This window comes from Nomascus leucogenys, chromosome X (assembly GCF_006542625.1).
Source record: "Nomascus leucogenys isolate Asia chromosome X, Asia_NLE_v1, whole genome shotgun sequence".
NCBI classification, from domain to species: Eukaryota; Metazoa; Chordata; class Mammalia; order Primates; family Hylobatidae; genus Nomascus; species Nomascus leucogenys.
This window is the reverse complement of record NC_044406.1, coordinates 140,160,581-140,268,776: the sequence shown is the minus strand read 5'-3', so window position 1 is coordinate 140,268,776 and position 108,196 is coordinate 140,160,581. Positions and strand designations below refer to the sequence as shown.

Here is a 108,196-nt window from a genome sequence, read left to right as displayed (position 1 = left end):
TGCATGGGCCCTGTAGCCCTTTTGTTTTGGTCAATTTCTCCAATTTGGAACAGGTGTATCTACACAATGACTGTATCCCCATTGTATCTAGGAAGTAACTAACTTGCTTTTGATTTTACAGGCTCATAGGCAAAAGGTACTTGCCTTGTCTCAGGTGAGACTTTGGACCGTGGACTTTTTAGTTAATGCTGGAATGAATTAAGGCTTTGAGGGACTGTTGGGGAGGCAGGATTGGTTTTGAAATGTGAAGACATGAGATTTGTGAGGGGCCAGGGGTGGAATGACATGGTTTGGCTGTGTTCCTACCTAAATCTCATCATGAATTGTAGCTCCCATAATCCCCAAGTTTCATCGGAGGGACCCAGTGGGAGGTAATTGAATCACAAGGGTGGGTTTTTCCCATGCTGTTCTCATAATAGTGAATAAGTCTCATGAAATCCAATGGTTTTATAAAGGGCAGTTTCCCTGCAATGCTCTCTTGCCTGCTGCCATAAAAGATGTACCTTTGCTCCTCCCCAGCCATGTGAAACTCTGAGTCCATTGAACCTCTTTTTCTTTATACCCAGTCTCAGGTATTTCTTCATATCAGTATGAAAATGGACAAATACATATGTCTTCACTTATCAATAATTATTTTAAATATATATCAATTGAACTTTCCAGTTCAAAAGACATAAAATGGCTGAATGAAACCAAGTGTTGAGCCATAAAATAAATCATAAATCTCAATACATTTCCAAGGACTGAAAACTTATATATTCCCTGACCACATGAAGTTAAATTGAAAATTAAATAATACACTTTTAAGAACTAAGGGGATCTAAGAAATCACATTATACATCATACAATATTGTGAAATGAATTATTATAAAAAAGCAACACATCAAAATTTATAGACTGCAACTAAAACAGTTCCTAAACGGAAATTTACAGCTTTAAATGCTTACATTAGTAAAGGAGAAAGGTTGAAACTCAAACACATTTGTAACTTCCTTAAGCAACTAGAAAAATGAGAGAAAAATAAACCTAAAGGAAGTAGAAGGAAAGAAAGAATAACCAGAGCAGAAATCAATGAAATACACAACAGATTAAAAATACAAAAAATTTTAAAAGTCAATAGCGTCATTGAAATGAATACTCTGACAAGTCAGCAACAAAATGAATCAAAAAAAAACAAAAAGGAGTGAGGAAACACAAATTCTCAACATGCCCAGGAATGAATGAAAGGATGTATCAGCAGATTCTAGAGATGCTGGAAGTATAACAAGGAAATATTAAGATCAACTTCAGTCAAAAAATGCAAAAAAAAAAAAAAAATAGACAAATACAAGTTACTAAAAGCGACTGAAGAAGAAATTTAAAATGGGAATTGTCCTATAGCTATTAAAGAAATTAAAATCAGAACAAAAAACCTTTTTTTGTGAAGAAAATTTCAGACCCATATAGTATTACTGGTGAATTATATCAAACACATAAAAAGCAATAGGCGTTGGCGTGGATGTGGTGAAAAGGGACGGTGCATACACTGCTAGGTGGGAATGTATAACCTCTATGGGAAACAGTATGGAGATTCCTTAAAGAACTAAAAGTAGATCTACCACGCGATCCAGCAATCCCACTACTGGGTGTCTGCCCAAAGGAGAAGTCATTATATGAAAAACACAAACGCACACATATGTTTATTTCAGCACAATTCACAAATGCAAAGATATAGAACGAACCTAAGCACCAATCAACCAATGAGTAGATACAGAAAATGTGGTAAGTACACACCGTGGAGAACTACTCGGCCATAAAGAGGAACAGAATAATGTCATTTGCAGCAACTTGGATGGAGCTGGAGGCCATTATTCTAAGTGAAGTAACTCAGGAATGGAAGACCAAATTACCCTATGTTCTCACCTGTAAGTGGGAGCTAAGCTATGAGAATGCAAAGACATACAGAGTGATATAACGGACTTTGGAGACACAGAAGGGGGAGAGTGTGAGGGTGCGGGATAAAAAAACTACACATTGGGTACAATGTACACTACTCGGGTGATGGGTGCACTAAAATCTCAGAATTTACCACTATATAATTCATCCATTTAACCAAAAACCACTTGTAAGCCAAAAGTTATTGAAATAAAAAAAAAACTAAACAGTTATTGAGCAACTACTATGTTCTGGGTTCTAATTCAGGGGTGGGCAAACTATAGCCCCAGAATTCGGCCCATAGCCTGCTTTTGTACGGACTGTGAGTTAAGAATAGTTTTTACACGTTTAAAGGATTGCAAAGACAAACATACAAAGAAACAAAGAAGACTGTGCAACAGATCCCATCTGTGGTCTGTAAAGACTAACACATTTCTATCCGGCCCTTGACAGAAAGAGTCTGTGGGATGCTGGTCTCCTCTAACGGTGGTAGAGATGCCTACACGGTTAACATTAATCCTTGGCACCAGAATCCTCAGCACCTAGGAACCAGATCTTGCCTAATACACTAATTTCAGTCTTGACCACCTTCCTCCGGCGTAGCGGTTCTCAAACGTCTTTGTCTTTGTACTATTCACGTATAAAATATTCTTTCATAAGCAACATTTCTCCTTTTGGGAGTACCTCACAATGGGGAGAAGGGGAACCCCAACAGCCTTTAAGGGTTCACTGCTTCGCTGCCACCATTTCCGACGGTTTACGCTGTTGTAAGTGTGAATTTGGAATTGTTTTCAAGTTAAAAAGCAAACTAATCATGTCCTCTGAAAGTATTTGCTTTTGGCATGCTAGAAATCAGTGTTGACTTTTGATATTGATGTGATACATTACGAGGGAATTCTCAAAAATGCTGAAATCTGGCCTCGGCCCAGTTATCACTGCTCTTAAGTTTCTGAGGGAGATACATGAACGAGCCCACGGCAAATGGAAAACGAGGAGTTTTCGTGTTTCCTAGAATTATGCTCAGATACCCACTACTGGACTGTCTGGTTATCCTTCCCCTCACCTCCCTGATGCAAGGAGTTTGGACCAGGGGCCTAAGGAGGCTTCTCCTGAAGCCCAAATCCCAAACTGGTCACCAGTCATGCTCCGTAACTCCTAAACCTGACAAGAAGCCAGCCGGCCGGGTCTGCAGCCCGGGTTAAGAGGAGCATACCAGGAAAGAGCCAAAGAGCAAAGGAGCATGAGCCCTTCAACCGCTTTTACAATAATTTGGGCCAGGCGTTCAGGGCTCTGTAGGACCCTTCCTGGCAGCCAAGCGAGAGACAGAGGAATGATGGTGGAATGGGCCTCTCCTGTGCTTCCCATTACTTCCACACTGTCGAAATAGAAATAGAAGCAGAAAAGAAACAGCCTACAAGTCCCGCCCATTTTGAGGCACTCAACTCACAGTGACAACCCTCCACACCTCTCCCCTGCAAAAAGACGCAAAACAAAAACACCTACTCCAAACTGTGTCCTTACGTCTCAGCCCCGAAGATCAGTATTGTGTGCAACTTCGGCCCAAAGGATGCATTTCCCCAGGGTTGAAAGTTTGAGAAAGAGGCTATATTCTGAAGAGTTCTTGTTGTCACCATCAAAAGGATTAAAAAGACGCAATAAATAAGAAAACAGCCTAGTTGGGGTGCATGCTCCATTTGAGCCAGAAAGCCTTGGTAACTTTAGTGTTTTCAAACGGAACGCCATCCCGCTTTGGGGGAACACGGAGGCTGCCTTGCAGTCACGTGATCGCACACCACCAAAGGGCCACCACTCTGATTTCACCTACTTAACTAAAAGTTGCAGCAAAATCCCTATTACAGGCCAGGCGTGGTGGCTCATGCCTGTAATCCCAGCACTTTGGGAGGCCGAGGAGGGTGGATCATTTGAGGTCAGGAGTTGGAGACCAGCTTGGCCAACATGGTGAGACCCCATCTCCATCAAAAATACAAAAATTAGCCCAGCGTGGTGGTGCACGCCTGTAATCCCAGGTACTCTGGAGGCTGAGGTAGGAGAATCGCTTGAACCCAGGAGGCGGAGGTTGCAGTGAGCCGAGATGACGCCACTGCGCTCCTGCCTGGGCGACAGAGTGAGACTCCATCTCGGCCAAAAAAAAAAAAAAAAAAAAAAAAAAAATTCCCTATTACAAATAAAAGCTGTTGTGATCCAGACTGCATATACCTCTGGGAATAGAACCAGAACCGTGAATTCCAATGCAAATCGATGCATCGGCACCAGACCCCCTGCACTGGATGTATCTGCATTGCAGTCACCTGAGTACGGAGCACATCATAGATGATCTCTGCAGGTTCCTTGCCCACATAGGAGGCGTAGTGAAATTTCAAAGGAACGAATACCTCCTGGAGCCCAAAGAGCTATCTGGTTCTGCTTTTGGCCTCCTGACAAGCAGGTAAGAGAGTCACATTTTACAGACGACGGACACCAAAACCACACATGAGGAGTACAAGAGTAACTTTATCATGGATTTAGGGCTGTGGTTACAAGGAAGCTGTAAGGAATAAAATGACTCCCATGAAGACGTACCGTGCGGACGAGTGGAAGGAGAAATTTGGCCATTACAAAGGCACAGGAATATGTTAAGAAATGAGGGGCAGGATGAAGTCATCCAGGGTAGGTATTTAGAGGGAGGGCGCCGTGCAAAATAAAATCCTCACTATGAAACAAAGGCGGAGGCAGGAGGCCGCGTTGGGTGGAAGCAGTGGAGGAAGGAGACGAAAGGGATTGTCATTTTCATGTCGTGGCTTTTTAGAAGACAGCCACGTCCTCTACCCTGATTCTATCAAAATGTGTTCTTGGGATGCTGGTAACGTTCAGCGAACGAAATAATTCCTATGGCGGCAGTAGGAATAACAAAACGCAGAAGCGGGAACGATGTCTTTTTATTCCTCCCCAGACGCAAACGTGGGTGCATGAGGTTTGGTAACAGGCAAAGTCATCTGGTGAACGTGACTGATGCAAAAAGTCCCGGCCTGGGCAAAAAGTCATTGGGTGAATGGGATGGATCAGACTCCCTGTCCTGAGGGGGAGATGGTTTCTTGCAGAACGAGGTGAAGGAGGTGGTTCTGCTCAGCAGTCAACAGTGGCCACATCTCCACCTGCAGCGACTTGATGGCGTCCGTGTCCTTTTCGTGGGAAGCCATGACCAAAGACTGGAGCAGCAGAAAGAGCTCCTCGGGAAGCTGGCCGCTGCTCTCCTGCCCGTGGCTGTCAAAAGCCTCCCAGGAGTACTTCTCCAGGGTCTGGGCGTGCTCCGGCAGCAGCTTGGCGGGCGGTGGTTGCAGGAGGAGCAGCAGCAGCACGCGGGACACCTCGCAGCGGACCAGCACGTCCGAGAAGGCGCCCAGGGCGGCGGGAGAGGGCGCCGCCGAGCCGGAGTTCGGAGGAAGCAGCGCGGCCGGTAGGGCGGGCGTCGCCCCGGGCCCGGGCAGGGGCCCCGGCGGCGGGGGCGGCGGCAGTGACTGCACCGGGTGGCTGCCGTGCTCCCGCGCCAGGCGCTGCATGCGCGTGAAGACCGCCAGGGCGCCGGTGTAGTCGCGCGCCAGCAGCTGGCAGGAGGCGGCCTCGCCAAGCGCCTGCAGCGCGGCCAGGGGCAGCTGGGGCAGCTGGAGCTGGGCGGCGCGCTGGAAGTGACCGGCGGCGGCGGCCGGCTGGCCCAGGTCGCGCAGGGCGGCGGCCAGCTCCAGGCAGAGGGCGGCGGCGGCGGCCGGCTGGCCCAGCTCGAGGTGCAGACGCACCGCGGCGCCCAGAGCGCTGGCGGCGGCCTGCAGCGGCTCCCCGTAGGCGGCGGGGCAGACCAGGCGCTGGCGCGCATCGCGCTCCTGCCGCAGGAAGAGGCGGGCGGCCTCGGTGAGGGCCAGCGCCTCCCCGGGCCCGTGGAAGAGCGCCTGCTGGCAGCGCGCCACCGCCAGCTGGCACCAGGCCGCGTACGGCAGACACTCCTGGGCGCGCAGCTCCCGGCCCAGCTGTCCGAACTGCTCGCCGGCCTCCGCCACGTTCGGCTTCCGCAGGAACCGCTTCTTCAGCTTGTTCGATACCAGCCGGTAGCGGGCCAGGAAGTCCCCGGCCTCGGGTCCCGGGCCGGCGCCGCCGCCCAGGCCTGCCGCCGCTGCAGCCATGCTCGCCGCCCCAAGCACTTCCGGACGCGCTGCCGCAGCGGGCGGGCGGGCGGGCGGGCGAGGCGGGGCGGGGCGACGTGCCCTGCGTCCCCCTTGGCGGGCTGCCGGCGTGCCCGTGCCCGCGCCCGCGCCCGCGCCCGCTCCCCAGCCCTGGTGACATGCAAAGAGCGGGATCGGAGGCGGGGCCTGGCCGGGCTGTGAGCGGCGTATGCAAATCGAGGGTCTCGGGGATGCGGATCCAAGACCCTGGGAAGGTACGCGGGGCCTGGCGGGGCACCAGCTGCTGCTAGCTCGGCTGCAATGCAAATGGTCTAGGTTGCTAAAGGCATCCCACAGCCTCTCCATCTGAACATGACCCAAACTAAACTCGTGACCCTAGTTCCGTGTCTGTGCAGCTCTGGACTGTTTCCCCCCCACCACTCACTCCTCCATCTTCCCGTCCGGGGCCCCTTGCCAAGCGCCGGGTCCACCTCTCCGTCCCCACCCCGGTTGCCTTAGAAGTCCGGCCTGTCGCTACACTGCAGTCATGGTCTTGAGGCCCACCCGCCCCCACGAACACCATCATGCTGAGGACTTTCCTGGGCAGGCCCTGACTTGCTCGGAACCAGCGGGGGTGTCCCCTTCCCACCCAGGGCCACTCCCCTGCACTGTCACCGGGAGAGACTGCTCCTCTGTGCCATCCCTGACTCCCACCCAACCCCAGACCCCCACCACCTCTTCATCCCTCCAGCTGTGGAGGTCTCACAACCCCCCCCAACCCATCTCACCGCCCCCCCACCCCCACCCCAAGGCAAAGTGACTGAAGCAGGCAGGTGGGTTCCTTTAAACACTTTATTGACAGAATTAATGAAGGCCCAAGACTGTGGGGCCCGGGTTGTTGGCAGGGAGGGTGTTTAAGGCCGGGGGATTTGGGGCCGGGGAGTTTGGGGCCGGGTGGGTGGACGAGTGGACCTGCCAGGTCCCAGGGGCCGGGTGTCAGAAGCTAGTCCCCGCCGGGGGCCACTCGAGAGATGGTGGTTGTGTGGAAAAGGGTGCTCAGCAGCCTGTTGTTGTGAACCACCATGTCCAGCAGCAGGGGAGTGATGTTCCTCTCTCCGTTGTTCTGGGCCTCGTTGCCCGCCAGCTCCAGGACCTTGGCCGTCAGGTACTCAATAACCGCAGCGAGGTAGACCGGCGCCGTGCGACTCAGGCGCTGAGCGTAGTGGCCCTCCCGTAGACCGCGCTCCACCTGGCTCACCGAAAACGAAAGCTCCGCTCGGACGGTGCGAGAGCAGGTCCGCCCCCGGCCGCCAGCACCGGAGGACCCTCGGTGGCTCCTCCTCCTCGGCATGCTGGGCGTCGAGTGTGCTATCTCGGCTTGGCCTAGCTAGGCAAGATGGCTCTCAAGATGACAGTTACCGCGTCCAGTACTCTGTATCCTAGCGACCAGGGCCCAGCCCCTCATTGGCTAGGGAGCCGAGACCAATGGGCACGCACATCCGGTGACGGGCACGCACGTGGTGACGGCCCCTCACAAGGAACACACGTCCATCAGGTGACCTCATCGCTTTCCCATTGGCCTGGAGGGAGCAGGCCTGGGCCTAGAAGTGGCTGGAGGGCCGTGGGGGGTGGGGTGGGGCGGGGCGGGGCAGGGGGAATCGCGCTCGTGACCCTCTCTTTGCCAGTGGGAACTCTCCCTTTCTACCGGATGGGAACATTGTGGGAAAGACAAAGGGGTGGGCGAGGGGAGGATAGGGACCACGCCTTCACGGTGTTGCACATCCATCACAACCACCTAGTTCCAAAACGCTTTCAACACCCCGAAAAGAAACCGAAACCCCTGTACCTATAAGCAGTCACTTGCCACACGCCTCCTTCCACACCACCACTACCGACCCCCACACCCTCCCACACACACCCCCTCCCCCCGCCCGTGCACACGTTCCAGATAGTCCCTGGCAACCACTAGTCAATCAGCTTTCTGTCCATAGAGGTTAGCCTGTTCTGGAGATTTCCTATAGATGGAATTATACGACCAAATGTGAGGCCTTGTGTGTCTGGCTGCTTTCACTTAGCGTAATGGTTTCATCAGGGTTCATCCGTGTAGAGGCATGAATCAGTACTTCCTTCCTTTGAATGACTGAGTACGATTCTGTTGTATAAACAGGAGGCCACATTTTTTTACCCACTCGTCAGTTGATGGACAGGTTATTTCCCCCGTCTGGCTACTGTGAATAGCACTGCCGTGACCATCTCTGTACAAGTTTTTCTTTGAATATCTGTTTTCAGTTCTTTTGGGTCTATTTCTAGGAGTCAAACTGCTGGCTCATGTGGTAATTCTGTTTAACTTATTGAGGAACCACCAAACTGATTTCCACAGCAGCTGTAATCTTTCGCATTCCCAACAGTAGTGCATGAGAGTCCCAATTTCTTCACAGCCTCATCAAAACTTGTTTTCTGTTTGCCTCGTTTTGTTTTGTTTACAATAGCCATCCTAGTGGGTGTGAAGTGCTGTCTCATGGTGGTTTTCATTTGTATTTCCCAAATGGCTGATGATGTTGCTGTGGTTTGAGTGTGTCCGCCAAACTGTGTGCCTTGGAAACTTAATCCCCAAATTCACATGTTGATTGGAGGCGCAGCCTTTGAGACGGTAATTAGGATTAGATAAGGTCATCGGGGTGAGACCCCCATGATGCGACTGGTGGCTTTATAAGAATAGGAAGAGAGGCCTGAAACGACGTACACGCTCTTGCCCTCTCGCCATGTGATACCCTCTGCCATCACCAGATGCCGGGGCACTTCCCAGTCCCCAGAACGGTAAGAAATAAATTTCTTTTCTTTGCAAATTGTTCAGTGTCGGGTATTCAATTATGGCAACAGGAAACAGACTAAGACATCTTTTCATGTGCTTCTTGGCCCTTTGTACCTCTGCTTTGGAGGAATGTCTATTCAAGCCCTTTGCCCATTTTTTAATTCGGTTGATTGTATTTTGGCTGTGGGCTTCTAAAACTTGTTCATATATTCTGGAAAATAGACTCTTATCAGATATGTGATTTGCAAATGTTTCTCCCATTCACTTTCTGGATAGAGCCCTTTGTTGCCCACAAGATTTAAATTTGGATGTAGTCCAACTTGCCAAATGAAAAGATGTCTGTGGCTGTGCCTTTGGTGTCATACTGAAGGAGCTGTTGCCTAATCCAAGGTCGTGCAAAGTTACATCTCTGTTTTCTTCTTAGAGTTTTATAGTTTCAGCCCTTACATTTAGATCTGTGATCCATTTTGAATTAATTCTTTACATGATGTGAGGTAGGGGTCCAGGGGCATTCTTTTGCATGTGGCTATCCAGTTGTCCCAGCGCGGTTTGTTGAGGGGATTATTCTTCCCCTCCACCCATTGAGGGGCGCTGGAACTCTTACTGAAAATAAACTTTACATAAATATATGGGTTTATTCCTGACTCGGAGTTCTGTAACATCGACCTAATATGTCTATCACGATGGCAGTACCACCCTTTTCGGATTACTGCAGCTTTGTAGTACGTTTTGAAATTGGGAAGCGTGAGTCCTTCAACTTTTTTCTTTTCTGAGGTTGTTTTGGCTATCTGAGCCCCTTACACTTTCATATGAATTTTAGGATCAGCTTGTCAGTTTTCACAAAGAAGGCAGGTTGGATTCTGACAGGCATCACAATGAATCTGTATATTGCCTTGGAGATTATGGGCATCTTAACAATATTAAGTGTTCCAATCCATTAACACAAAATGCCTTTCGATTTATTTAGGTCTTCTTTAATTTATTTTAGCAACGTCTTGTAATTTTCAGAGTATACGTCTTATACACCTTTTGTTAAATTTATTCCTCGACATTTTATTGTTTCGACGCTACTGTAAAATGAATCATTTCCTTAATCTTATTTTCATGTTATTCATTGCTAGGGTATGGAAATACAACTGATTGTTGCAGATTGATCTTGGATACTGCAACTTTGCTGAGCCTAATATGCTTTGCTGAGCATACTCAGACAGGGTTGGCGTATTGGTCCGTTCCTACACTGCTATAAAGAACTGCCTGAGAATGGGTAATTCATAAAGAAAAGAGGTTTAATTGCCTCATGGTTCTGCAGGCTGTGCAGGCTTCTGCTTCTGGGCAGGCCTCAGGAAACGTGCAATCATGGCGGAAGGTGAAGGGGAAGCAAGCACCTTCTTCACATGTTTGAGCAGGAGGAAGAGAGAGAGAACGCGCGCAAAGGGGGAAGCGCTGCACATTTTCAGACAATCATCAGATCTTGTGAGCACTCTATCACAAGAATAGCAAGGGGGAAGTCCGCCCCCGTGATTCAATCACCTCCCACTAGGCCCTTCCTTCAACAGGTGGGGGGATTACAATTCGACATGAGATTTGGGTGGGGACACAGAGCCTAACCGTCTCATTTTTTTTTTCTTTTGTTGGACTCTTTAGTGTCCTCTATATAAGAACATGCCATCTATGCATCTGTGAATAGAGATGGTTTTACTTGTTCCTTTCCAATCTGGATGCCTTTTATTTCTTTTTCTTGACTAACTGCCCTGACTTGAACTTTGAGTATGATGTTGAATTAGGAGTGGCATTCCTGATCTTAGGGGGAAATCAACCAGTCTCTCACCATTAAGTATGATATTATCTCTGGGTTTTTCTTGGACGCCCTCTGTCAGGTTGAAGAAGTTTCTTTCTGTTCCTGGTCTGTTGAGTTTATTTTCATGAAAGGCTACTGTGTTTTGTCAAATGATCCTTTTTGTACATGATTAAGATGACCATGAGCCCCCTCCCTGCCACTCCGCCATGCATTCTGTTAATATGGTGTATTATATAAATTGATTTTCACATGTTGAACCAACCTTACATTTGTGGGATAAATCCTATTTGGTCATAGTGTATAAAGAGTGGTCAATAAACATTTCGTTGAAAGAATAGGAGTGGATCTGGCAAGCTTCTTGGAGGACAATGTGTGTGTTCAAGAATCTGTAGCACGATGAGAAGCCAAGGCACTGGTGGGAGGAGGGGAGTTGCAACCAATTCATTCAGGCTGGAGAGTAGGATGCCAGTGGAGCAGTAGTGGTTGATGTGGCTGGGAAACAGGTAGGCGGGAGCCAAGACATGGAGGTTCTATTATGCCATGCTCAGGTTTTAGAATACCCTGTAGGCTACACTGAACCCACTGTGGTCTTTCAGCTTGGGAGTGACATGGTCTGATTTGCCTCTAGAAAGATCACCCTGGAAGCTGTGTGGAGAATAGAACAGAGAGGATTGTGTGTGGAGAATAGAACAGAGAGGACTGAGATTGGAATTAGAAAGCTGCTGTATTATACCAGTCAAGAAATGACAGGTATCTCAACTAAGACAATGGCATTGGTGGATAAGACTAGGGGACAGACTTCCTAAAAAGTTTAGGTAGTAAAATGGCACACAGTAGGCACTCACTACATATTACTCATACTGGCAAACCTAGCTGGAGACATGATAATTCATGTGCTCATTCTTCAAAAAATATTGGAGGGTAGTGCCAGGTATACTGTGTTAAGCATTGAGACAACACCAGCGAGAAATATAGATCAGATCCCTGCATGCAGTCTGGTGGAACATACAGACAAGGAACCAGACAACTACAACACTATACTGTGATAAGTGCTATGAGAGGGGAAGTTCAAGGTGCTGGTTATAGTTTGGTTTGTTTGACCCCTCCAAATCCCATGTAGAAATTTGATACCCAGTGTTGGAAGGTGGGGTCTAATGGAAGGTGTTTGGGTCATGGGGTGGATCCTTCATGAATGGCTTGGTGCCAGCCTCGCAGTAATGAGTGAGTTCTCACTTGATTCATTCCCACAAGAGCTGGTTGTTAAAAAAGAGTGTAGCACCTCCCCCTTCCCCCCCGCCACCTTGATTCCTCTCTCACCATGTGATCTCTGCACTTGTCGGCTCCCCTTCACCTTATGCCACGAGTGGAAGCAGCCTGAGACCCTCACCAGAAACCAAGCAGATGCCAGCACCATGTTTCCTGTACAGCCTGCAGAATCATGAGCCAAAAACACCTCTTTTCTTTATAAATTACCCAGCCTCAGGTATTCCTTTATGGAATGGACATAGATGGACTAAGAAAGTGCTGTAGGAACACATAAGAGGAGTACTTCACACAGACTTTGGGGGTTGGGGAAATGTTCCTGGAGAAATGGTCGAAGAATGAGTACAAGTTAGCCAATTGGAAAAGCGGGGCATTGGTTGGCAGGGGAAGGGAGTGGCGATGGGGAAGTGAAAAAGCTCTAGCATGACTCCACAGGGATAGAGTGAGGTGACTACAGACTTTGGAGTCATTCCTGGACAAATGGGATGAAGGAGGAGGTCTGCGTATGGGTCGGAAGATGAGTTCAGTCTTGAGCATGTGAAATTTGAAATGCCTGTGGGATATCCAGAGGGAGATGAAGGAGATTTGGCTTAGGAGTTCAGGAGTGAAGTCAATACTGAAAATATAGATTTGTGACTCATCAGGGTAGTTCTTGAAGCCATGAATGTAGCTGAGACCATTCAGGGACAGCACATGGAGAGAATATATAAGGGGACCAAGGACAACTTCTTTTAAGGGGCAAGCAAAAGAGGAACATCATTGGAAGAAGACTAGAGGAGTGTCTCCACAGATAAAGTTGGTGCGGGGTGGGGGGGCACACGCTGAAAGATAATCAAGCCAGAAAGAGATGAGAGCAGAAGGTTCAGAAGGAAGGCAGAGGAACTGAACAAGAAGTGACAAACTCAGAAACACTTGCTGAGTTCCAAAACGATAAGCATTAAAACCCGTTCACTGAATTAAGCAATGCAAGTGTTGCTGGGGGCCTTGGCAAGAGCAATTTCAGTGGAGGGGTTGGAGGCAGAAACTAGACCAGACTTGTACTAGGAGCTCGTGAGAAATTCTAAGACATATCTTCCCAGTACTGGGCAGCATGATAAATGTCCACATTAGAGAGAATTGGTGAGCAGGTCATGCTCAGCCAAGGCATTTTACATGCCTAGTGGAATCTCATGTAGGAAGCTTCTGTAAGCGTAGAGGTAAGGGTAGGTCTGATGGCAACAATCTCTCTTACTTTTCCTTTTTCTGCGAATGTCTTGATTTCCCCTGCATTCCTGAAGGTAATTTCACTTTGTAGACAGGGTTCTGGTTCTTTTGTTTTGCCACTTGAGAAGTGTTATGCCACTTCCTCTGGCCTCCGTGGTTTCTAATGAGAAATATGTTGCCATTCTAATTCCTTTTCCCGTATAGGTAAGGTTTCCTTTCTCTCTCTCTCTGCTTTTGAGACTTTTTTTCTAGGTCTTTAGTTTTCAGAAGTTTGACTGTGATGCTTCTTGGTGTAAGTTTCTGTAAGATTATTCTGTTTGGGGTTCACTCAGCTTCTTAAATGTACAGGCATGTGTCTTTTGCCATATTTAGAATCTTCCAGCCATTATTTATTTGAATACTTTTTCAGTCCCACCCTCTTCCTCCTTTCCTTCTGTCACTATGATGACAGAAAAGGTAGCTCTTTTGTCATATTCCCACAGATCCCCAAGTCTCCACTCATTTTTCCCCCAGTCACTTAGGCTCAGGCCACATGTTCTGACCAGGGGTTTTAATGTTAGTTCCATTTCAAAGCCTTTGCAATAGTATTTGGTTCTGTTAAGCATGATCAGCAGTCTTGGAGCCGGCGAGGTCTATATCCCTTACTCAGTGCAGTTCTCAAAGTCCTTTGTATGTCGTACAGGATCACATCTGCACATACACAGCTTGGGGGTAAGCCAGGAAGCTCATACACAGCTTCATGGGTTTACTTTCCCAAGCACTTCCTCCCTCCCTGCAATCTCCCCAGCACTGTCTGGTTCCCTCAGCTTCCCTTTTTCAACCTTCTAGCCAGGCAGCTGTTGCTGTCGCTTTAGTTACTCTTCTCTGCCACACGCTTCCTGTGCCTTTGCCTTCCTCTGGTGTCATTCGGCAGGAAGACCAAAGAGGGGAAAAAGAAGTCATGGGCACCCTCTTGGGACCTACAATCAGAGAGGAAGGTTACTTTCCTTCAGAGTTTTAATCACCTGAAGGCCCTGGTGGCTGCCACTGTCACTGCCTCTGTCACCACCACTGCTGCCACAGGATTGCCTGTGGGCTAGAACATGAAAGTACAAAGAAAAGAAGAAAGAAAAACTGAGGATTCCCTTAACTATCGCTGAGGGTTAGTATTCCGTTTTCCCTCTTCTCACGTCAGAACCAGAGCTCTCTCTGTTCACACCACTGTCTACTTCTAACTTGCAGGCTACATTGAGCCAAGGATACTAAAGGGGGGAAAATGTCAAATTCACTGCTGTTTCAGTGGTGCTTCAGATTGTAGTCTTTCCCCGGTCTCCCTCCTTCCGTTTACTTTTCAGAGTCCTCAAATAGCTGGCCCATGCACTGTGTCCACATTTTATAGCTGCATTCAGTAGAGTGTGCATGCTTCATCTCACCCAGGAGCAGAAACATTCTGGAGATGTTACGTTTTACTTTTATATTTAAGTGAACAAATTTGTTCCCTTGTAAGTAGTTGATGTGTGTATGTGTGTGTGTGTGTGTGTGCGCGCGCACGCGTGCGTGCACGTGCGTGTGCGTGCATGCTTAGGTGTCTTTAAAGAATTTAAGAAATTCTTTAATGTTTTTTGAAGTACCATAACACAACTAGAACATACCTCAATAGTGATTGTTCTGCATCAATTTTTCCTGGTAGAGACTTTGTCCTTCTGAGGAGCAGGTTCAATTCTTCCTTTATTTCTGGAAACTTTTCACATATGGCATCTGTGGATATTTTTCTATCCCATTTATTAGGCTCTTTACTTAAGGCATGTAAATTATCTTAATGTTGGATCAGCATTAGCGTGACCGTCTAAAGTCCTTCCTCCATGCCCTTGTTTCGATTTGTGTGCATGTCTCTTCTGCATCTTGCTCTTCCTAATTTACTTCTTTGATCCACCATGTGGTTCTCTGAGTTCTCGGTTTCTTTTCTGAGCTCAGTAATCTCCTTTTAAAAAAAAAAAAATCATATTCAGCTGCCAATCATCTGGTCTTTGAAACTTTGTTAAGTTGAAATCATATTTTAAATTTTACTATGGCTTAGAGAACTCTAGGGTTAGTTGCATCTGTTCCTTGTTTTATGCATTCTTCCAGTCTGTGATGGTTATCTGTCTTTTGTATACTATGATGGTTTCTTTCTTTCTCTTTCTTTCTTCTTTCTTTTGTATTTCTTTCTTTTTTCTTGCTTTCTCTCTTCTTCTTTCTCTTTCTCTCTATTTCCTTCTTTATTTCTTTTCTTCTTTTTCTTCCTTCCCTCCTCCCCTCTTCTCGTTTTCCCTCCTTTCTTCTTTCTTCCTTCCTTCCTCCTTCCCTCTCTGTCTCCTCTCTTCTCTCCTTTTCCCTCTCCCTCTCTATCCCTGTAGATTGTTAGCATCATTGCTAAACCATTTGTTTTTATTTCAGTTATGGAAAACATTGTCAGACTTTCTATTTGCTCTAACATTCTGAGGGTGATAATTTGAGGGCAGGCGGGATGTTGATTTCAATCTACCTTTTCTTCTAAGATCTTGCTAAATATCATGTATCATGCTCCAGTCCATCCATGCAAGGGTGTGTCTTACTCTGAGGATTTTTTTTTTGTTCGCCCAACTCAGCACAGTGTCTTGGAAAATGGAAAGAATTGGGAGCCTTCCTACCGCTGGTGAAATCTAGGAGTGGCAATTGAGGGCTTCTATTCACAAAGGTATTTACCTAATTTTTTTCTGCTTATTCTCTCAGTGCATTTCTCCTCAAGTTAGAGAGCCTTACATCCCATTCTCAGGATCTAACTGGCTCACATTGTTTTTCCTCAGTATTGCTTCCAGGGGGTGGGGACAAAATCAGAAGTGTGCTAAACCAGCCATCCTCCCCACTAGAATTTATACAGATTATATATATATATATAGTTTCATTCCTGGGAAGCCACTTTCCTCCCTCTCTCCCTCCTTCTCCTGCTTCTCCTCCTTATTCTTCTCTTTTCCTCGTTCTGCTTTTTACGATTATTTTTTATTTATTTAGTACGAGAGGGGAAGGGAGATTTTTCTATCTTTCTTCCCTCTACCATCTTTTACAAATAAATTGTAATGTTACTGACTCCAAGTTAGATAAAAGCTTGCTCGCTTGAATATGATTATTGCTTTGCTTGAGTTTGTAGATTATTCACTAAAAATAGCCTCAGGAAAACAGGACCTTCAACAGAGATAAAAGAAAACACGCCAACCAGCAACTCTGGGAAGGGGCTGACCAGCCTGGTAAGAATAGGCTGACGGTGCCTGTAGAAGGTCACAAAACATTGACCAAGAAAGCAGCGATTAACTGCCCACCTGAGACTGAACACGTTTTAGAAGAATGTTTTGATCATTATTTCCTCTGCTTTCCCTTAAAAACCCCTAATCCAGAGGCACAACTCAGAGAGGTGATCACTGAAGTCTAGTTCACTGACTCCTCCGGGTTGCTGGCTTCTCAAATAAAGCTAACTTTCCTTTCACCAAAGCTCCTCTCTTTGAGTTTTTGGCCTTCAGGTGATGAACGGCCTGGACCGGAGTTCAGTTACAAAATCTCTGGTTTGGAAGGGTTATTTTTTTATTCCTGGGATATATTCTGGCTGACTCGGAGTTAGTTTTAGATAAATGTAAGCTTTCTAATGGATCTGAATCCACGCCAATGGATATGAAATTATCAAGGTCTTTTTATTTTTAATCGCAAACACTTCATTTTATCAAATCTTAATCGTCTCCAATTTCACCGCAAACAATACAAGGACCTTGTCTTACAAGTCAATGCTGTCCAGTATTTAGTTATAATTTGGTCAGTTATATTGTTTTTATGCAGTCTTTTTTTTTTTTTGGACTCATGGCCATGGTTACTAGTTTCTTTGTTCACCATTCCTCTGTTGCATCTTGCTTTGTTCTCTTCGTTCAATTTCCTTTTAATGAAAGAACATCTTTAAGCCTTTCTTTCAGTGAGGGTTTGTGAGTGGTCAGCCCTCTCAACCTTTGCTGAAGAATATCTTTACTGGCTGGGTGCAGTGGCTCACACCTGTAATCCCAGCATTTTGGGAGGCCGAGGTGGGAGGATCATTTGAGCTCAGGAGTTCGAGACCAGCCTGGGCAACATAATGAGACTTTGTCTCTACGAAATAATAAATAAATAAATAGCCAGGAGTGGTGGTGCTCACCTGTAGTCCCAGCTACTCGGGGAAAAAAAAAAAATAGCCAGGCATGGAGGTGCACACCTGTAGTCCTAGCTACTAGGGAGGCTGAGGCAGGAGGATCCCTTGAGCCCAGGAGATCGAGGCTGCAGTGAGCCATGATCGCACCACTGTACCCCAACCTGGGCGACAGAGTGAGACCTTGTCTCAATAAATAAATACATAAATATTTTAAAATATATCAAAAAGAATATCTTTACTTCACTCATTCTTGAATTGTAGTTTAGTTGGGTATGACATTTCCCCTCATTCCCTGAATGCATTAGTGATATGATTCCATTTTTATTGCAGTTGGTGAGAAGTCTGCTGTCAGTTTATTATCCCTTTGATAGCACTGTGTCTTTTCTTTCGAGTTGATTTTAAGATCTTTCCCCTTTTCTTTGTTGACCTGCGCCAGTTTCCCTGTGATTCAGTTTTATTGATTCTTGCTGTGGCTCATGCTTTTAGAATACGAGGAACTACGTCTGTTTTCAAATCTGAAAATTTCCAGCCAGTATCCTTTTGATTATTGGTTTACCCCTGTTCTCTTTATTCTCTGATTCTGTCATTCCTATTAGAGGTTTTTTGGACCTTTGCATCATTTTTCTGTATCTCTTAACCGTTTATACATTTGCTATCTCTCCTTGCTGCCTTCTGAATAATTTCCTTACTTCTATCTTCCAGTTCACTAAAGCAGATGAATCTGCTTTTAAACCCATCCTCTGATCTTTTGCTGTCACTGGAAATAATGTCTTTCATTTTCGGAAGTTCTATTTGGTTCCTTAAAGAAAGAAACCGGCCTCTTCTTTTTCCATAGAACCTTGATCTTTCTTTTTTTGTTTCGTTTTGTTTTTTAAAAAATAAATTTTATTGTGTATACTTGAGGTTTACAACATGATGAGACGTGTAGATAGTAAAATGGTTAGAATAGTGAAGCGGATTAATGTCTGTCCTCTCACGTGTTACTTTTTTGGTGATAAGAGCAGCTAAAATCTACTCGTTTAACAAAATCGCTAATACAATACAATTTTATTAATTTCAGTCCTCATGTTGTACACCAGATCTCTAGACTTGTCCATCGTACATGTCTGCCATATTGTATCCTTTGAGCTACATCGCCCCATTTCCTCTCCCCACTCCCACCTGTGATAACTACTGTTTCATTTTCTGTGTGTTTGAGCTTTTAAAAGCATAGATTCCACAATATGTAAAACCATGCAATATTTCTTTTTCTATGTCTGGCTAATTTCACTTAGCAAGCATAATGTCCTCCAAGTCCATCCATGTTGTGGCAAATGGCAGGGTCTCTTTTTTCAAGGCTGAATAATATTTCATTGTGTACATATACCACATTTTCTTTTTATTATTATTATACTTTAAGTTTTAGGGTACATGTGCACAATGTGCAGGTTTGTTACATATGTATCCATGTGCCATGTTGGTGTGCTGCACCCATTAACTCGTCATTTAGCATTAGGTATATCTCCTAATGCTGTCCCTCCCCCTCCCCCCACCCCACAACAGTCCCCGGAGTGTGATGTTCCCCTTCCTGTGTCCAAGTGTTCTCATTGTTCAGTTCCCACCTATGAGTGAGAACATGCGGTGTTTGGTTTTTTGTCGTTGCCATAGTTTACTGAGAATGATGGTTTCCAGTTTCATCCATGTCCCTACAAAGGACACGAACTCATCATTTTTTATGGCTGCATAGTATTCCATGGTGTATATGTGCCACATTTTCTTAATCCTGTCTATCATTGATGGACATTTGGGTTGGTTCCAAGTATTTGCTATTGTGAATAGTGCCGCAATAAACATACGTGTGCATGTGTCTTTAGAGCAGCATGATTTATAGTCCTTTGGGTACATACCCAGTAATGGGATGGCTGGGTCAGATGGTATTTCTAGTTCTAGATCCCTGAGGAATCGCCACACTGACTTCCACAATGGTTGAACTAGTTTACAGTCCCACCAACAGTGTAAAAGTGTTCCTATTTCTCCACATCCTCTCCAGCACCTGTTGTTTCCTGACTTTTTAATGATGGCCATTCTAACTGGTGTGAATATGTTTGGATTCCTTATTATTTCTAAGTGTCTTACACAAACTTATTTTATACTCTCGGTTGGCTCTATTATCTGAAGTTTTTGGTAGTCTAATCCTGCTCATCATTGTGTTTGCTGATACTCAATCACAGGCGGTTTTTTTTTTCCTCAGGTGTTTTATAATTTTGTTTGTGAGTTTAGGGATTTGTTCAAACGGCTTCGTCTGTGTGACTTCAGTGAGGTTTGACTGGGGGTGTATCTCTGGCTGTTATCTTTTTGATGTTAATGTGTAAGCTTGGGGTTTTCAAGACCTAAATAAGAGGTATTAATTCCAACCCTAGACCTACATGACAATAGCCTTAGAGTTACAAATGACCAGGGGAAGCATTTTATTTTCTCCCACCAGAACCCATGAAGAAACAAACCCTCTTGTCATCTCACCGTGGTGGTGGGAAGACTTTTTTTTCCTAGTCCATCCTTTCATTGACTGTGTAGCCCTTGTGAGGCACCAAGGCTTTTCTCCTCTCCCTGGTGGTTATTGAATCCATTCCCCTACCAGCCTAACATAAATTCAAATGCCCATCGATCTGCTCTTTAGGTTCCTCTTTGTTTTTTGACACCTGAGGGTCAATTTCCACCATACGTTCATCATATGTGCATTAAAAGGAATATTTATTAAATTTTATCCTGCCTTTTAAAAGGTGCTTTGTAACAGGAGGAGGCTTTTCAGGTTATCTAGTGTGCACTGTTTCCAGAAATGGAAATTGCTTTCCCCTTTAAAACTCCCAGAGCACTAAGAAGCTCCCACAAATTTTCTGGAAGAGGAATGTGATGGGGGGGAAGACTTTTCATGAATATGTAGCCTCAAAGAAAGATTGGTGCTTTGGGGTGCCAGACACTCAATGACAGCTTAAGATAAGTGAGGAAGGGCCTAGGGGTTGAAAGAGCCCTAATTGCTCAAAGCCACATGTCACAAGAAATTTTGGGAAGAAGAGCCACTTTATGAACTGGTTACCTTCATGGATTTTTCTTCCCTAGGCTCAGAAGCAGAAAAATACGAAGATCCATTGCTGATGGGAATCCTGCCCTAAGCAAACGGTGGTGAGGCATGGCTGCTTTTAGTGCATTTATTATATGTGACCATTTAAAAGCAGGTACTGAAGGCTGCAGAAAAGTCACGAGGTGGTACTCAAAATATGGTTATATAGATAACTGGGTGTGGCTCTTCCCTGAGGCACAAAGAACTGATTTTTGTGTACTCTTTGAAAGGAAATGTATAAAGTTGGTATTATGCTTTACTCAGAAAGTTTTTAAGAGGGTTGGGAGTGATGCAATCACTTTAAAATGATACACAAGATTGAACACCCTGCTAAACTTCAGATAAGAGTATCCAATTGCCTCTTGGACTTCCCTGCCTGGATGTTCTGTTCCACGTGCACCCCAAACTCAAACATATCCAAGACTGAAAACATCTTCTCTCCAAGCTCTCTCCTCTTCTAATATTCCCTGTGTGAATAAGGTGTGCCCAGTTGACCAAACCAGTAACCTGGGAGTCATCTTGACACCTTCCTCTCCCTCAACCCCTCTCTCGCAATTAATTGGACACCAAGTTCAGTGGACTCTACCTTCAAAATGCCTCTCAAATCAATCCACGTCTCTCCTTGGCATTGCTGTCGGGCAGCAGGGCCCAGGTTCCCACTCCTCTTGGAAATGACAGAGGTCTCGCCTCTTCTGCACCTTCCCCTGAGCTTGTGGAACTATCCTGTCCAGAAGAAATCCTTTCCCTTTCATATTTCTATAGAATGCTGTCTAACACTTTGAATTCCCTTCAGGCTCTGGGTTTCAGAAATCAACACAGAAAGAATGCCAGGCTATTCATTTCCCTCCAGAATGAAGTTAGAATCTTGAGGGCAGTGAGGAAGGCAGGCATATGCATTGCTGCAGACCTTCTCAAGTGATTCTGATGTGCAGCTCCGGTCAAGAGCCACTGCACAACGTGGTGAGCTATTTGAATACAGGGACCATGCCTTTCAACTTTGTATTCATCAAAACACAACGCAGCCAATACCTGATATAGAATCAGTGCTCAGTAAATGTTCCAGTGAATGAGTGAATACAAGAACTAAAGAATGATATGGTGCAAAGAAATGGATGAAAGGGATCTTACGACTTAGTGCAATCCCTTCTTTTTTTTTTCAGTTGCCGTAGTGTTGGGATTGCTTGAGGCTCCCGGATGTTCACAGGATGCCATTTTTGGCAACCACAGACCACTAGTTACCCAGCTTTTTTAGGTGTTGTGTAGCAAGGAGGGATTTCGGGTTATGTAATCTGCACTATTTCCAGAAATGGAAATTATTTCTTTTTCCTTTTATGACTCACACAACGTCAGGAAATTTCCACAAAATTCCCAGAAGAACATGATGGAGAAAACCACTTTCCCTATATATATTTTAGTGGAGTATATTTTATTTTAATGGAACTGCCAGTGAAGCAGCAGATGTGGCCAGTAAGACACCACTTTCCTGGTGTCTCCTGAGAACTCTTTTCTCTCATTGGTTATTTTCACCTGTCTTCTTCTGCAAGTTCCTTTTTGTTTGGGCTCATTTTCCATTTTCTCTGTATCTAGGTTTGTTGAAAATGCAGGAGCCAGTGCTTCCCAACCTTCCTTACTCCAAACGCCTACGCACACGCACCCACTTGCATGCGTGCACGTACACGTGCATACATATGCACCCACACATACACGCGTGTGTGCACACACACTCCTGGACTCTTGAGAAACTTTCAAAAGGAACTTATAGATAGGGTGAGGACTTTTATTATTATTTATTAATTATTATTATTATTACTTATATCTGAAATATAACATTTTGGGCACATGGAAGTGCTCTAACCCCCAAATTCCTGTTTGTCTCTGGAAAGGAGCAGACAGTCTAGGATGGGCAGGGACACACAAGACAACTTATCTTTTGCCATATGCATTAGACCTAAAGTATTTACAAAGCAAAAGAGGCAGCTGTGGCGAGACAGAAAAAGCCCTGGATTCAGAATTAAAACAGCTGGGTTAGAGTACTGGCTCTGTCACTTGCTCTCTAACTCTCAGTTTCCTCATCTGTAAAATCGGGGCAATGGTACTACTTCATATTAATACAACCTCAGCTGCAAAAGACTGGTTTAGGTACCCTTGTTCTGAGCTCCCACAGACTCCTTGTGCTTACCTGGTGTTAACATTGCTGTTAATACATCTGTCTCCCATGGTACAAGGAGATCTTGAGGGCAGAAATTCTATTTGTCTGGCCTCCACTGTGCCCGCCCTCAGTGCACAGCAGAGTGGTCAATGAATGTTGGTTGAGTGAATGAAGAACAATTGGACATTTGCATGTTTTTGTGTGTATAATTCCTGTTTTACTATCATCGGTAGGCTACCGGGATAGTACAAATCTATTTTTATTGTATGTAAATTTGATATCTAGACATTCCAAATTAACAGGAGTTGATTCGCTCCCCATGTTACCTAACAACTAGTTTCAGAATGTTGTTGGATCCCTTTAGGAGAATATTTCAGTACATTTGCTCCCCTGGTTAGGGTTAGGGTTGTGTTCCCAGCACAAGCGCCTCCTCAATAATAAGCCTTTACGTGTGTGCACCGGCAGTTTAAAGAGTTTTTTTTTTTTTTTTTTTTTTAATGGTGTTTTCTTGTACACTGACTCATATGCTCCTCATGAGAACCCCATGAGATAGGCAGGAAAGGTGTTCCTGCTACCACTTGATGGATGAAGAAACCAATGTTCAGAGACGTTAACTGAGTCACTACATACCACATCAAGAGCAAGTTTGTTTCAGAGCTGGGCCTAAAACAGAATCGGGTTTCTCATTTCACAGTCTGGTGTTTTTTACACAATCCATTTGTTCAACCCGGTTGCATTTTGTGATGTTGCTTCAGTGATATTTTTTGCATCTCATCCTATTCCTGCTTCGCAACTGCACCTCCTACTACTTGCCTCAGCATACTCTCAACCGGGGCTTCTCAGGTGCTCAACCAGGGCCTCTCCCTCTACCCTGAACATGTCCTCTTGCAATTTCCTGCCTCTGGATCTTTGCATCTGTTTTCACCTTTTGGTGGGCACCCCTTCCCCACCCCCACGTCACTGCAGGTTGAAAGAAACCCTAGGCATCCTCTCGGTTTCAACTCAAAGACCACCTAACTTCATGAAACCTCTGCAGATGGGCCCTGCTGGATGAGATCTCTCTGCCCTTGAACGCACAGAACAGTCCATGCCTTGTTCTATATCCATTTCCATACCTGCTTCATTCCCTTCTCTACAGTGTCCCTTGCTCCGTTTCCTCACAGCCCCCTGTGCTCAGTTTCACAGCACATATTGCCCTATGTTGTGAGCCTGCTTTCGCCCTGTGACTGTGAGCTCCTTGAGGACTGGAACCTTGTCTGATTCATCTCGGTATCTCCAGCACCCAGCACAGTGCCTGGAACACAGTAGTTGCTCCAAAAAATGTTGGATGAATGAGTGGATGGATGAATGAACACTACCCCACACAACGCCTTGGATATAGTAGCTGCAAAATAATAATGGATCGAATTGAGTCTATAACCAGATCTCATTTCTTTTCATCCTGTCTCGGTGAAAGATGAAGGTTCTTTCTTCTGACTCAGGCTGTCACTTCCACTCCTGCTCTGGGTTCCATCCCATCCTGCCTCCCCAGGTGCCTCACTCCATCAATTACCTCTTCTCTCAAGAATCTCTAATCTCTCCGTCTTCTCTGCCTGGCTCCTTTCCTTGCAGACACTAAAATGCTCAGGTCTCTCCTCCTATTCCAAAAATAAGTACCCTCAATTGAATGGGTGTCTTCTTCCTCACAGTATCAAACTATGTACCTCATTGGGGAGTAACCCAGCTGAGTGAGCCCTTTACTGGGGAGCCTTCAGTGTCAGCCTCCTTAGATCTTTTTCTCTTAGGTTGGTCAGATGGCTCACAGAAGACTCTTCCAGCTGCCAGAATTTTAGGGGCAGGGGCAGGGGCAGGGGCAGGGAAGAAGACTGGGAGTTCACAGCTTTCAGGACACATGCTTCCACTCAGCACCCCTGTTTTCAGTACAGGACCCCAGCCCTCAACTAAGTCTGGGAACTCCCCATCCAGAGACCCTCTGCTTTACCCTCTCCAGGGAATAACACTCCAGGCTTCTGTCAGAGCAGGGAAGGGCCAGCCCCTCACTGGCATTGACAGCAGGAGGGGATCTGGCAATGAATCTACTTCTTAAAAGAGTTTTCAAACAGCCTTCATTATTTTGATACCCAACCCTCTTCACTTCCAGAGGTAACTCCACTTCCAGAGTTACCCTGGTCCAGCCTTTGAAGATTCCTGGGGGTGGGGAGTAAATCAAGTTAGCTGTTTGCTTTTCCCACTAAGGTCTCAGAATTCCTAGTTTGTGGCCTTCTTGGATCTGCTAAGTCAGTTGCCACTCATCCATCTGTTCTTCAGCATCCAAAATTTAGTTGTTTTCTCCTTTCCTGTTCTTCAACCCTTTTTATTTCATCTTCACTCCTATCCTTCTAATCCTTTCAAAAATCATATTTGTAGCAGTTCCAGTGGGGTTTTGGGAGATGGTGAAGGTAGATGTGGAAGTATGTGCTCCACCTTAACTACGCATCATCACGAGCATGGGTGTCTGCCTGCCTGTCTCATTGATTCTACACACCTTCGTTACCACACCACTCTCCCTAAAACTCTCCAGACTCAGCTTTTCTCATCTGGCTCTCTGACCTGTTCCTGACCATTCTGTTCTTTCAGCTCTCAGCCTTCGGACTGCCAAAACCCCAAACCAACTTCCTATCCAGGAACCCTCAGGCCTAGAAGTTCAGATGCCTTGCCGATGTATCTGTGCTTCACAACTTGCCTACTCTCTCTGACCCCTAACATTTTCACATACTTTTCCAATTCTGCCTGTCATAAATTTGCTGCTTCCCCCTAAGTAGAATGTTGATTCCTGTCAAACACACAGCCTAGCCCTGATTCCTCCTCTTCTCTCAAATAGTGATATTGTCAACAATGATAAACAACTACTATGTACTGAGTGTTTTTTATGTGCTGCTCACACTTTATACACATGTATAGATTCATTCTTCATCATAGATTTTTCAGGTAGCTGGCCTTTATTAGCCCCACTTTGCATATGTAGGAACACAGGCTCAAGGAAGGAAAGCAACTTCCCAAAATTTCCCAGGCTAGTAAAAGTCAGAGACGGAATTCAAGCCCAGATCATTCCAAGTTTGTGCTCTTCCTGTGATATGACACTGCCTCAGTCAAGGCATCAGAGAGGAAGTTAGAAAGCAGATGGTGAGAGGGAGTACCTGAATTGGAGGGAGTACATGAATTGGAGGGAGTGGCCACCATCAGTGGGTAGACCATGGAGAAAGATGGGGCTAACAGAGAAAAACCTTCACCGAGTTCACAGGTTTACACAGCATTAGCCCTTGTGATCTTTAGTTGTCCAGGGGATAAATTACCGTGCCTGTCTGCCCACACAGAAAGTAAGCTAGAACACCACCACTAATCTATATGATATACACCAACATGGCTTAAGATGATTTATTGCAACTGTAAAAAATGCCCCCCTCCCCCTTTTTTTTTTCCAGAAAGGAAGCGTGGATTGCATTAATCAAGCTAAAGACTTTTACACTTCTTTACAGTCTGACACAAAAACAGACAGTCATAAAGATAAGCCCGAATCATCAAGAAAGGGCACAGTAGTATTTTGCAAACCCAATTTAGGGAATCAGGGAAGAGTAAAATCCACGTGGAAAAGGTTTCCCCTGACTTCCCATTCATGATGGTACAGTGAGTTCATGTTATGGAACGCTCACTGCTCCAAACACGTGGCAATGATGGACAAAATATAAAAAGGTAAACTCAAAAAGGCATGGCCAAGACAAAACAAACAAAACAAAACAAAAACAAAAGATAATTGTCTCCATGTTGAAGTACTACGCTTATTGCTCTGGAAGCAAACCATGGTAGCCAGAAGCTAAGCTCCTGCAATGTATAGCGGTTCCAAAGTACCCTGAGCACGATGGAAGACAAAAGCCATACTCACAGATTAAAGCCAAGGACTAGAATGGAGCTACCCACAAACCCACCAACCCCTGACTGTAAGTCTGACAAAAAAGAACTACCGCCAAACTCTGCCAGGGTCTTTGGTTCTGATGAGCTGCAGGCTTAGGGAGGTGAGGATGCAGACATGTTCTGGCCTCGTAACTAAGAGTTGAGCTAATCCACAGCTGAGCTAAGTGAGTGGATTTCCAATATGCCCAAGAGCACCCTGGGGCCAGTGATATGGATATGTTCTATCAAAGGGTTTTGAGCCTAACAACTGACTGGTATTTTGCAAGAGAAAAAAAGTACTGAATAGGTTAATTTCCTTCCATTCTTGGAAGAGGCAAAATTAGAAATGATGATTTTTTTTTTTTTTTTTTTGAGACATGGTCTTGCTCTGTTACCCAGGCTGGAGTGCAGTGGCGTGATCATAGTTCACAGTAGCCTTGAACTGATGGGCTCAAGAGATCCTCCCACCTCAGCTTCCCGAGTAGCTGGGACTGCAGGCACTCATGACTCCACCCAACTAATTTTTCTTTTAATTCTATTTTTTGTAGAAACGGGGTCTTGCTTTGCTGCCCAGGCTGGTTTCGAACTCCTGACCTCAAGCGATCCTCCTGCCTTGGCCTCCAAAAGTGCTGGGATTACAGGCGTGAGCCACGGCACCTGGCCAGATTTTGTTTTTAAGTTTGAAATGCTTTATTTAGAGCTTATTAGCCACTAAATCCTTTTTTTTTTTTAACTTTTAAGTTCAGGGGTACAAGTGCAGGTTTGTTACATAGGTAAACTTGTGTCATAGGGGATTTGTTGCATAGATTATTTCATCACCCAGGTATTAAGCTTAGTACCCATTAGTTGTTTTTCTTGGTCCTCTCCCTCCTCACACCCTCTATCCTCCAAAAGGCCCCAGTGTGTGTTGTTCCCCTCTATGTGTCCATATGGTCTCATCATTTAACTCTCACTTATAAGTGAGAACATGCAGTATTTGGTTTTCTGTTCCTGTGTTGGTCTGCTAAGGATAAGGGCCTCCAGCTCCATCCATGTCCCTGCGAAGGACATGATCTCATTCTTTTTTATGGCTGCATAGTATTCCATGGTGTATATGTACCACATTATCTTTCTCCAGTCTGTCACTGTTGGGGATTTAGGCTGATTCCATGTCTTTGCTATTGTGAATAGTGCTGCAGTGAACATACACATGCATGTGTCTTTGTAACAGAATGATTTTTAGTCCTTTGGGTGTGGACCCAGTAATGGGATTGCTGGGTTGAATGGTATTTCTGTCTTTAGGTCTTTGAGGGATCACCACACTGTCTTCCACAGTGGCTGAACTTGTTTACAATCCCACAAAAGGTATAAGCATTCCTTTTTCTCCACAGCCTCGCCAGCATCTGTTATTTTTTTTTACTTTTTAATAATGGCCATTTTGGCTAATATTAGTTGGTATCTCATTGTGGTTTTGATTTGCATTTCTCTAATGATCAGTGATGTTGACCTCTTTTTTTTTCACATGATTGTTGGCCGCATGTATGTCTCCTTTTGAAAAGTGTCTGTTCATGTCCTTTTCCCACTTTTTTATGGGGTTGTTTGTTTTCCTGTAAATTTGTTTAAGTTCCTTATAGATGCTGGATATTAGATCTTTGCCAGATGCATAGTTTGCAAATATTTTCTCCCATTCTGTAGGTTGTCTGTTTACTCTGTTGATAGTTTCTTTCACTGTGCACAGCTCTTTAGTTTTATTAGACCCCATTTGTCAATTTTTTGCTTTTGTTGCAATTGCTTTTGGCGTCTTCATCATGAAATCTTTGCCCATGCCTATGCCCTGAATGGTATTGCCTAAATTGTCTTTCAGAGTTTTGATAGTTGGGGGTTTTACATTTCAGTCTTTAATCCATCTTGAGTTAATCTTTGTATATAGTGTAAGCAGGGGAGCCGGTTTTAGTCTTCTGCATATGGCTGGCTGGTTATCCCAGCACCATTTATTGAACCAGGAATCCTTTCCCCATTGCTTGTTTTTGTCAGGTTTGTCAAAGATCAGATAGTTGTAGGTGTGTGGTCTCATTTTTGGGTTCTCTATTCTGTTCCATTTGTCTATGTCTCTGTTCTTGTACCAGTACCATGCTATTTGGGTTACTGTAGCCTTGTAGTATAGTTTGAAGTCAGGTAGCATGATGCCTCCAGCTTTGTCCTTTTTGCTTAGGATTGCCTTCGCTAGTCAGGCTTTTTTTTTTTTTTTTTTTTTTGGTTCCATATGAATTTTAAAATAGTCTTTTTTTTCTCATTCTGTGAAGACTGTCAATGGTAGTTTAATGGGAATAGCATTGAATCTATAAATTGCTTTGGGCAGTATGCCCATTTTAATACTGATTCTTCCTATCCATGAGCATGGAATGTTTTTCCATTTTTTTGTGTGTCATCTCCAATTTCTTTGAGCAGTGGTTTGTAGTTCTCCTTGTAGAGATCTTTCACCTCCCTAGTTAGCTGTATTCCTAGGTATTTTATTCTCTTTGTAGCAATTGTGAATGGGAGTTCATTGCTGATTTGGCTCTCGGCTTTACTGTTGCTGGTGTCTAGGAATGCCAGTGATTTTTGCGCATTGATTCTGTACCCTGAGACTTTGCTGAAGTTGTTTATCAGCTTAAGAAGCCTTTGGGCTGAGACAGTGGGGTTTTCTAGATACAGGATCATGTCATCTACAAGCAGGGATAGGTTGACTTCCTCTCTTCCAATTTGGATGCCCTTTATTTCTTTCTCTTGCCTGATTGCCCTGGCCAGAACTTCTAATACTATGTTGAATAGGAGTGGTGAGAGAGGGCATCCTTGTCTTGTGCCGGTTTTCAAGGGGAATGCTTCCAGCTGTTGTCCATTCAGTATGATGTTGGCTGTGCGTTTGTCACAGATGGCTCTTATTATTTTGAGGCATGGTCCTTCAATACCTAGTTTATTGAGAGTTTTTAACATGAAGGGATGTTGAATTTTATCAAAAGCCTTTTCTGCGTCTATTGAGATAACCATGTGGTTTTTGTCTTTAGTTCTGTTTATGTGATAAGTCAAATTTATTGATCTGCATATGTTGAACCAACCTTGCATCCCGGGGATGAAGCCAACTTGATCATGGTGGATAAGCTTTTTGATGTGCTGCTGGATTCAGTTTGCCAGCATTTTGTTGAGGATTTTTGCATTGATGTTCATGAAGGATCCTGGCCTGAAGTTTTCTTTTGTTGTTGTATCTCTGCCAGGTTTTGGTTTCAGGATGATGCTTGCCTCATAGAATGAGTTAAGGAGGAGTCCCTCCTTCTCAATTTTTTGAAATAGTTTCAGTAGGCATGCTACCAGTTCCTCTTTGTACATCTGGTAGAATTCAGCTGTGAATCCATCTGGTCCTGGGATTTTTTTGGTTGGTAGGCTATTTATTACTGCCTCAATTTCCGAACTCATTACTGGTCTGTTCAGGGATTCAGTTTCTTCCTGGTTCAGCCTGGGGAGGCGTGTGTGTCCAGGAATTTGTCCATTTCTTCTAGACTTCCTAGTTTATGTGCACAGAGGTGTTCACAATATTCTCTGATGGTTGTTTGTATTTCTGTGGGGTCAGTGGTAAATATTCCCCTTATCATTTCTGATTGTGTTTATTCAAATCTTCTCTCTTTCCTTCTTTATTCGTCTAGCTAGTGGTCTGTCTATTTTATTACTTTTTTTCAAAGGAAAAAAACAGCTTCTGGATTCTTTCATTTTTTGAAGAGTTTTTCATGTCTCTGTCTCCTTCAGTTCAGCTCTGATTTTTGTTATTTCTTGTCTTCTGCTAGTTTTGGGATTTGTTTGCTCTTGCTTCTCTAGTTCTTTTAGTAGTGATGTTAGGTTATTAACTTGAAATCTTTCTAACTTTTTGATGTGGGCGTTTAGTGCTGTACCTCTCCTTCTTAACACTGCCTTTGCTGTATCCCAGAGATTCTGGTACTTTGTATCTTTGTTCTCATTAGTTTCATAGAACTTCTTGATTTCTGCCTAAATTTCATTGTTTACCCAAAAGTCATTCAGGAGCAGGTTATTCAATTTCCATGTAATTGTATGGTTTTGAGTGAATTTCTTAGTCTTGATTTCAAATTTGATTCTTCTGTGGCCCAAGAGACTGTTTGTCATGATTTCAGTTCTTTTGCATTTGTTGAGGAGTGTTTTACTTCTGATTACGTGGTCGATTTTAGAGTAAGTGCCATGTGGTGATCAGAAGAATGTATATTCTGTTGTTTTGGGGTGGAGAGTTCTGTAGATATCCACCAGGTCCATTTGATCCAGTGCTGAGTTCAGGTCCTAAATATCTTTGTTAATTGTCTGTCTCAATGATCTGTCTAATATTGTCAGTGGGGTGTTAAAAAGTCTCCCACTACCATCGCGTGGCAGTCTAAGTCTCTGTGAAGGCCTCTAAGAAGTTGCTTTATAAATCTGGGTGCTCCTGTGTTGGGTCCATATGTATTTAGGATAGTTAGATTTTCTTGTTGAATTGAACCGTTTACCATTATTTAATGCCCTTCTTTGTGTTTTTTGATCCTTGTTGATTTAAAGTCTGTTTTGTCAGAAACTAGGATTGCAACTGCTGCTTTTTTGTGTTTTCCGTTTGCTTGGTAGATTTTCATCCATCTTTTTATTTTGAGCCTATGTGTGTCATTGCATGTGAGATGGTTCTCTTGAAGACAGCATACCATTGGATCTTAGTTCCTTATCCAGCTTGCTACTCTGTGTCTTTTAATTGGGGCATTTAGCCCACTTACATTTAAGGTTAGTATTGGTATGTTTGGATTTGATCCTTTCATCATGATGCTAGCTGGTTATTTTGCAGACTTGCTTACATGTTTGCTCTGTAGTGTCACTGGTCTGAGTACTTCAGTGTGTTTTTGGAGTGGCTGGTAACCATCTTTCCTTTCCACATTTAGTGCCTCCTTCAGGAGCTCTTGTAGGGCAGGTCTGGAGGTAACAAATTCCCTCAACATTTGCTTGTCTGAAAATGATCTTATTTCTTCTTCGCTTATGAAGCTTACTTTGGCCAGATATGAAATTCTGGGTTGGAGTTTCTTTAAGAATGTTGAGTATTGACCCCCAATCTCTTCTGGCTTGTAGGTTTTCCACTGAGACATCCGCTGTTAGTCTGAAGGGCTTCCCTTTGTAGGTGACCTGGCCTTTCTCTCTAGCTGCCTTTAACATTTTTCTTTCGTTTCAACCTTGGAGAATCTGATGATTATGTGTGTTGGGGATGTTCCTTTGGTGGAGTATCTTCCTGGAGTTCTCTGGATTTCCTGAATTTGAATGTTGGCCTCTCTAGCTAGGTTAGGGATTTTCTCATAGATGATATCCTGAAATATGTTTTCCAAATTGGTTCCGTTTTCCCCATCTCTTTCAGGGACACCAATCAGTCTTAGATTCGCCCTCTTTACATGATCCCATATTTCTCGGAGGTTTTGTTCATTGCTTTTCATTCTTTTTTCTCTATTCTTGTCTGCCAGTCTTATTTCAGAAAGCCAGTCTTCAAGCTCTGAAATTCTTTCCTCTGCTTTGTCTATTCTGCTGTTAGTACTTGTGATTGCATTATGAAATTCTTGTAGTGTGTTTTTTCAGTTCCATCAGGTTGGTTACATTCTTCTCTATATGGGCTATTTTGTCTGTCAGCTCCTGCAATGTTTTATCATGATTTTTAGCTTGCTTGCATTGGGTTACAATGTACTCTTTTAACTCAGTGAAGTTCATTCCTATCCATATTCTGAATTCTACTTATGTCATTTCAGCCATCTCAGCCTCAGCCCAATTCCGAACCCTTGCTAGAGAGGTGATGCAGTCATTTGGAGGAAAGAGGGCACTCTGGCTTCTTGAGTTTTCAGCGTTCTTGCACTGATTCTTTCTCATCTTTGTGGGCTTATCTGCCTTCAATCTTTGAGGTTGCTGACCTTTGGATTTTTTTTTTTTCTTTTAACAGTCTGGCCATGTTTCTGTAGGGCTGCTGTACTTTGCTGGGCTTCTTCTCCAGTTCCTAGTCGCCTTGGATTTTCCAGTACCTGGAGCTATCACCAGTGAAGGCTGTGAAACAGCAAAGATGTCAGCCTGCCTCTTCCTCTGGTAGCTCCGGCCCAGCGAGGTAGAGACCTGTTGCCAGCCCAAACGCACCTGTAGGACAAGGCTGGACACCCTGGTTGGGAGGTCTCACCCAATCAGGAGGAACGGGATCAGGGAACTGCTTAAAGAAGCAGTGTGGCCGTGCTTTCACAGATCAGCTGTGCTGTGCTGGGGCACTGCTTTCACCCCTGGTTGGTGTGGGCTCTCCAAAGCCTGGAGGCTGGAACAGCTAATTCGCCCAAACAGCAAAGCTGGTGGCCCTTCCCTCCCTCCGGGAGCTCTGTCCCAGGGAGAATTCAAATCTCTGTCAGCCAGAGAACACCAGTAGGGGTTGCTGGAGGCCTTGGTTGAAAAGTCCCACCCAGTGAGGAGGAACAGATTGGGCACCTGCTTAAAGAAGCAGTCTGGCCATGCTTCTGAAGAGCAGCTGTGCTGTGCTGTGCTGTTCTGGGGTACCACTTCTGGGAGCTCTGTCCCAGAAAGCAGCCTGCCCCTCCCCCTGGGACCTCCGTCCCAGGTAGGTGCAACACTGCTGCTGGTGGCTGGCTGGAATTCCAAACCAGTGGGTCTTATCCTGTGAGGTGCGGTGGAAGTGGGGCCCGCAGATCGTTGCTGCTTGGCCCCCTGGATTCAGCCTCTTTCCTAGGGGTAGGTACAGGGGTCTAATCTCCCGCTTTGCAGGAGTTGCAGTTACTTTTGCTGGGAAACCCAGGGCCGGAGTACGTAAAGCTCCTGGATCTCTGCACGTGCTCAAGCGGCTGCTCTGCTGAGACTCCGTGTATCTCTGTGTGTCAGACTGAAGTCCCTGGTGGAGTGGGTTCACGAGGGAATCTCCTGACCCAAGGGTTGCAAGGATCCATGGGAGGATCACACATTCACTTACTACTTCCCTGGGTGGGGGAAGTTCCTCTGTCTCCATGTTGCTCCTGGGTGGGCTGTCATCCTGCCTTGCTTTTCTTCATTCTCTGCGGATCGAGTTGTTTCCTTGATTAGACCCAGTGCGGGTACCTGGATGTTTCAGTTGAAGGTGCTGTATTTACTCGCCCCTTTCTTCCCTCTCCATGAGGACCACTCACCCTAGCTGCTTCTAGTCAGCCATCTTGGCCACTCCCTCCCCGCCCCCTACCTTTTTTTTTAAATGCTTGAAAACTATTTGCAAAAGAAACCTAGAGATTCTCATGGTTCTTTTAAGATCTTGTTGGATGGACTGTGAAAGTGGGATTATTGTCTATGAATGGTCAGCTAGACTGCGTGTGTGTGGAAAGGGTGAGGGAATTAACATTTATTGAGCAAAAGGGCATGCTAGTTAAAATCATTGTCTCTGGGGACAGATTTTTCTGGGTTTTAATCCAAACTCTGACACGTATTAGCCGTGTGACCTCTATTTTTCATTTGTAAAATGGAGATGGGATTGTTGCGGGGATTAAAAGCACTTAGAACAGTCCAGGATATAGAAAGCACTGTGTAAGAGTTGGCTGTCATTAGTAGTCATCAGTCATCATACTTAATAATCACAAAATTGTTAGAAAATCCTGTGAGGTAGGTATTTTCCTTACCATACCCATATGAGAAAACTTAAGCAAGGAGAAGTCAAACAAAGTTACCAAAGTCACACAATTACAGAGTGACAGAGCCTTTAGACGCTGCCTAGTCCAAGGCTTTCATTTCACAGAAGAGAAAGTTGAAGTTCAAAATAGGAGAGGGACCTGCGTCAAGTCATTTAGTGAGCCAGTGACAGAACTGGGCCTAGAGCTCAGCAGCAGGACTCTTCCTGTCAGTAGTTCTCAAACTTTGTCATGTGTTTGTTAGAATCCTGCGGAGGACTTGCTAAAACAAACTGCTGGTACCCATGCCCAGAGTTTCTTACTTAGTAGGCGTGGGGTGGGCCTTGAAAATTTGCATTTCTAAGGAGTTCTCAAATGATGCCACTGCTGGTGGTCTGGGGACCCTACTTTGGGAACCACCACAACACACCATAATTCATACATCTTTTGTTCTTTTCATCATGGACTACACAGTCTGTGACCTACAAACACTTTCAAAGAAATGAGAACCAGTGATGAAAACCAAAGAAAATTACATATCTAGCAGCAAGAAGGTACGGTGACTGACCTACAGTCCTGGTTTGTGTGGGACTCTCCTAGTTTTAAAATGGAAAGTCCTGTAGTTCTGGGCACAAGAGGATGGTTGGTCACTCTAGATGAAAGCAAACAAAAGTCAGTGTCAGCTAAATGCCAAACGAAAAAGGACATACATACAGAGAATGTGGTAACTTCTGGTGAATTTGTTTGAAAAGGACTCGTTCATTTATTCTTCCAACACATCTGTATTATAAAAAACTACTATCCATAAGACACTGTGTTAGGTGCTGTGTTCCTGACCCTACAGATCCCATTCCACCATAGCAAAAGGTAAAAGTAACTCTACAGTGAGCTTGGTAGACACAGACCCATGCTTATATACTCAGGGACACCTGGAAGAGATGTAAAAACAGAAACATCTCACATAGGAAGTTTTCAATGCATCGTGATCAGGACTCAAATAATTCCCTTCTCTTTTTCTTCAATGTACTAAAGGGAGTACATTGTTGAGAAGGACTGGTTGCAAATTTCCAAAAAGGAGAGTAAAATAATTAATGGGTCAAGGTCTCAGCAGAGACAGAAGGTAAGGGGAGTCCTTCAGTAAGTGGGGAAATTGATTTGTTTTGTGTCCTCATCTCTCCAGGGCCATGAGCATGTCCTTTGCTGGCCATAAGTCAATGCTGATGACCTCAGTTATAGTGTAATCTTCAAGGCTAATTTACGCAAAACTTCAAAAATGGTAAACATCCTCATGAAGACTAATGATGACATATTTTAGAGAAAAAACTGCAGGGTAAAATGTTATTGCTGTTCTTATTGCTAAAGGGCATACTCCTTAAGAACCAAAGTTATTTATCAGTCCTTTGACCTAAGAGGAAAACAAATTTCATGGACTCCCCCAAAGATTCCTATATAGTACAAATAAAATGCCAAAATATTTTGGAACACATTTTGGAGCACTGGATAGGTCAATAAAATAATGTGTAGATTGCCAAATGTGATCTAGGAACTCCCTGCAAACATCAGATTAGGCTCTGTTCTCTATCTGAATACTGACTTTGCTTTGCTTTGTAACTCCTATCTTCACTAATAATGCCTTTTCCCCCCTCTTGTGTGCATCCTAGCCTATATTCTCTTTCATCATCCTACAGTGGTCAATGTGGTTATTGTACAGCTTCACTTTCAATGAAAGCTGAGAAGCCTCATACCCTGCCCCCCCCAATACATAAAAGAAGCCATTTAAAAAATAAAAGCAGCAAGCTACTAAATTTGACTCATTCAAATCTTGGCAATTAACATGTATAGTATGTTATGAGAGAGAGAGAGAGAGAGGGAGAGAGAGAGAGAAAATTAGCAGAAATGGAGGAAAACATATTACATCCTAAATACCACCAAATTGCCAAAATACACATTTGGGTAGTAATCTCCAGAGAACTCTTTGGAGGCACAGCATCTATCATGCTGATTTCCCTGAACAATACTACAGAATAGCCCTGTGTACTTTCTCTTGTGGGGGTGTGTGTGTGTGTAAAGAATTATCATATGGAACCTCACAAGTCTCTAAAACCTTTCTACAATTATCCCTCATAGGATTACCACACCGATGAGTTTGTTCAACAGGCGCTGTTGTGACTTCCTAATTTAACTCCTATAGAGATGATTTGTATGGAAGATAAAACACTATATTTGAACTAAATTCCCACCTTATCCCTGAGCTTATGCTACCAAGCAATTCTTACAATGTTTGCAGTTCTATTAGACTACAGAGAAAAATCTAGGGTTTCAGCTAAACCCTTTAATCCATAGGCCTAGGTAAAGGACTGTCTCAAGGTAGTCGCTAGCCTATGGGTTCTCAAAGTATGGTCTGAAGACCCCTGGAGGAGTCCCTGAGACCCTTTTAGTGGGTCTGCAGATTAAAAATTATTTTGTATAGTAACACCAAGATGAGTTACATTCAATTAGGCATTTTTCTTTTGAAATTAAGCAGACTTTTAGAAACTAAGATGTGCATAGCCCTGTAGTAGGCTAAGTGGAAGTTACAAAGGCAATAGTAGCTTTTTTTCCCCCTCTCATTATCTCATGAGGATACGGAGGACTTTTCCAGAGGCTACATGACATATGGTTATGTCATCTCTCTGATAGCTGAGGGATGTGTGCTTCTGTGTTCTTCCTGAGTTTTAAATATTTCTCAGTCTTAATACCTAAAATAATTAGTATCAATAGATGATAGAACTCACACCCAAGAACTCCTTGGGGCCTTCAATAGCTTTTAAGAGTGTTAAGGTGTCCTAAGACCAAAAATTTTGCAAATTGTTGCTTTATCAGGATTTTTGTTATTTCTAGAATGCATTTCTTTCTAACTGATCTACTTGGGAAAAAAAATCATTACCTCATGGCAATTATTGCTTTCCTATCCATATGGAGATTATATTTCTGAAGGAGACTGACCAAAATTATATTAAAAGGTTTAAATAAAACAAGTGGATCGATGTTATAACATGAGGAAGAGAGCTGCCCCACTAGATGTCTGACATTAGGTAACTCAGAGTCCCCCCTCTCTAACAAGTCTCCCTTACTAGAGAAATGAACAGATTCTATTTTGTGGGATGGGATAAGGAGACAATCTGAAGTAGAGTTTGACACAATATTATTCTGCCCATATGAAATTCTGGTAGCCAGGGTGCCAGGTGTATTCATAATCCCGATGCTGTCAATTTTAAGCCTGAAGCCCCAAGAGGCGAGCAGTGCTTAATACATCATCTCTTGTTAAATAGCAGCCACAGAGTTGGCGGTAGCCAGTGAAGCATTCCCTGCCATGTAGGACACGCCAGTTGTCTATAAATAGGACCTGTGAATGGGCCAAAAAAAAAAAAAGAGAGAGAGAAAACACTGTCAGAAGAAGGACAGACCAAAGGAACCCTAAGTCAGAAGAGATCATTTAAAAGATGACCTTTAGGTTGTTCTCTGGTTACATTAAATGAGGTATTTTTCTTTTGAAGTTAAACAAACTTTTGGAAACTAAGATGTGTATAGCCCTGTAGTAGGCTAAATGGAAGTTACAGAGGCAACAGTAGGTAATGGGCCCAGCACTGGAGGAGCTTCTGTTTCTCAAGTAATTGTTCTCTTATCAAAGCAAATCAGATAATTGGTTTCTTTCTTTTTCTTTTTCTTTAATTCTTATTCTACCCTTTCTCAAAGGGTTAAATTATCTCATGACATTTTATGCTAAGCTGAAGATATTTTTCATCCAGAGGAAATACCAAAAATAAAAACTATGAAATCATGAAGCTGGAAGGACCCTTGGGGGTCATCTAGTTAAACCCCTTCATCATACAAATAGAGTCACTGATGCCTTAGAGATGGGATGAGGCTTGCTTCCAGGGCATTCAGTGAGTGGGCAGCAGGACCACAACCAAAACCAAGGACTCTTTTCTCTTTTTCCTTTGCAACATCGTGACTCACATATTAAGTAAGTACCCGTTCTTCACTGCTGCAGTATTACAAGCTTGCTTGACATCTTTAGAGATTAGGACCCACCCTGCCAGGCTTTAGTTTGACCCAAAACTCATTCTCAGGTCTCCTCAACTCTGTCGTTAGAGTCCGGTGTGCTGTATACCAGCGATGGACGACATCATAAGGAACGGTATTGATGACAGCCCGGTCATAGTTGTTGTACCTAACATGGAATCATGAGAAAAAAGATCTCAAACACATTTTAAAGACATCTTTTGTTTATTGAACAATTTTATATAAGGCTTCCCCTATGTTCAATACTTGTCCCAGAGATGAAGTGACGATAAGTCAATATTCTCTCAGGAATATCACATTGGAGTGAGGAGTTCCACTGCCTGTTGACCATGTTTTATTTTTCTTTGAATAATCTAGGGATACGGGATAGAAGTTAAGTTCCAACTGGTTTCTCTCATCTTATGATATGATATTTTAAGTCTTTACTGGCCAAAGTTCATGGAAGCACTGGGGAAAGCGCTGAGCTTTCTCCTCACCAAGCTGAGGTGGGGTGGGCAAGAGAGGTTGTACTAACAAAGCTTTCCTTTTAACAGGATGACTTACAACTTCTCAAGTGTCTCCCTTTGTGGGAGGAATCCAAGCTATAGCCTAGTGGACCATTCACCCAGGGATCTTCAATCATTCATTCAACCCCAACATTTATATGTGCACCAGCTACATGCTAGGCAGTGCGTCAGGCATTAAAGATACAAGGACGAATACAGCAGACGCGACCTCAGTCTTTGGAGAGTTTACCTTCTATTGAGGAAGATAGATGATAAACGAGTAATAAACACATAAACAAAGTAATTTCAGCTAGTTATAAATGCTATGAAAAAATAATAGTGTTATATAATAAAGAGTGACTGGGAAATCTATTTCACATGGAGTGTTAAGTGAAGGACTTTTTGAAGAAGCGACATTTGAGCTGTTACCTGTATGATACAAGACCAACAATGTAACAAGCTGAGGGGAGAGCATTCCAGGCAAAGGGAAAAGCAAAAACACAGCCTTGGGGTGGAATGGAGTTTTATTCTGTTTGCAGACCAGTAAGAAGGCCATGTGGCTGGAGCTGAGTAAGCAAGGGGAATAATGGTGGGAGAAATTACGCGGAGGAGGTAGCCAGGGGCTAGATCATGTATATATTGCCATGCATGCCATGGTAAGGACTTTGGATTTTATTCTGAGTACCATGGGAAGCCACTGAAAAACCTGGCCTAAGATCATGGATGTCTGTTTTGCCCAAGGCAAATTAACTTTTTAGTGAAGTATAGTATACATTACGGAAAAGTACACAAATCGTAAGCTTGATGAATTTTCATGATGTAATTGCATCCATATCACTAGCCTCCAGGTCAATAAACAGATCATTACCAGAACCCCAGAACCCTCCCTTATGCCCCTTTCCAGTAACGCCCATCCCCCAACCCAAGGGTCACTACCATCCTGACTTCTATCACCAAAGATTAGTTTTGCCTGTTTATATAAAACTTTATATAATTGCAGTCACAATATGTATTCATTTGTGTCTGGCTTCTTTCATTTAATATTATGTTTACGAGTTTCATCATTGCTTAGCAATAGTTTATTGGTGCTATATGGAAGTTGATTGCATGATCACACCACAGTTTATCCATTCTACTGTTGATGGACATATGAGTAATTTCCGGTTTGGAACTACTACAAACAGTGCTGTTATGAACATTCTACTACATGTCTTTTGGTGAACAAATATATTCACTCCTGTTTGAAGTAAACTTAAGAATGGAACTTATGGATCATAAGGTATGTGTATGCTCAGATTTACTAGATACTGCCAAAGATGTTCTTTCCAAAGATAAATTAACATCCAATGGTGCCATTTTTGGACATCTCAGGCAATATTCCTTAGTGTTAGATAGTACATGGCACAATCAGAGCCAACATTATTAGTTTTGTTGCATATAAAATGAGCAATAATAACATCTGCTTAGCTGATCTCACAGGGCTACCGCAAGAATCAAATGAAAAAATAGGCCGGGCGCGATGCTCACGCCTGTAATCCCAGCACTTTGGGAGGCTGAGGCGGGCAGATCACCTGAGGTCAGGAGTTCGAGACCAGCCTGGCCAACATGGCGAAACCCCATCTCTACTAAAAATACAAACAAAACAAAACAACAAAAAAGTTAGCCAGGCGTGGTGGCACGCACCTGTAGTCCCAGCTACTTGGGAGACTGAGGCAGGAGAATCACTTGAACCTGGGTGGCGGAGGCTGCAGTGAGCCAAGATCACACCACTGCACTCCAGCCTGGGCGACAGAGCGAGACTCTGTCTCAAAGAAAAAAAAAAAAAAAAAAGAAAGAAAGAAAAAGAATATAATAGTCCATCTCCCAGGCTTCAAGGAGCCATGCCTGGAGGGAGAATGGAGTGAGGAAGCACAGTCTTCACCAGGCTATTGACACCCATTGTCATTTCCAGAAACTTCTAGTGCTGGGTTAGGCATTTGCAAAAATATTATTTAATTTACTTATTTCATCATCCCAGAAGGAAAGGTGTTATTAACCTCCTTTTACATTTAAGGCAACTGAAACTTAGAGACCTGCCACAGAGTTCATATGTAGCAGAGAGGTTTTTAAATCAGGTGTCCTTAATTCTTTAACTCATTGTTTATACCAGAGAACAGAAAAATGATTCTAATTCTTGTGTACGCTTGTTCATGAGAGCAACATTTTTACAGATCACACTTGTAATCTTTGACTTCAAACTGAGATTTGCAGCTTAGAAACGTTTCCATATACATATCTCATTGACCCTCTGTATGATAGCCACGTGAGGTAAGTAGTACAGCTGTTATTATCTTACTTTATACATAAGGAAAATAATGATAAGACCTTGTGATTTGTCCAAGTTTACATGGAATTTGATATTCACTATTTATATTAGATGGTGGTGTTTTCTAAAGCCAACAGAGAAAGTAGCAGGAAAAGTCTATTACACATAAGCAAAATGGTTGTGCAATACTTTGGATTAGAATAAGACTATTTCTGGACTTTGGCACAACGTGATGCCATCATATTATTGTACAGTTTTTCCTTTTTTTCCTGCTTTGATATGAAGCAAGAGAGACCTGGGAGTAGGGGAAAGCAAATAAAGAAGGCATTCATCTGACAAGAAAAGCTAGGAAGATTTAACAAAGTTATCCTTCTTCTTAGCTGACAGACAGGTATTTCCCAAGAGAGCTCCATAATTGAGCGGACGATGCATTTGATGGATTTGTGTATTGTGGTGTAAGTGAAAGCTGATGGGCTTTCAGATAGGTAGATAAATAGGCTTTCAGATAGATCACCATTACAATCTCAGTTCAGGTGTGTGACCTTGGAGGAGCTATAGAAATTATAAAAATGCTAGAAGAAAACTTCGGGATGACTCTCCAGGATAATGCTCTGGGAAAAGATTTTATTGCTTTGGGAAAAGATTTTATTCACCAAAAGCACAGGAAACAAAACCCAGAAATAGACAAATGAGACTGGATTAAACTAAAGAGTTTCTGTGAGGCAAGGGAAACAATCAACAGAGTGAAGAAACAACCCACAGCATGGGAATATGGCCATTGTAGAATGGCTGTTATTACAAAGACCAAAAATAACAGATGTTGGCAAGTATGTGGAGAGAAAAGAACTCTTATACATTCAATAAACGGTGCTGGGAAAACTGGATGTCCACATGCAGAAGAATGAAATTAGACCCTTTTCTTACAACATATACAAAAATCAACTAAAAATGGATTAAACACTTACATGTAAGACCTGACACCATAAATCTACTAGAAGAAAACATATGGTATAACTCTATGATATTGGTCTGTACCATTACTTTTTGGATATGATCCAAAAGTATAAGCAACGGAAGAAAAACTAGGTAAATGAAATTACATCAAACTGAAAAGCTTCTGCACAGCAAAGGAAACAAAAGAATGAAGAGACAACCTGCAGAATGGGAGAAAGTATTTGCAAACTATACATCTGATAAGGGGTTAATATCTAAAATATTTGAGGAACTCAAACAACTCAATAGTAAGAAAACAAATAACCTGATTTAAAAAATGGGCAAAGGATCTGGATAGACATTTCTCAAAAGAAGACATACAAATGGCCAAGAGGTATATGAAAAAGTGCCCAACATCACTAATAATCGGATAAATTCAAATTAAAACCACCACGGCATATCATCTCATACTCCTTAGGAGGGCTATTATTAAAAAGACAAAAGATAACAATGTTGATGAGGATGTGGAGATAAGTGAACCCTTGCACACTGTTGGTGGGAATGTGAATTAGTACAGCCATTGTGGAAAACAATATGGAGGTTTCTAAAAAAAGCTAAAAGTAGAACTACTACATCATCCAGCAATCTCACCACTGGGTATATACCCAAAGGAAATGAAATCAGTATGTCCAAGAGATATCTTCCATGTTCTTTGCAGAAATACTCACAATAGCCAAGATATAAAATCAATCTAGGCAGAATACATGGGAGTGTATCTAGAGAAAATGTGGTATGTATAAAAAGTGGAATACTATTCGTCCTTGAAAAAGAAGAAAGTCCTGTCATTTGTGACAACATGGATGAACCTGGAGAACATGAAGTGAAAATAAGCCAGGCACAGAAATATCAATACTGCATGATCTCACTCATATGTGTAATGTAAAAAAAAAAAAAAAGTTGATATCATAGAAATAGCAGAATGGTGGGTACTAGAGGCTGGTGGGTTGTGGAGTAGTGGTTGGGTGGTTGGGGATATGTTGCTCAAAGGATGCATAATTTTAGATCAGAGGAATAAGTTCAAGTGATCTATTTTTCCACATGGTGACTATAGTTAATAACAATGTATTGTAATTTGAAAATTTCTAAGAGACAATCAATCAACGGAGTGAAGAGATAACTCACAGAATGTGAGAAAATGTTTGCAAACTATGCATCTACAAGAGATTAATACCCAGAGTATATAAGGAACTCAAACTCAATAACCAAAAAAGACATATTCCCTTAAAAATGGACAAAAGTTCTGAATAGACATGTCTCCAAAGAAGGCAGACAAATGGCAAATGGGTATATTTTTAAATGCTCCACATCACTAACCATTAGGGAAATGCAAATCAAAACCACAATATCACCTCACCCCAGTTACAATGGCTATCATTAAAAAGACAAAAAATAGGCTGAAAGTAAGGATGGTTAGTATGTACAGACACAGAGAGAATGAATAAGATCTAGTATTTGGCAGCACAATAGGGCAACTATAGTTAGCAATAGCTTACTGCATATTTAAAAATAACTAAGAGAGTAGAATTGGAGTGTTCCTAACACAAAGAAATAATAAAGGGTTGAAATGATAGATACCTCAATTATCCTGATTTGATCATTACATATTGTATGCCTGTATCAAAACATCACATGCACTCCATAAATATATACAACTATTATTTACCCATAATAATTTAAAAAATTAAAATTTAATTTAATAACATAAAATATAATAAAGTGATCCTTAAAAGAAATTTGCCCGTGGTTAGATATTACTTATTTGTTACATTTTAATTGATGATTTCTATTATAATTTCATAGTACTTTGAATATATATATATATTAGAAAATATCATCTATAGGATTTTTGCTTTCATGAAGGTAATGATACTTTAAGCCTAAAATATTAGAATTTTCAATAATTTTCTCTAGTGTTTGGAAATTATTTTAATCCTCTGTTTAGTGCTCAAAAATGCTGTTCATTTGTGACTGATTAGTTAAACTTTCTAATACAGTGATTTTACACTCTTTATGTTAAAGAAGCAACATATGCTGGTGAAGATGTGTAGAAAGGGGAAATCTTATACATTGTTGACGGGAATGTAAACTAGTACAGGCAATATGGACAACAGTACTGAGGTTCCTCAAAAAATTAAAAATAGAACTAGCATATGATCCAAAGAACTCACTACTGGGTATATTAAAAGGAAATGAAATCAGTATGTTGGAGAGATACCTGCACTCTCATTGTGATGGTTCAATTTACGGGTCAGCTTGACTGGATTGAGGGATGCCAAGATGGCTGTTGAGGCATTGTTCCCTGGGTGTGTCTGTGAGGGTGTTTCCAGGGGAGCGTGGTGTGTGAGATAGTGGACTGCAACAGGTAAGATCCACTTTCAATGTGGGCATGCACTGTCCTATTAGCTGGGAGCCTGGCTGGGACAAATAGGCAGAAGAGGAGGAATTCTCTCTCTCTGCTCATTCTGTCTCCCTTCTGGAGCCAGATGCCTTTCCTCCTCCTGTCCTTGGACATCAGACTCCAGTTTCTTCCACTTTTGGACTCTGGGACTTGCATCCACAGCTTCCTGTGGGCTCTTAGGCCTTTGGCCTCAGACTGGGGTCTGTACTCTCAGCTTCCCTAGTTCGGAGGCTTCCAGACTTGGAGTGAATCATGCTACCAGCTTCTTCGGTTCTCCAGCTTGCAGATGGCCTATCGTGGGACTTCTCCATCTCTATAATCATCTGAACCAACTACACCTCATAAATCCTCTCTCATATATCCTATTGGTTCTGTCTCTCTGGAGAACCTTGACTAACACACCCATGTTTATTGCAGCACTATTCACAATAGCCAAGATATGGAATCAGCCTAAGTGTCCATCAACAGATGAATGGATAAAGAAAATGTGGTGCATATGCACAATGGAGTACTATTCAGCCATAAACAATAATGAGATCCTGTCATGTGTGACAACATGGATAAGCCTGTAGGACATTACATTAGGTGAAAGAAGCCAGGCACAGAAAGACAAACTTTGCATGTTCTCACTTATTTGTGTGAGCTAAAACTTAAATAATTGAAATGAAGATAGAGAGTAGAAGGGAGGCTGGGAAGGTTAGTGGGAGGGTGAGGAGGAAGTGGGGAAGGTTAATGGGTACAAAAAATAGTTAGAAAGAATGAATAAGGCCTAGTATTTGCTAGCACAACAGGGAGACTATAGTAAAAAAAATAATTTAATCATACTTTTAAAATAACCAAAAGAGTATAATTTGGTTGTTTGTAATACAAAGATAAATGCTTGAGGAGATGGATACCCCATTTTTACCCTGATGTGATTATTACGTACGGCATACCTATATTAGAACATCTCATCTAACCCATAAATATATACACCTACTATGTAACCACAAAAATAAAAAGTAAAAATAAAACAAATATAAATTTAAAAGTTGATGTTGTAGAGGTAGAGAGTAGAACAGTGGTTACCAGAGGCAGGGGAGGCGAGGAGGGAAGGAGAGATGGGAAGAGGTTGGTCACTGGGTACAAAGTTACAGTTATAGTTAGATAGGAGGATTAAGTTCTGGTGTTCTCTTGCACAATAAGGTGACAATAGTCAACAATAATATGTTGTATAGTTCAAAATAGCTAGAAGAGATGATTTTGAATGTTCTCACTAAAAGAATAAGAGGGGGAATACTACAATCAATCTATGCCTATATATTTGATAACTTACATGAACCAGTTTCTTAAACCCACATGGTAAAAAAACAAAACAAAACAAAAAAAACTAATTCAAAGAAAAGTAGATAATCTGAATAGCCTGACATCTATTAAAGAAACTGAATCTGTAATTTAAAATTTTTCAAGAAAGAGAACTCCAGACCAGACAATTTCACTCATGAATTCTATCAAACATTTAAGTAAGATGTAATACAAATTTTACAGTCTCTTTCAGAAAATTAAGGAGAGAAAATGACCCCACTCATATTATGAGGATAGCATCATCCTAATACCAAACTCAGACAAAGATATTACAAGGAAAAAACAAAATAGCAATATCTCACATAAACATAGGTACAAATATTCTTACTAAGATATTAGCCAATCAACTCTAGCAATGTATAAAAAAGATAATGCATCAAGATCAAGTGGAGTTTATCCCAGGTATTCAAAGTTGGTTCAACATTCAAAAATCAATCAATGTATTTTATCATGTTGTCACACTAAATAAGCAACATCAAATGATCATATAAATAAATGCAGAAAAGGCATTCAACAAAATTCAATATTAATTAATGATAAAATTCCCAACAAGTTAGGAATAGAAGGAAATTTCCTTACTCTAATAAAGGCTATCCATGGAAAACCTACAGTGAACCACTGAGTAATTTTCCCCTAAAATCAGAAATAAGTCTAGGATGTCCTTTCTCACCACTACTATTCACTGTTAGTCCTGGAAGTCCCAGCTAGTGCAATAACACATGCACACACACATACATGCGCGCGCGCACACACACACACACACACAGAGAGAGAGAGAGAGAGAGAGAGAGAGAGAGAGAGAGAGAAATGAAAGGCATACATATTATAAAGGAGAAAAAAATACCCCATTATGTTGAAAACCCCAAATAGTGTACAATAAAACTCCAAAAGACTCTTCCAGAAGACTCCTAGCCTTGATAAAGAACTTCAGTAAAGTTTCAGGATACAAAATCAATGTACAAAACACAGTAGCATTTCTCTACACCAATATCATTCAAGCTAAGAACCAAATGAACAACCCATTTGCAATAGCCACAAAAAATAAAACACCTAGGAATACATTTAATCAAGGAGGTGAAAGATCTCTACAAGAGGAACTACAAAACACTGATGAAAAAATTGTGTATGACACAAATAAATGAAAAAACATCCCATGCTCATGGATCAAAAGAATCAATATTATTAAAATGACCACACTGCTCAAAGCAATTTACAGATTCAACGCAGTCTCTATCAAATTACCAACACCATTTTTCACATAATTAAAAAAACTTAAAATTCATATGAAACCAAAAGAAGAGTCTGAATAGCCAAACCAATCCTAAGCCAAAAGAACAAAGTTTGAAGTATTACATTCGACTTTGAATTATACTACAAGGCTATAGTAACCAAAACGTCATGATATCGGTATAAAAATAGACATATAGACCGATGGAACAGAATAGTGAACCCAGAAATAAAGTACCTATTAACAACTGATCTGCAATATTGACAAAATTAAACAATAGGGAAAGAACACCCTCTTCAATACATGGTGCTAGGAAAACTGGCTAGCCATATGCAGAAGAATGAAACTGGACCCCTATCTCTCACCATATACATGAATTAACTCGAGATGGATTAAAGATTTATATTTTAGACATGAAACTGTAAAAATCCTGTAAGAAAATGTAGGAAAAATTCTTCTGGACATTGGCCTGGCTTAGGCAAAGAATTTATGACCAGGTCCTCAAAAGCAAATGCAACACAAACAAAAATAAACAGACGGGACTCAGTTAAGCTACAAACCTTCCACACAGCAAAAGAAACAATCAACAGAGTAAACCTACCTAATGAGAAAAAATATTTGCAAATTATGTATCTAACAAAGGCTAATATCCAGAATCTACAAGAAACTCCAACAACTCAACAAGAAAAAAAAAAAAAAAAAAAAAACGCCATTAAAAAGTAGGCAAAGGGCATGAATGGGTGTTTTTTGAAAGACATACAAGTGGCCAACAAACATATGAAAGATGCTCAATATCACTAATTATCAGAGAAATGCAAATTAAAACCACACAATACTATCTTACACCAGTCAGAATAGCTATTATTTAAAAATCAAAAAACAACAGATGTTGGTGAGGATGTGGAGAAAAAAGTAATGCTTATGCACTGTTAGTGGGAATGTAAATTATCACCTTTATGGATAACAGTATGGAGATTTCTCAAAGAACTAAACATAGAACTACCATTTGATCCAGCAATCTCACTACTGGGCATCTACCCATCTACATTTTACATTTACATGGAATACTATGCAACCATAAAAAATAATGAAGTCGTGTGTTTTGCAGTAACATGGGTGGAACTGGAGTACATAGTTATCTTAAGTAAAATAATTCAGAAACAGAAAGTCAGATATCACATATTCTCACTTGTAAGTGAGAGCTTAACAATGGGTACACATGGACATATAGAGTAGAATAATAGATACTGGAGACTACAAAAGGATGGGAAGTTGACAATGCTTGAAAAAGTACCTCTTGGGTACAATGTTCACTATTCAGATGATGGGTACACTAAAAGCCCAGACTCCACCACGATGTGATATATGCGTGTAAGAAATCTGCACTTGTGCCCTCTAAATCCATTTTTAAAATTGAAAAAAATCACCGTAAGATACCGCTTCACAGCCACTGGAATGACTATTATAAGCAAACAAAGCAAAGAGCAAACAAGTTTTGGTAGGGCCTGGTGGGAGGTGTTTTCATCATGGGGGCAGGTCCTTCATGGGTGGTTTGGTACCCCTCTCACAGTAATGAGTGAGTTCTCCCTCTGAATTCATGCAAGAGTTGGTTATTTAAAAGAGTGTGGCATGTCCCCCCACCACTTTCTCTCCTCCTTCCACTTTCATCATGTGAGATGCATGCTCCCACTCTACCTTCTGCCATGATCGGAAGCTTCCTGAGGCTCTCACCAGAAGCAGATGCTGGCACCATGCTTTCTATACAGCCTGCAGAATCATGAACCAATTAAACCTCTTTTCTTTATAAATTACTCAGCCTCAAGTATTTCTTTATAGCAAAGCAAAAAGGGACTAACACAACATTTATATGAAATATCTAGAATAGGCAAATCCATAGGCACAGAAAGTAGATTAATGGTTGCCTGATACTGGGAGTGGTAATGAAGATTGATTACAAATGGGTAAGAAAGATGTCACTCATGTGATGCAGGTGTTCTAAAATTAGATTATAATGGTGGTTGCACCACCCAATAAATTTATAAAGTCACTTTAAATATGTGAAATTTATGGCATGTAAATTATCCTAAATACAATATTTAAACACTCTGAGCATCAAGAAAAAAAGAGAACTTTCATCTCCTTACTTTGACAGTTTATTAGGGATCATACAGAGGTCATTAGACTGTTGTTGCTGTGGTGGTGGTGGTGATAGTAAGGCTTGTGGTTTTCCCATGAGAGTCGAGGGTCATGCAACCATTTGTTTTAAAATAAAAATTTTTAAATCAGTTAAAAAAGAATATTGCTGGCTTGAAATTTGGAGTAGTCATAGGGGCAAAGAGAAGTGGATGGATTTTTTAAAATATTCAGGATGTAGAAGTGACAAGATTTTGTAGCAGTTAGATATAGGGAGTGGGGAAAGGTGAGGAGGCCTCAGACTGAGTATGCTTAAAGTTGAATTCCTGTTCTCCTCCCGAACTGGCTGTCCTCCTGTGCTGCCAATCTCAGTGAATGGATCAGCATCCTGGCACAGAGTTGACATTCATTGATTGCCTTTGGAGTGAACGAACAGAGTATGATGAATAGAGTAAAAATATGGCTAAGCAAGGCAGACACCAGGTCCTGCCAAATAAGCCAGTGCAAAACTCACCCTTCAGGTTGGCTCAGCAGATGTCCGGCATAATTTTTTTCTCACTTTTCAAACCATTTGGGAAATCATAAGGTCTTTCCCCCATGCAGAAGAACACTCACCTACATATCAGCCACTCCTTCCCTAGAACCTACAGGTATGGAGCAGGCTGGGTTTTTTCAAGAGCCTCTTATCCTATAAATCTTTACACAGGGCAATGGCAGGTCCATGTACAGCCCATATGAGCATGGGGAATGCTTGGTGTTATAGAAAGGGGATCACAGTGGTGCCCAACTGATGGATCTATGTTCAGTTTGGCTCCAAGCAGGAAGAGACTCTTCCCACCAAAGAGATTTGTTAATCCCGGGGTCCCCCTTCCAGCCCCTGGAGGCATCAGATACAGCTGTCAGAAACATTGCAGACACAGAGTGATCCGTTTGACTGGTTTTGCTGCTGTTCCCAGGGTTGACAAGCAGAAATACAGAACTAATCATGGTTCCTGACACAGATGCCAAAACAAGGAAGTGATCTGTTCCAGTCCGAGCATCCAAGAAATAAAGAACTAGGTGGGGCACACTAAACAAGCCCCCAGACTCAACCACCCCAGTGAACATTCCCTGGTTGTAGAGAGAAGTGAAATTTGCAACCCAGAACAGAAATCTGGCTGTGTGAGCAGTAGAATTGGGGGTGGAAACATTTAATAAAGTACAATTTTTTAACCCTGTTTTAGACAGTACCATTGGATAAACATCCTTTTCAATAATAAAAATCCAAGTCATTTCTGGCCCTTTTCCTGGAAGTGCTTTCAAGTTACAGGAACACCAATAAGAGGCCCTTTTCTGGGCATGGAGCCCAGGTCTCAAAGGGAGGCTCTAGAAAACATCTGGTCTGCTTGATATATAGAAGCTAGCACTGCATGTGTGTGTTTGTGTGCATGTGTTTCTCCTGTGCTGACTCATGGCATTGAAGCCTCTCTGGAAACACCCCCACCCTTCTAGCCAGCCAGTTTATACACACCCCTTTGGCTCCTCCTTGATTTAAATGTTAGGTCATGAGGAAGAAGGAAAACGATTTCAAGAGCTGCACTTAAGCATCTAGAATTTTCTGCGTCACACCTCTTGAGAGAAGAGACTGGCTCCAGGTCTGACTCAGGCCACTACAAGCTAGACTCTCTTCTTAAAGCACCAACATTACTTTAGTCTTTGGATAAAATTGAGAAAAGAGTCTACAAGTATTGTGGACTCTACAGGAGGCAGGAGGCTGACAACTGGCAGTAAAGACAAAGATGTCAGGCCTGAGGCCCAGCACTCAAGTGGACCCTGAGATTGAGCTTTTTGTAAAGGTAAGTTTTCCAGCTATAATAACTGCATGTAGAATGTATTAGTTTTTGACACTGAAGTCCAATGTCTTTAAAAATTCTCCACATTTGGGCTAGAGATAGGAAAGACTGTTGTGATTATTTTCCTACTCTGAGTTCTAGAAGAATGCCCGGGTGTGTGACTGTTCTTAGATGACAACTGGAAAACAGATCTCTTCTGAAAAAGGCAAGGTGATATGGTGGAAAAGCACTAGACTGGTTTGTAGTGAGCGAATAAATTATATTCTCAATGGCTTCCTATATAACCTTAGAAAAATCCCTCCCTCTCTCCAGACTTTTGTTTCTCCATCTATACAATGAAGGAGCATGACAAGATGATCCTTAAGGGCTTTCCAAGTCTCAAAATCTGTGTTTTATGAGACAGGTTTTGGAAGGCCTGACTGGGTAGAGGAGAGGGCCGAGAATGACCTGAGAACTCCATTCCCACACATAGCCCAGACAGAACTTTCTAAACTTCTACAATGGACAAACATCACAGCAGGGTCACATGGACACTGTGGGAGAAAAAAACCAGGAGTCTGTGTGCTTGTTATGTGAGGAGGGGGACATTTTAGAATGCTCTGCTTCTTCTTTTTGGTCTGCCATGGAGTTTTTTTTTTTTTTTTTTTAACATGTCTTAACTTTTCAGAAAAGCACTTTGGAAAACCCCTAAATCAAGAGAAAGGAACATGTGTTTCCAAATTAGCTCATCAAGAAAGAAAAATTTATATGGGTTATTCCCAGTAGAAATTAAATAGCTTACTAAATCCTCGCTTACATTAACTGTGTAGCTTTTCCCTTTATTTTCACTGACTATTGGAAGTATTCAGGATAATAAGAACAATAACAAACTCATACTGTGCCTGGCTCTTTTCTAAACACTTTACATATGTTACCTAATTTAGTCCTAACAACTTAGGAGATAGGTTGTTATTAATGGTGCTTGTATAGTACTAGCATCATCAGTAGTAGTAGTGATAGTAGTAGTTATTACTACTTCATTACAAGTTTTAGTTATTACAATATTATAATGTTGTTCTCATCATTTCTAGATAGATAAACTAAGGCATTAAAGTTTAAGTAACTTGCCTCTAAAACTATACAGCTTCCTGATGGCTTACAAAGACATAAAATAAGATATACTTACCAAATGTTAAGTTAAATACCTATTGGCAAAAGTAATGCTTTTACAGCCAGTTAGATTATCTAACAGCTTGTCACATATATACACCAAGGACATCATCAACCTGTCTTTTCAAAATTGTAAGAGAAAGACCCTTGAATTCCTGCAGTGCTAGGTAATGCAATTAAGTGTTTGCTAAACTATCGGGCATAAGAGCAACTTCTCCTATCTCTGGGTTGTAGCAAAACATATAACTGCTCAGATAGGATATAAATGAGCTGTAATTTCCTAACTGGCTTTTTACATTTACCAATTCCAAATCAGAAGTAATGTCTCTTTACTGGGTAACTAAAGTGTTCCCTTTGTCTGAACTGTTCATTCAACTCAATTAGACTCCTTAAATCAATTGTTGGCTTTGACCTATGTGTTTATCTTCATAGACTTTTCATATTTGGGTGGTAATCTGGACAGCAAACTTTAGCAAGTCACACATGGATGAGAAAATGTTGAATTAAATAATAACTTTCAAAGTAACCAATAATTTATTGAGTACTTACTATATGGTAGGCACTGTGCTAAGTGGTTTATTATTAACCCTCTTTTATGAATACAGAAATTAAAGCAAAGAGCAGCTAAGTAACTTTGTCCAAGGTCACATAGCTAGTTAGTGGCAGAGTTAGAATTCTAATCCTTTAAAATAGCTATGTCTAATATTATTCAATTGTTTTCAGTTGTGTGAACTTTTTAGTAAACTAGTCCAGAATTTTTTCAGGTGGAGTGCTTTAGATGTAAGCTTATCTAATGACATTGATACAAATTACAGATTTTCTGGAAGAACCTCAAATATCATCTGGTCCAGGTTTTTGTTTTATTTTAAGCTGTGTTCCACAGGTCTCTAGAAGTTTCGTGGAAGATACTGGGAGGGGAAATAGGGGTTGAGAAGGACTAAAAGTGCTAATGAGTAATTTTTAAAAGGCATTACTACAAGAGATTAAGCATTCTCCTGTCACAATTAAGAATTTATACAACAATATCTATGTGTTCTGTGTAGTCAATAAAAACATTGTCTTTTAGCTCTGAATGATTTCAGCAAGGTTTCTATCCAATAACTAAGAACAAAGGATTTCATAACACACATTTTATTTTCTCTAAGTGCAGGGATGAAATAATCTTAATGATTTGTTTTTTGTTGTTAAATGGAATGTTTGCATTATGTACCAAAGACTCTAAAATTAAGTTTTAGTATATTTGTACATAAAATTATGGAATCTAACATTTGGGCCAAAATTCTGAATGTAATACTTTTGTCAAAAACATTTTTTAATGTGTGGGGGAAAGAGGGAAGAGATGATACTCTTTTCTGAGTGTTCAGACCATTTCAAAGTATCTTATAGCTATTATAAATACTCATAAAGACTGATTAATATAAAAATTTGACAAAACTATTAAATGAGAGAAGGCAGTGTTTAAGAGTATGGTGTCTGGAGGATATAGTCCTGGTCCTGAATGCTAAGTGAGCAGAGGATGTATGTCATCAATTCTTGATTAGCCGACTGTACTTGAGCAAGTCAGCCTGTCTGAGCCTCAGTTTCCTCACCTGTAAAACAAGTGTAATAACAGAGCCTACCTCATAGCATCATCCTATTTGTAAGGATTAAATAAAACAAGTATATAAAGCACAGTAGTTGGCAATGTAGTAAACACTATATAAATGTTAACTATTGTTGCCATTATTATTTTTCGTGTTTGAAAACTTAGATCACAAAGAGAAAAAATTGTTTTGGTGAATGGCCGCAGCCTGTCTTTGCCAGCTGAAGATAATTAAGAGATCAGTAATTCATCAATCAGGCTAGCGAATTTATATCCTAAAATTGTATGTGATGGCACTTTAAAGCAGCATAACAGAAAAAAAAAACCCTTCAGTTTTCCTGTAAAACTTTACTGCATTTCCCCCACACCTCAGTGTTTTGATTTTCCTTTTGCCAAAGGCGATCCACCCTTCCTGCTGTATCTATTATCAGACTCCATTCTTCTTCCTGCCTCCCACCCTTAATCATGTTTCCACTCACTAAACCTAGTTTTGATTGGATCCTTAGTCTGACTTCTATTACAAAACAAATGCAGCTGGTAAGGTTGGTTGCCTCTTCCCATTCCTCTTCACACCCTGCCATCACAAAGATCAACAATATCATTTTCTTTGTCACATCCACTATCAGGGAAAGAAAATTTTGTCAAAAAATTGAAATTTTGTCCAGTGTTTCTGGACCTTAATAATTCTACGCATAATAGATCAGAGCAGCCGTAAGATGAAGTACCTTTTATTTCCTTCTATAGGCTACTCTCTCTAGTCTTTCCTATCGTAATTCTTGGTGATTTTAATCTCTACACAGATGATTCTTCCAACACTCTAGCCCCTCAGATCCCTGACTTTCCCTCCTCCAGGGATCTTAGTCCTCATCATCTCTCAGGTGTTTCTTCCCATAGTCATACCCTTACTTTGTCATTGCAATGTCTGCAACCTCTGCATAATATCATTTATTTGGGGGTGTTTTTTGTTCTTCTTTTTGAACTTCTCTATTTTCATATATTTTATCAAAGTAAAATTTACATAAAATAAAATGAGTGCATTTAAGTATACAGTTCAATAACTTGACAAATGTATATACACATATAACCACCATTCCAATCAAAATATAGAATACGTCCATCACCTCAGAAAGTTCCCTTGTGTCTCTTTGCAGTCAGTCTTCTCTACCCTACCCTTTACCTCTCTCTGCCACAGCCAACCATTGATCTGCTTTCTGTTAGCATTACATTTTCTAGAATTTTCTGTAGATGAAATTATACAGTATATACGCTTTTGTGCCTGCCGTCTTTCACTCAGCACAATTATTTTGAGATGCACCCATGTTGTGTGTTTCAATATCTCATTCCTTTTTATTACTGAAGCATCCCATTGTATGGATATATCATAATGTGTTTATTCATTCATCCATTGAAAGACATTTGGGTTTTTTCCATTTTGGGGCTATTTTGAACATTGCTATAAGTATTCGTGTACACATTTCTATGGCAATATGCTTTCATTTCTCTTGCGTAAATACCTAAGATTGGAATTGCTGGATCATGTAATAGGTACATGTTTAACTTTGACAAAATATTTTAAAAAGCAGTTGTACCATTTTACACTTCACTTCATTATGTGAGAGTTCCACTTGCTCCACTTTCCTCTCAACACTTGGTATGGTCATTCTTTTTCATTTCAGTTATTCTAATGTGTTTATCATGGTATCTCACTGTGGTTTTAATTTGCCTTTCCCACATGTCTAATGATATTGGGCATCTTTTCATGTCCTTATTTATCATCTGTATATCTTCCTTTGTAAAGTGTTCAAATGTCTTCCCCATTTTAATTGTTTTTTAACTTCAATTTTTAATTTTTGTGAGTACATAGTAGGTATATATATTTATGGGTTGCATGGAATATTTTGATACAGGCATGCAACATGTAATAATCACATCAGGTAAATGGGGTATCCATCCCCTCAAGCATTTATCTTTTGGGTTACAAACAATTCAATTATACTGTTTTGGTTATTTTTAAATGTACAATTAAATTATTTTTCACTGCAGTCACCTTATTGTGCTAGCAAATACTAGGTGTTATTCATCCTTCCTAGCTATTTTTTGTACCCATTAACACTCTTCACTTCCCCACACAGACAGCCTCACTACCCTTCCCAGCCTCTAGTAGCCATCCTTCTACTCTCTCTCTCCATGAGTTCAAATGTTTTTGTTCTTAGCTCTCACAAATAAGTGAGAACACGTGAAGTTTGTCTTTCTGTGCCTGGCTTATTTTATGTGATATATGATGTCCAGTTCCATCCATGTTGTTGCCAATGACTGAATCTCATTCTTTTTTATGGTTGAGTAGTACTCTGTTGTGTATATGCCCACATTTTCTTTATCCATTCATCTGTTGATGGGATATGTAGGTTGCTTCCAAATCTTGGCTATTGTGAATAGTACTGCAATGAACATGGGAGTGCAGAGATCTCCGTGATATGCTGATTTCCTTTCTTTGGGGTAGATACCTAGCAGTGGGATTGCTGGATCATAAGGTAGCTCTATTTTTATTTTTTTGAGGAACCTCCAAACTGTTCCCCATAGTGGTTGTACTAATTTACATTCCCATCAACAGTGTATGAGGATTCCCTTTTCTGCATATCCTCGCCAGCGTTTGTTATTTCCTGTCTTTTGGATAAAAGCCATTTTATTAGGTTGGTGCAAAAGTAATTGCGGTTTTTGCAATTGAAAGTAATGGCAAAACTGCAATTACTTTTGCACCAACCTAATAACTGAGCTAAGATGATATCTCATTGTAGTTTTGATTTGAATTTCTCTGATGATCAATGACATTGAGCATGTTTTCATATGGCTCTTCACCATTTGTATATCTTCTTTTGAGGAATGTCTATTCACATCTTTTGTCCATTTGTCAAACACAGTATTAAATTTTTTCCTATGGAGTTATTTGAGCTCCTTATATATTCTGGTTATTAATCCTTTGTCAGATAGGTGGTTTGCAAATACTATCTCCCATTCTGTGGGTCGTCTTTGCACATTGTTGATTCCTTTGCTGTGCAGAAGCTTGTTAACTTGATGTGATCCCATTCATCCATTTTTGCTTTGCTTGCCTGTATTTATGGCATATTATTCAAGAAATCTCTGCCCACTCCAATGTCTTGGAGAGTTTCCCTAATGCTTTCTTTTAGTAGTTTCATAGTTTCAGGTCTTAGATTTAAGTCTTTAATCCATTTGTATTTGATTTTTTGTATATGGTGAGAGATAAGGGTCTAGTTTCATTCTTTTGCATATGGATATCCAGTTTTCCCAGCACCTTTCCCCAGTGTATGATCTTGGCACCTTTCCTGAAAATGAGTTCACTGTAAATGTATGGACTTATCTCCAGGTTCTCCATTCTTTTCCACTGACCTATGTGTCTTTTTTTATGCCAGGACCATGCCATGTTGGTTACTATAGCTCTGTAGTATAATTTGAAGTAAGGTATTGCTTAGGAGATAGCTTTGGCTATTCTGGGTCTTTCCTAGTTCCATATAAATATTAGGGGTTTTTTTTTAGTGAATAGGTTTTTTTACTTTATTTTATTTTATTATACTTTAAGTTTTAGGGTACATGTGCACAATGTGCAGGTTTGTTACATATGTATACATGTGCCACGTTGGTGTGCTGCACCCATTAACTCGTCATTTAGCATTAGGTGTATCTCCTAATGCTATCCCTATTTAATAAATGGTGCTGGGAAAACTGGCTAGCCATATGTAGAAAGCTGAAACTGGATCCCTTCCTTACACCTTATACAAAAATTAATTCAAGATGGATTAAAGACTTAAATGTTAGACCTAAAACCATAAAAACCCTAGAAGAAAACCTAGGCAATACCATTCAGGACATAGGCGTGGGCAAGGACTTCATGTCTAAAACACCAAAAGCAATGGCAACAAAAGCCAAAATTGACAAATGGGATCTCGTTAAACTAAAGAGCTTCTGCACAGCAAAAGAAACTACCGTCAGAGTGAACAGGCAACCTACAAAATGGGAGAAAATTTTCGCAACCTACTCATCTGACAAAGGGCTAATATCCAGAATCTACAATGAACTCAAACAAATTTACAAGAAAAAAACGAACAACCACATCAAAAAGTGGGCAAAGGACATGAACAGATGCTTCTCAAAAGAAGACATTTATGCAGCCAAAAAACACATGAAAAAATGTTAGGATTTTTTAAAATTCTGTGAATAATGTCTTTGTCGTTTTGATAGGGATTGCATTAAATCTATAGATTGCTGTGGGTACTATGGACATCTTAACTACATTTATTCTTACAATTCATAAATATAGAATATCTTTCCATTTTTGTGTGTCTTTTTCAATTTCTTGTATCAATGTTTTATAGTTTTCATGTAGAAATCTTTTAGTATTTTTGTTAATTACTATGTACTTTATTTCATTTGTAGCTATTGCAAATGGAATTACTTTCTTGATTTTTTTTCAGATTGTTCACTGTTGGCATATATGTCACTGATTTTTGTACATTGATTTTGTAACCTGCAACTTTACTGAATTTATCAACTTTAAGAGTTTTCATTGGAGTGTTTAGGTTTTTCCAAATATGAGATCATATCATCTGCAAACAAGGTAATTTGACTTCCTCCTTTCCAGTTTGGAAGTCTTTTTATTTCTTTATCTTGTCTGATTGCTCTGGCTAGGACTTCCAGTACTATGTTGAATAACAGTGATGAAAGTGGGCGTCCTTGTTATGTTCCCAATCTTAGAGGACAGGCTTTCAGCTTTTCTCCATTCAGTATGATACTAGCTATGGATTTGTCATATATGGCTTTTATTCTGTTGAGGTATGTTCCTTCTATACCCATGTTTTTGAGGGTTTTTTGTCATAAAGGGATGTTTAATATTATCAAATGCTTTTTCAGCAACAATTAAAATGATCATAAGGTTTTTGTTCTTCATTCTGTTGATATGATGTATCTCATTAATTGATGTGTGTATGTTGAACCATTCTTGCATCACTGTAATAAATTGCACTTGGTCATGATAAACGATCTTTTGTTTTGTTTTTGTTTTCACTTTTAAGTACAGGGGTACATGTGCAGATTTGTTATATAGGTAAACTTATGTCATGGGTGTTTGTTGTACAAATTATTTCATCACCCAGGTATTAAGCCTAGTAACCATTAGCTATTGTTTTTTTTCTGATCTGTTCCTTCCTCCCACCCTCCGCCCTCCGATAGGCCCTAGTGTCTGTTGTTTCCTTTTATGAGTCCATGTATTCTCATCTTTTAGCTGCCACTTGTAAGTGAGAATGTGTGGTATTTGGTCTTCTGTTGCTGCATTAATTTGCTAGGGATAATGGCTTCTAGCTCCATTCATGTTCCTATAAAGGACATGATCTCATTCTTTTTTTTTAAAGTGACTTTATTTTATTTTAGTTAAATAAATTACAAAATATCACTAAGTGAAAATAAAATCAATAAAAATCATCCATGATACCACTCACTTTAACATTTACGTGTATAGCCTTTTATGCTTTATTTCTTCACATATATAGATAAATACATTCATCAAAAAGAGGTTATTTCATATATTAAGTTGGTGCAAAATTAATTGCGCTTTTTGCCATTTTAATACATTGTTTTGCAAAATATATTTAACAATGTATTATGAATTTATTTCTATAACATTAAATATATTCTCTGTGTGTATGTGTGTCTTGGTTTCTTATGACTAAAATTTTTTAAAATTAAGGTGTTATGTTGAGATAGTTGAAGATTCACATGCAGTTTTAAGAAATAATACAGAGAGATGCTGTGTGCCCTTTACCAAGTTTCCCTTAATGATAACATCTTGTAAAACTATAGTACGACAAGAAAACCAGGACATTATTGATATTGATGCAGTCAGATACAGAAAATTTTCATCACTACACAGATCCGTGTTGCCCTTTTAAAGCCACATCCACTTGTGTCTCATCCAATCCCTCAACCATTAATCTCTTTTCTGCTTTGATAATTTTATCATGTCAAGAATGTTATGTAAATGGAATAATACGGTATATCACCTTTTGGGATTGTCTTTTTTTCCCCCACTCAGCATAATTCCCTGGAACTTCATCCAAGTTGTTGTGTGTATCAACAGTTCGATCCTTTTTATTGCTGAGTACTACTCCATGATACTGATATGCCACGGTTTGTTTAATTATTCAGCGTTGAAGGACATTTTGGTTGTCACTAGTTTTGGGTTATTACAAACAAGGCTGTATAAATCCTCTTTTACAGGTTTCTTTATGGACATAAGTTTTCATTTCTCTGAGATAAATGCCAAAGGGTCTAGTTGTTTGGTCGCATAGCAGCTGCATGTTTAGATTTGTAAGAAATTGCCAAAGTGCTTTCCAGTGTGGTCATACTATTTTACATCAAAACCAGCAATATTTCTGTCCATTCTTACCAGCATTTTGTGTTGTCACTATTATTATCTTAACTATTTTGAAAGGTGTGTAGTGACATTTTATTGTTTAAATTTGCATTTCCCAAAAGGCTAATAAAATTGAACATTTTGTGTGCTTATTTGTCATCTGTATGTCCTCTTCAGTGCAATGTCTATCCATGTCCTTTGCTCGTTTTCTTTTTTCCTTTTTTATTTTAGAGTATTTAATTGGCAAATAAAGATTGTATATATTCAATGTATACAACACAACGATTTTGTTTCTTTTTAAAAAAATTATTTATTTTTTGATGGTTTTTTGGGGAACAGGTGAAGTTTGGTTACATGAATAAGATATATAGTAGTGATTTCAGAGATATTGGTGCACCCATCACCCAAGCAGTGTACACTGTACCCAATGCGTAGTTTTTTATCCTCACTCCCCCACCCCTTTCTCTGAGTCTTCAAAGTCCATTGTATCATTCTTATGTCTTTGCGTCCTCATAGCTTAGCTCCCAATTATAAGTGAGAACATACCATGTTTGGTTTTCCATTCCTGAGTTACTTCACTTAGAATAATAGTCTCCAATTCCTTCCAGGTTGCTGCAAATGCCATTATTTAATGCCTTTTTATGGCTGAGTAGTATTCCATGGTGTGTGTGTGTGTATATATATATATCACATTTTCTTTTTTTATTATACTGTCAGTTCTTGGATGCATGTGCAGAACGTGCAGGTTTGTTACATAGGTATACATGTGCCATGGTGGTTTCCTGCACCCATCAACCCATCATCTAGGTTTTGGGCTCCACATGCATTAGGTAATGCTCTCCCTCTCATTTCCTCCCACTCCGCAACAGGCTCCAGTGTTCCATGTATTCTCATTGTTCAACTCCCACTTATGAGTGAGAACATGTGGTGTTTGCTTTTCTGTTCCTGTGTTAGTTTGCTGAGAATGATGGTTTCCATCTTCATCCATGTCTTCGCAAAGGACATGAACTCATTCTCTTTTATGGCTGCATAATATTCCATGGTGTATCTGTGCCACATTTTCTTTGTCCACTCTATCATTGATGGCCCTTTGGGTTGGTTCCAAGTCTTTGCTCTTGTAAACAGTGCTGCAGTAAACATATGTGTGCATGTGCCTTTATGGTAGAATGATTTATAATCCTTTGGGTATATACCCAGTAATGGGATTGCTGGGTCAAATGGTATTTCTGATTCTAGATCCTTGAGGAGTTGTCACACTGTCTTCCACAATGATTGAACTAATTTACATTCCCACTAACAGTGTAAAAGTGTTCCTACTTCTCCACATCCTCTCCAGCATCTGTTGTTTCCTGACTTTTTAATGATTGCTGTTTTAACTGGTGTGAGATTGTATCTCATTGTGGTTTTGATTTGCATTTCTCTAATGGCCAGTGATGATTAGCTTTTATTCATATGATTGTTGGCCACATAAATGTCTTCTTTTGAGATGTTCATATCCTTTGCCCACTTTTTGATGGGGTTGTTTGGTTTTTTCTTGTAAATTTGTTTAAGTTCCTTGTAGATTCTGGATATTAGCCCTTTGTCAGATGGATAGATTGCAAAAATTTTCTCTATTCTGTAGGTTGCCTGATCACTCTGATGACAGTTTCTTTTGCTGTGCAGAAGCTCTTTAGTTTAATTAGAACCCATTTGTCAATTTTGGCTTTTGTTGCCATTGCTTTTGTTGTTTTAGTCATGAAGTCTTTGCCCATGCCTATGTCCTGAATGGTATTGCCTAGGTTTTCTTCTAGGGTTTTTATGGTTTTAGGTCTTCTGTTTAAGTTTTTAATCCATCTTGAGTTAATTTTTGTATAAGGTGTAAGGAAGGGGTCCAGATTCCGTTTTCTGCATATGGCTAGCCAGTTTTCCCAGCACCATTTATTAAATAGGGAATCTTTCCCCATTTCTTGTTTTCATCAGGTTTGTCAAAGATCAGATGGTTGTAGATATGCGGCATTATTTCTGAGGCCTCTGTTCTGTTCCATTGGTCTATGTATCTGTTTTGGTACCAGTACCATGCTGTTTTGGTTACTGTAGCCTTGTAGTATAGTTTGAAGTCAAGTAGCGTGATGTCTCCAGCTTTGGTTTTTTGTTTGTTTGTTTGTTTTTGTTTTTTTGCTTTTGCTTCAGATTGTCTTGGCTATACAGGCTCTTAATTGGTTCCATATGAAATTTAAAGTAGTTTTTTTTTATTATTATACTTTACGTTTTAGGGTACATGTGCACAATGTGCAGGTTTGTTACATATTCCAATTCTGTGAAGAAAGGCAATTGTAGCTTGATGGGAATAGCATTGAATCTATAAATTACTTTGGGCAGTATGGCCATTTTCATGATATTGATTCTTCCTATCCATGAGCATGGAATGTTTTTCCATTTGTTGTGTCCTCTCTTATTTCCTTGAGCAGTGGTTTGTAGTTCTCCTCGAAGAGGTCCTTCACATCCCTTGTAAGTTGTATTCCTAGGTATTTTATTCTCTTTGTAGCAATTGTGAATGGGAGTTCACTCATGATTTGGCTATCTATTATGGGTGTATAGGAATGCTTGTGATTTTTGCACATTGATTTTGTGTCCTGAGACTTTGCTGAAGTTGCTTATCAGCTTAAGGAGTTTTTGAGCTGAGACAATGGGGTTTTCTAAATATACAATCATGTCATCTGCAAACAGATACAATTTGACTTCCTCTCTTCCTATTTGTATATGCTTTATTTCTTTCTCTTGCCTGATTGCCCTGGCCAGAACTTCCAATGCTATGTTGAATAGAAGTGGTGAGAGAGGGCATCCTTGTCTTGTGCCAGTTTTCAAAGAGAATATTTCCAGCTTTTGCCCATTCAGTATGATATTGGCTATGGGTTTTTCATGGATAGCTCTTATTATTTTGAGATACATTCCATCGATAACTAGTTGATTGAGAGTTTTTAGCATGAAGGGATATTGAATTTTATCGAAGGCTTTTTATGCATCTATTGAGACAATGATGTGGTTTTTGTCATTGGTTCTGTTTACATTGTGTATTATGTTTATTGATTTACGTATGTTGAAACAGCCTTGTATCCCAGGGATGAAGCCAACTTGATCATGGTGAATAAGCTTTTTGATGTGCTGCTGGATTCAGTTTGCCAGTATTTTATTGAGGATTTTCACAACAATGTTTATCAGGGATATTGGCATGAAATTTTCTTTTTGTGTGTGTGTCTCTGCCAGGTTCTGGTGTCAGGATGAAACTGGCATCATAAAATGAGTTAGGGAGGAGTCCCTCTTTTTCTATTGTTTGGAATAGTTTCAGAAGGAATGGTACCAGCTCCTCTTTCTACCTCTGGTAGAATTTGGCTGTGAATCCGTCTGATCCTGTGCTTTTTTGGTTGGTAAACTGTTAATTACTGCCTCAATTTCAGAACTTATTATTGTTCTATTCAGGGATTGACTTCTTCCTGTGTCCAGGAATTTATGCATTTCTTTTAGATTTTCTAGTTTATTTGTGTAGAGGTGTTTGCAGTATTATCTGATGGTAGTTTGTATTTCTGTGGGATGAGTGGTGATATCCCCTTTATTGTTTTTTATTGTGTCTATTTGATTCCTCTCGGTTTTCTTCTTTATTAGTCTGGCTAGCAGTCAATCTATTTTGTTCATCTTTTCAAAGAACCAGCTCCTGGATTTATTGATTTTTTTGAAGGATTTTTCATGTCTCTACCTCCTTCACTTGTGCTCTGATCTTAGTTGCTTCTTGTCTTCTGCTAGCTTTTGAATTTGTTTGCTCTTGCTTCTCTAGTTCCTTTAATTGTGATGTTAGGGTGTTGATTTTAAATCTTTCCCGCTTTCTGATGTAGGCATTTAGTGCTATAAATTTCCCTCTAAACACTGCTTTAGCTATGTCCCAGAGATTCCAGTACATTGTGTCTTTGTTCTTATTAGTTTCAAAGAACTTCTTTATTTCTGCCTTAATTTCATTATTTACCCAGTAGTCATTCAGGAGCAGGTTGTTCAGTTTCCATGTAGTTGTGCGGTTTTGAGTGAGTTTCTTAATCCTGAGTTCTAATTTTATTGCACTGTAGTCTGAGAGACTGTTTGTCATGATTTCCATTCTTTTGCATTTGCTGAGGAGTGTTTTACTTCCAATTATGTGGTCAGTTTTAGAATAAGTGTGATGTGGTGCTAAGAAGAATGTATATTCTGTTGATCTGGGGTGGAGAGTTTTGTAGATGTCTATTAGGTCTGCTTGGTCCGGAGCTGAGTTCCAGTCCTGAATATCCTTGTTAATTTTCTGTCTCGTTGATCTAATGTTGACAGTGAGGTGTTAAAGCCTCCCACTATTATCGTGTGGGAGTCTAAGTCTCTTTGTAGGTCTCTAAGAACTTGCTTTATGAATCTGGGTGCTCCTGTATTGGGTGCATATATATTTAGGATAGTTAGCTCTTCTTGTTGCATTGATTCCTTGACCATTATGTAATACCTTTCTTTGTCTTTTTTAATCTTTGTTGGTTTAAAGTCTGTTTTATCAGGGACTAGGATTACAACCCCTGATTTTTTTTTTCTTTCCATTTGCTTGGTAAATATTCCTCCATCCCTTTATTTTGAGCCTATGTCTGTCTTTGCACATGAGATGGGTCTCTTGAATACAGCACACTGATGGGTCTTGACTCTTTATCCAATTTGCCGGTCTGTGTCTTTTAATTGGGGTATTTAGCCCATTTATATTCAAGGTTAATATTGTTATGTGTGAATTTGATCCTGTCATTATGATGCTAGTTATTTTGCCCATTAGTTGATGCAGTTTCTTCATAGTGTCGATGGTCTTTACAATTTGGTATGTTTTTGCAGATGCTGGTACCGGTTTTTTCTTTCCATGTTTAGTGCTTCCTTCTGGAGCTCTTGAAAGGCAGGCCTGGTGGTGACAAAATCTCTCAGCATTTGCTTGTCTGTAAAGGATTTTATTTTTCCTTCGCTTATGAAGCTTAGCTTGTCCGGATATGAAATTCTTGGTTGAAAATTGTTTTTTTAAAGAATGTTGAATATTGGCCCCCACTCTCTTCTGGCTTGTAGGGTTTCTGCAGAGAGATCCGCTGTTAGTCTGATGGGCTTCCCTTTGTGGGTAACCCAACCTTTCTCTCTGGCTGCCCTTAACATTTGTTCCTTCATTTCAACCTTGGTGAGTCTGACAATTATGTGTCTTGGGGTTGCTCTTCTCAAGGAGTATCTTTGTGGTGTTCTCTGTATTTCTGGAATTTGAATCTTGGCCTGCCTTGCTAGGTTGGGGAAGTTCTCCTGGATAATATCCTGAAGAGTGTTTTCCAACTTGGTTCCATTCTCCCTGTCACTTTCAGGTACACCAGTCAAACGTAGGCTTGGTCTTTTCACATAGTCCTATATTTCTTGGAGGCTTTGTTTGTTTCTTTTTATTCTTTTTTCTCTAATCTTGTCTTCATGGTTTATTTCATTAAGTTGATCTTCAATCTCTGATATCCTTTCTTCCACTTGATTGATTTGGCTATTGATACTTGTGTATGCTTCACGAAGTTCTTGTGCTGTGTTTTTCAGCTCCATTAGGTCATTTATGTTCTTCTCTATACTGGTTTTTCTAGTTAGCAATTTGCCTAACCTTTTTTCAAGGTTCTTAGCTTCCTTGCATTGGGTTAGAACATGCTCCTTTAGCTTGGAGGAGTTTGTTATTACCCACCTTCTGAAGCCTACTTCTGTCAGTTCATCAAACTCATTCTCCATCCAGTTTTGTTCCCTTGCTAGCGAGGAGTTGTGATCCTTTGGAGAAGAGGCATTCTGGTTTTTGGAATTTTCAGCATTTTTGCACTGGTTTTTCTTCATATTTGTAGATTTATCTACTTTTGGTCTTTTACGGTGGTGACCTTCGGATGGTGACCTTCTGTGTGGACGTCCTTTTTGTTGACGTTCATGCTATTCTTTTCTGTTTCTTAGTTTTGCTTCTAACAGTCAGGACCCTCTGCTGCAGGTCTGCTGGAGTTTGCTGGGGGTCCACTCCAGACCCTATTTGCCTGGGTATCACCAGCGGAGGCTGTAGAACAGCAAAGATTGCCTTCTGTTCCTTCCTCTGGAAGCTTTGTCCCAGAGGGGCACCTGCCAGATGCCAGCTGGAGCTCTCCTGTATGAGGTGTCTGTCGACCCCTGCAGGGAGGTGTCTCCAGTCAGGAGGGACAGGGGTCAGGGACCCACTTGAGGAGGCAGTCTGTCCCTTAGCAGAGATTGAGCACCATGCTGGGAGATCCACTGCTCTCTTTAGCACCAGTAGGCAGGAATGTCTAAGTCTGCTGAAGCTGCACCCACAGCCACCCCTTCCCCCTGGTGTTCTGTCGCAGGGAGATGGGAGTTTTATCTATAAGCCCTGACTGGGGCTGCTGCCTTTCTTTCAGAGATGCCCTGCCCAGAGGAAGGAATCTAGAGAGGCAGTCTGGCTACAGTGGCTTTGCCGAGCTGCAGTGGGCTCTGCCCATTTCCAACTTTCTGGTGGCTTTGTTTACACTGTGAGGGGAAAAGAGCTTACTCAAGCCTCAGTAATGGTGGACGCCCCTTCCCCTACCAATCTCAAGCATCCTAGGTTGACTTCAGACTGCTGTGCTGGCAGCAAGAATTTCAAGCCAGTGGATCTTAGCTTGCTGGGCTCCATGGGGATGGGATCCACTGAGCTAGACCACTTGGCTCCCTAGCTTCAGCCCCCTTTCCAGGGGAGTGAATGGTTCTGTCTCACTGGTGTTCAGGCACCACTGGGGTATGAAAAAAAGCTCCTGCAGCTAGCTTGGTGTCTGCCCAAATGGCTGCCCAGTTTTGTGCTTGAAACCCAGGGCCCTGGTGGCATAGGCACCGGAGGGAATCTCCTGGTCTGCTGGTTGCGAATACCATGGGAAAAGCATAGTATCTGGGCTGGGGTGCACCATTCCTCACAGCACAGTGCCTCAAGGCTTCCCTTGGCTAGTGGAGGGAGTTCTCCAACCCCTTGTGCTTCCTGAGTGAGGTGACGCCCCACCCTGCTTTGGCTCACCCTCCTTGGGCTACACCCAATGTCTAACCAGTCCCAGTGAGATGAGCTGGGTACCTCAGTTGGAAATGCAGAAATCACCCGCCTTCTGTGTTGATCTCGCTGGGAGCTGCAGACCAAAGCTGTTCTTATTTGGCCATCTTGCCAGCCCCCAATTATTTCTTCTGCTATACAGAAGCTTTTTCATTTAATTAAGTCCATCTATTTAGCTTTGTTCGTGTTGCATTTGCTTTTGGGTTCTTGGTCATGAAGTCTTTGCCTAAACCAATGCTTAGAAGAGATTTTCCAATGTTTTCTTCTAGAATTTTTATGGTTTCAGGTCTTAGATTTAAGTCTTTGACTCGTCTTGAATTATTTTTGTGTAAGGTGAGAGATGAGGATCCAGTTTCATTCTTCTACATGTGGCTTGCCAATTATCCCGACATTATTTGAATAGGATGTCCTTTCCCCACTTTATGTTTTTGTTTGCTTTGTTGAAGATCAGTTGGCTATAAGTATTTGGCTATATTTCTGGGTTCTGTATTCAGTTCCATTGGTCTATGTGTCCATTTTTATGCCACTACCATGCTGTTTTGGTGACTATAGCCTTATAGTATAGTTTGAAGTAGGGTAATGAGACGCCTCCAGATTTGTTCTTTTTGCTTAGTCTTTCTTTGGCTATGTGGACTTTTTTGGTTTCATATGAATTTTAGAATTGTTTTTTCTAGTTCTGTGAAGAATGACAGTGGTATTTTCATGGGAATTGCATTGAATTTGTAGATTGCTTTTGGCAGTATGGTCATTTTCACAATATTGATTCTACCCATCCATGAGCATGGGATGTATTTCCATTTGTTTGTGTCATATATGATTTCTTTCAGCAGTGTTTTGTAGTTTTCTTTGTAGAGGTCTTTCACCTCCATGGTTAGGTATATTCCTGAGTTTTTTTTTTTTTTGCAACTATGGTAAAAGGGATTGAGTTCTTATTTTATTCTCAGCTTGGTCACTATTATTGGTATATAGGAGAGCTACTGTTTTGTGTACATTAATTTTGTATCCTGAAACTTTGCTGAATTTATTTACCAGTTCTAGGAGCTTTTGGGATGAGTCTTTAGAGTTTTCTAGGTATACAAACATATCATCAGCAAACAGCAACAGTTTGACTTCCTCTTTACCAATTTGGATGCCCTTGATTTTTTTCTCTTTTCTGATTGCTCTGGCTGGGACTTCCAGTACTATCTTGAACGTAAGTGGTAAAAGTGAGCATCATTGTCTTGTTCCAGTTCTCAGGGGGAATGCTTTCATCTTTTCCCTGTTCAGTATAACGTTGGCTATGGGTTTGTCATAGAGGGCCTTTATTACCTTAAGGTATGTTCCTTCTCTGCCAATTTTGCTGAAGGTTTTAATCATAAAGGGATGCTGGATTTTGTCAAATGCTTTTTATGTATCTATTGAGATGATCATGTGATTTTTGTTTTTAATTATTTCTATGTGGTGTATGACATTTATTAATTTGCAGATGTTAAACCATCCCTGCATCCCTGGTATGAAACTCACTTGATCATGGTGGATTATCTTTTTGATATGCTATTGGATTTAATTAGCTAGCATTTGGTTAAGGATTTTTCCATGTATGTTCATCATGAATATTGGTCTGTAGTTTTCTTTTTTTGTTATGTCCTTCCCTGGTTTTGGTATTAGGGGGATACTGGCCTCATAGAATGATTTAGGGATAATTTCCTTTTTATCCAATGGAATAGTGTCAATAGGATTGGTACCAATTCTTCTTTGAATGCCAGATAGAATTCATCTGTAAATCCGTCTGGTCCTGGACTTTTGTTGTTGTTGTTGTTGTTGGCAATTTTTAAATTATCATTTTAATCTTGCTGCTTGTTATTGGTGTGTTCAGAGTTACTATAACTTCCTGGTTTAATCTAGAAGATCTTTATATTTCCAGGAATTTATCCTCTTCTCTAGGTTTTCTAGTTTATGCATGTAAAGATGTTCATAGAAGCCTTAAATAATTTTTTGTATTTCTGTCGTATCAGTAGTAATATCTCTCATTTCATTTCTAATTGAGTTTATTTGGATCTTCTCTCTTCTTTTCTTGGTTAATCTCACTAATTGTCTATCAATTTTATTTATCTTTTCAAATAACAAGCTTTTGTTTCATTTATCTTTTGTGTTTTGTTTGTTTGTTTCAATTTCATTTAGTTCTGCTCTGCTCTTTATTTCTTTTCTTCTGCTGGGTTTGGGTTTGGATTGCTTTTGTTTCTTCAGTTCTGTGAGGTGTGACCTCAGATTGTGTATTTGTGCTCTTTCAGACTTTTTGATGTAGGCATTTAATACTATGAACTTTCCTTTTAGCACCACTCTGATGGTTAATACTGAGTGTCAACTTGATTGGATTGAAGGATGCAAAGTATTGATCCTGGGTGTGTCTGTGAGGGTGTTCCCAAAGGAGATTAACATTTGAGTCAGTGGGCTGGGAAAGGCACACCCACCCTTAATCTGATTGGGCAGCATCTTATTAGCTGCCAGCATGGCTATAATATAAAGTAGGCAGAAAAATATAAAAAAGATGAGACAAACTTAGCCTCCCAGCCTACATCTTTCTCTCATGCTGGATACTTCCTGCCCTCAAACATTGGACTCCATGTTCTTCAGTTTTGGGACTTGGGCTGGTTCTCCTTGCTCCTCAGCTTACAGACAGCCTATTGTGGGACCTTGTGATCATGTTAGTTAATACTTAATAAACTAATAGGATATATATATATATATATATATCCTGTTAGTTCTGTCCCTCTAGAAAACCCTGACTAATACAGCCACTTTTGCTGTATCCCAGAGGTTTTGATAAGTTGTGTCACTGTATCATTCAGTTCAAACAATTTTTTATTTCCATCTTGATTTTATTGTTGACCCAACAATCATTCAGGAGGTTATTTAATTTTCAGGTATTTGTGTGGTTTTGAGGATTCCTTTTGGAGTTGATTTCTAATTTTATTCCACTGTGTTCTGAGAGAATACTTGATATAATTTTGATTTTCTTAAACTTACTGAGACTTGTTTTTTGCCCTATCATGTGGTCTGTCTTGGAGAATGTTCCATGTGCTGATGAATAGAATGCATATTCTGCAGTTGGGAAGAATGTTCTGTAAATATCTGTTAAGTCCATTTGTTTTAGGGTATAGTTTAAGTTGATGGTTTATTTGTTGACTTTCTTTTTTGATGACCTGTCTAGTGCTGTCAGTAGAGTCTTAAAGTCCCCCACTATTATTGTGTTGCCATCTATCTCATTTCTTAGGTCTAGCAGTAATTGTTCTATAAATTCAGGAGCTCTGGTGTTAGGTGCATATATATTTAGGATTGTGATATTTTCCTGTTGGACTAGTCCTTTTATCATTCTTTAATGTCTCTGTTTGTCTTTTTTAACTGCTATTGCTTTAAAGTTTGTTTTGTCTGATATAAGAATAGCTACTCCTGCTCACTTTTGGTGTCCATTTGCATGGAATATCTTTTTCCACCCCTTTACCTTAAGTTTACCTGAGTCCTTATGTGTTAGGTGAGTCTCCTGAAGACAGCAGAAACTTGGTTGGTGAATTCTTATGCCTTCTACCATTCTATATCTTTTAAGTGAGGCATTTAGGCCATTTACATTCAATGTTAGTACTGAGATGTGAGGTACTATTCCATTCATCATGCTATTTGTTGCCTCAATACCTTGTTTTTTTTTTTCATTGTGTTATTGTTATATAGATGCTGTGAGATTTGTGCTTTAAGGAGGTTCCATTTTGGTGTATTTCAAGGATTTGTTTCAAAATTTAGAGCTCCTTTTAGCAGTTCTTGTATTGCTGGCTTGGTAGTGGCGAATTCTCCCAGCATTTGTTTGTCTGTAAAAGACTGTATCTTTTCTTCATTTATGAAGCTTAGTTTCACTGGATACAAAATTCTTGGGTGATAATTGTTTTGTTTAAGGAGGCTAAAAATAGGACCCCAATTCCTTTTAGCTTGTAAGGGTTTCTACTGAGAAACCTGCTGTTACTCTGATAGGTTTTCCTTTATAGGTTACCTGATGCTTTTTCCTCATAGCTCTTAAGATTCTTTTGTTTGTCTTGATTTTAGATAACCTGATGACTATATGCCTAGGCAATTATCTTTTTGTGATAAATTTTCCAGGTGTTCTTTGAGCTTATTTTATTTGGATGCCTAGATATCTAAAGGCTGGAGAAGTTTTCCTCGATTATTCCCTCAAATATGTTTTTCAGACTTTTAGATTTCTCCTCTTCCTTGGAAACATCAATTTTTCTTAGGTTTGGGTGCTTAACATAGTTCCAAGCTTTTTGGAGGCTTTGTTCACTTTTTTTGTTTTTTAATTATTTTTTCTTTGTCTTTGAGGGATTGGGTTAATTTGAAAGCCTTATCTTCAAGCTCTGAAGTTCTTTCTCCTGCTTGTTTGATTCTATTGCTGAGACTTTCCAGTGCATTTTGCATTTCTATAAGTGTGTCCTTAATTTCCAGAAGTTGTGGTTGTTTTTTATTTATGCTATCTATTTCATTGAAGATTTTTGCTTTCATATCATTGAAGATTTTTCCTTTCATATCCTGTATCATGTTTATGATTTCTTTAAGTTGGAGTTCACCTTTCTCTGATGTCTCCTTGATTAGCTTAATAATCTACCTTCTGAATTCTTTTTCTGGCAATTCAGGTATTTTGTCTTGGTTTGGATCCATTGCTGGTGAGCTGCTGTGATCTTTTGGGAGTGTTAAATTACCTTGTTTTGTTGTATTACCAGAATTGATTTTCTGGTTATTTCTCACTTGCTTAGACTATGTCAGAGAGAAGATCTGGGAGGGGCTGTTCAAATTCTTTTGTCCCACAGGGTGGTCCCTTGATGTGTTGTTCTCCCACTTCCTCTAGAAATCGGGCTTCCCGAGAGCCGAACTGTGGTGATTGTTTTTGCTCTTCTAGGTCTAGCCACCTAGCAGAGCTACTGGCTTCAGGCTGGTACTGGAGAGTATCTGCAAAGAGTCCTGTGATATGACCCATCTTCATGTCTTTCGGCCATGGATACCAGCACCTGCTCTGGTAGAGATAGCAGGGGAGTGAAGTGGATTCTGTGAGAGTCTTTGGTTGTATTTTTGTTTAATGTGCTGGATTTGTATTGGTTGGCCTCCAGCCAGGAGGTGGTGCTTTCAAGAGCACATCAGTTGTAGTACTCTAGGGAGGAAGCAAACTTTCCCTAGGGTCACCTGGTTAAGTATTCAGGTTTCTCAGGTGGTGGGGAGAGCCATAGAGCTCCCAAGAGATTATGTCCCTTGTCCCTGGCAACCAGGGTGGGTAGAGAAAGACCACCAAGTGAGGGCAGGGTTAGGCATGTCTGAGCTCAGACTCTCCTTGAGTGTAGCTTGCTGTGGCTGCTGTAGGGGATGGGGGTGTGGTTCCCAGGCCAATGGAGTTATGTTCCCACGGGGATAATAGCTGCCTCTGCTGAGTCATACGGGTCACCAAGGAAGTAGGGGAAAGCTGGCAGTCACAGGCTCACCCCGCACCCATGCAGCCTGAAGTCCTAAAGGCCAGTCTTACTCCCACTGTGCCCCCTCAACAGCACCGAGTCTATTTCCGGGCACCTGGTGATCAAGGCTGAGAACTTGCCCTGGACCACCAGCCTCCCAGCTAAAAAGCAAGGAGACTCACAGTTTTTCAGCATCTCAGGGAGCATGCAGCAGTGCTCCAGTTCCTTCAGAGGGTCTGTGGATTCTCTCAGCTTCCCTGGAATGTTGCTGTGGTAGTTCTTGGAGCAAAAGATCATGATGTGAGCCTCCACACCTCTCTGTCTGTCCAAGTGGGAGCTGCAGGCTAGTGCTGCCTCCTATCTGCCATCTTAATGATCTTATTCTTTTTTACGGCTGCATCATATTCAATTGTGTGTATGTACCACATTGTCTTTATCCAGTCTACCATTGATGGGCATTTAGATTGATTCCATGTTTTTGCTATTGTGAATAGTGCTGCAGTGAGCATGTGTGCATGCATCTTTATGATAAAATAATTTACATCTCTTTGGGTAGATACCCAGTAATAAGATTGCTGGGTAAAATGGTAGTTCTATTTTTAGGTCTTTAAGAAAATGTCACACTGCTTTCCACAATAGTTGAACTAATTTAGAATCCCACTTAACAGTGTATGTGTTCCTTTTTCCCTGCAACTTTGACAGTATTTTTTTTACCTTATTTATATAGAGAGGTGGCATTTTGCCATGTATCCTGGGCTGGTCTAGAACTCCTGGGCTCAAGTGATCCATCCTCCCTCCGTGGCATCCCAAAGTGCTAGGATTGCAGGCATGAGCCATGGTGCCCAGCCTATTTTTGACTTTTTAATCATAGCCATTCTGACTGGTGTGAGATGGTGTCTCATTCTGGTTTTGATTTGAATTTCTCTAATTATCAGGGGTGTTGAACTTTTTTTTCATATGCTCATTGGCCACATGCATGTCTTCTTTTGAAAAGTGTCTATTCATGTTATTTGCCCACTTTTTAATAGGCTTTTTCTTGTAAGTTTGTTTAAGTTTCTTATAGATGCTGGATATTAGGCCTTCATCAGATGCATATGGAAAAACATTCCATGTTCATGGATAGGAAAAATAAATATCATTAAAATGGCCATACTGCCCAAAGCAATCTATAGATTCAATGCTATTCCTATCAAACTACCAATGACATTCTTCACAGAACTAGAAAAAAATTATTTTAAAATTCATATGGAATCACAAAAAGAGCCCAAATGATTGGTTCATCACATAAAGAGCCTAAATGATTGGTTCATCATTTAGTCTTTCTACTTAAGAGTAGTTTACAAACCACAGTTACAGTATTATAATATTCTGTGTTTTTCTGTGAGTTTTATACCTTCTGATGATTACTTATTGGTCATTAACCTTATTTTTTTTCTGATTGAAGTACTCCATTTAGCATTTCTTGTGGGGTATATCTGGTGTTGATAAAAAGCCCTCAGCTTTCATTTGTCTGGGAAGATTTTTATTTCTCCGTGTTTGAAGGATGTTTTTGCTGGATATACTATTCTAGGGTAAAAGTGTTTTTCTTTCAGCACCTTCACTGTGTCATGCCACTCTCTCCTGGCCTGTAAGGTTGCCACTGAAAAGTGCTTCCAGACGCATTGAAGTGCCATTGTATGTTATTAGTTTCTTTTCTCTTGCTGCTTTTAGGATCCTTTCTTTATCCTTGACCTTTGAGAGTTGGACTATTAAATGCCCTGAGATAGTCTTTTTTGGGTTAAATCTACTTGGTGTTCTATGACATTCTCATACTTGCATATCAATGTCTTTCTCTAGGTTTTGGAAATTCTCTGTTAATATCCCTTGAATAAACTTTCTATCCTATCTGTTTCTCTACCTCCTCTTTAAGGCCAATAACTCTTAGATTTGCCCTTTTTAAGCTATCTTTTAGATTTCATAGGCATGCTTTATTCTTTTTTATTATTTTTTCTTCTTTCTCATCTGTGTGTTTTAAAATAGCCTGCCTTCAAGCTCATTAATTCTTTCTTCTGCTTGATCAATTCTGCTATTAAAAGACTTTGATGCATTTTTCAGTATGTCAGTTACATTTTTCAACTCCAGAATTTCCGCTTGATTCTTTTAAGTTATTTCAATCTCTTTGTTAAATTTATCTGATAGAATTCTCTGTGTTATCTTGATTTTTTTTTAGTTTCCTCAAAACAGTTATTTTGAATCTTTATCTGAAATGTCACATGTCTCTGTTGCTCCAGGATTGGTCCCTGTGCCTTATTTAGTTCATTTGGTGAGGTCATGTTTTCCTGGATGGTCTTGATTCTTATGGATGTTTATCTACATCTGGGCATTAAAGAGTTAGGTATTTATTGTAATCTTCACAGTCTGGGCCTGTTTATACCCATCTTTCTTGGGAAGCCTTTAATTTGGCTTTCCTGCTCCACCTCTCCTCTCTTTTGCCCAATTTATTTTAAGATGGAGTCTCACTCTGTTGCCCATGCTGGAGTGCAGTGGCATGATCTTGGCTCACTGCAACCTCTGCCTCCAGGGTTCAAGCAATTCTCCTGCCTCAGCCTCCAAAGTAGCTGGGATTACAGGAGCCCACCACCATGCCCAGCTAATTTTTAGTAGAGATAGGGTTTCATCATGTTGCCCAGGCTGGTCTCGAACCCCTGACCTCAAGTGATCTGCCTGCCTCAGCCTCCCAAAGTGCTGGGATTACAGGCATGAGCCACCACACTTGGCCTCTCTTGCCCATTTTTAAAGTTGGGTAGTTAGTTGTTGAGTTGTGTTCTTTATTTGTATTTTTATATGTTATGGATACAAGACATTTTTTATTTTCTTAATAATTCTTTTGAAAAGCAGGAGATTTTAGTTTTGCTGTATCCCAGCTTATTGAATTTTTCTCTTCTCTCCCTCCTCTGAATCCCAGTCATATTGACCTTCTTTCAGTTCTTTATACATGCCATGCTCAAGCCTATTGCCCATTCATCTAATTAACTGTTACTTATCCTCTGAACTCAGTTTAAATGCTACTTCCTCAGGGAAGGCCTTCCCTGACAGACCCCACATAGATTTCTCTGAGTTTCTCTGTTAAACACTCATAAAATGCACTTCCTTTCTTCAAATAATTTATCTGTTTAAAACTGAGAGTTAATTTGGGGGAATGTTTTTATTTTAATATCTGGTGTGTATATACATATATATGTATATGTCTGATATATGTTACACACATAATTTGTTCAGTGAATATTCATTGGGTAAGTAAATGAATAAGTAAAGAATAGAGGGTCCACCAATAAACTCAAGTGCATATAAAATTTCAAAGCAGAAAAGTGTTTTCAATCAGTAGAAAAAAATGATGGTTGATATAGTTTGGATATTTCTCCTTGCCCAAATCTCATGTTAAATTTTAATCCCCAATTCTGGAGGTGGGGCATGGTGGGAAGTGTTTGGGTCATGAGGGCAAACCCCTCATGGCTTAGTGCTGCCCTCATGATAGTGAGTGAGTTCTCATGAGATCTGGTTGTTGTAAAGTGTGGCATCTCATCCCCCACTCTCTCTCTCTCTCGCTCCTGCTTTCGCCATGTGAAGTGTCTGCTCCCAGTTCAACTTCTTCTGTGAGTAAAATTTTCCTGAGGCCTCCCCAGAAGCTGAGCAGATGCTGGTGCCATGTTTGTACAGCCTGCAGAACTGTGAGCCAATTAAACCTCTGTTCTTATAAATTATCCAGTCTCAAGTATTTCTTCAGAGTAATGCAAGAGTGACCTAATACAATGATGTATCAGGCTGTGTTTGCAATACTATAAAAAAAAATCTGAGCTTGGGTAAATTATAAAGAAAAGAAGTTTAATTGACTCATAGTTCTGCAGATATTACAAGAAGCATGGTGCTGGCATCTGATTCTGGTGAGGGCCTTAGGAAGCTTACAATCATGGTGGGAAGTGAAGAAGGAGAAGGTGTCCCACATGCTGAAAGTGGGAACAAGAGAGCAAGGGGGGGAGGTGCCACATACTTTCAACAACCAGATCTTGAGTGAACTAACTGAGCAGGAACAAACTTATTACCAAGGTGATGGTGCTAAACCATTAATGAGGGATCCGCCCCCAGGATCCAATCACCTCCTACCAGGCCCCACCTCCAACATTGGAGATTACATTTCAACATGAGATTTGGAGGGGACAAATATCCAAACCATATCAGATGGATTTATTTAACGAAAGGCATAAGACTATTAACTATTTGTAAAAATTTAAAAATGCTAAAGAAGTCCTCATACACTTCTTACACCAAAACAAAATCCAAATAAATGAAACAAATGCAAAAATTAAACCATGATGGTACTAGAAGAAAACGTGACAGAAAATCCTTATGGTAAATCAAAATATGAAAATAAAGTAAGGAAATATGTTTTTTGTAATCTTGATGTATATAAGCAGATCAGAAAAGCCAGACCACATAGAGAAAAAGCATGGTAGATCTCATGTAAATTTAAATTTTACATAATCCATGTTTTTAAAATTACATGTAACATATATCACAAAGAGTTAATGTCTTTAATATACAAATAATTTTTCCAAACAATAAGAAAAAGTCATTACCTTCATAAAAAAATTAAAAACTGTCATGAACAAACAATTTGCAAAATAAGGAAATGGTCAATGGCCATATGGAAAGGTACCTTTCAGAAAGGAAATTTGGTAAGATCTATCAAAATGGAAAATGTGCATACATTTTACTGATCATTTTCATTTTAAAGATTAACCTTAAAGATATAATCTCAGAAGTGGAAGAAGCTATATGCCCAGAAATGTTTGTTTCTGAAGTACTTAGAGTAGTAAAAATTTTGGAATATCTTAAATGTCTATCAATAGGAAAATTATATAAATTCTGATAATATATAAAATTTATTATTATTATTATGTACCCATCACAGTTGTAACTTTACATATAATGAAATTATTTCCCTATATCTCTTTGTCCATAGATGATGGAGTACATGAGATTAAGAATGTCCATGTTTGTCTCTAGCAACTGGCTCATTTCCTAGTAGGCACTGAATACATACTTATTGAACAAACAAATGAACTGAGGTCTCTCTTTATCTTAATAGGCTGGAAGTGATGGAGAGAGTATTGGAAACTGTCCCTTTTGCCAACGCCTTTTCATGATCCTCTGGCTTAAAGGAGTTAAATTTAATGTGACAACTGTTGACATGACCAGGTAAGAGAAATCAGGACATGTTAAATTCTAGGAATTGAGATTGGTAGATACCAATAAAATATTGGTGTTTATTTAATGTGTACTTTATCTAGAGACCTAACTCTGCTTATTTTTAATAATCATAGAAAGCCTGAAGAACTGAAGGACTTAGCCCCAGGTACCAATCCTCCGTTCCTGGTGTATAACAAGGAGTTGAAAACAGACTTCATTAAAATTGAGGAGTTTCTAGAACAAACCCTGGCTCCTCCAAGGTACAGCATTTACAGGATACTATTTTGCTGAAGATAATCTATTTTACTGGCTTGTTTATTGCAGATTTAGTATTCTTACCAATTTAAGTACTTTTGGATTTCTGGGCCTACATGTCAAATGACACACATGCATGAACATCCCCCTCCAACTTCAAATACAAAAAGATGATATGTGTAATATTTCAAATAATTTTTAAAAGCTGCATAACATACATAACACAAGAAGGTAAGTTCTCTGTGCTCCAGAAATAGAGTAGGAACATATAGTGAGATGGGAGTGAGGGAGTGGGATACTAACACTATGTAATGCATAAGGATTGGTCATGACTGGCCCTTAACACCACTGACGATATGACAGAACACACCCAACACAAGGGCTAGTGGCCAGGAAATAGACTTCAAGCAGTTAACCAGAGGCCAGAACTGTACTGCCTACACTTGAATGACAACCGCACATCTCTGTCTACCCAGGATAGGTCTAGAAACAAGAAGCATGCTGTATTAATTTTCTATTGCTGTGTAACAAATTACCACAAACTTAGCATCTTAAAACAACACCTATTTATTATCTCACAGCTTCCATTGGTCAGTTGTCTGGGCATAGCCTGCTAAGGTCCTCTGCTCAGGGTATCAAAAACTGGCATTGAAGGTGTTGGTCGGGAACGCAGTTATCATATGGGGCCCAGGTGACTCTTCCATCTTCATTCAAGTTTTTGGCAGAATTCAGTTCCTTGCAGCTATATGACTGAGGTCTTAGGTTATTGGGTAGCTGTTTGTTGGGGTTGGGTTGGCATTCAATTACTAGCGGCTGCCCCTCTGTATAGGCATTTCACAACATAGCTGATTGTTCTCTTCCTCTAAAACCTGCAGGAGAATGTCTCTCTGATGGTTCATCTTCTTTTTTTTTTTTTTTTTTTTTTTTTTTGGAGACAGAGTCTCGCTCTGTCGCCCAGGCTGGAGTGCAGTGGCACATGTTGGCTCACTGCAAGCTCCGCCTTTTGGGTTCACGCCATTCTCCTGCCTCAGCCTCCCTAGTAGCTGGGACTATAGATGCCCGCCACCACGGCCGGCTATTTTTTTTTTTTTTTTTGTAATTTTAGTAGAGACGAGGTTTCACCGTGTTAGCCAGGATGGTCTCGATCTCCTGACCTCGTGATCCACCAGCCTCAGCCTCCCAAAGTGCTGGGATTACAGGCATGAGCCACTGCACCCAGCCTGATGGTTCACCTTCTTTTAAATTTTTTTATCAGTACAAATTATGGGATACACATGAAATTCTATTATGTGTATGTAATGCATAGTGATAAAGTCAGGGTATCTACGATGTCCATAACCCAAGTACGATACATTTTTGTAACTATAGTCACCCTACTCTTCTATCAAACATTGAATTTATTCCTTCTATCTTATTTATGTGTGTACTTTTAAATACACTTCTCTTCATCTTCCCTTCTCCTCCCAATCACCCTCCCCAGTCTCTGTTATCTATCTTTCCATTCTCTATCTTCATGTGATCAACTTTTTTAACTCACACATACAAGTGTATACCACACTTTCTTTATCCATTTATCTGTTGATGGACACTTAGGTCGATTCCGTACCTTGTCTATTGTGAATAATGCAACAATAAACATGAGAGTGCAGGTATCCCTTCGACATACTGATTTCTCGTGCTTTGGATAAATGCCAATTAGTGAGATTTTTGGATCTTATGATAGTGCTACTTTTGGTTTTTTCAGAAATCTCCATGCTGTTTTCCATAGTGGCTATATTTATATTCCCAAAAACAATGTATAAGAGTTCCTTTTTCTCCACATCTTTGCCAACGTCTGTTAATTTTTTGTGTGTTTTTAATAATAGCAATTCTGACTGAGGTGAGATGACATCTCATTTTGGTTTTGGTTTGCATTTCTCTGTTGATTAGTAACATTGAGCATTTCTTTATGTACATTTTGGCCATGCCCTTTGCCCATATTTTATGAGATTTTTTTTATTGTTGAGTTGTTTGATTCCTTGTATATTCTGGATATTAGTCCCCTGTTGAATGGTTTGCAAACATTTCCTCTCATTCAAAAGGTTGTCTCTTCACTCATTTCTTTTGCTGTGCAGAAGCTTTTTAGTTTAATTGAGTCCTATTTGTCTATTTTTGTTTCTATTGCCTGTGCTTTTGACATCTCAATCATAAATTATTTGTCTAGACCAATGTCCAGAAGAGTTTTCCCTTATTATTTTTATAGTTTTGAGTATTATGTTTAAGTCTTCAGTCCATTTTGAGTTGATTTTTGTATATAGTGAGAGATAAGGATCAAGTTTCATTCTTCTGCATATGGCTATCCAATTTTCCCAGTACCATTTATTGAAAAAGGTGTCCTTTCCCCAATGTTCTTGTGAACTTTGTCAAAGATCAGCTGGCAGTAAATATGTGAATTTATTTCTAGGTTCTCTGTTCTGACCATTGGTCTATGTGTCTATTTTTATACCAATAACATGCTATTTTGGTTACTATAGCCTTGTAATATATTTCAAAGTCAGGTAATGTGATGCCTCCAGCTTTGTTCTTTTTGCTCAGAATTGCTTTGGCTATATGGAATCTTTTTTGGTTACATGTGAATTTTAGTATTCTTTTTCTCTAATTCTGTGAAAAATGACATTGATATTTTGACAGGGATTGCATTGAATCTGTAGGTTACTTTGGGAAAATCACAATTCTAATAATATTCATTCTTCTGATCCATGAGCATTAGATGTTTTCCCATATATTTTTATCATTTTCAATTTCTTTCATTAGCATTTTGTAGTTTTCATTGTAAAGATCTCCCACCTCCTTGATTAAAATTATTCCTAGATATTTTAATTTTTAGCTATTGTAAATGGAATTGCCATCTTCATCTCTTTTGTGGGTAGATCATTATTGGTGTATAGAAATGCTACATACTTTTTACTGTTGATGTTTTTAACCTGGAACTTTACTGAATTTACTTATCAAATCTAAGAATTTTTTTGGTGGAGTTTTTAGGTTTTACTAGATACAGGATCATGGCACCAGTAAAAAGGGACAATTTTACTTCCTTTTTTCCAATTTGGATGCCTTTTATTTCCTTCTCTTGCCTGATTGCCATACCTAGGACTTCCAATACTATGTTGAATAGGAGTGGTGAAAGTGGGCATCCTGTTTTTTTTTCCATTTCTTGGAGGAAAGGCTTTCAATTTTTCCCTATTCAGCATGATATCAGTTGTGGGTTTATCATATATAGCCTTTATTATTTTGACATATTTTCCTTCTATGCCCCATTTGTTGAGAGGTTTTATTATGAAGGGGTGTTGAATTTTATCAAATGCTTTTTCTGTATCTATTGAGATGATGATATGTTTTTTGTCCTTTATTCTATTGATGTCATATATTGAGGTTATTGGTTTGCACATGTTGATCCATTCTTGTATCACTGGTATAAATCCCACTTGATCATGGTGTATTATCTTTCCGATATGCTATTGGATTCAGTTTGCTAGAATTTTGTCGAGAGTTTTTGTATCTATGTTCATCAGAAATATTGGCCAGTAGTTTTCTTCTGTGTGTGTGTTCTTGTCTGGTTTTTGTATCAGGGTGGTGCTGGCCTCATAGAATGAGTTAAGGAGAGTTCTCTCCTCTTCCATTTTTTTAGAATAGTTTCAGGAGAATTGGTATTAGTTCTTCTGGTAGAATTTGTCAGCGAATTTGTCCAGTCCTGTGCTTTTCTTCATTGGGAAACTTTTTATTACTGACTCAATCTTGCTACTCATTATTGGTCTGTTCATGTTTTCTATTTCTTCCCAATTCAGTCTCAGCACATTGTATGTTTCCTGGAATTTATCCATTTCCTCTAGGTTTATCAGTTCGTCAGCATAGTTGTTCATAATGGTCTCTGGTGATCTTTTGTATTTCTTACATATATGACTTAATGTGTCCTTTTTCATTTCTAATTTGTTTGTTTGGGTCTTCTACTGTTTTGGTTAGTCTAGCTGGCAGTTTATCAATTTAACAAAAACCAACTTTTTGATTCATGATGCTTTGTATTTTTTAGTCTGTATTTCATTTAGTTCTGTTCTTTATTACTTCCTTTTTCTGCTAATTTGGTGTTTGGTTTGTTCTTGCTTTTCTAGCAGCTTCACATACATTATTAGATTGTTAATTTGTCATTTTCCTACTTTTTTGATGTAGGCATTTATTGCTATAAACTTGCCTCTTAGTGCTGCTTTTGCTGTATCCCACAGGTTTACGTATGTTATGTTTCAATTTTCATTTGTTTCAAGAATTTTTTTCTTCTTAAATTCTTTATTGACCATTCGTTGTTCAGGAGCATGTTGGTTAATTTTTATGTATTTATGCAGTTTCTAAAGTTCCTCTTGGTGTTTATTTATAGTTGATTTGATTTCATTGTGGCCTGAGAATATCCTTGGTATGATTTTCATTTTGTTAAATTTATTGAGACATTTTGTGGCCTAACATATGGTCCATCCTGGAGAATATTCCATGTGCTGATGAATGTATGTTCTGTAGTTGTTGGATAGAATGTTCTGTAAATGTCTGTTTGGTTCATTTGGTCTAAAGTCCAGTTTAAGTCTAATGTTTATTTGTTGATTTTCTGTCTAGATTATCTATCTAATGTTGACAGTGGGATGTTAAAGTTCCTTCCTATTATTGCACTGCAGTCTGTCTCTACCTTTAGATCTAGTAATGTTTGCTTTATGAATCTGGATGCTCCAGTATTGGGTGCATATATATTTAGGATTGTTATATCTTTTTTGCTGGGTTGATCTCTTTGTCATTATATAATGATAGTTTTAGTCCTTTTTTCACTTTTTTTATTTAATGTCTGTTTTATCTTATATTATTATAGCTAATCCTGCTCACTTTTGGTTTCCGTTTGTGTGAAATATCTTTATCAACCCCTTTCAGTCTATATGTGTCTTTACTAGTGAGGTGAGTCTCTTGTAAGTACTATGCAGTTGGATTATGTTTTTTAAGTCTATTCATCCAGTGTATGTCTTTTAAGTGGAATATTTAATCTGTTTATGTTTACATGTGAAGACTTATTTCTGTCATTTTGTTATTTTTTTCTGGTTGTTTTGTATATTCTTTGTTTTTTTTTTCTTTCTCTCTTGTCATTTATCATTACAGTTTGGTGGTTTTGTGTAGTGGTAACATTTGAGTCCTTTATTTTCTTTATATCCAGGCAAGAAGGATGGCCACTATTCTCACATTGGGAGCAGTGTATAAGTGATTCAGCCTTTCCTTTCTTGTTGGACTCCTTACCCTTCAGACAAATTCCACATGTAGCATTTGGAATGACCTTTGGCTTGTACCCAGGAACTGAGTTGGAGAGTACAGAACGTTTGGAACCATCTTTACTTGGAGCGGCAGCTTTGTCTTTTGATTTCTGTCTTCCCTGAAAAGAGTCCTCCTGGCTGTCAGGAGAGCTTTCCCCTTCAGATACCTTGCCAGAGGAGCTGTCCTAAGTGCCTTTATTTTTCTGCTTCTCGTCACCTCAACCATCTTTGCCGTCATCTGAATCACCGTCACTGTCTAGAGCAGGGAGCTCAGAATCCAGAGTGGCCTCCTACAGGGCTGTGTTTAATGGCAGATACCATAGCTCATCTGGTGAGTACCTCATAATATTCCTGGAACCGTCCGGGGATGAGAGCCACTGGGTAAGAACTGACCTTTGTTTGCACTGTTGGCAAAACTTCCTACTTCTCTTGAGGCACCTGGATAACGTGTCTGCAAGTCAAAATAAGCTCTTCTTTCTTCCATGCGTTCACGGTTTAAGTTGCTGCTTTTTTTGGCAGCTCATTTATTTATTTATTTATGTATTTATTTTGAGACAGAGTCTCGCTCTGTCGCCCAAGCTGGAGTGCAGTGGCACGATCTCGGCTCACTGCAACGTCCACCTCCCGGGTTCATGCCATTCTCCTGCCTCAGCCGCCCAAGTAGCTGGGACTACAGGTGCGTGCCACCACGCCCGGCTAATTTTTTTGAATTTTTGGTGGAGACGGGGTTTCACCGTGTTAGCCAGCATGGTCTGGATCTCCCGACCTCGTGATCCGCCCACCTCGGCCTCCCAAAGTGCTGGGATTACAGGTAGCTTTCTTAATATACTCAGGCACTTTACTGGCTTCAACTTTCTGAGTATTCTGTTGTTACATTTGGGAATACTCTTTGTAATGGTCTGTAATTTGTTGACGTTCTTTTTCTTGTAGAATAACAGAATACTCAGCATGTTTGGCTGGATATTCCTTTATCATTAAAACAATCACTTCATCACTGTGCAGTTAAACCTAGAGTGCACTGAGTTTCAGTAATGATATTTGGCTCTCTCAGGTAGAGTTTCTCCTTGTAAGACAAATCTCGTCTCTCTAAATCTGGATATTTCCTTTTAAAGGAGGTCACAACTAAATATTAACTGACTTGTTCTTGAAGCATATAGTATTCTCCTGTTTCATCAGGTGGCCATTTGTACTCTTATCAAATTTTCTGCTGGATAATAACTAAAGCCAAGACCTTGACTTGAAGTTTCACAACTCCTAGAACTATCTCCTGAGCCCATATACCTCTTTTTGGATGCCTGGGTCCTGTCATTTGAATTATCTTCAATTTCATCCTTCGAGAACTGCGCTCCAGGGGTGGCTGGGTCGCTGTCGCATGGGGACGGCGCCAGAGGCTGGGAGGGCACGGGGCTGCGGGCCGGAATGGAGAAGGTCCGGCGGCGGCGGCGGCGCTCCTGACATCCTCCCGACCCCATATTGTTTTAAATATTTGTTTTATTCAGCATACCCTTTTCCCACATATCTGTAATACTAGGCGTTAGCACTCTTTTTACATCTGTGCCAATATAATACGTATAGTGACGTCTCATTGATACTTAACTTGTATTTCCTTGAATAATAGATACATTTAAGCATCTTTACCTACGTTGTTTGATCATTTGGTTTTGTTCTCCTGTGAATCATCTTGTCAAATCCGTCTGATTTTCTATTAGCTTCATACTGAATAGGCAAAAGCTGGAAGCATTCCCCTTTAAAAGAGGCACAAGACAAGGATGACCTTCTTACCACTCTTATTTAAAATAATATTGGAAGTTCTAGCCAGAGCAGTGAGGCAAGAGAAGGAAATAAAGGGCATCCAAATAGGAACATAGAAAGTCAAACTATCCCTGTTTGCAGACGACATGATTCTATATCTAGAAAACCCCATACTCGGCTGCACTCAGCATCGGAGCCAGGAGCTAGTGGCCGCTGCCATGTCCCACCAGACCCCCATGTCCCACCAGACCCAAGCAAGTGAGGATGTTAAAGAGATCTTGCCAGAGCCAGAAATGGAAAGTACAGACTTCTGAAAATATCTATTGAAAATGAGCAACTTATGATTGGATCATATAGTCAGCCTTCAGATTCCTGGGATAAGGATTATGATTCCTTTGTTTTACCCCTGTTGGAGGACAAACAACTGTGCTATATATTATTCAGGTTAGATTCTCAGAATGCCCAGGGATATGAATGAATATTCATTGCATGGTTTCCAGATCATTCTCATGTCCGTCAAAAAAGTTGTATGCAGCAACAAGAGCAACTCTGGAAAAGGAATCTGGAGGTGGCCGCGTTAAAGATGAAGTATTTGGAACAGTAAAGGAAGATGTATCATTCCATGGATATAAAAAATGTTTGCTGTCACAATCTTCCCCTGCCCTACTGACTGCAGCTGAGGAAGAATTATGACATTAAAATCAATGAGGTACAGACTGACGTGGGTGTGGACACTAAGCATCAAACACTACAAGGAGTAGCATTTCCTATTTCTCGAGAAGCCTTTCAGGCTTTGGAAAAAATGAATAACAGCTGAACTATGTGCAGTTGGAAATAAATATAAAAAATGAAATTATAATTTTGGCCAACACAACAAATACAGAACTAAAAGATTTGCCAAAGAGGGTTCCCAAGTATTCAGCTCGTTACCATTTCTTTCTGTGTAAACATTCCCATGAAGGAAACTATTTAGAGTCCACAGTTTTTATCTATTCAATGCCCGGATACACATGCAGTATAAGAGAACGGATGCTGTATTCTAGCTGCAAGAGCCCTCTGATAGAAATTGTAGAAAGACAACTATGGATGTTGTAATGGATGTAATTAGAAAGATCGAGATAGACAATGGGGATTAGTTGACTTCAGACTTCCTTTATGAAGAAGTACATCCCAAGCAGCATGCAGGAAAAAGAAGAATTCGAAGACTAATTAGGGGCCCAGCGGAAAATGATGCTACTACTGATTAGATTCATCACATTAAACATAGCAATACTAGTTTTTTAAAAGTCCAGCTTTTAATACAGAAAAACTGAAATCATTCCATGTTGATATAAAGTAGGGAAAAAATTGTACTTTTTGGAAAATAGCACTTGTCACTTCTATGTATTTTTAAAATTAATGTTACAGAAGAGTCATGATTTCTATTTTTGACTTAAAGCTAGAAAAGGATTCAACATAATGTTTAATTTTGTCACACTGTTTTCATGGTGTTGATTCTACACTTTCACATACTTCTTAAAATTTTATACAATTGGGCCAGTTCTAGAAAGTCTGATGTCTCGAAGGATAAACTTACTACTTTCTTGTAGGACAGAAAGACCTTAAAATATTCTTATTACTTAATGAATATGTTAAAGACCAGGCTAGAGTATTTTCTAAGCTGGAAACTTAAGTTTCCTCGGAAAAGGCCAGAAGTTGCTTATTCTGAGTAGCTGTGCTAACTCTGTCAGACTATAGGATCATGTCTGCAACTTTTAGAAATAGTGCTTTATATTGCAGCAGTCTTTTATATTTGACTTTTTTTAAAATAGCATTAAAATTGCAGATCAGCTCACTCTGAAACTTTAAGGGTACCAGATATTTTCTATACTGCAGGATTTCTGATGACATTGAAAGACTTTAAACAGCCTTAGTAAATTATCTAAGGCTCTGTGAAGCCAAACATTTATGTTCAGATTGAAATTTAAATTAATATCATTCAAAAGGAAATAAAAAAATGTTGAAAGAGTTTTAAAAATCAGGATTGACTTTTTTCTCCAAAACATTTATAGGCAAATTGTGTTCTTTGTCACTTCTGAACAAATATTCAGATTTAAAATTACTTTAAAGTCCTAGTACTTAACAGGCTAACACAGATAAACACCTTAATAATCTCCTTTCAATTAATATTGTATTTCAAACCACATTTAACTGTCTTCTAATGCTTTGCATTTTCAGTTACAACCTAGAGAGATTTTGAGCCTCATGTTTCTTTGATACTTGAAATAGAGGAAGCTAGAACACTTCATGTTTGGTCTGTTAAACCTGCTACAAAAACCATAACTTTGAGGCATTTTCTAAATGAGCTGTGGGGATCCAGGATTTGTAATTTATTGATCTAAACTTTATGCTGCGTAAATCAGTTATCAGAAATGCACATTTCATAGGGTGAAGCACTCATTTTTTTTTTTTTTTGAGACGGAGTTTTGCTCTTGTTCCCCAGACTGGAGAACGATGGCATGATCTCCGCTCACTGCAACCTCTGCCTCCCGGGTTCAAGTGATTCTCATGCCTCAGCCTCTCAAGTAGCTGGGATTACAGACATGTGCCACCATGCCTGGCTAATTTTGTATTTTTAGTAGAGATGGGGTTTCTCTATGTTGGTCAGGCTGGTCGTGAACTCCCGACCTCAGGTGACCCGCCCACCTTGGCCTCCCAAAGTGCTGGGATTACAGGTGTGAGCCACCGCACCCGGCCAAAGCACTCATTTCTAAACCTTATTATCTAAGGTAATATATGTACCTTTCAGAAATTTGTGTTCAAGTAAGTAAAGCATATTAGAATAATTATGGGTTGACAGATATTTTATATAGAATTTAGAGTATTTGTATGGGGTTTTGTTTACAAATAATCAGACTATAGTATTTAAACATGCAAAATAATTGACAATAATGTTGCACTTGTTTATTAAAGATATAAGTTGTTCCATGGGAGCACACATAGACAGACATACATACACCCAAATTATTGCATTAAGAATCCTGGAGCTGTGTTGCAGACCATAGCTGAAGCAGTTATTTTCAGTCAGGAAGACTACCTGTCATGAAGGTATAAAATAATTTAGAAGTGAATGTTTTTCTGTACCATCTATGTGCAATTATACTCTAAATTCCACTACACTACATTAAAGTAAATGGCCATTCCAGAATATAGATGTGATTATAGTCTTAAACTAATTATTATTAAACCTATGATTGCTGAAAATCAGTGATGCATTTGTTATAGAGTATAACTCATCATTTATAGTATGTTTTAGGTGGCATTATCATACCTAGACAATGAATAACATATTCTCAATAAATTTATATAGCAGTGAAGAATTACATGCCTTCTGGTGGACATTTTATAAGTGCATTTTATATCACAATAAAAATTTTTTCTCAAAGAAAACCCCATACTCTCAACCCGACAGGTCCTTCAGCTGATAAACAACTTTGGCAAAGTTTCAGGATGCAAAATCAATGTACAAAAATCACTTGCATTTCTTTACATCAACAACAGCCAAGCTGAGAGCCCAATTGGGAAGGCAATCCCATTCACAATTGCTACGCACAAAAAAATAAAATACCTGGGAATACAGCTAACTCAGGAGGTGAAGGATATCTACAATGAGAATTACAAAACACTGCTCAAAGAAATAAGAGAAGACACAAACAAATGGAAAAATATCCCATGCTCATGGATAGGAAGAATCAATATCAACAAAATGACCATACTGCCCAAAGCAATCTAAAGATTCAGTGTTATTTCTAACAAACTAACAATGACATTCTTCACAGAACTAGAAAAAACTATTTTAAAATTCTTATGAAACCAAAAAAGAGCCCGAATAGCCAAGGCAATTCTAAGCAAAAATAACAAAGCTGGAGGTATCGCATTAGCCAACTTCGAACTATACTACAAGGCTACAGTAAGCAAAACACAGCATGGTACTGATACAACACCTGTAATCCCTGCACTTTTGGAGGCCGAGGCAGGTGGATCACCTGAAGTCAGCTGTTCCAGATCAGCCTGGCCAACATGGTGAAACCCCGTCTCTACTAAAAATACAATAGTTAGCCAGGCTTGGTGGCAAACGCCTGTAATCCCACCTACTCAGGAGACCAAGGCAGGAGAATCGCTTGAACCTGAGAGATGGAGGTTGCAGTGAGCCAAGATTACGTCATTGCACTCCAGCCTGGGCAACAGAGTGAAACTCCATCAAGAAAGAAAGAAAGAAAAGAAAAAAAGAAAAGAAAAGAAGAAAGAAAGAGAAAGAAAGAAAGGAGGGAGGGAGGGAGGGAAGGCAGGAAGGGAGAGAGAGAGACGAAAGAAAGAAGAAAGAAAGAAAGAAAGAAAGAAAGAAAGAAAGAAAGAAAGAAAGAAAGAGGAAAGAAAGGAAGGAAGGAAAGAGAGAGAGAAAGAAAGAGAGAGAAAAAGAAAGAAAAGAAAGAAAGAAAGAAAGAGGAAAGAAAGGAAGGAAGGAAGGAAAGAGAGAGAGAAAGAAAGAGAGAGAAAAAGAAAGAAAAGAAAGAAAGAAAGAAAGAAAGAAAGAAAGAAAAAGAAAGAAAGAAAGATCAGGCACATAGACCAATGGGACATAATAGAGAGCCCAGTAATAAGGCCGCACACCTACAACCATGTGATTTTTGACAAAGCTGACAAAAACAAGCAATGGGGAAAGCACTCCCTATTCAATAAATGGTGCTGGGCTGGCTAGCCCTATGCAGACGATTGAAGCTGGACCCGTTCCTTACACCATATACAAAAATCAAGATGGATTAAAGACTTAAGTGTAAAACCCAAAACTACAAAAACCCAGAAGACAACCTAGGCAATGCCATCCTGGACATAGGAACAGGCAAAGATTTCGTGACAAAGATGTCAAAAGCAATTGCAACAAAAGCAAAAATTGACAAATGGGATTTAATTAAATGAAAGAGCTTCTACACAGCAGAAGAAACAATCAATAGAGTAAACAGACAACCTACAGAATGGAAGAAAATTTTTACAAACTGCATCTAACAAAGGTCTAATATCCAGTGTCTATAAGGAGCTTAAATAAATTTACAAGAAAAAAATCGCATTCAAAAGTGGGCAAAGGACATGAACAGATGAACAGACATACATGGGGCAAATAAGCATATGGAAAAAAGCTCATTACTGATCATTGGAGAAATGCAAATCAAAACCACAATGAGATACCATCTCACACGAGTCAGAATGGCTAAAAATAAAAATAAAAAGTCAAGAAATAGCAGATGCTGGCAAGGTTGTGGAGAAAAGCAAACACTTATACACTGTTGGTGGGAGTGTAAACTAATGCAACCATTGTGGAAGATAGTGTAGTGATTCTTCAAAGAGCTAACAGCAGAACTACCATTTGACCCAGCAATCCCATTACTGGATATATACCCAGAGGAATATAAATCACTCTACCATAAAGACACGTGCATGAGAATGTTCATTGCAGCACTATTCACAATAACAAAGACATGGAATCAACCCAATGCCCATCAATGACAGACTGAATAAAGAAAAGGTGGTACATATATACCATGGAATAGTATGCAGCCATAAAAAGCAATGAGATCATGTCTTTTGCAGGAACATGGATGGAGCTACAGGCTATTATTCTTAGCAAACTAACACAGGAACAGAAATCCAAATACTACATGTTCGCACATATAACCAGGAGCTAAATGATGAGAACTCATGAACACAAAGAAGGGAACAATATACACTGGGGTCTACTTGAGGGTGGAGGGTTGGAGGAGGGAAAGGAGCAGAAAAGATAACAACTGGGTACTGAGCTTAATACCTTGGTGATGAAATAATCTGTACAACAGATTCCCATGACATGAGTTCACCTATATAACAAACATTCACATGTATCCGAAACCTAAAATAGAATTTTTTAATGAAATAAATATGGTTTTTGGGGGGCCTCCTCTTTCAGCTTTGGAGCCCCCCTCCTTCTGTCTTCTCCCTTCCTTCTTGCCTATTAAACTCTCTGCTCCTTAAAACCAAAAGAAAAAGGAAAGAAAGGAAGGAAGGAAGGAAGGAAGGAAGGAAGGAAGGAAGAAAGAAAGAAAGAAAGAAAGAAAGAAAGAAAGAAAGAAAGAAAGAAAAAGAAAGAAAGAAATAAATATGGTTTTTATTTTTCTCACATAAGAAACTCAGAATGAACCTGGGATGATAGCTCCATAATTTCATTAGGGGTTTCAACTCCTAATCTTTCTTCTCTGCCATCCTTCAATTGAGGCTTCCAGTCTCAAAGTTAACTCATGGTGACAATATGTCTGCTGGAACTCCAGGCAACAGATCTAATATACAAGCCAGCTCTAAGGAGTTTTCACGGAAGCCACACCCAAAAATTTCCATTTACAGCTCATTGTCCAGAGGTAATTCATGTGGTTATATCTAAGTAGTGGTATATAAGTGTGTTATCTGCCATAGTTTGCCCCTCTGACCACCCAAATAAATGTATGTATCCCTCTTCTCATATATGGAACACACAGTTACTACAGTCAGCTCAAAGTCCAGAACCTTTGGATGATGTGCAATATATCTCCATTAGATATTAATGGTCAAGCAGTCAAATGTATTAAAAATTATCTCCACCCACTCTTTGACACACCCATTTTTAAAAGTGAAGATTCGATAACACACAACAACCACTGGTTCATACTAGTTCATAATAGTTACCATGACTTGAAAAAGGACTGAAATATTGTTTCTAAGTTTTATTGTTACAAACACTGCCAAAAGGAATTATCTTTTTACAGGGCCCTCCACAGTGGTTAGTCTTCCATATTGCTGGATATGGGAACCCTTCCATATGAACTTTGTTTTATCTCCTTTTTAAAAGCCTTGTAAACACCCACATTAATGGAAATGGTGAAGTAGGGAATTCCAGAACTCCATTCTTTCATAAAAGCAATGAATAGGCTGGCAAAACTGTCAGAAGCAACTTTTTCAGAACCCTGGAATCTAAGCAAAAATTACAGCAGCCAGGAGAACACTTAATGAATAAAAAATCTAAATTTCAGAGTTCTGTGGCATTTTTGGTTACCTTGATACCATCCTCCAACCCTCAGCCCATCAATAGCCTTAAAAATGGCAGCTTATATTGCAGGTGCAGGTTACTGGTACCAGAGGAAGTGATATTGACCTTATTTTCAATGAACTGTGATTGTGTGGTTGGACCTATCTGGTGGTTCCCTGAAGGATTACCTCAATAGTTTACCTTTTTGTCACCTGCACTAGAGCTTCCCCAGGGCTGAGGCACCTTCCCTGGTGGTGGTTGTGGAAAGAATTTTAAAGCAAATGTATTAGTCACAGCTACACAGGACAAGGAATAACATTTGGGAAAAGCAATAGACAAATTGAAAAATCCCAGGAAGGGCCAGGCGCAGTGGCTCATGCCTGTAATCCCAGCACTTTGGGACGCCGAGGCGGGCAGGTCACCTGAGGTCAGGAGTTCAGGACCAGCCTGACCAACATGGAGAAACCCCATCTCTACTAAAAACACAAAATTAGCTGGGCATGGTGGCGCATGCCTGTAATCCCAGCTACTCGGGAGGCTGAGGCAGGAGAATCGCTTGAACCTGGGAGGCAGAGGTTGTGGTGAGCCAAGATTGCGCCATTGCACTCTAGCCTGGTCATGGACAACAAGAGCAAAACTCCATCTCAGAAAAAAAAAAAAAAAAATTCCCAGGAAGAAAGAAGCTGAGATACTTGGGGGATGCTTAGGGAAATAACGGCTTCAAAACATTTTATGTATTCTGAGGACTATAGAAGACTATGCATGGACCAATTTCTAGATGTGTGCTCACAAAAGAGCTGAGAAGACTAGGCTCTCAATTCTGGCTAAACTTCAGGCACCACACAAGCAGAAAATGAAGGCTAAGGCAGAACTTTAAACTGTGTAGCTAAGCAATGAAGGAGAGCCCCAACACAGAACCAACCCTCAAAAACTAAGAAAGCTTTTTCTTTTCATAGTTTGTTTCTTTGTTTTGCTTCCAGGAGTTTAATAAAATCTCTGTAAAATCAATAGCTGACTAAAGCTAATGGAACAAATATTTCAGAGGCCACACATACCAAAAAAATCTAGGCTTTACAAAATTAGTTAAGAAAATTAACTAAACCAACAACAACCACAATAAGCAGCAACAACAAGACCAGGGGAGTGGGAGAATCAATCAGATTTCCAGAGTTTCTACATTATAACATTCAAAACATTTGGTTTTCAAGAAAAAAAAAAAACTGAGGCATGTGAGGAAACAAGAAAGTATGGCAAGGACAAAAAACCAAACACCGCATGTTCTCGCTCATAGGTGGGAATTGAACAATGAGAACACTTGGACACAGGGTGGAACATCACACACTGGGGCCTGTCGGGGGGCGGGGAGGGATAGCATTAGGAGATATGCCTAATGGGTGCAGCACAGCAACATGGCACATGTATACATATGTAACAAAACTGCATGTTGTTCACATGTACCCTAGAACTTAAAGTATAATAAAAGAAATGAAAAAAATACATTGCCTAGATGAAATACGATCATACATTTATAGCATTTAGCACAGTTCCTGACATAATAAAATACCCAATAAAACAACAACAACAAAAAAGAAAAACCCACAGCTGACATTGTACTCAATAGTGAAGGACTGAAGTTTTTCCCGTTAAGATCAGAAACAAGACAAGGATGTTCATTGTGGTTGGAAAAAATAATTGATATAATTTCAATCTTTTTAAGTGGTTAAGAATTGTTTTGTGGCCTAACATATGATCTATCCTGGTGAATATTCTGTATGTACTTGAAAATAATGTGTATTCTGCTACTGTTGCCCAAAATCTGGGGTTGAAGAGGCCAGCTTAGTACTGGGTTGGGCCTGAAGCCTGGGGCTCTGTGGGTCAGCCTTTTTGGGGCTCGGTTGGAGCCTGGTCTGGGCCTGAAGCCTGAGATTGAATGGGCCAGCCTGAAATCTGGGGCCACTAGGGATGGCCTGGAGTCTGTACCCATGAGGGCTATATTGGAGGCTGAATGGATGCTGACCTAGTACCTGAGGCCATGGGGGCCAGCCTGGAGCTGAGGTCCATGGGTGTCAATGTGGCACTGGGACAGACCCAAAGCCTGGGAGTGTGAGGGCCAGCCTGGAGCTGAGTTGGTCTGGATACTGGGTCTGTGGGTATTGGCCTTAAACTGGGGTCCAAAGGTGCTAGTCTTGTGATGGAGAGGGCCTGAAAGCTGAGTCTGGGGGTACAGTGGCTGTCCTGAAGCAAAGGGGCTGTCTTGGAGGGGTGCAAGCCTGGAGGTATGATCTGGTGCTGAAGGAAGTCTGGAGTCTGAGACCTGCAGGGATGGCCTGGACATTGGGGCTACAAGGGCTGGCCTACTGCCCAAGTCTGTGGGGACCAGCCTAAAGTCTGGGGTAATCATGACCTGTCCAGGGCTAGACTTTACTGTGTTGGGCCCAGTGCTTGGGTCTGAGGCAAAGTCTGGTGTTCACTTACCTCTTCTCCTCCCAAGCAAAGGGCATCTTTCTCCATACTGTGTTGCCTGGGGTTGGGGAAGGCATAACACAGGTAATTTAAAACTGTCCTGCTAAAGTGAAAAATAAAGCAAAAAAGAGAAGTAGTGATGTTAGGGAAAGGAGTGATGTTGCAATGTTACAATTGAGCGTCCAGAGAAAGTAGGGGAAAGACACGATATGACTTACATTTTAACATGATTGCTCTGTCTATGGGTGGAGAATATTCCAGGTGTATGAGGGACAAGTATGGGAGTAGGGAGAATAGTCAGGAGGCTTTGGACTGGGCAGGGGCGGGGGGGTGGACAGATTCTGGATACATTTTGAAAGGTAAACTGACCAGAGTTGCTGATAGATCAAATGTGGAGTTAGAGGGAAAGAGAAGAATCAAGGAAGATATCTAAGTTTTTGACCTGACCATTTCTAGCTTCCAGTGAGTTTTTTTTTATGAAAAGGAATTGAGTGTTTTAGCCTTTGTTTGTATTGTATATATTTAAGGTATACCACATGATGTCTTGATATACATATATATAGTGAAATGATTACTACAGTCAAGCAAATTAACATATCCGTCGCTTCATATAGTTACCTTTTTTATATGGTAAGAGCACCTAAAATCTACCCTTTGCAAATTTTCAGTATACAATATTATTAGTCCTCATATTATATATTATATCTCTAGACTTACTCATTCTACATAACTGCAACTTTGTACCCTTCGACATACATGTCCCTATTTCCTCCCCCCACTGCCCCTGGTAATCACTGCTCTATTCTTTTTTCTATATATTTGACCTTTTAAAGATGCCACACATAAGTGAGATCATGGAGTATTTGTCTTTCTGTGCCTGGCTTATTTCATGTTTATTTATCCATGTTGTTGCAAATGACAGGATTTCATTCTTTTTAAGGCTGATTAATATTCTATTACATATACATATCTCTCTCTCACAATTTCTATATCCATTCATCTATTGATGGGAACTTAGGTTGTTTCTATATGTTGGCTTTTGTGAGTAATGCTGCAGTGAACATGGGAGCACAGATATCTCCATGAGGTGCTGATTTTTTATTGAATACTTTTCTGCATCTAGTCATTATCAAATGGGTTTTCTTATTTGATTTGTTAATGTGGTGAATTATATTATTACATTATTTTAATTATGCTAACTGAGCTTTGTATTACTAAGAGAGGATATCTTGGCTACTTTTTTCCCATTTTCTCCATCCTATTTATTCCATCATTTATTTTATAAGTTGTAATATTTGAAACCAAATTTTTCTTTTTCTTTTTTTTTTTTTTTTTTGAGACTGAGTTTCACTTTTGTCCCCCAGGCTGGAGTGCAATGGTGCAATCTCAGCTCACTGCAACCTCTACCTCCCAGCTTCAAGCAATTCTCCTGCCTCAATCTCCCGAGTAGCTGGAACTACAGGCACCCACTACCACGCCCAGCTAATGTTTGTATTTTTAGTAGAGACAAGGTTTCACCATGTTGGCCAGGCTGGTCTCAAACTCCTGATCTCAGGTGATCCACCCACCTCAGCCTCCCAAAGTGCTGGGATTACAGGCGTGAGCCATTGCGCCTGGCCAAAACCATATTTTTCTACTACTCATGTCTGAAAATGTATTGTACTGACATTATATCTTCTGACAAACAGGCTTTCAGGAGCAAGTATGGAAACCACCATTTGAAACATTGTTTCTACAGATAAATGAGCTTTGGATTCCAGACAACTGATTTCTCTGTGAACTTTAGAAACTAAAGTGTTCTGAGATTGGAAAAAATATAAACTTCTACTGAGAGACTTCTAAGGGTGTTTAGTTTCCAGCACAATGTTCCAGAACTTCCATTTTCAGTATAGTGCAAGCTAGGGCACCTGGTCTCTGTCATGTTATGTGCAAATGATAGTTGAGTCATGTTTCTTTTTAAGGTACCCTCACCTGAGTCCCAAGTACAAGGAGTCTTTTGATGTGGGCTGTAACCTCTTTGCCAAGTTTTCTGCATACATTAAGAATACACAAAAGGAGGCAAATAAGAGTAAGATACCTTTCTTTAAATCTCTATTTTTCTCTCACTCTTCATATTCTCACTCAGCAAAAATAGAATTTTCCTGAATATATAGTATATTTTGGGGACTAGCCTAGTCTTCCCCTCATTCTCTGTACTCTCCTCTGAAATTCCCTTGCATGAATTTTTATTAGATTTAGAACTCAAGATTCAATATAGCAATTACCAACATAGCTCAATTGGAATATTGACATACCAGGTGTGAACTAACTGCAGGACTGTGTACCTTTAAGGTTTCTTAAACTGTGGCACCTACCATTTTCCACGAACATTCTTAAATAGGTTTATTATCCTCTGAGTCACCAGAACTGTGTTTTTTCTTTCGCTTTCTAACTCTTCTGAGTTGGATAACATGTATCACTTTTCTTTCTTTCTTTTACTCTCCTGCCAATGCACCTCCCTAAGAAAAGCCCAAAAGATTTACACTCACTATTTGATCTTACTTTGTCTTATCAGTGAGTAGCTGAGCATTCTAAATAGTTAACTAGATATTGAAGAGCCAGTGTAAGTACTATGTATAGATAGAGGTGTCTAAATATGTGGAAAGCATATTTAGGATGTATTTAGTCAAAAGACAATACATTTACAAGTAACTCTATTACTTCATTGCCTCAGATTTTGAAAAATCTCTGCTCAAAGAATTCAAGCGTCTGGATGACTACTTAAACACCCCACTTCTGGATGAAATTGATCCAGACAGTGCTGAGGAACCCACAGTTTCCAGAAGACTATTCTTGGATGGGGACCAGCTAACACTGGCTGATTGTAGCTTGTTACCCAAGCTGAACATTATTAAAGTAAGTCTTTATAGGGCAGGCTGAATGGGTGGGAGGGGTTTGCCAGTTGCCAGCACAAAGCATAGTGATCTTCCAGTGCAGTATTATTATATTATAGCTTTGTCATTATCATCATCATCATGTGTAGTATATACATCTCTTTTTTCTCTTTAGAGGGAGGACCCATAATGTTCTCTTCTGGGAACTATTAAAACTTGTTTCTTTTTTTTTTCTTTTTTGAGATAGGGTCTTGCTCTCACACGCAGGTTGGAGTGCAGTGGCATGATCAAGGCTTATTGCAACCCTCACCTCTGAGGCTCAAGCAGTCCTCCCACCCCAGCCTCTTGAGTAGCTGGGACTACAGGTGCGTGCCACCACCCCTGGCTAATTTTTTGTTCTTTTTGTAGAGGCAGGGTTTCACCATGTTGCACAGGCTGGTCTTGAACTCCTGGGCTCAAGTGATCTGCCTGCCTTGGCCTCCCAAAGTGCTGGGATTACAGGCATGAGCCACCATGCCCAGCCAAAACTTGTTTCTTTCTTTCCAAATCAGAAGGTATTTTCCACTGTCTTATTTTGTAAAGGATAATAATATTACCTATTTTACAGAATTGTTAAGAGAATTAAATAAACTAAAGCATTTAAAATGCTTAGAACAGTGCCTAGATCATAATAGGGAATAACCAATTTGGGCTATTAGTATTATGATGAATTAATCATAAATTTAACAAATATTTATTGCATAGACTTACGCAGAATTTACTCTTTGAGTCCTATGCCAAACACAGAGAATACGTAAAGAAATAAATTCTTAGTCTAGTGGTGGTGGGTATGTGCTCATTTTCTGTGCTTCCTTCCTCTAAATATAGTCATAATTAAATACGGAATCAATATAAACATGATTGTAAACATGTAGTTTTGTCAACATTTGTAGACAAAACATCAAAATAGTCCAAGATTCGAGTCTACTTCGTAGTTTATTTTATAGTGCTTTTTTGTGTCAATAAGATGCCTTTGATAATCTTGACTTCTAAGATACATTTCTACATAGCAGACATATTACTGATGCCTTTTTTCCCTCTTTTTTTCCCTAGGTTGCTGCCAAGAAATATCGTGACTTTGACATTCCAGCAGAATTCTCAGGAGTCTGGCGTTATCTCCACAATGCCTATTCCCGTGAAGAATTTACCCACACGTGTCCTGAAGACAAAGAAATTGAAAATACTTACGCAAATGTGGCTAAACAGAAGAGTTAGGACAGCTCTTACAGGAGAAAAGGCTATATTTGTGATGAAATTTTACTTAGTGACATATTAGAAAGGTTTTTGCAAATAAGAATATGAAAAATACTGTTTCTTCTATCCAACTCTCTTATGAAAAGAAACTCTGTATTTCCTGTTAGCCATAAACAATCTGTCCACTGTATTTTACAGGTCTTCATACTTTTACTTAATTTTCTTTATTTGTATGGCAAACCACTGCAATCCTGAATGACATGGAAAGCATCACGATCTTTTGCCCTTTGCTTGAATTCCTGGAATGCATACATGTAAGCTAAACAGATGTCTGCAGTTATAAATGTCATAAGTACATTTCCATATAAATTGCTAAAATAATTTCACATTTTTGTTACTTTAATATATACATGAGTTTATTTCTGATATAAATAATAAATTCAGAGAGTGAGCATATCAGAGAGGCAAATTCTTAAAGAATGATTTTTAAAATCAGCTCTAGGAAGAGATCAAGATCAATTGGTCGTAGAACAGCATTTAACGCCTAGAACTATAACCACCTCATGGTCAGAGATGAGAATGTAGCCTTTGTGACCAGATTATATTATTTTTAAATGAAGAAGCACTCATTAAATAAAACATAATTTTAAAAAACAAGATAAGAAACAAAGTCCACTGAATCTTTTATTCATAGAAATGAAAAGGAAAATAAAAAATGTGGCTGACCTAAAGGTCTTCTTGTTGTCCATAAAAGGATAAGGTAAACAGTCCTTAGATAATTACGAAACTTTCTACAAAACTTAAAATGTTACATTACTGTACGTGTTCATATTCACTTGTTAAAGTACTCTTAAATGATTCAAATCTGGAAACAAAAGCTGAACTTAACTCTTGCTCCCTCAAAGCAGAAACACAATCATAAGTGCAGCTTCAAAAAAGGAAAAAATTTTAGGCTTTGGTGGAAGGGTGGAGTTTAGATAAAATTTAAATGAAGTAGCGTTTTAATAGGTTCAAAGAAAAGTAAGGCAATGAGCAAACTCAAAATACTGTCCTTGAAAACCATAGAGTCAAGATAAATGTATAGTGTATGGTTACATGGCAGAGAAATGCAATCATGTTGATAATCTTTCAGATACATCCTCTCATCAGTATATTTCAGAATACATGCAATACACTAGCAAGTTACAATTGATAGAATACATTTGAAATGTTAAATGAAATAAGCCAGGCACAGAAAGACAAACACCACATGATCTCACTCATATGTGGAATTTTAAAAAGTTGAGCTCACACAAGTAGAGGGTAGAATCGTGGTTACCAGGGGCTGGGGAGAGAAAGAAGGCAGAGGCACTGAAAGATGTTGGTCAATGGGTACAAAGTTACACCTAGGAAGAATAAATTTTGGTATTCACTGGGGATGGAGCCAAGATGGCCGAACAGGAACAGCTCCAGTCTACAGCTCCCAGCGTGAGCGATGCAGACGGGTGATTTCTGCATTTCCATCTGAGGTACCGGGTTCATCTCACTAGGGAGTGCCAGACAGCGGGTGCAGGGCAGTGGGTGCAGTGCACCATGCGCGAGCCAAAGCAGGGCGAGGCATTGCCTCACTTGGGAAGCGCAAGGGGTCAGGGAGTTCCCTTTCCTACTCAAAGAAAGGGGTGAGAGACGGCACCTAGAAAATCGGGTCACTCCCACCCTAATACTGCACTTTTCTGACACGCTTAAAAAAGGGCACACCAGGAGATTGTGTCCCGCACCTGGCTCGGAGGGTCCTACACCCACAGAGTCTCACTGATTGCTAGCACAACAGTCTGAGATTAAACTGCAAGGTGGCAGCGAGGCTGGGGGAAGGGTGCCCGCCATTGCCCAGGCTTGATTAGGTAAACAAAGCAGCTGGGAAGCTCTAACTGGGTGGAGTCCACCACAGCTCAAGGACGCCTGCCTGCCTCTCTAGCCTCCAATTCTGGGGGAAGGGCACAGACAAACAAAAAGACAGCAGTAACCTCTGCAGACTTAAATGTCCCTGTCTGACAGCTTTGAAGAGAGTAGTGGTTCTCCCAGCACGCAGCTGGAGATCTGAAAACAGGCAGACTGAATCCTAAAGTGGGTCCTTGACCCCCGAGCAACCTTACTGGGAGGCACCCCCCCAGTAGGGACAGACTGACACCTCACACGGCTGGGTATTCCTGAGACAAAACTTCCAGAGGAATGATCAGGCAGCAGCATTCGCGGTTCATGAAAATCTGCTGTTCTGCAGCCACCGCTGCTGGTACCCAGGCAAACAGGGTCTGGAGTGGACCTCTAGCAAACTCCAACAGACCTGCAGCTGAGGGTCCTGTCTGTTAGAAGGAAAACTAACAAACAGAAAGGACATCCACACCAAAAACCCATCTGTACATCACCATCATCAAAGACCAAAAGTAGATAAAACCACAAAGATGGGGAAAAAAACAGAGCAGAAAAACTGGAATCTCTAAAAAGCAGAGCACCTCTCCTCCTCCAAAGGAACGCAGTTCCTCACCAGCAATGGAACAAAGCTGGAAGGAGAATGACTTTGACGAGTTGAGAGAAGAAGGCTTCAGATGATCAAACTACTCTGAGCTATAGGAGGAAGTTCAAGCCAAAGGCAAAGAAGTTAAAAACTTTGAAAAAGAATTAGACAAATGTATAACGAGAATAACCAATACAGAGAAGGGCTTAAAGGAGCTGATGGAGTGAAAGCCAAAGCTCAAGAACTACGTGAAGAATGCAGAAGCCTCAGGAGCCGATGCGATCAACTGAAAGAAAGGGTATCAGCGACGGAAGATGAAATGAATGAAATAAAGAGAAAAGGGAAGTCTAGAGAAAAAAGAATAAAAAGAAATGAACAAAGTCCCCAAGAAATATGGGACTATGTGAAAAGACCAAACCAATGTCTGATTGGTGTACCTGAAAGTGAGGGGGAGAATGGAACCAAGTCGGAAAACACTCTGCAAAATATTATCCAGGAGAACTTCCCCAATCTAGCAAGGCAGGCCAGCATTCAGATTCAGGAAATACAAAGAACGCCACAAAGATACTCCTCGAGAAGAGCAACTCCAAGACACATAATTGTCAAATTCACCAAAGTTGAAATGAAGGAAAAAATGTTAAGGGCAGCCAGAGAGAAAGGGCGGGTTATGCACAAAGGGAAGCCCATCAGACTAACAGTGGATCTCTTGGCAGAAACTCTACAAGCCAGAAGAGAGTGGGGACCAATATTCAACATTCGTAAAGAAAAGAATTTTCAACCCAGAATTTCATATCCAGCCAAACTAAGCTTCATAAATGAAGGAGAAATAAAATCCTTTACAGACAAGCAAATGCTGAGAGATTTTGTCACCACCAGGCCTGCCCTAAAAGAGCTCCTGAAGGAAGCACTAAACATGGAAAGGAACAACCTGTACCAGCCACTGCAAAATCATGTCAAATTGTAAATACCATCCAGGCTAGGAAGAAACTGCATCAACTAATGAACAAAATAACCAGCTAACATCATAATGACAGGATCAAATTCACACATAACAATATTAACTTTAAATGTAAATGGACTAAATGCTCCAATTAAAAGACACAGACTGGCAAATTGGACAAAGAGTCAAGACCCATCAGTGTGCAGTATTCAGGAAACCCATCTCATGTGCAGGGACACACATAGGCTCAAAATAAAGGGATGGAGGAAGACCTACCAAGCAAATGGAAAAAAAAAGGCAGGGGTTGCAATCCTAGTCTCTGATAAAACAGACTTTAAACCAACAAAGTTCAAAAGAGACAAAGAAGGCCATTACATAATGGTAAAAGGAACAATTCAACAAGAAGAGCTAACTATCCTAAATATATATGCACCCAATACAGGAGCACCCAGATTCATAAAGCACGTCCTGAGTGACGTACAAAGAGACTTAGACTCCCACACAATAATAATGGGAGACTTTAACACCTGACTGTCAACATTAGACAGATCAACAAGACAGAAAGCTAACAAGGATACCCAGGAATTGAACTCAGCTCTGCACCAAGCGGACCTAATAGACATCTACAGAACTCTCCACCCCAAATCAACAGAATATACATGTTTTTTAGCACCACACCACACCTATTCCACAATTGACCACATAGTTGGAAGTAAAGCTCTCCTCAGCAAATGTAAAAGAACAGAAATTATAACAAACTGTCTCTCAGACCACAGTGCAATCAAACTAGAACTCAGGATTAAGAAACTCACTCAAAACCGCTCAACTACATGGAAACTGAACAACCTGCTCCTGAATGACTACTGGGTACATAATGAAATGAAGGCGGAAATAAAGATGTTCTTTGAAACCAATGAGAACAAAGACACAACATACCAGAATCTCTGGGACACATTCAAAGCAGTGTGTAGAGGGAAATTTATACCAGTAAATGCCAACAAGAGAAAGCAGGAAAGATCCAAAATTGACTCCCTAACATCACAATTAAAAGAACTAGAAAAGCAAGAGCAAGCACATTCAAAAGCTAGCAGAAGGCTAGAAATAACTAAAATCAGAGCAGAACTGAAGGAAATAGAGACACAAAAAACCCTTCAAAAAATTAATGAATCCAGGAGCTGGTTTTTTGAAAAGATCAACAAAATTGATAGACTGCTAGCAAGAATAATAAAGAAGAAAAGAGAGAAGAATCAAGTAGATGCAATAAAAAATGAAAAAGGGGATATCACCACCGATCCCACAGAAATACAAACTACCATCAGAGAATACTACAAACACCTCTATGCAAATAAACTAGAAAATCTAGAAGAAATGGATAAATTCCTCAACACATACACCCTCCCAAGACTAAACCAGGAAGAAATTGAATCTCTGAATAGACCAATAACAGGCTCTGAAATTGTGGCAATAATCAATAGCTTACCAACCAAAAAGAGTCCAGGACCTGATGGATTCACAGCGGAATTATACCAGAGGTACAAGGAGGAACTGGTACCATTCCTTCTGAAACTATTCCAATTGATATAAAAAGAGGGAATCCTCCCTAACACATTTTATGAGGCCAGCATCATCCTGATACCAAAGCCTGGCAGAGACACAACCAAAAAAGAGAATTTTAGACCAATATCCTTGATGAACATTGATGCAAAAATCCTCAATAAAATACTGGCAAACCGAATCCAGCAGCACATCAAAAAGCTTATCAACCATAATCAAGTGGGCTTCATCCCTGGGATGCAAGGCTGGTTCAACACATGCAAATCAATAAATGTAATCCAGCATATAAACAGAACCACAGACAAAAACCATATGATTATCTCAACAGACACAGAAAAGGCCTTTGACAAAATTCAACAACCCTTCCTGCTAAAAACTCTCAATAGATTAGGTATCGATGGGATGTATCTCAAAATCATAAGAGGTATGTATGACAAACCCATAGCCAATATCATACTGAATGGGCAAAAACTGGAAGCATTCCCTTTGAAAACTGGCACAAGACAGGGATGCCCTCTCTCACCACTCCTATTCAACATAGTGTTGGAAGTTCTGGCCAGGGCAATCAGGCAGGAGAAGGAAATAAAGGGTATTCAATTAGGAAAAGAGGAAGTCAAGTTGTTCCTGTTTGCAGATGACGTGATTGTATATCTAGAAAACCCCATTGTCTCAGCCCAAAATCTCCTTAAGCTCATAAGCAACTTCAGCAATGTCTCAGGATACAAAATCAATGTGCAAAAATCAATGTGCAAAAATCACAAGCATTCTTGTACACCAATAACAGACAAACAGAGAGCCAAATCATGAGTGAACTCCTATTCACAATTGCTTCAAAGTGAATAAAATACCTAGGAATCCAACTTACAAGGGATGTGAAGGACCTCTTCAAGGAGAACTACAAACCACTGCTCAATGAAATAAAAGAGGATACAAACAAATGGAAGAACATTGCATGCTCAGGGGTTGGAAGAATCAATATTGTGAAAATGGCCATACTGCCCAAGGTAATTTATAGATTCAATGCCATCCCCATCAAGCTACCAATGACTTTCTTCACAGAATTGGAAAAAACTACTTTAAAGTTCATATGGAACCAAAAAAAGAGCCCGCATCGCCAAGTCAATCCTAACCCAAAAGAACAAAGCTGGAGGCATCACACTACCTGACTTCAAACTATACTACAAGGCTACAGTAACCAAAACAGCATGGTACTGGTACCAAAACAGAGATATAGATCAATGGAACAGAACAGAGCCCTCAGAAATACGCCACATATCTACAACTATCTGATCTTTGACAAACCTGACAAAAACAAGCAATGGGGAAAGGATTCCCTATTTAATAAATGGTGCTGGGAAAACTGGCTAGCCATATGTAGAAAGCTGAAACTGGATCCCTGCCTTACACCTTATACAACAATTAATTCAAGATGGATTAAAGACTTACATGTTAGGCCTAAAACCATAAAAACCCTAGAAGAAAACCTAGGCATTACCATTCAGGACATAGGCATGGGCAAGGACTTCATGTCTAAAACACCAAAAGCAATGGCAACAAAAGCCAAAATTGACAAATGGGATCTAATTAAACTAAAGAGCTTCTGCACAGCAAAAGAAACTACCATCAGAGTGAACAGGCAACCTACAGAATGGGAGAAAATTTTTGCAACCTACTCATCTGACAAAGGGCTAATATTCAGAATCTATGATGAACTCACACAAATTTACAAGAAAAAAAACAACCCCATCAAAAAGTGGGCGAAGGACATGAACAGACACTTCTCAAAAGAAGATATTTATGCAGCCAAAAAACACATGAAAAAATGCTCATCATCACTGGCCATCAGAGAATTGCAAATCAAAACCACAGTGAGATATCATCTCACACCAGTTAGAATGGCGATCATTAAAAAGTCAGGAAACAACAGGTGCTGGAGAGGATGTGGAGAAATAGGAACACTTTTACACTGTTGGTGGGACTGTAAACTAGTTCAACCATTGTGGAAGTCAGTGTGGCGATTCCTCAGGGATCTAGAACTAGAAATACCATTTGACCCAGCCATCCCATTACTGGATATATACCCAAAGGACTATAAATCATGCTGCTATAAAGACACATGCACACGTATGTTGGTTGCAGCACTATTCACAATAGCAAAGACTTGGAACCAACCCAAATGTCCATCAATGATAGATTGGATTAAAAAAATGTGGCACATATACACCATGGAATACTATGCAGCCATAAAAAAGGTTGAGTTCATGTCCTTTGTAGGGACATGGATGAAACTGGAAACCATCATTCTCAGCAAACTATCACAAGGACAAAAAACCAAACATCGCATGTTCTCACTCATAGGTGGGAATTGAACAATGAGAACACATGGACACAGGAAGGGGAACATCACACTCTGGGGACTGTTGTGGGGTTGGGGGAGGGGGGAGGGACAGCATTAGGAGATATACCTAATGCTAAATAACGAGTTAATGGGTGCAGCACACCAACATGGCACATGGATACATATGTAACAAACCTGCACATTGTGCACATGTACCCTAAAAAAAGTACAATAATAAAAAAAAGAAAGAAAAGAAAAATTTTGGTATTCACCACAGTAGGGTGACTATAGCAAATAATAATGTAGCATGTATTTCTTTTTTTTTTTTTTGAGACGGAGTCTTGCTCTGTCGCCCAGGCTGGAGCGCAGTGGCGCAATCTCGGCTCACTGCAAGCTCCGCCTCCCGGGTTCACGCCATTCTCCTGCCTCAGCCTCTCCGAGTAGCTGGGACTACAGGCGCCCGCCACCATGCCCGACTAATATTTTTGTATTTTTAGTAGAGACGGGGTTTCACCGTGGTCTCGATCTCCTGACCTCATGATCCGCCCGCCTCGGCCTCCCAAAGTGCTGGGATTACAAGCGTGAGCCACCACGCCCGGCCGCATGTATTTCAAGATAGCTAGAAAAGCAGATTTTAAACGTCACCACAAAGAAATAGCAAATGTTTATAGTGATGGATATGGTAATTATGCCTATTTGATCATTATACTGTGTGTACATGCATTGAAACACCACATTGTATCCCATATATATGTACAATTATGTGCCCATTATACATTTAAAAAAATAAATTTTAAAAACCTTCAATTAACTCTTGGTTTAAAGGAAAAATATAAACCAAAACTACACTATCTTTAAAACAAATAATGATGATGTAAACACTTCATATTAGAATCCATGGGATAAATATAATGCAGTGATCAGAGGAAATTTTATAACACTAAACACTGCTATTAGTAAAAATAAAAGATTGAAAATAAATTGATTAAATATTGAGCTAACAAAAATTTTTAAAATGTGCACAACAATGTGAATATACTTAACACTTCTCAACTCTCTGCTTCAAAATAGTTAAGATGATGAGTTTTAAGCTATGTGTTTTTAACACAACTTAAAAAAAAATGTCCAAAGGGATCTTGGTAGAGCACCAGCAAAAAACAAAAAGAAACTTAGAATAAGTACAACAAATTAAGTAAAAGAACACAAGAAATTAACAAAAAAGTAAGAATTAACAAAAGAGAATAGAAATAACATAGACCTAGTTAATGAATCAAAATCCTTATTTTTTAAAAGACTGATAATACAGACAAACCACTAGCTACATTAATCAAAATAAAACAGAGAAAGCGAAAGTATGCAAAATAAAGAATGGGGAAATAACTATTAGAAGAAATTTAAGACATTATAAGAGACTACTTTGCAGACCTCTATGCAAATAAATTTTAAAATCTAGATGATAGAAATAATTTCCTAGGAAAGTAAAGATTACCAAAAACAACTTTATTAGAGATATAAAAATTACAGAGATCAATCTTCATAGAAGAAAGAGAGAACATTTTTTAAAAAGAAGAAATAGAGAAAATTATAAGGAACTACTTTACCAAAAAGTATCAATCCCCAGATAGTTTCACAGGGAAATTCTACCAAACTTTAAAAGACCGTGTATTCTCCAAGTAACTTTGTGAAACAGTGTTTCTTCTGGAAAATACAAAACAAAATATAAAGAAACTATATATAAACATTGTACTCTAATTGGCAAAGTTGTTTCTCAAGGGGACATGTGTAGACAATTCTGAAACAGCCATACATGTATACTAAGACTGAAAAAATAAGTAAATGAACTGTAGGTGGGAAGTACAAATAATCAAGAACTATGTGGTATTAGATTCGATTCAGAGACATCAGTATGTACTCATGTTTAACTTAATATTGGTAGAGGTGAATATATACAAAAATAATTACACGTGTGTATATACATGAGTCAGTATACATATGTATAGTTCCTAGCCCTGTGTCCTGAGAGGGCCTAGAAGCAATAGTACCCTAGTAGCAACAAGCACACCCAATGCTAAGACTTTGGATTCTAATATCATTCTCCAATAAAAGGAACTAGC

The 108,196-nt window shown here is 40.1% G+C and overlaps 3 protein-coding genes, 1 long non-coding RNA gene and 2 pseudogenes across 6 annotated transcripts; 2 read left to right on the top strand and 4 right to left on the bottom strand.

Moving 5' to 3' along the window:
* Positions 1-4,405: 4,405 nt before the first annotated feature.
* On the bottom strand, positions 4,406-6,158 carry LOC100606623 (coagulation factor VIII associated 1). The gene has a single exon (XM_003279332.4). It carries the CDS (start codon positions 6,084-6,086, stop codon positions 4,974-4,976), a length of 1,113 nt encoding a protein of 370 aa, XP_003279380.1. The 5' UTR covers positions 6,087-6,158; the 3' UTR covers positions 4,406-4,973.
* Positions 6,159-6,223: 65 nt separating this feature from the next.
* On the top strand, positions 6,224-99,414 carry CLIC2 (chloride intracellular channel 2). Of its 3 annotated transcripts, none has more exons than XM_030806679.1 (6): positions 6,224-6,340; positions 77,705-77,814; positions 77,940-78,065; positions 96,615-96,721; positions 97,367-97,548; positions 98,619-99,414. In XM_030806679.1, exons 1-6 carry the CDS (start codon positions 6,245-6,247, stop codon positions 98,778-98,780), a joined length of 783 nt encoding a protein of 260 aa, XP_030662539.1. In that variant the 5' UTR covers positions 6,224-6,244; the 3' UTR covers positions 98,781-99,414. The 3 variants fall into 3 exon arrangements, with proteins under 3 accessions (XP_030662539.1, XP_030662541.1, XP_030662542.1); XM_030806681.1 differs by lacking the exon at positions 6,224-6,340 and adding an exon at positions 50,588-50,893; XM_030806682.1 differs by lacking the exon at positions 6,224-6,340 and adding an exon at positions 58,190-58,251.
* On the bottom strand, positions 6,904-7,491 carry LOC100595043 (histone H2A-Bbd type 2/3). The gene has a single exon (XM_003282156.4). It carries the CDS (start codon positions 7,414-7,416, stop codon positions 7,069-7,071), a length of 348 nt encoding a protein of 115 aa, XP_003282204.1. The 5' UTR covers positions 7,417-7,491; the 3' UTR covers positions 6,904-7,068.
* LOC100595721 lies at positions 34,870-38,394 on the bottom strand. The gene is made up of 2 exons (XR_001115037.2): positions 38,182-38,394; positions 34,870-37,492 (listed from the first exon to the last, which is right to left on the bottom strand). It is a non-coding gene; the product is annotated as an uncharacterized LOC100595721 (long non-coding RNA).
* Positions 83,252-84,664, bottom strand: LOC105738084 (annotated as a pseudogene).
* LOC105738111 lies at positions 85,307-86,371 on the top strand (annotated as a pseudogene).
* Positions 99,415-108,196: the final 8,782 nt, after the last annotated feature.

Excerpts from the sequence above, each read along its gene's own strand:
- LOC100606623 (XM_003279332.4), bottom strand. The coding sequence starts at position 6,086 with ATGGCTGCAGCGGCGGCAGGCCTGGGCGGCGGCGCCGGCCCGGGACCC.
- CLIC2 (XM_030806679.1), top strand. The coding sequence starts at position 6,245 with ATGCAAAGAGCGGGATCGGAGGCGGGGCCTGGCCGGGCTGTGAGCGGC. Across the intron at positions 77,815-77,939 it reads ACAACTGTTGACATGACCAG|AAAGCCTGAAGAACTGAAGG; the intron begins GTAAGAGAAATC and ends TAATAATCATAG. Across the intron at positions 96,722-97,366 it reads ACAAAAGGAGGCAAATAAGA|ATTTTGAAAAATCTCTGCTC; the intron begins GTAAGATACCTT and ends TCATTGCCTCAG.
- LOC100595043 (XM_003282156.4), bottom strand. The coding sequence starts at position 7,416 with ATGCCGAGGAGGAGGAGCCACCGAGGGTCCTCCGGTGCTGGCGGCCGG.